General features: G+C 41.9%; 2 protein-coding genes across 2 annotated transcripts; one reads left to right on the top strand and one right to left on the bottom strand.

Annotated features, from left to right (window-relative positions):
• Positions 1 to 43,199: 43,199 nt before the first annotated feature.
• Positions 43,200 to 49,314, top strand: LOC311153015 (uncharacterized protein). The gene is made up of 5 exons (XM_084204536.1): positions 43,200 to 43,316; positions 45,609 to 45,749; positions 46,541 to 46,567; positions 47,182 to 47,261; positions 47,839 to 49,314. Exons 1-5 carry the CDS (start codon positions 43,271 to 43,273, stop codon positions 47,950 to 47,952), a joined length of 408 nt encoding a protein of 135 aa, XP_084060662.1. The 5' UTR covers positions 43,200 to 43,270; the 3' UTR covers positions 47,953 to 49,314.
• Positions 49,315 to 74,228: 24,914 nt separating this feature from the next.
• Positions 74,229 to 141,493, bottom strand: AFF1 (ALF transcription elongation factor 1). The gene is made up of 21 exons (XM_084204572.1): positions 141,379 to 141,493; positions 118,482 to 118,602; positions 117,025 to 118,005; positions 98,573 to 98,617; positions 97,461 to 97,547; positions 96,839 to 96,875; positions 96,420 to 96,471; positions 92,300 to 92,354; positions 92,134 to 92,171; positions 90,567 to 90,723; positions 88,402 to 89,286; positions 86,699 to 86,796; positions 84,616 to 84,856; positions 83,728 to 83,819; positions 83,075 to 83,138; positions 82,144 to 82,280; positions 81,838 to 81,909; positions 81,122 to 81,215; positions 80,976 to 81,019; positions 79,963 to 80,207; positions 74,229 to 77,331 (listed from the first exon to the last, which is right to left on the bottom strand). The coding sequence occupies exons 1-21, from the start codon at positions 141,393 to 141,395 to the stop codon at positions 77,210 to 77,212; spliced, it is 3,684 nt and encodes a 1,227-aa protein (XP_084060698.1). The 5' UTR covers positions 141,396 to 141,493; the 3' UTR covers positions 74,229 to 77,209.
• Positions 141,494 to 144,179: the final 2,686 nt, after the last annotated feature.

Genomic DNA, 144,179 nt, shown 5'->3' with positions numbered 1-144,179 from the left:
CTTGTTGTGGGATTGGTGAAAGCCTGGTTGTCTTTGGTTTGGACCTTTTAACCATGCTTACCACAAGCTACCTAAAATATAAAGAGCCTCCTTTTTACTCAGGCCTTTTCTGATGTTAAAAAATATGGACTGTTTGGCAGGGTGACATGACGGAAGTGCCCTCCTACTCTCCTATATTGCAGAGTAATGGCAAGATTCATTTAAATCCTTCACAAGCTGTTATTCATAATTACTTGGTCTAAAAGGTTTGAAAGGTTTTCCTTTCCAGAGTCTGGTTGCTTTAGACATTTCCACAGTGGTGAGGCTTTAGTTTTTATAGTGTGTTATCGAATTTGCTTCTCTTCACTGTCATTCTTCCTTACTCGTGTTTCGACCACTAAGAATAAATTCTGCCTCCATATTACATGTATTTATTTTCTCTTTCTCAGTATATCACCAACAATGATTGAAGTGTGGATTGCACACAAAAACATAGAAGCATTCACTGAAGTTCTTCTACTGGCAAGCTACTTTTTTTTTCATCTTTAGCACCTCTTTCTTATCTGCAATTCCGCCGTGCTAAAAAAATGAGACAGCTTAGGAAGTCTGCACCTACATTTTGTAGCACAAATTAAATACATAAGTTATTAGGCAATCTCCAGTCCCACTGGTTGCATTTAATAATGTGATATTTCTTGAGAAGTGCAATGAGGATTAATTACCATTTGGTATATTGAATTTGTAAATTATAAAGGCCCTAATATAGCACTGTTTAAGCGTATGACCAGCTCCAAGCACATCTGCTTTACTTCCATAGGAATCAATGGAATTCAGCCATGTGCCTAAAGTTAAACCTGTACTAAATCACTTTTCTGAGTACAAACAAACTGTAATTTAGGGCTTATAAAAGCTATTTCTTTTCCCCTGAGTTCTACAGAGCAATTCCTAATCAGACTGAAGATAAAAAGCTCTCTCTTTTTCAGAAGTAATGTTCCATTTTCTTTTCAAAGTAGCTTTAGATTATTTTGATCAATATACTAACTTTAATGTCCATGTTTTCTCAGAGGAAATTTCTTCCATCTATTAAAAAAAAATCATAGCTATTTGAAAAGGAATAGAGTGAGTCATAAAGCTTGTCCAAAACCATCACAGATTCTCATTTGTGTGCAAGGAAGTATTTCAGGTCATACTAGAAAAAATATATCAAAGGGAGATTGTCAGAAAAGTTCCTTTTTGTGATTCATACTCAGAGAGATTGGCATTTAAGTAAGATATTCTACAAAATTAGTAATCTGATCAATGATTAAATAAAAATGCAACTCTGTAATTTTTATTAGCTCTTGCTCTTCTGTCCAGAAGACTTTGAGACATGAATCATATCATTAATCCATGGTATCAATGATATTCAGCATGTACTCAATTCTTTAAATATTTGCATTTCATGAATAGCTTTTATGCAGAACTCTGGACCATTATGCAGAAGAGATAACAGCAGTACCTGGCAGACTGATGGCAGTAGTATTCTTGCTCAGTAAAAAATCTTGTAAGATCATTGCTATTGTCAGAAACATGTTTTGGTGAAAGCAAAGGTGGGACATGTTATAAGGGAGACAGTCAAGTCAAACAGAAACTTCTTTGAGTGAGCTACATCCTGTCTTTCTGAATAGCAGCAGTAAATATTTTACCAAGAACAGGCAAAATATTCTGAGCTTAATTCCACTATCTAGGAGGTGTCAGGATTTGGTCAGCATTTGGAATCTCTATCCCAGGACTTTGCAGGCTTCAATAAATGCCTACAAATAGTAGAAATTTCTGTAACAGCAAACACAGCATTTCTTTTCTCCAGATGTTAGTCCATCCCAACAAAATGGGAAATCTGGAAATGATCAATCTTCTTTGTGAGAACTCTAGTAAACATATAGCAGCTTCATTTCCAGATGGTGAAATCCACGTGCACCAGGCTTTCCACCAAGCTCTCCAAATCACCTGAATGAGGCTCTGTGTGTGCTCACTCTTGTGGCTTTCCTGCTCCTGCACACATCCCCCCTTCATTTCTGTGTCTGGTCAAAGATCTTGCTTGCAATCAGCCATACTCAACATGTGAACTCATTGACTGTCATCTTGTCTCATGTTTTACCTGTAATATTATGCACAGGATGAATCATGGCCTAACCAGTTAGCTCTGTTGTGCAGCTCAGATAGTGACAACTAATTCTAGGAGTCATTTCTAACCCCAAAATCACTTTGTCCCTCCTGCTTTTTCCAGTCATTAATTCTTAAACATCTGCAATGGTTACAGGCACAATGACATATAGAATAACTGGGGAGGACAGGAATAGTGGATTATGGATTTGTTCTTCTTTGGCACAGCCCCAAAAATCCATAAGGACAGGGAAATATGACAGAAATGGAGAGAGCAAAGGGGATTTGGAACCACTTCTAAAAAGGATGTTCCACCTTTTACCTATGTTCTGAAAGTTGACTACATTAGAAAATGGTGTTTAATTAAGTAGTATGTTTTAAATATCATCTGAAGTCTATTACCAGTTACAAAATTAATTTAAAATTCTTCATTTGTGTTAACTATTACTTTATTTAATGTCTTTGAAAAATTAAATTGCATTTTAAAGTACTTTTTCATTTCTGCTGTGTGGTATAAACTGCACAGTGAGATTGTTCCTGCCCAAAAGAGTTATCAATCTATATAGACAAGCTACAAAGAGCAGAGAAAGGATCATTATCCCCATTTTGCAGCTGGGCAAACCTGAATTCAAACATGTGAAAGCGCTGTCTAGAGTGAGACATTCATTAGCTGGCACATTTTAGTAAAATCTGGTTTTAGTCATCTTTTGATGACCAGAATGTACAAACAGATTAGTATTTAAAAACAGGCTGTTGTCTGTGATATAGTTACTATTTTGTGAGAAGTAGTGACTTCTATTTTTCTAGAGCTGCAATTTGCATTGCACTATATGGGTGCAGCTAGTACTGACATATTTGTCTGTATTATTAATTATACATAATACTGATTTTTGCAGCTGAGATTTTTGTAAGAGCATATATTCTATGTCTATATTTGACCTACAATCCTTTAGCCAATGGGAATATGCTAAAAAAACTGTGAAAATTATAGCACAGCTGCTCAGTTCAGTACAGTATGTTTAATTTAGTAAAGAGATTATCAATATACATCAAGAAAACCATTAAATGCTTTTGGAAATCCAAATTAAATGGATTTTCCTGATACTTTTATTGCAGTGATTAGAGTAGTTTAACAGATGCACTAATTATTTAGGAATGCTGTCTAGTATACTCAAGAGGTTATTGAGACATGAACAGTTAAAAAATTCTGAAGCACCTGAGTGACTTAAAAAAAAACGAAGGTGTAACCTTGGTTCTTTAGTGCGACAGAAAGACTTGAGAGCCTGGTTTCTGCTGGTTTTTAAGGAGTCCTCTGGCCATAAATGATCATATTTTTTTAAAATAGAGACTCCAAAGAAGGATTTACTAATGCCTTCCAGAAGAAGACACTAAGTTGCAGTTGTGATGTTATTTTCCAGTTTAAAATTCTCTGACACATAGCTGTTCACAACTTGCTCGGAAAGTTTCTTGTCCTCTGGATTAAGTTGTTTTCTTCTTCCAAATGTAGTTTTGATGAAAAGTCTTAACTCGAGTTGAAATAACTCTTCAAATAGCCATACGCAAATCTGTGAAGCATTTTGGATGCGACTCTCAAGACCTTTCATTTGTCTGTGTTCAACAGAAAGCCAGTGAACAGAGAAGCATACTTAGTAAGGTTTCAGATCTTGTTTTATTATCTTCTAGCACAGCAGTTTCAGTGACAATAGCTGAGATCAGTGCCTGAGAATTTTTCCATCTCCCCATGCATTTTCTCTTCAGAACAGTCCTTACCCTGAAGATCCTGTAACAAAAAAAGGGGATCATATAATGTACAGAGGAGGAGTTGGGGATCAAATGATTTTCCAAAGGCCGTAAATAAGTGAGGGAGGTGATTTTCCAACAGCAAAGTTTAAGTGCATCATTGGGCAACCGACAGAAATTTCTAACACTGGACATTTTTCATCTACATCCATTTTTCAGACTAACACATGATGAAATCATTACTCCCTGTGGATCAATGAGTACACTGCCACTGATTTAAGTGGAACCAAGATTTCTATCTAGAACTGTTAGTCTTGTCCCAGCTTTAAAAATAGAATGTCTGCTTTACCAAAAAATTGGGTTCCTTACTCAAACATTCTTCTTTCCTTCCTGCACATTAGGACAACTGATCGATTTTTACAGGAGGGGTAACTGCAGCCAGTCAGTTGCACTGATAGGTAACTCAGTTTTTAATGGCCTGGAGCCTCTTGATAAACCATCCTCAGTCAGAAAGTTGCAGAATCATGAAGGATCAGTGCAACTTTCCAGTAAGGTTATACTTTCACTAGTAGTTTATTTTCTGCTTGGTGGAACACAACAGTAGATCTAGGGCATGGGGGGAGTTTGTTGGGGTTTTTTTTAAAGTAAAAAATATAACAAGTCAATAATATCATGGAATAAGTAATGTTTTACTTCAATACCTCTGTCAAGTGAAATGAGTGATACTTTACCGGCAGTTTAGATGAGTAAGTGCTAGGACAGGATCAGTGTCTTGTGCTTTAAAAATAAACTTCTTTGCTCTGAGTCAACATCTGTTTTGCCTTGGCCTTCATTTAGCAGCAGGAGACCATTATCCTGTGATGACTTTCTATTCCACTGACATCTCATCTGGTGCACCGATATTCTTAGTATTTTACTCCCCTGCTGTGCCCCTTCCCCTCAGCCACACACACACAAACACTCTTTATCTCAAGCCTGTAGTATGTTGTGTTCTGCTGTTTCCATGAATAGGAGATTGCACATAATGTAGTCAATCAGTTGCTTCTACCACTAAGGAAAAGTGTGTCCCTCCAATTAACTTCTTACATCCCAATAACACAAACAACTGTCTTGAATAGGTGCCTAAAATCAAGAACATTTATCTAAACTGCCCTGACATTCAGAATCTAAGGTGGTGGACTAGAGCATCTGAGAAGGCAATCTTGCAAAAGCTCTGGCCTTTCAGATTGGGTCTGGTCATTGCAAGGGTTAAGAAAATGAAAAATAATTATGGAATAAACCAACTAAATTTTTACAAAGACTTCGCTTGTTTTGGTTTTGGGGCAAATATTTGGAATCAAACTAGTTTCCCCAGACTTACATGAGATAAATTACTATTCAGAGTCACTAAATCTTTTAAGTTTATTGTTTTGGGACAGTTAATTCCTAATGCTATGTCCTTTACTGTAAGAGAATACATCAAAGCGGGAATTTCTTCACTTGATGCAGCAGGGTTTTTTCCTCCAGAAAGGGAAAGAGAAGAACATAAAATCAAAATGTAGAAATGCTTGTATTGGAGCACTCCAGAGGTCTGTTTAACCCAAGATGTCAACAAGAAGATGCTAAGGGTTGTGTGATTCTACAGCTTTCCTGCTTTTACGATGGTGCAAGGACTAGATGAACCCTGGGGGCAGGGCAGGGAGGGAAATTGCTGTTATGGTTTGCAGAGCTTCTGGAAGCACTCAGTGCCTAATGGGGTGAGAAGTTTCCTCCTCCTGTGTCTTTTTCCCTGTCTCCTACACAGCCATGCATGTCCACACATGCACTAATGTAATGGAGGAACATTATGTGATGGGAGCAAGGGCATGCTTTTCTTTAAGTTGGTTTTTAGGGTGCACCCAGAAAGCCCTCTGGATGAGTCAATCAAATTCATCCTATTTCCCTGTATGTCCTTTTGAAGTGCCTGCAGGGAGTACCAAAGCCAAAACCTATCCTTCAGTATTATTATTTTAAATCTAAAGTAGGACTAAAAGAGGATGTGTTATATGATGGGTTTACAGGCATGGTTTGAACCTGTCACCAGCAGCAAATTACATCTCTCACATTAGAATAATACCTCCTCAGTACTGTTTATTATACCTGAGTGTAAGCTGATTGTGATGGACCATGATTGTCAACTGATGCAAGGAAGCAAGACAAAGATGGCTTTGTCCAGTTTTCTTTTTTTCTGTGAGAAGTTTAAGCTAATGTGTCTGTACGTGGCCAACTGAAAACCTCCTCCATTTACTTTTCTCAATGTGAAAGTATGATCTGTACGTTTTCTTTCCTATCCTACCATCTTAAAGGAATGACTGTGGGAACTTGGAAAAGAAAGCTGCTATTGCTGCCTACTGCTTCAGATTATGTAGCGCACACTGCAGAACCACTGTGTGTATTTTTCTTGTTCATGGGTTGTTTCACTGCCTCATACCTAAACAACTAGAGTGAACTGGCATTCAGGGTTAGTAACTTATTCCAGGTGAAGTTAACCTACAAGTCTTTACAGTAATTTTGACTAGTTTCCTTTGAAATGGCATTTTCCTAGTTCAGTTTTTTGACTGTATTGTAGATTCCTACTTTTCATCTATTGCCAATTGTAGTTTATGCTTTTGCAAAGGCAATTAAATGGGAAAGGGGAAAAAAGTACAGGCTTTAGTACATTTCTCACAAATGTGTCCTGGATTTGTTTGAAATGTTTTCAGAAATGGTATTTTCATCTCATGCTTGCGTAACTTGTAGTTCAGGATGTTTGCAGTCATGCCATGGTGCATATTCTGCCACATTAAGTGACCACATCAGGAGGGAGATCACCCTATATCATTCCTTTTTGTGTTCTGCCTTGGTGTAGGTGTACATGGTATCATTTGAGATACAGGGAAAACTGTTGAAAAGTGCTGATTTGTGTTTAAAGACAGCCAAAGCAATTGAATCAAAGACTATGTTAGAACTCTATGTGGAATGCCCTAATTTTTTAATAATTTAAAGAACATCCCAATCAAAGTATTATTTCTGTTAGTTCTCACTTTTTTTTTACCATGAGTAGAAAACAGAGTAATGTGACAGTGGGAAAAGGGTACTCAAAATTTGGACTATTTCCATATTGTCTTGGAGTTTATGGCCATGTTGAAGAACACATTTTCTGAGCTTAACCTACATGTTTCAGAGAGGTGGTCTCCTTGAATTTATTTTGGGATGAGGTTCTAATACTTACTGCTCAGTCATCTGATTCATAGGGCTCCCAGCTTTGCACCTCTACTAGAGTTTTCCATGCAAATACCAAGCTTTGGTAAAGTATACATGGCAAGTATTTGATTCAGGACAAAGCAAAGAATTGCACATGAGTAGATCTAATGTGTTTGAGAAGCAACTTTCTACCCTCAAATATTTATGTATTAGCATATTTCATGAAGTACATGAGTTTACACTGTTCCTAAAAAAAGGTGAGATTGAATATAACTTTTGATATATTCGGTATCCACAGACTTGCCTAATCCTTCCCTTTCTTGAATTCCCTGAGAATGTAGTTATTTCTAATTAAGCAATGTTGCTTTTTAAGGAGGAGGACATATTGAAAAACTCCAGCAAGCTCTTTTTCTTTAAACTTGGGATGGGACAATCGATGTAGGAAATGTTAAAAATGCCAAATCTGTGAATCCTTAATTTTAAAATATGTCTGCATAGAAAAGGGATATTTAAGGACCACACAGTTCAAGGTTCAGGGTCCCATAGCCATAGGATGCCTTGTCAGATGTGTTTCAATAGCTCTGTTAATGCCTTTGACTATGTTTTTGGGAATGAGGAAGACCTTGTCAAGCCAATAAAGCACTGGATACCCATTATTGTTCTTTGAATGCTCCAATGAGGCTACAATACTCTCCCAACAGGTAGTAAGCCTGCAAGTGTGGAAGGTGAAAAAGTCATCAATATTCATAAACTTGCAGTCTTTTCTGACATGCTGTATAAACATAGTTATTGCATCTTACCCATTATATAACTGTACCTTCCAGTCAAAAACTTTAAAGGTATTATTGTGTGTTTAATTATATGAATAGTCTCAAAAATATTAATGGAGAAATTTTCTTCTCTCTGCAAATGCAAGTAATTTTCATTATTTAGAGTGTGAATGGTGAGGTAAACCAAATACCACCTAAAGCACTTTGTGGTTTTATTCAAATGGCTGTTTGTAAATACTTCTTGCAAAGGGTTTCTTTACCCTGTATTTGCTCAGCATTAATCCTTGAAAAAAAAAATCTTGTGTGGTCAATGAAGACATTCAGTAGAAAATTGATCTGCTGAAGTACTTCTCTCAGAATTAAATTTGCTTATATGACCTGTTCTTTAAACTCTTCTTACTTAAAATCATGTAAACCTCATATGTAATCTATTCATTCAACTTCTCTGCTATCTTCCATGCTCTTATTTAACTGCCTAGTTCCTTTTCTCTGCCCATTTTTGCTTTCCTGTTTCTTTCCATGCTGCTGGTAGAACACAGGATATCAGCTAATTCATCTGCAGTTGCTGTGCCTTAGCTCAGCTGACTACGTAACATGCATCGAAAAACGTATTTTCCCAGTATTTTCCTGCGCAGATTCTTTTCCAATGTTGACAGTATGCTAAAGGATGTGTGTAAGCAACAGCTCTGCTGGGACATTTAATGGCCTGTCTGGCTACAGCTCTGTCACACACACAGACACACTCACACACGGCCAGCAATCACTCACAGAAGTTTTAGTCTTCTTCAGCAGTCGTCCTTTGATGGGTCTGGAATGCAAAGGATTCATTTCTAGTCCACACAAGATATATTGCAGAGTATATAGATGTACGGAAATCGGAGCTTAGCTGTTTTTTGGGACTGCCAAAGTTTCACTGTAAACACAACTTCAAACAGAGCTGCTTTCTCTAGACTTAGGTTTATCCTGAAATTCACAGCTTGTTTTCATTGTGAGTGTGCTTGTGGGAAAAGTCTGTTATACTGTAGATAATTTGCACGGCTGCCCAGAAATCACTGCTGTACAGCTTGGTACAAGAAGGCTGTTTGGGCAACACAGGCTGTTCTCTCTGGATTTTATTTGAATATGTTGGCACTGGAATGGAGCCTGGAAGGTAAACTTGATGTTTGGTGTTATAAAGGCCTGTTCCTGCTCTTGCTGAGGTTGCAGCTGAGTAACTGTAGTAGTCTATAAACTATTGAAACTTTTAGCAGTTCCAACTCCTGGATCCCTGGGTTTGCTACCCTAAAAGTTCTTCCCAGTGTAGGAAGAGCAGCATTCTTCCAGAGCCTGGGCTGCCATGTTGTTAGTTGAAGCCACCCAGATTTCTGGAAGTCCTACCTCTGTAACTCAGCATCACCAGTCTTTGCTCAGAATGCCCTTCTCTGACCTAAATTTCTCTCTGGTTTGTCATGCTGTGGTTTTCAATGAGACTCAGGTAAAAACAATCCTTTCAACAGCTTGAATTGTTTGACTTTTTGTAGAAAGGGTAAACACAGACAGCAGGCTGAAGATAGTTTTGGATTTATATGCCAAATACACCTGTATTCCAGGGAGCTCAGAATCTTCTGATGGATTAACAGCCATCATTAATCTTGATAGAACCTCTAATGGACCTAGTAATACTTGAATTTTGTCCAATCCTATTACTCAGATAGCTGCCTATAGTCAGACAGTACTGTGTTATCCTAGAATTAACAGATAAATCTTCTCCATGCACTAATGCCTAAGTAGTTAGAGTTTTAACAGAACAGTTAATGTGACAAGTCTTATGATGTTAATTGGGGCAGAAAATGAAATATTTCTACTTGGTAGAAAAGAACAAATATCCCAATTTAAGATGCAGACAGATTTCTGAACTTGTCAGCAACTTAAAAAGAAATGCATATGGTCATCTTTACTGTTGTGTGTGTCTAAGCTTGCACTGTGCAAGTTGTCAAAACTGTTTTTCTCAGCATAGTTTTTAAAGGAGGGGAAATAATAATTACCAAGAAAGATTTTGCCTCACACAGTATTAATTTATCTGAGCAGCTTGCACATGCATTGGATGATCTGTTGTTCTTCTAAAAAGAATCTGTGATTCTAAAAATAATCCTTCTTGCTCAACCATGGATTTGAATTCCTTGCCCAAATATGCATGTGAATGTCAGAACCTAAAGTGCATTCGTGTAGCATGTAATTTTCTGTTGATGAGCAGTGACGACTCCACAGTAAAAAAGCATATATACAATTTTTTAATATACGTGTGCATTTGTAAAGCTTTTTAAACTATGAATTCTTCTAAATGAAACAAGAAAACATTTTGCTTTTAAGCTAAGTAATCTTCAGAACTGGAGGTGCTGATAGAGTAATTATGTTTATTCTTCCAGTTTCACAATTTCTGTCCTATAAACATTGTTTTGCATTATTGGGCTCCACATTTCCCCTTCTCATCTGATGTTTTACAAATATTTTTCTAATTGCTTGAGACAGTGTGGTCCAATAAAATTACATCGACTTTCTGCTGAACTTGTTTGTCTGATCCGCTGCCAAAAGTTGTAGGCAGCTAGGCAGAACACTTGGTCTCACTTTCTTTCACTCCCCCCCCTCTAAGGCAATGTTTTCAGTCAGCCCTCTACCCTTAAAAGAACATGCATGTGAAGAGTTAGCGTTGTGAACTATGCATTTTACACTTCTAAGCCATGCAAATGCTTCAGCAGGGCACTGCATCCTAGCAGATTTTTGGGACTGCAACAGAATCTCTTTCTCTCTCTATAGATTGTTATGTGATGAAGTTAATAGAGATAAATCATAAATGAAATTTTAAAGCAGAAGTACTAATTTTGGCTCTGTGCCTATTTATGCTTCAGCATAGGAACTATCTCAGCCTCTATGCAGTATTTCTTCATCTGATAAAGGAAAAATTACAGCTTGAAGGGTCCAGAAAGTAAGATACTGTACTGCCTTATCATCCTGAGAGCCCACATAAAGAAGGTACAAGGGGATATAACAGCTGACATACATAGCTGTAAAGCATTCTATATTTTTACGGTGACAGGGATACTCAGAGGAGAAGTGCAATCGTGTGCTTCTGAGTGTCTGAAAGAGCTAACAGAACAATGAACTATTATTCTTGGGTCTTGATAACTGAGTGCCTTACAATGAGGGATGAATTGTAACTAGCTGTGAACTGAAAATAGACCCTTCCCTTTCATTGTCACGAGCATGTTGCTGTTTATGATCAGTTTGGCAGACACTTTCTTCATGACATTACATCTCTTCTTTGTTGGTTTTTGTTTTTTTTTGCTCTCATATAATGAGATGAGACTGTAATTTCTTTCTTTCCAGTATATAGATTTGTTAGGTTTTCTTTTCAAAGGACAACATGCATATCACACACCTCATTTCAGGTGCATTTTTGAGTGTTTGCTTACCTTGTGCCAAATTTTGTGTAATAGAACAAGATCAGGTCTGAGATCCCTTAAAATAACTGATTGCTTGATATTTGGAATAACTTTTTTAAGTACCTTGAGGTAGAAAAACAAAGCAAATAGTGCTGGTTTGCCACAGTGGAACAGATACGGTATGTGATCAGTTAGCTGCAGCCCTCAGATAAACACAGACAGACAAGCATCAACAGAAACCACATTATTGTCCCACTTAGACTTCTGGCCTCATGTTTGTTAAGTGATCTCTAGAGTCTGAAAAGCAAACCAAAAATTTTCAAGTACAGAGAGCTGAATTTGACATTATTTGATATTAGGCGTCTATGGTTCTTTTAATCTTTAGCGTCAGTCATTTTTTTAGTTGTCTTTCTCTCCACTTAGTTAATAAATAAATCGGCTGTATAATGGATGGTATTTATCAGTGCAACCTCATTTAATTTTTTAAGAGCTGCATAAAGCATAAACATAATATCTCTGGCTTGGGCAAATTACTTGACATCCTTAGTAACATAAGAATAGCTAATAGTAATTTCAGAGAGAGTTTGTTGAAGCCTCCAGATGTCAGAGGCTATGGAAGTGTAAAGTATTATTACAGATGTTTCTCATAATAATAATACATCTGATAGCAGGGCAGAAAAAGGAATTAAGGGCCAAGTACTTCAGTCATTAACTGAGCTGAACTCCCACTAAGGTCTATGTGAGTTTTGTTCAAATAAGGATTACAGAATTCAAATGTAAGTAATTATTTCCAACATGGAATGATTTATAGTGCTTTTCCAGCCTTGTCTTTCTAGAATCTTGAAAACAGAGTCAGAGTATATTGACTCACTGTACACAGAAGGAAAGTTTGCCAATGTGGGGCTTGGTAGCACGAGGAAAGTTTGACTCAGCTGCAGATACACAAAATCAAGCAGGGTGACTTATGTCTGCAGAGCAACCAGAAGTGTGCCTGCGGCAGAAAGAGTCATACCCAGAGCCCCACGAGGTTACAGAGGAGCCCTCTGCTGCAATCCTGGCTGCTCACAAGGTGCAGGCTCCAGCTCAGCAGTGCCTGAGGCACGGCTGGCACACCTCTGGCTGCAGCATGGGCTCAGCTGTCCTTAGAGACACCCCAAAGAACCCATGGCAAGGGAAGCTGCCATGCTGGTTGATGGAGGGAATTTCACTGAGCGCTTGCTTGTTAGTCTGCGAGCTCTAGGTTGTTTATTTGTGTTTTCTAAAAGCTGTTTATGAAATAAATAGCTTTAAATAGCCTGTGTGCTTGTGGGAAACCACCGCCAGTAAGTCCAGTAAATGCTTTGTTGTAAAGAGCAGGTACTGTAGCAGTGCTAAACACATTCAGATGCAGTTTGGTCCTACAGTATGGACAGCCTTGTTCAAATGATGGCCCTGAAATTCTGATAAAATGCAGATGTTTAGAACTGGTCTGAAACTCTTAAAATATTATTAGGTACATATTCACTGTAGAACTTGTAGGTGTGCCATCTTTCTTGAGCAGTCAAATCCTGCAAAATCCTGTTTTTTCTTCTACTACACAAGTAGAAAGTTGCTGTGTATGTGGTACACAAGTCTTCTGAAACACTGGTGTGTGAGATGATAGGTGGAACATTTTTTTTGGCAGCTTTCAACTTTTTGAAAGCCTCCATACTGCTCCACATCTGTGTCTGGGACACAAAATTGTAGTTGTTTAGTGCTGGTATATCTGTTTATACACATGGAGAACAAAAAGAGGACTGGCATAAACAAAATGTCATATACATTCAAATTTTGATTACAATAAAATAATCATTCTGACATCATCACAAAAACCGAGTGCCAAAAATAGTAATCTGCCAGCTCATGAAGGGCAAGCCTCAGATTTCTGTGGTTTGGTTCATTTAAGCACTAAGAAATTCAAGCATGTTCACAAAACTTCTCAGATTGAGGCTCTGTTCCTACTTCTTTGCCAAGTGCTAGAGGCTTAAATCATTGTAGTCCTTTCTGCTCCCTGAGCTCCAGCTCAGGTATCCTGTGTAGGATTCACCTTGGTTAACTGGACATCAGCAGTATAAGGCCACTATAAGAACTAAAATCAGTTAAAAAAAAAAACAAAACAGGGCATTTTGTAACTCTGATTCATCAAGCCTGTGTAGCCTTGGAATGCGATGTCTCATGCCTTAATAGTACTGATTTTTCTCCCCAGCCTTAGGAGGGATTCTTGAACTGTCTCACATGTGACAGTCTAAGTCCCACTCCTCTGCTGTCTGTCTTTCAATACTCTCAGATTCAGCAGCCCAATAGCTGACTTCCTCTCAGTTTTGCCTTGAAATTATTACTGTTATGGTGGGGAGGATCAGCAACAGTGAAGCAGTTTGAATTTTAACATTTCTGCTGGAATGATTTTTTTTTCCCTAATGTTCTAATAAATATTTAATGACATTTTGAATTTTTATTCTTTTCCACCCTAAGTACTCCATGCCCTATGTCATTCAGCATAAAAAATAAATTGCCTAGCATTGTGATATTGTGGGTTTTGACAGATATAGAATTAAATATTTTGGTTTGTATATTCAGATATTTATTATATGCTTTACTAGTTAAATAGATGAAGATTTTTTGCCTGATCGACTAGAAGGCATTTTTTTGTCCAAATAGTAGGATTTGCACTGTTTGGTTTTTTTTTGGAGGTAATGTGCTCAAAAGCAAGCCAGCAGAGACTCAGAAATTTACTGGAATGGTGATGCAAGTTTGGGGATTCTTAATGATCAAAACTTTGAAGTACTTTGAAGCAAGACTCAATTCCCCAATAACGTTATAAGTCAGATAACAAGACCAAAGAGATGGTTGTTTCATGAGCAGTGCTGAAAGAAGCTGTCATTAGTTCAGGAATGGCAAAATGACCCAAATCACACAATCTGAGCTGAACTTGCTGTGTCTGAATTACTTCATGGGTTTTGCTAAATTAAGTCAACAATGTAAAAGTGAAATGTGAAGTTAGAATATTGACAGCTGTGATGTTTGATAATATTTGTGAAAAGAAAGTGGTGATATTTAGGGAAGATTTGATACGGGGGAGAAGAACTAGCACTCTTCTTTGAACAAACATCTGGAAATTTCAGCTACTTTCATGAGAAATTTTGGCAAACCTAAAGAAAACACCAATCATAGGTATAATAGAAAACTCAGTGGAAACTTTGGTTCCTCAGCTTCTAGCAGCTGAAGGATCATAATTCATCAGAGAGCTATATGGAGTCAAAAATGAAGATTTCTAATTGCAGCTCTTGAGTGATCTAACATATTTGTAGCATATTTTAATTTTACTCAGTTTCACATTATTTTTGTGTTTCAAATGCTCACACTGAAAGGTAGCTTGTGTCATATTTTAAAAAGTATACTTATAAAATGAAAATTTCCAGCAAAATGAAATTTTCTTGAGGAAAGATGTTGGACCATGTATAGAAATTTGGATGACAAAGTCATTTACAATTATTAAAAGAAAGAAATTATCTTTTATCAAAGCATTTTAAAACAGATTTTGTTAAAAACTGCACAATACACTAATTTAATTTAGATTTCCATATGTAGCATCTGCAAGGTAGGTAGTTTAGCTAGGTGCTAATGTTTCTTAAGTGAGAGCAATGGCCTCAGAATTCTTATAATATTTAAGAATAAGTTAATTTTTTGAGAATTACTATTTTCTAAAGTAAAAATTGGGTTTTCAGTGAAATATGAAGAGCCTTACAAAGAGCTTTTTGAAGGCTATGTTTCAGTTTTTAATATTTCACCAATAATTTCAGGAGAACAGCTCACTCAGAAATCTGAAATCACTCACTGAAAACAGCTCACTCAGAAATCACTCATTCAATCTGAAATCTTCTGTGAGACTTTTCCCCTGCCCTAAAACAGTGCTGGGTTTGACCTGGATAGTTATTTTGCCTGTTTGTAAATGTCTGTTGACACATCATCTTCCTTTTTGACTTCCAAATGCAGAACCTTGGGTAACTGTATCACCCCTCAGATTGCCCAGATTTTGTTTCCCACTGTAAATAACTTTTGTTACAAGAACATGCTACTCTTAGAGGTTTTTCTGCCTATCAGAAAATGTCCTCAGAGCAGATTTCACTGAGTCTTTGGGAATGTCTGTAAGCATTTTTTAAACTAATCAAATGAAGTCCTTTTACTTGTTCTGCTCCCTGGCAAAGGAAGGGACCACCCTTCAGTAAGTTGTAACAGTTTTTTATATTTGGTGCAATGAAATTAAGATTAGATTCCAGACAAAACTGTTTTACTCAACAGAAATAAAACTGTGATCATTTTTTGTATTGCACTAAATATTTTATTTAGTTTGTTGTTTGATCCCTCTGCCCTATACCCCTGGTGGTCTGTCCCCTGGTTACCCCTCCCCTCGCCCCTCCTCAATGGTATCCCACTGGCTACAGTCCTCTTCCCCCACCCCATTCCTCAGGTATAAAAGTCCCCTGCAGTAAGAGGACGGCCTCTTTCCTGCCTGGGGGTCACTGGGGTCTGAGGTGTCCCTTCCCAAGCCGATGAACAGGACACTCGTCCCCACCTGGAGAAGAGCGCTTCTCGTCTTTTGCTTTCGCCCGTGTGAGACCGTGTGGGCCAGGGCCATAGCCAGCCGGAGTGGGCTCAGACAACAGCCCCAGAGACACGGGGCTTACAATCATTATGTACAGAGAAGTCTGTATTTGTAACTTGACTGGAAATCAGACTAAAGCTTTGAGTCTTCTTCAACTGGTACTTGAAAGACTGTGTATAGCTGAAATTAAATAAGAAATTGAAAGTATTTTTAATATATTTTTGTGGTTTATTGTACCTCTGTTGCTCACAGCACTCAGAGTTTGGTTGCATTCTCTAATGTTATAGATACTGTAAAACCAGGGCTTTTGATATCTGTTTTAAAATGGTGCTCCAGAGAATCTCCTTCTCCAAAACATGCAAGACCAGGTGGGAACTTGGTGGTCCATGGCAGCCTTTTCTAACTCTTGCAGGCTGCAGTGGCACTCCACAGTGCTGTGCCCTTCCACAGCAGGCACAGAGCCCTGTCAGTCTGAGCAGAAGGCACTGTGGGCAGTGTTTGTGCCCTCCATTGGTGCTCTGGGGGTTTGATGCTGTAATGAAAATAAAGAAAAATGCTTGCTCTTCTTTCGTGGGAAATAAGATGATGAAACTGTAAAAATCCCACTGTAAATATGTAAATATTCTCACTGTGGAGATGAAAATGAGGAAGAAGTAGTAGTTTCATTCATCCCTTATTAACAAGTTTAACTATGCTAAAATCCTGCTTTTTCCCTTACTGGCTTCCTGAGTGTAGTTGCCCTGTATAATTCATGTTCTGAAAAATTATATGGGTGGTTAGGGAGAGCATCTTTGATAGAATTGCTCCTGTTTATGGATTATGGTAACCATAATATATTTCTCTTAAGCTAGACTTGGTAATTTCCTGTTTCTTCTTGTGTTATTATTTCATCTGAGATGTAAAGAAATTGAAAACTTACTTTTCATATATTATGGTGCTCAACTAAAACGTTTCACAACAAATCACAACTTTAGAATGTCACTGTATTTGTAATTTTGTCTCCACAAATAAACTTCCTGTGGCTTTACATATTTTTGCTCTTAAGAAAGTACTTTGTCCCATGGGGAGAATCTGCAGAATGTAAATCTCAGAGTGAGATTCATGTTTTATGGTTTCATTTTACTTTTGGGCAAGAGATTGAAACCTTCCTTGAGGACTAACTTTTTAAACTGTCATTTTCACAGAATCATGGAATCATTTAAGTTGGAAAAGACCTCCAAAGTCATCGAGTCCAACCTTCCACTGAAGACCACCACAGCAACTAAACCACAGCAGTAAGTGCCATGTCTAGTCATTTCTTGAACACATCCAGGTGGTGACTCCACCACCTCCCTTGGCAGCCAGTGCTTAACCATCCTTTCAGGGAAAAAATTCTTTGATGTCCAACCTGAACCCCCCTTGGCTCACCTTCAGGCCATCTCCACTTGTCTTGTTGCTGGTTCCCTGAAAGAAGAGACTGACCTCCACTTTGCCACTACCCACTTCCACGTAATTTTAGGGAATGATAATGGCTCTCCTGAGCCTCCTTTTCTCCAGACTAAACAGCCTCAGCTCCCTCAGCCACTCCTAATGTGACTTTGTCTCTAGACCCCTCACCAGCTCCATTGCCCTTCTGTGGACTCATTCCAGCGCCTCAATGTCTTTCTTGAAGTAAGGGGCCCAGAACTCTTCTATTTCCCTATTCAGGCTTTCAGGAAAGTTTCAGAAAACCTGTGTAAATGGGTAAGACTGAAAAATACAAGTGATTTTTCATTCCTATTCATTGAAGATGGGACTTGAACATAATTCTTGTTACACACAGGCACATAAGAATCAAAGCCAAACCTTGAAATCATGCTCAAGGCAGAGCAGTAAAGTGAACTCTGCATTATTTGTTCTATCTAGGAGCAGAATTTGCTGGTAAAGAACTACTGAGGATTTCCTTCTAGGATGCTGTAACTGACATTTGTGACAAATGTCATTTTACAGATACAGAAATACATGCCCACGCACATAACTTTCCTTGACTGTGGGGAATTTATCAGGATCCCATTTCCATACTTTCACTAGATCTTTTAAAACTAGACAAGGAAACCTACAGAAACATGCCAAGGCATAGCTGGCTTCATACTCTTCAAGAGGGATAATATGTTAGCAATATAATACAGAGAATCTCTGCCACATAAACCAGGAATTCAGAACACAAACCATCAGGCCCACAGGAGAGGTTTGTTTTATCCGAACTTGGAAGAAATGGGCCTATGGAAGCAAACCAATCCAAATGATCAGCTGGAGGGATTCTTCAGGAAAAGACCAGAAACAGATGTTGATGCCTTTTCTCAGCAACTGCAGGCCAGTCAGTTCAGTTTCCAGTTTTCTCCCTTTATGATAAAGCTTCAGGTTCTCATGCCGGTCAGGCAAAGGAAAGCCTTGAAGTAATTTGACACCCCTTTGGCTTTGAGTTTTGTCCTTCCTGAAGATGCTGAAGGAGTTACCAGTCATCTTTATGTGGCATGAATTTACAGTATTTCCAGTAAATTCTCTCATGAGGAAATATTTTCTTCCTCTGCAAAAAGAACCTTTCCCCACAGAGATTTGAGAATTACATTCCGTGGAGGGTAACCGTCTCTGGAACAAATGTGTCTTATGGAGGATCTTAATCTGTATGGCATGTAATTTATTACTTGGGTTTACAATGGAAGACTTTAACTTCTAGACTTCAAACCTCTCAGTCTCTATTACTGTGTTAATGCACCAGCTTTTCACCTTTTAAAATTTTGGTTAAAACTTATTTCACTGAAAAGTGAAAATGACTTTAGCAGGCTGGACTGACTCTGTTTTCTCTATTACACCATGTAGCACAATGAGCACAACTGGCAAGGCCCTAGTGAAGAAAAAATTTGGAGACTAGAGCAACCTCTTCCCTTCAGAAGAAGTGCCAAAAACCACTCCTTGGTATTTAAAAGTGTGCAACAAAGGGAAGAGATACTTGATGCAATTTCATCTGCATGAAGAGCTAAAGTTTTACTACTGTCAGTTCATTGTCTTGATCCTCAGTTCTACAAGTGTATAATCCTTGTTATGGAACACAGGATTCCAAACAACAAAACGTCGCTTCATAAATAGCTCTTCAAAAATTGGTCACAACTCTGGTTCTTGATGTTTTGCATAGGAAAAGACTTTCTGTTTTAAAAACTGGTAGGGTAAAAAGACATTCCTTAAATCTTTTACTGGTTGTAATAACTAAGCTTTAGTTTAATGTGCTTCCAATGAGTATTTTTAAAGCATTGGTGTCCAAAATAAATTTGCAGAAAGAAGCTTTTATCCCTGAGAGATACTAGAAACCCATTAAATTAGTGGGCAATACTGGCATTTTATTCAGTAGTCTTATTCACATGTACTTCTTGTAATTCTAATCATAGAGAGAAAAGCAGTGGAACAACAAAAATGTTTGTATTGTAATTGTCAGGTTTGAATATTGGCAGAGAAAGAAATGCAGATTTTTATTAGTGTACAAAAATCTACCAAATTCTAGAGTTTGTGGTATAAAATGTATGTACCATGAAATACATGGAAAGAGGAATACATTTTCATGTGTAGGTCCCTAAATACTCTGAAAAGGTGGGAAGGTACTTTTGCAAACTCCTCCTATGAGGCACAAATTGGGGTAGTTTTCTAAGATCATAGATGACCATTGGGCGTCCAGCGACAGAATCACCCTAGGTCCAGTCTGGTACTCAGTGAACTCTTCAGGGAATTTTGTTGTAGTGAACAGACTGTATTACATTAGCAGGATGCAACACTGATCTTTATTTCATCAAAGATGTGCAAAAGTTGTTGTAGTCTAGGAAGAAATATTTTTACTTGCTCTACTTTCAAATCTGTGGGTGGGCCACTGAGGATCTACAATTATTTTCAGGTTTTGGGCACATTGCTCCAGGAGACATATCTGGTTTTCTGTCATTATTTTGGTCAAAACCAGTACAGTATCTGTGACAGCTTGTAACCTTTTTAGAATCATCTAAAAAGTGGCAAATGATGAGAAATGTTTTCTGCAAGGTTTTTCAGAGATAAAAAATTTGGCCAAGTGATTTTTTTTTTGTCTTTAGGGCTTCAAACAACTTAGTATCAACGTCCTTCTGTTTTCTGTGTTCTCTTTTTAGTAGAAAGATGCTTACTAGTTTGATAGATTCAGAAGGAAATTAATAGTCTTTCAACACCTTTGGTTTTATCTTCCTCTGTGGTCATTTTTCTAAGTTCAATGACTTTGCTGTCACTCTTTAAGTCTTAATTGCTGCAGATTTTGTCTGAAACAAATGCCTCATCTAGTGTATCATATTTTGAGGAGTCCTTGATGCCATATACACAGCAAATCAAATATATATTAATGTCCAAGTATAATATTATCATATAAATGAAGGAGGAAGGCAACAATAAAAATCTAGAAATATTTGTTTCCTGTGGAAATGAACAGAAGTCCCCTAAGGCTTTAATTCTTGGAGAAATGCTCTGGAGAAGGCAAAGCTACCCAAGCATCTCTCTGTACAGTTGGATTCCTCTGGAGTAGGTTGTAAATGACAGACAGACAGCCTCTAGCTGCATCCCCTGAGCCCGAGAGGAACACAGAGGCACAGACACAGAGAGCTCTGGCGGAGCTGTTTTGTCTGGTGGGCTAAAATCCAGCCTAGGAGGGAATGAAGAAACTCAACACTGAAAGGAAATTAAGGAAAAGCTGTTATTTCCCAGAACTCATCTGCAAATAGGTCTTCACCAAGTCCCAGCTAGGGACTTCCCAGAGGAGTTTTGCCAGATGGCACAGGGAATGCAGTGATTGACATTTTTTCTCTCATTCTCGTGTCCTCCCCCAGATATTCCTGGATTGTTTCTCCTCTGCTGTCCTCTCTGTCCTAATCACTGGGTCATCTGAGAAAGAGCTAAAAGAAGGGCTGGGATATTATTTAGTGGGGAGCCTGTCATGTGAAATGTCCTCAGCAGGGAGCTGGGGTGCTTATTTAGGAAGAGTTAAGAGATGTGAAGGGGTATAGGAGAGCAGCAGCAGAAGACTGGGATAAACACCACTTCTCTGTCTCTACCACCAAGAAAATCTCTGGTTTGTCAAGAATTTTGTGCCCAAAGCCAATTTTATTAGAAATTAAAATAGGTATAATGTGTTTCCAAAGAAATCCATCCTCCCCTGCTTATGACTGCTGTTGTTTACTGGAGATCTAAAATGAACTGGCCAATAGACTTGTCATCAGCTTAGATTTCCTGTACTTATAGAAAAAAAAAAATTAATGAAAAAATTTCTCAGGTGCTGTGTTGCTCTGCTTCTATGCTTTTACTTGGCTCAAGTTTCACAAATATTGGTTGTGCTCAGCAAACAGGGTTTGCCATTTTATACCTCAGAAATATGTTTCTTGATGAAAACTTTCAATTTTGCACGTTGCTGTTGTACAGTAAACTACATATTCCCTGCAGACCTGACACTAGCCATCTTCAGAACTGAGAATGTTATGCTTATTTTCTGTTCCAATATGCCTTATGGATCTGGATGGTTCTTTCAGAGAAGCTGTGGGTGCCCCATCACTGAAAGTGCTCAAAGCCAGGTTGGATGGGGCTCTGAGCATCCTGGTCTAGTGAAAGGTATCCCTTCCCATGGCAAGGAGGCTGTAACTGGAGGATCTTAAAGTTTTCTTTAAACCCAAGCCTTTCTATGATTCTGTGACTGTATGATTTAAATTGCCTATTTAAAGAGTTGAACAATATGAAAAATTACCTTATCAGAATTCACCAGCTGAGGCATATAAATTTATGCATACATTTGGGAAAAATATGGAATTCATGACATCTTTGCTGCCATGACTTCTCTTTTGAAAATCCCAAGGGCTGTCTAGTGCCAGCACAGGAAGGTGGGGTTCTGCCTAGCTTTGAAGTAATGCAGTAATTTATCTAACTGTAAAATAACTGTCATATTCTGAAACTTAGTTTCCAGTGCAAATAGTAAATGGAGATGATAAAAAAATCTGAATTTTTCAGTTTTATGAATAGAAGATTAATTATTTGGGGAAAAATTCTGCTTTCCATAATTCATTCAGGGAAAAAAAAAAGAAGTAATGTTAAAAGTGAATCAATGGAAATCTTCTGGGTAAGTGTATTTCCCATTTCGTTGTTAACAATTAGTGCTCATGATCAGTTCTTACAATTTTTGTGCTCAGCTTGTTTTAATTAGACTCAAAATAGAAAAAATATTTCATATAAAAATTCTGCCTTCCTTTCTGATTAATTAATACCACACAGTTTCAAAAAATATGAATAATAGAGGCTGCAACGATACTGGTTTTATGTTTTCTCACAGACAGTGTAGTAGTGAGCCAGCAAATGAAATATTGCATGTCATGCCACTTGATGGGATATAATTCTGCTTTGGAGCTAAGTTTAAATTCAGCTTGGCAGATCCATTGCTCACACTGTCATAAACCAATCTATTTTTATTTTGTCATTGTGTGAACTAAAATAAAATGTTAAGTTTGAATCTGTGTGTGCTCTACCTCCCCATTAACGCACTGTCTCTAGAACAGTGACCTGCCTTTCAGTCTTTTCTAGCAGGCTATACTCTTTTTTCTATAGGAAATGTGGGATGTTTCAAGCAAAAGAGGAGATTTTAGTTCTTTTCCAGTGTTATTGCTTATTGAGGCCTCAGAAGTTTCCCTACTAAAAGACAACAAAAAGCCCTTGAAAGGTGCCTGCTCTGTGCCAACTGCTTTTGCCTTGGCCCTCTCAAATGAGGAGCTGACATTTTCGTTCTGGTAGGAGGGAATGAGGAGGGGGAGAGAAAACTTAAACACTGATGATAATTCCTAACAAGCTATTTTAATGCTGTCTGTGAGAGGGACGTCCAGGCTGGCCCTGCCGGCTCCTGCTGTGATGCTTCCTGCCACAGCCAGGGAAGTCAATAACCAGCTGCCCAGGATTATCCAGTTGTGGCTGGTCAGTCAACACAGTCTGGCATGGAAGATGTGCTTGAGCTTTTGAACAGATAATTCTACTTTACCTTTTTTGGTTTTGACATTTTCCTCTCTTTTTTTGATTCTGAATTTATTTCTTTGCCATGCATCTCCACATCCTCTCTTCCCACAGTTTTTTTTTTTTTTCCATGAGTGCTCAGCTGCTCCTTCCTGGGTATTCTGAACAGTGCACAGGGCTGATCACATTGCTGCCTGGGTTTTATTTCCTGTGAAATCTCTGGCCTTTTCACTACAAGCAAAATCCTTTGGACAGAGGTTGTCTTTTCTATCCCTGGCCTTCAGTAGTTTCTATTCCCTTGCCCTTCAGTAGTTTCTATTCTGTTGTAAGTTGTGAGACAAAACTCCAGAAAACTGCTTGCACCTATTCAAAATTAGGATGGATGAAGGATCTGGAAAATGACAGATGTGGCAGAACAAAGAGGAGAAAAGATGAGTAACTTGGCCACAGTCACACAGCCAAGTGCTGACAGAGAGAGGAATAGAAACCAGGAATGCTGGTTCTCAAGCCCATGTTCAAAACAGTCAACCATGCAATTTTTCCACAGTGTTATCTAGAAATTTCAAAGGCAGAATGACAAGCTGTTGTAAAACTGATAATAGAAGACTACCATCAGCTAAGCTCTATTTAGAAATGGGAGGGTGGGAAGGAGCTCTTTATGCTGAATGCCATAAACAAAGAGCACCGAGGGACTCAGGCGAGTATTTTTATGTTGGTGTGCTGTGGTTAGCTTTATTTAAACACAAACATTGTTAATAAACATGGATTTATGTATTTTCTTTGATCAATGAAGTCTGATATATTTTAAACATCCTGAATATCTCATTTTTGTGTGTCCAAAAGGAGAGGAAAAAAGACTTGGGAGCACATGCTTAAATCTGGTGCAGTCCCATTTTTGTACACTTTTATGCTGGTAGTAAATAAGCAGATTTTTCAAGGACAATGTGCAACTGCCTTTTCAAACAAAGGGGACCTAAGTTGCTCCAATTAAAATGTGTCTAAGGACACTTTTTCACATTTTACTTTACCAAAAGAGATAAATAAACAGGTACAGAATGAGTGTTTGGTTTGAAAACTTGATTCAAAGCCCACTTGAAAGGTCCCAGCATAGGTGTTATATGAAAAAAATTCCACCTTGAAGCTATATTTGTTATGTGCTAAAATCAAAGTGAATAACTAAAACGAAATTCTTCACCTACAGTATGTCCTTCTCTCAGTTCATCCACAGAAGCAAAACACAGATGTATTTTATTTTAATAAGTCCCTTAACTTTCTTTTGTATATATTCTTAATGACTCCAGACCAGTGGATATTATATCCCAGGGATGTTGCTACTATTTATTCTCTGACTCTCACTCACAGACCTTTTATTCTTTTGCTTAGCATGCTGCAAATTGCCTGCTCATCTGTGCCCTCCACTGCCTGGATTACTTCATGGTGTTTACACAGCAAAGCAAACTCTACAACATCCCAGGGGCCCAATGCTGCTGCCCTGGAATACCGGTGAGTCTAATTGACAACAGGATGTGCCTGTGCTTTATGGCAGGAGAACCAAGCCCTCAGCACAGCCAGCCAAGCTGGAGCAATAAAACCCAGACTTCATATTGGTTCTTGAGAAGCAGAAATCCCTGGTTAGCAATATGTCAGATTACCTTTAGTATGATTCTTATTGTATAATAATGCAAATTAGTATCAGCATTTATACGTGCTCGTTTAAGTCACTGATCCCATTGAAACTATTTTCAACAAGTTTAAGGTTACTTAATAATTTCTAAGGTTTAATGAGAGGGTGTCACCTTATTTTGAAATATTGCATGCTGTGAGTGATTCAGAAGTGCCTTGAATGAAATCCTTGCTTAAGTCTAGTGTTTAAAGCAATTTATAGCTGAATTATTTTCTATTGTTCTTGCCATTTTTCCTCTTCTCTTTGGAAGGTGGGGGAGTCTTGTTTGCCATTCTGTTGTTAATGAGGGAACCAGAAGATAATGCAGCACTAACTAAGCAGGCAAAAGCAGTTGAGCTCTTTCCTTGAAGTCCTATTTGAAAAAAAAAACAATTATCTTCTTGGGAAGAATGATCCTCAGGAGCGGCATCTAAAAAGAATGTCTCGTTTAAGCCTATGTCTATTACCTAACCACAAAAAGGAGCAGTAACAACTGGCTTTCTAGTTTGGGTCACTTCTTCAGAGGAAGCAGCATTTTATTCCCCCGTGAATAGAAAAGGGCAAGAGTGGGTGCACACACATGCAGTAGATATCAGACTGCAAGAGACATCCAGGAAAATCTGTGTTAGTTGTTTGTAGGAAACCCACACCATCCCTCACAGGCCTTTAGAAAGGCAGCATCACAGCCTGACACATAATCCTCCCTGACTGCACCAGCACTGTTTCATTCCCTCCAGTCCTTCCTTTTCTAGCTTTCTGTTCCCTCCCACCCATAAATTTACTTTTCTGCCCAAGAAAGCTGCAAACTTCTGAGATGTGAGATCTGTCTCCCAGAGGGAGGTCAATAATAAATTAGAAAAAGTGACCAAGCAAACCCAGTTCAGCATGCTGTATACCACATATAGGGGGAACAGGGCAGCATGGAAATATCACTGACTCAACTGTGACAGATTGCTGTAACATGAACTCTGACCTTTTGCATGGAAGAAATCTCCTTTCAGCATTCACAGCTTGTTTCTTTGAAATGAAACAGTGAATTCTATGGACATTGACTGTTTACTCCAACAAAATTGCTATTCACATGTAGGTGATGCAACAATTGCTTGGAATAACCTCAAAATAGCAATATTAATATTAATCTTTCCTTTTAGTGTGTTTGATATGAAAAAAAGGCATGAGAAAGTGATAGGGGTGTGCTCTGTATAAAATACTGCTTTTCTGCTCCTTAGTAAGCACCTTCCCTGAAAGTCAAGTATTTAATCTCATCCTCTCTTTGCAGCACTCAAGTCCAAGCATGTGGTGTAATGATAGCAGTTTTGCTGTGCAGACTGCCATGATGGGCAGTCCAAGACAAATACTCCAAACCTTTTTGAGTACAGGAGCAAGTTTACCATGAGAGTAACTTGTGTGTGTTACTGTTTACTGGCTATAATGGCATTGTTTGCTGTAATGATAATCCAGGTGGGTGAACTGCCCATAACTTGGGGCCATTGCATCAGAGTGAGGCTGAGCACTTGCATTTTTCTGTTTTGGCAGCAGCACTGACAGAGCCCCCTGCTTCCTCTTTCTGCCTTCCAGCCAGGCAAATGACACCATAGCAACATATATGAACTGTCCAGGGGGAGACAGAAGTAGGGAGGGCTGCTTCATAGCCTGAAGAACACAGCTACTGAATGTGTAACTAAATCCCATGCCTGAATATCGTAGGTCCAGTTTAGGGGCCGTGACAGTTGTGATGACAATCTTGGTATGAATTGTTTCATTAAAGATGTGTTGGATGTGTGTTTCATCCGCTCCTTGTGGAAACAAAAAAGGCGCAGTGAAATTGTGTAATGCTTCCCATCCTGTTTTTTGGCCTTTGCTGTTTCTTCTGGAGAGGATGAACTTCCAGTGCCTAGGAATGAGCAAGCCCATCTGTTCCACCCTGCTGCTTAATACCCAGTCTAGCTTAGCGAGCCTTGTTTCTAGCAGCTGGTGATTAAACCGTACCAGTCTGAGGTTTTGAGGGGTGTTTTCATGATCTCATGCCACATGCATGTTGACATGTTCCTTTTGTCCTGTGATCATCTGTTGTCCTGTTCAGCTATGTTAGTGATGACAGAGGTGTGGGTCCACAGTGGAAAGGGAGCAATAAGAGCTGGAGGACAGCACTTTAAAAAATTTCAGTCCATTCTGTTCATAGAAACAGAGCTTGTGTATCAAGGTAATGCATCACTCAGTGGCTGGCCAGAGAAATGTTCCATTGGGCTATCACTGAATGGAGAGACTATTGCAATAGTTTTATGTCTTTACTTCACAAAATAAAAAATACAAGTGTACTCTTCGTGCCCTCTTTATTTTGCCTGTTGAGAAAAGCATATTCTGTCAATCAAGAAAAAAGCTTCCAATTGTGTAGCCTGTTAGAATCATTTCATTAATAACATGTGTTTACTACTGGGAGAAGCAGGCTCAGTGTGCTAAGATTTTGTTTGTCAGTCAGTCATTGGAACCCCACTGTTAATCGCATACAATGGTTTGTGGTTATGCCACAATTTAACCCAGGTTTAAAAATACAAACTAGAGCCTTGGTGGTCTGCTGAGAGCAGTGAGTGGAGCAAAGGTATTGGTTGAACCTGCCTTGTGGGCTGCTGGCTTGGAGAACTGTGCGAGCTAATCAAATTTACTAACTCGAGCCATGACCAGAATGCACACACGGGTGAGTGTGGGTGGGTGCACCCAGGTTAGGCTACATTTTGGCTTCATTCTGCAGGGAGGAGGAAAAGCAAGGCTTTGGCTTCCCTTCTACAAAGACAAATTGGAACCAGATATCAACTAGATTTTGGGATCGCTGGCAGTCTAACAGCAAGAAGGTATTTCTTCTTCTTGTTGTGGGTTTTATTTATTGATGTAGGGAATGGCTTAGAAAAAAACTGAGGGAGTTTCAAAACTGAATGCTGGTGGCATTTGATGCGTGTGTGTATCATTGCTAAATTGCCCCCTGCGTGCCGCTTTAATGGCAATATTACAGGCACAATCTCTGACTACACAATAGCGAGGTCTGAGTGCGGTTGCCAGAAAAGGGAGAGGCATTTGGCTACTAAGAGAAAGAATACTGGAGAGGCAGTTGTGTATCTTTATATGAATCTTGACCTTCTGGCAGAGATAGGAAGAGACAAAGTGACTAAACCATCTTTCTTAATTACAGCTAGAATATGGTAAGTGAAAATTCATTCATAAGCTGCAGAACTTGTAATATTCTGAAAAGAATATATTCCTCTCCAGGGATAATTATATTCATTTCTCCACATTACCCTACAGCCCAAGACATTTTGTAGGAACGTCTTCCAGATTTAAGGCAATGTAAGTGATATTTTTAAATAGCAGTGCTAGGATAAAGTCAGTTCCATACATTATTATTCAAATAAAACAGCATTAGCCTCAATTCTTTTATTTTAAATAAAGATTTCATAGTTTCATTCATCCTAATCACTGAAATTATAACTGGCAAAATTACTGTAATTTTGAAATGCCTAAGCAGATTCATTCACGAAGGCAGTGAAAAATGTATACTTGTTTCAGATTTATACAGATTTGGTTTTTCCACGTTTCTAATTAACATGCATTAACCCCTCACTGCTAAGTTTTCCTACTAAGAAATTAAGTTAAATGGATTGAGATTTGCTGAATGTACTTATGCTAGTTAAAGCATTAGCTGGAAAATATGTGTAATATTCAAGGTAACATTGAGTTTAACTCTAACTAGCAGTGAGTTGAACCCACCCTTTGCTCATTAATATTCTACAGAGAATCCTTCCCCTTTGCCCTCCTGCCCCATGTCTACCACTCACAGTGTACTCCACAAGATCCTATTTTTCTGGTTTTATGGGAGCTAGAGGGGAGCTTTGGAACTGCACAGCATCTGGGACTGCTTAAACTGTGGCAAGGAAGCAGAAGACAAGTGCTAATAAGAGGTGAAGAGGTGAAGACTGAAACATCCTTATACCCAACCATAAATCTGCACCTCCTATAACTATTAAAGTCAGTGGGAATATTGTATATGTGGTGGCCTTTAGGATAAGACGACCATAAACATCTCCTCCCTCCCAATTACAGTGAATTATCGTCTTAAAAATCTTGCTCTTGGAGCTTATTTGCATTTGTCTGCATTACATCTATCTGAATGTCCTTTCCATGGGTATTTAACTGATTTTTCTGTGTTGTGATGATGATATTTTCAGTTCAGTAGCAATATGCTGGTTAATTTCAGACTTTTAAGTATTTCTGAAGGAAACTTTTTAGTAATATGGAGAAGAAACTTCTACAGGCTACTTTCTTTCAGAGGTGTAATGCTATTTGTATGTCTCACTCTAACTTCAGTGTTTAAATGATGGCCCAGCCATGGATGATTGAAATGTGGTGGTGGCAACTCCAAGTTAGAAGTCAACCAAACATTTGCATATCCTGAATGCTCAGTGTAGTTTGCAAACAGGCTGCCTTGGGCAGCATCATGAGTGCAGGGTGATAAGAGGTGACATGCAGAGAAATTCTGTCGCCAGAGTTAGCAGTGGTACTTAGATATCAGGAGCCTTTATTCATCAGTTCTCGAATAAAAGCCCCATAGTTGAAAACAGATGTCTTACCAGTGAGCAATGTACAGGATCTCTGGTACCCATTCCACCAGGGTCACTCATTCTTTCCATAACATATGCTGACCATTCCTTTCCTTTTCTTGTAAACAGTATTAAACCAGGAGTGAGGCAGTGGCTTGTAAGCAGCTGCAGCTAATGTCAAATTTAGGAATTCTTGTATTTTAGACCCTGCATGCCTCTGTCCAGTCATGGAATTCCCTTTTTAAGGATCTAACTTGTGGGTTAGAGCATGTTCTAAGTGAAGAGAGGAGAGAGGCTGACAGAAAGAAAGAAAATAAGGGTCACACAGGCTTTGCCAGACTTGGAAAAATGTAGATGCATTAATCACCACTACCTTTGACACTTGAGCTGAATCCATACTGCAGAGAAACAATCTTAACTTGGGCTGACTGTCTGAGCTGAACAAAACTGAGAATAACAGAAAAAACAACCAACAAAGGCCAAACAAAGCAGGGAAATATTTCAACCAAATGAACAGCTGAAGTTCAGCCCTGATCACTCTTAAGTTTTTGGCGGTGTGTCCTATGGTCCAAACTCTGAAGTCTGTGAGTTTGCATTTTTCAGCAGTTTAGGTTTTTCTTTTCTTATAATCACTTTTTTTTAGAAAAATACAAAATAATGCTTTGTGACTGCAAATGTCTTTAGTTTGCGCATTCTTAACACTTTGGAAATCACATGTTATTTACAATGTGTACCTCTGAAAGATGCAAATGAGTGGCTGCTTAGCCTCAGTTCAGTTGTAGCTGCAGACAAGGCTAGAACATGTTCACTTGCCTGGTAGAATGTGTGGTATGTTTGTGCTCTGTGCATATTGTCTTACTCTGCGCATGTAGAGCACAGGCTCAACTGCGCACATGTTTGTCCCCTGTTGATAGGTTTTATTCTAGTCTGCACAGATGTGTCCTTTAGAATCTTTGATAGCAAGGAAACAAGAATGTTAATTAGAAGATATGAAGTGGCTCTGTTCATATCATACTTCTGGGAGCGGGGGTTGTGTTTGAGAAGCTGAACACATCTCCACTGTCTGCCATCACATGAAATTAATGCTCTTAGTAGTGTGTCATAACTTGTCTTTTGATAGTGCTAGATGAAAAAACATCAAGTATGAGTAGGAAGAGACTGTTTCCTTCTTTTCACACTGCCATTGCCCAGAAATCCAAGGAAGGCAGATCTTCACTCAGACATACAAGCATTTTTTAGAAAGGTAACACAGTTCTGACCATCCTTTCTCTCCTGAGAGGTGCAAAGAATTAAAAGTGATACGGGGTTCTGGTTATAACAAGGAGAAGATTCAAGTCATTGCTTTAGCACCCTACTCTATGGGAGAAGTTGCCCAAGAAATTTGGCAAGGAAAAGTTGCCATTTAAGATTTACCACTTGTTCAAGTTGCCTTTTAGCCTTGTTTCTATCAGCTGCTGTAGCAAATGATCCAGAAGAGTTGTAAGCTGACCTTGTATACTTTTTTTTTTTAAAATACACACACACCTACATATGTATATAGAAAGCTAAATGGAGAACTTTTGCATAAATTCCAGGCAGTTAGCAGCTAACACACACTCTCATTCTAATGTGACTGTGAATAGCATAAACATTTGTAATCTTTCTAATATCTTTTGCCAAACACAAAACAAACAACGTATTTCAGGTTGCCATGTAAAAGAGAGTGAAGTCCTTTGGCTGAAAGACATATCAAAGCAAATATATTTAGTTGGTTTTTAAATGAAATTTAGTTTGGGGGATGGCAAGTATAGTTCTCTGTGGTGTTACACTCAGTGCTAGTGTAAACAGGAGTTTGTTTTAGTTTCTCCCCCCATTTGATCTTTAGATTCGTCCATTGTTTTGCACATTGTATTAATTTTGTAATTAGCATTCCTAGGAAAAGAGCAGAACATACAGAATTTGGATTCTATCACAATAAAAAATATGGGTCAAGGAAGTCATTCTCCCAAAGCTGTGAATTTCTGTTTATGTGGATAAGACAAAAAAAAAGAAAAGAAAAAAAAAGTTTATCAGAACCAGTCTGATGCAAAATATAGTTACCAAAACTACAGGGACAGATTTTCACGTGGCACCAGTACAAAAAATACGTGTTCCAGTTGAAACATCATTCAACTGAAAGTGGCCTAATTTCAGGGCATCAAGAGCAGCTAACATGGTCTTTTTCTTTCACATTTGATGGCATTGCCCATTCTGTGTTTCCAGCTTTGAATTTAGGAGGTAGAGAGGAACACTGGCTAAAAATTCCCAATTTTTTAAAAACTTAATCTATATTGGGTTTACATTTTTCATCCATTCTGCATATCCCCAGAAATATTCTTATGTAAGAAAGTGCATTCAGAGAGTGGGCAAAGGGGCTCAGCCAGGTATGGAATGACAAAAAAAAATTGTCAGTATTGAAAATATTTGAGCCCTTTTTGCTGTTTTGAATGTTCTGCAGTTCAAGACTCAGACCCACACGTGTCATAGAATTTAACACTATATATATTTTTATGTCGTTTTACTCATGCTAATTGGATGAACGAGGAATTTGGAATACAAAGGGAGTGAGGGAATCTGCGACGTCTGAGTCGGGTTAGCACAGCCACACATGGATGTACATTAGTGCCTGCCAGCTCTCATTTTCTGATCATTTCAGCCTACTGTCACTAACAGAACTTTCCTGACTCGGGATTTATGGCCACGCACCCGTGAAGGGCTCTCCACCTCTAAAGCTGCTTTCAGCTCACCCCTAGGGTGGGCATCCTGAATACCTAGGAAGGGCAGGCTGCAGCACTACTGTGCTTTAATTAAAGAGAACCAGCATGTTCACCTAATTTTACCTCTTTTACCCTGAATTTGCTAATGTGTCCCTGTTGTATTTAACACGGAGAGAAAACACGAGGCATTTGCCACGGAGATACAACACATTTAAATGGAACTTGCCAAAGCCTTGAGATGTAAGAAGCTCACTTTTATTGGAGATTTGTAAATGTTCTGTGGACAACACAATGACTAAGATATGTTAGAGTGCATGTCAGGGGTAAATTGCTTACATACCCTTCTGGTTTTGCTCTGACTACTTCTCCCTTCTGTCAAAACAACTTGCCATAGTTAGAAAGGTGGTTCCATGCTGGCCCTATAGCCCAGTCTGTAGGAGTTTGCACACACAGAGCAATGTTTGACTAATAATTCTAATTTATAAACCATCAACAATCCTAAAAACAGATTAGCCAGCAAGGATTTTTGTGACAAATACCATGGCACTTTTCCATACCGAACCACATAAAAGGACTCTGGGTCAGAAAAATGCATTCATTTAGGATCAAGTCTAGCAAAAGTCCCACGATTGCCAATGGAACAAGAATAACACCCCTGTTGCCAGACTTTTCCTAGGCAGTGGGTGGCCATGGATAGAGTGCTGTCCCTTCCCCCACCAACATAGTCTGTGTGTTACAAGTTGATTTCTGTTGAAGTCCAGCAGCTCCACAGTCCCAGGGTAGCTGGCTACCAGCCTGTGCTTGCATTCCTGCCTGGACTGCAGGGGCTCTGACAGCAAAGGTAACCGTGATGGTTAACTTCACTCCTGGTATGGCACAGGACTGGTGGAAAACCCTGATAGCTTTGGAATTGCACGCTGAGGTTCAAGAACAAAGCACACAGGGAATTCTAAACTGCCTGTGCCACCTCGCTGACACCGCTGTGTGCTCAGATCTCAAGATTAAGCAGTTTATTTGTGCCAGGATTGAGTTTGAGTTATGCAGCAAGCCAGAGCTCTTGAGAAACACGAGCAGCCAGGTTCCTCTGAGCCAACGGGGCAATGGGTGCAGCCTCTTCTCTTTGGCCGCAGACCCGGGCATGGGTGAGGGAAGCCGCTCGCAGCTGCAGAGAGACCCCCAAATGCCCAAATGAACTACCTTGTCCTGGAAGGTCACCCCAAGGCAGGTAGAGCAAGGCTGTAAGGACTTGAGAAGCACATTGATCCTGTCAAACCAATGAGGGTTTCAGCTGCTTAGGGAAAAGAATCAGAAAACTGATGTGTTAGGCCTATCTGTTGGGTTCACCAACCTGAATGTGTATTCTACTGATGGGAATGCTGTTTTCCAGCTGAGCAGAGCTTTCTCACCAAGAAGAAATTTTTAGAGGGGGAAAAAACAAAGTGCAAAACAACAAAACAACTGAATAATTGAAATAGAAACATAATTTTGGAAGATGATGAAAGAAAATGGGAAGGGACCAGAGGGATAAAACATTATATTTGCCAGTTGCAATATTTTTTCCTCTAGTTACAGAACTCTGTGATGGGTGGATGAAGGTAAATGAGACTTGTTTATAGTAGATTTATGTAAATACAGGAGAGCTTTTCCAGGACCTACATATATTCACCAAATATGAAAACTGTAATAAATTATTACAGTATGAATGTCAGAAGCTTCCCTGAGATCAGCAAGAAAAATTCCTTGATTCTTCAAACCCAGCTGCACAGCCAGTCTCATATGCTACTACCCTTACCCACATCCACAAAGGCATGAGATGAGCTTAGCAGCATACCCTGAATATCAACACCTCTGGATGTTTTACATTAAAGGGGAAATTGAAGGCCCACTCTCATGCCAACTTCTGTCTTTCATGTGCATAGTCATAAAATCCATGCTGCAGTTCAGTGATTGACTTTTCAGTCAAGCTAGTTCAGAGTTTTGCCGAAATGGTTGGTCTCACCTGTCCCTTCCTGTGTTTGCTGTCTCATGCCATTGTCTGCAGCATTTGTGTCTGTAGAACACACACTTCCCCAAATACAGGGTACAGGCAACAGAGAACTGAGCCAGGTGAAAGCTATGTCTCTGCAGAGTTGTATCTCATAATCCAGTATCTAAATTTCTCCACTGGTACCAGCTTTGTCCTGAGTGCACTAAGTAAAAAAAATACCTTTTGTTTAGGTAAGTGCAGTTCAGAGTTACTGAGTAAATCCTGTGGGCAGTAAAGACCATATCTGACATGTATTGATGCTGTGCACAGATGGGGTACCCAGAAGAAGCCAAAAGCAATGCTGAATTCCCCCAATTCTCAGGTATTGCTGGTGCTTTATTCTTCCAGTGTGTGTTGGGCCTGGTGTAAGGGATATCCTGGGCTGGGCACCGGCATGGCAGTACTGTAGGTGTGCCATGTTATGCTCTGCTGACACTCAGCTCGCGTTTGCTGCGGGCTCCTGAGAGAAGGAGGAGGAGGAGAGAAGGGGAAAAAAGCCCATGAGCAGAAGCTGCAGGGGCTCCCAAGAAAAGACCCTCCGCAAAGTTCTGTGTCCCAGATCTGATGCCTGACTCACAAAGCTTCCCAAAACCCCTTGATACTCCTCCCTGCTGAGCTGAGCTGTCTTCCCTGCTTACCTTTGATCATAAGTAGTGCATTAACTTATATATTGCAGTTTTCTGGGTTTGTGTCTTGCTCATACAAGAATCTATAAGATGTGGGCTAGACTCACATGTGCTCTCACATTCCTTCCAGAAGAACATAGAAAAATCAGAATGTAGCCAGAAGTGTCCATCTAGTTTGATTTTTCTTTTCTTTAGCACTATCTAGGAGTTGCTAGATGCAGGGTATTGTAGGCCAAAGTTTATAACTCTGCATTTAACTGCACCTTTCACACAGCTCGTAAACCAGATTTCCAATAGCTGTAATTTTAAATTTCTCTCCTTGGATGCAGTGGAAAATGTGACTTTCATGCTTTTCTGTATGTTTACAGCATCATAAATAACACACAGATCTGAAGTGTTTTAAGTACATCAATATGCTGTTTTAAACAAAGTAGTGAAAATATGTAGCATATAGTGTCTAGTTGTTTTTATTTCTTTCAAGGCTAAGATTCCTCCTGCCTGCATAATTTTTAACTTTGCATGATTCAAGACTTCTTTATGTGCTGCACCTCAAAGTAAATGGAATTCAAAGTCAAATGAAACTTGGGTGAAGAAAGCAAGCATGCAAAAAGCCTATGTGTTTCTGCTGCTTATTTTAGGTTTTAGGATTTATAGAGTTCTGATAGACTTTTCATCAAAATTTCAATCTGTGATAGGTTTAATATCCAAAATCTTACGAAATCTTTTGACAAAACAATCCTTGAGTTGATATTTGACGCGGTAATAACTTTCAATGAACCAAGAAGTCTTTCTGTTGGCAGAATTTTTTGATTATAATCAGTTTCCATAACTGCAGCAGTACGTTTATTACACATTATATGTTTATTGCACTGTACCAATCCAACACTTTTATTAAATGAATCGTTGCTAAAAAAACCTGCTTCTTATTTAGGATTATAGTAGTATTGGGCATTATATAAATAATTGATAAGTATATAAACTTGGTTGTTAAATTTAGCTACTGATCTGATAGAAACATTTTAAGCAAATTTTGTCTTTTAGAGGTTAAAATCTGGATGTATTTTCTCTAAAGGAATGGCTGTGCTCAAGCATGGATTTCTAAGCATTTCCAACCCTCTTCATATGCAAAGAGGACTTTGGGGGTTTTTTGGTCATAAGTGTCACTCATAGAAATGGAAAGCCCTGAATGTATTAAAAGATGGTGTGGTCTCTTCGTCAAAAAATGCAACTGATGTTCTTGAACGTTCTGCTTCAGTGAACCCCTCACACACCACACATGGAACCAGTAAAGGAGCACTGTTTCTTCCTTGAAATGGGCCATGCTGTTTCGTTTGAAACAACATGTGTTTCTGCTGGGTGTTCTGTGGTTCTGTCTCAACAACATTACTCAGAGCTCAAATACAGCAGGTATCAGCCAAGGAACTCTCAAGTATCAGAGGGATGAATAAATCATATTTTCAAGAAACACCCATCCCTTTCAAATACATACACAGCTATACATCTGAGACATAACTTGCTTGAAAGAAATAGTTTTATCTCACTCTTCCAAAATTCGAGTTGCCAAAGGATTTCCAGTAACAACTTTCAAATGAAAGTCTCAGGAGAGGGATTGAGGCCTCAGTACTACTGGGGACTATTAAAACCAATCCCTTTCCTCCTGTCTGTTCCACTGGTGACCTCTAGTGCCCAAGGACAAGAACAGGTATTCAAAGTTTCTCCAGAGCACTGCTTTGGGAGAGTGGGCAATAAACAGTGACCTTTTTTTCAGTGTTAAGAATTCCGACCTGGTCTTTCAGTTCACAGTATTTTAAGTTTAAAATAATAATGTATAAACTTAGCGTATTAGGGGAAGCAAAATATTTATGCTAATTATAAGACCAGAAAGCTTCTTATTTGTAAAAATGGATATTGTGCAAGATTATTCACATTTGGACCATTTGTTTAAGGCATTTGTCTTTTCTTTGATCTGTGAAAAGGAACCAAACCTACACTGGAAATGTTGTGCTTCAGCCAGCACATACTACTGAGCAGAGGACCTTCAAGCGTAAGGCCTAAATAGGTAACATTATTAACTAACTGGAATTTAGCTGAGAAAATGGGATGCCTAGGTACCCACTCAAAGACCACAATGGTTCAGATCTTGATTTTTTAGTTTTTATGGTATTTCTTTTAATGTAGCACACTCTGACATAAGACCAGGCTGTTTTCTATGGGAAGGCATACATTTAGGAAAATGTGTCTTGGGTATTTCCTTCAAAACAATATTGTTGAATGGAGATTGAAGAGAAAAGCAGCTCTGAACTTCACTGCTCTCTTGTCAGCTGTGGAAGTGATGGGCAGTTACAAAGGTCCAGGCCTTCCATGTTTCTTGGGCAGAGTGCTTTGGTAGATTTGACTTCCATGAAGTCCATCTCTGCCTGTGACTCAGACTTTAGGTAATGAGAAACTTTCTTTGGCTAATGTTAACTCAGTGATGTGCAAATAGCAGATAGCTCATGTTTAACAGTGTTAACAGGAGTAGATTAAACTGTGCTCTGGGAGAAGCATGCTAGAGAGAAGTGCTAAAAAATTGTGTATGAAGGAGCTAATAACTGAATGCATGCATTAACACTTTGCAGATATATATTTTAATAGAAACAAGATAAAGCACAGCAATCATGCTTACAGCAAGGCTGGAATCTCAGATCTCTCCTTCCAAGACTGTCCCCTAACCAATAGCAGGAATCACAGAACCGCAGAATATGCTGATTTGGAAGGGGCCATCAAATCCAACTCCTGGCCCTGCACAGAACACCCAAAGAGTCACACCATGTGCCTGAGAGCACTGTCCAAATGCTTCTCGAACTCTGCCAGGCTTGGTGCTGTGACCAGCTCCATGGGAAGCCTGTTCCAGTGCCCAACCACCCTCTGGGGGAAGAACCTTTTCCAATGTTCAACTTCAACTTCCCCTGAGGAGTTTTGCTCTCACATTCTGCCCACCACTCCGAAGTATTTTGCTGCACTGTAATTGAGTTTTAAAAGACTCCCAGTAGTCTCCCAGTTAGTGGTAAAGGACATTGGGAATGTGAACTTGAGCCACTCTGGCAGTCACACTTGCACAGCCTTAGCTTGGACCAAGGCCTCTTCCTAGCTACACTCCCCAGACTCACAGAGACAGGTTTCCTCACCACCCCCCAGATTTCCCATGGCAGAGTCTCAGACATCTGGATCCTTAAAACAATTTAATCATGGTGCAACAACAAAATAACAGCTCAAGCTGGCACTTCTGAGGAGGGATCCCACACAAAGGTATCCCTGGGCTTTTATATTCCTCAATATTCATCCTATTGATAAAGGAATTGTATCTCTGAGTGCTCTGAAATGTAATCTCTTACAGGAGAGATGGAGGAGAGGGGCAGTTGTCCTCTTCTCTAATTATGTTGTAAAATGGAAGGGTGCTGCAATGGTTTCTAAATTGAAAGTCCTGGATGAATGAAGGCATTATCCTGCAGCTCTCTGCCAGAAGTCTGTGTCACAGGGAGCTCAGCATTGTACTGCTGTTGCTGTTGCAGAACAAACCTTTGCTGTGATGTGGTAGCACACAGCTCAGCCTGCAGGCTCTGTAGGTTTCCACTCTGACCTGCCTTCCTCTCACTCGTCACTGCACGGACATCTTCTGCAGAGTTCTGATGTTTCCTCCAGAGATCAAATGCCTAAATCCCTTTGCTGTTTCAGTTGTTTATTGGGTCTGTCTTGAGAGGGCTAATGACCTAGGGTGGAAGAATTCAGCCTTGTAGTTACTGAACATCTCATGAGTAAAAGCATGTGTATGGATGTGTAAGAGACAGAAGAGAGTGTGGGAATGGGAAGGAGACGAGGTGTGTACAGAAATTGGTCTTCCCTGTAATATAAACCATGAAAAATCCTCTTACACATAGAGAGATGTGAGTGCAATCTTAAAATCTGTGTGTAGGGTGGCAAAGCCGATTACATGACTTCATTCCTGATGTCATTTGATGGCTGTGGGCAGTGAGCACAAGCCACCTAGCTACAACCTTTTAAGATTTCTGCAGTTTATGTGAGAACTTAACAGGACAGTAAATTGCAGTAGCTGACTGCATACAAAGTACAGCATCACTTCAGAATGGGGAGACTTTTTGTATTGCTTTTATTTTTTGTATTGCCTTTATTAATAAAGGCATGGGAAACAGCTGACATCTTAATTCAAAGATGAGCAGAATACCCTTAAGGTAAACAATTTTACCCTGTTATCACATTGGCTGTCCAGCAGCAGTTCTCTGGCCAGGATCTGTGAGGTGTTAGTGATCCAAAGTGCTGCACCCATTGCGTGAGGAATGCAAGCAGCATTAGTACTCAGGTAGTAAAAGTGTACTGCAGGTGTTTAAAAGAAAGCCAAAGCCCTGCTCTGCTGGAGGCATCACTGCTCAAGCACCTAGAAGCTCTGAGTACCTTTCTGACAACAGCAGCCTGTTCAGAGGGTTCAGAGGAGGTATTTCTTGCCTTGAAGATTGTTTTCATGCCTGAATCATCCATAGTCTGAGCCAGAAAGAGAGTAAAAATCATAAGATGACTCATTATGAGTGTAAGATCTACTAGTTCTAGAACCTTTATATGTTTTCAGCTGGAATCTAATTTTCTTTCAAGTGCAGTTTGACAAAAGATAAAAAGCAAGTAAAGAAGAACAGCTTCAGGTGGCATAGAAAATGGGTCAGTCAACATTTTCAACTAGCATAAAAACTGTTTCTAAGTATGTTCAAACTATACTTACTTCCATTAAAATGTATAACTATACTCCTACTTGACCAGAAAGTTGGAGGTATACAGTTATATCAATTAGCAAGGTAAGATAAACATTTCAGATAAAATTTCCTGCTTTAAATTTTTAATCATAATTAAAATTTGTAGTTTAAATCAGTGTATAGTTCCTGCTCTCCTCCTCTATGGCTCAGAGCGATACAGACCCATGCTGGCCTCTCAGCATTGGGGTGAGCACACATGAGCAGAATCCTTTCAGGGGGTCTCTGTTCTGTTTTATTCATCTGAATATTAAGGGTACCAAATAATTTGAAACAACAACTTTCAGCCCATCAGGAACCGTGTAGACTTGCTAAACTGGTTTATTATTCTCTTCCACTGATACAAGTGGAGGAAAAAAAAAAGGCACAACCCTCCAATTGTGAACAGGTTAAATTTAAGAATCTTGCACCCATCAGAAAAATGAAATGCTTTACTCTCTAAACATTTCTACTAAACATCTGGGAAATCTTAGCTTAAAAACAGTGCAGCAGGCACAATGGAAAATCCTTGAGAGTGATGACAGCTCTGATTTCACATGTATTTATAATCCTGCACTTTGTTTATTTTCTTGGGATTTCTGAATTTGACAGAGACAGATATCTGAAAATAACTGACATGCTAGCTGTCAGCCTGTCCTTAAAATGTGTGGTCAATAGATCAAGGGAACTAAAACACAGGGGGCACAATGTTATTTTCTGTTAAAAAACGTAGAGAGGATGAAGCATTTTATAGTTCTTGAGTGAAATGCTCATATGGGAAAAAATAAATAGCTGACAGTCTCTCACTTCAGCAACTTGTACGTGGTGCTGAAGGCAAACTACCTGCAGTCTGTGAAGGAAGGACTTTGCCACTGTAGCACAAACATGGAAGCACAAAAATGAGAGCTGTTGCTATAGGGGGCAAATTTTCACCTGGTTTGGGGGTAAGATTCTCACCAGGCCTGTGAAAGGTCCTTCCTCAATACATGGGATCATTTTGTGCAGTAACTTTGAGATAATCCAAGTCAACGTGCAGCTCAATCTCCCTTGTTCCTGTAGGCATTTGGGGTAATCCATAGTTTTGGCAAGTAGGAAAAGCAGGAGAGACCTAAATGAAACTAAAGCTGCTTGAGACAGGAGTTTTGTGTTATACATGTCTGCAGCTCCCAGTACAAAGAGGACAGTTTCTTCAAATTAAACAACATCCCATACAGACTGCTGTGACAATGAGTTAACATAAAAGGCCAACGTGTTACTTTGAATTCAAAAGGCAAAGATAATAGGATTAATTTTGAAATTCTCCAAATATGAGGTGGAAGACAGCAGTGATCACTTGCTGTCCACAATACTGAAACTTCTTGTGTGGTGTCAGTAGTTCTGCCAAGGTAAGCAGGAAGAGGAATGAACTACTTACCTCCACTTCCTATATCTGCTAGGCACTGCTAAAATTTTGGAGAGAGAACCTACCAGTGAGTGGCTGCAGATCAGACTAGACAAAATTTCTTCCACATGTTACAACCACGTTGCTCATTAACCACAGAGATTCATGAAATCTGCCCCGTTCAGTTATCTCAGTTGTGGGTGATGGCTTTGTGTAACAAGAGCCATGCACAAAAAGCAGCTAGGGCTGGGAGAACCTGCCAGAGAGGGATTCTGGCAGCTCATTCCTTGGAGGAATAAGCCCTGCTTTTCCAAGGAAAATTCCGCAGGGATATTCCTGGAGCACCTCCTCGCCTAGAAAAAGAGCTGTAAGTGTGGGTGTGCATTTATATATGTATGAGGACCAAAAAACAAACGGTAGGCTGTAGTGTGTATGACTGAATCTGCGGGAGCAATGATTTTGAGTCCGCTTAGAGTAAATATCTTGTTACAAAGCCCTTTTGGCTTAGGAGATATGTCACTTACTATTTCATAAGTAAATAGAATCTGTCGTGCAAGGAGATAATGAAACATAATAGAGTTTTAATGTAATGATCATTATTAATCATTAATTAATCAGTCATAGTTCTCTGTTCATACCACAGCTCCCAACCACATACAACAGTGTAGACATGAAAATTAGTGCGTGTGACCGTCACGTCCCACTCCTAAAAGGAAGGGAGCACCCAACATTCCCAGATGCCAGTGGTGGAAAAGGGAGAACAAATTTCTGAGGGTCTGAAAAAACTTATCAAGTATTTTTAGTAAATTTGCTGTCATGCAGGAAACCTGAGGTGCCTCTGTTTGGATGTGTGAGGACAAGAATAGGACTGCAAATGAAAATACGGAATTGAGAGAGATTGCCAAGGGTTCCAAATATTTGGGCAATTTCCCTGGGGAGAATCGGGTTGACAAAATCCTTCTGAATTTTGCAGTTTCAGCAAACCTCTTTATAGGTGTATTTCTAAATTTTCTCTTCTACTTCCACTTTTTTTAAAATAAATCACTGTTGTTTGTCGTACTGTGCACCTATTGCTGCTGTGGCACGTTGTAAAATTGGAAGACTGGATTCACTCTGGCATTCTTGCTAGCAATAGCAATGACAGCAGATTTCAGAAATGCAGAATATGGCAACCAGGGCAGGGAATTCCAGAGTATACCATTGAGAATATGGGTTCTTCATACTTGTCTCTTGCATGAATACTTTTTCTGTGTACACAGGAGATTCATGATGATATTAATTTCTTACTCCAGTGAAAATGTTTCTAAGAAGGCAGAGAAAAAGCATAATTGTTACTGGAGATAGTCTTCAAACAAAGTCTGAGATGAAAATGTCTGTTACACAAGCAGTCTTTGGGAGAAAGCCTTTGGGAGAAAGAAAAAGGATGCATAATTAAAGTGGTTTCTTATGCTGGTTAGCAATGGACTTGGAAGGCAGAAAACATTGTACCGGCATTTCTGCAGTGAAAAAAAAGTCTGCTGTAGCCTGATAAATGTTCTGAATAAAAGATAAGGGTGTGCACTGAAAAAAAGCTGTTAATGACACATGGCTGCAAGCATTATGCTGTCCTGTGGAATGGAGATATTTGTTCAAATGCTTGTTATTCCTGCTTGCTTGTTACTCCTGAAGGTCCAGCTGGTATCTTTTTCATGGGTCAGGGGGACACAAGTACTCCCTCCTGTACTGGTGAATATCTCAAAAGAAATCATCTCAGTAGAGAAAGAGGGTGAAATTTTGACAGCAGGATGATAATTTGCTGGGCAAATTCCTTTTTCTTGACAAATTTATTTCTTTTAAATTCAAATTATCAGTAGTTAACTCAGCATACTCTATGGTATACCCTCTGATGAAGTTCATACCTCTGTCAACCCATCTGGAGCACTGACCATCAGTTCTGAGATGGACTTGGGAAGCAGCTATGGAAGGCATATCGTTTCTTTAAATGATCCTAAATATCTAGGTATGTGAATAGTCATTACACTTTACAGCTGATACTGCTTTTGCTTTGAATACTTAATTTTATGGTGCCCTAAATATTTGTGAATATATCATGATCTGTGATCAGGGCCAAAGAAAATGTGTGGCGTTTGTGGTCAATGGGCATTTCACTTCCATGTGTCCAGGCTTTTCCATCTGGATGCATTTTCCATACTTACCAAGAGCTTTGAGATCTACACAGTCTCTTTGCAGGTGTGACATACAAGAATATCCTCATCAAAACTGGAGTGTTTTAGGAAATGAGCAGTTCAGAACTTCTCATACATATGAATAGGGCTTGCCATTCACCTGTTGGTCTCGCTACACACTTGGTGAAGTGTGAAAATTCTTTTCAGTAGATCCAAAACTGCTGGAGTCACAGAGCCCATTTGGCATCCCAGCCCTTGCAACATCTGTTTCAGGAGCCAGTCTGATTCAGCCAATAAGCAGCACAGCAGAATGATAAGCACAGCAGGGGCAGGCTTTTGAGGTCTGTGGCTTTTGGTGGCACTTCTTTGCTGTGGGGACAGTGACCCAGGGATTTTTCCCTGGTGCTTTTACCCTCTTGCAGACACAAAAAGAAAAATGAAGATGTTTAAGACAATATCTGTGTTCATTCTGTTGTTTACAGGTGAGTGAACATTTCTTTATATTTTTTCCTCACCCAATACTTCCTCTTCAATGGCTGCAATTACTTTTTGAAAATATTCCTGAGTACATTCTAAATGTTAATTCATATGTCTAGATCTATAAGTACAATAATTGAAAGTGTTTTGTCTGTGTATTATTATATTGTACCACATGAATGATTACTTCAGTTATATCTCTATCAGTGAATTAAGCTTAATCAGTAAGCTAATGCTTAAAAAGCACAGAATTATTTTGCCATGCAAATATCTGTGACACTCCTTTTAATAAAACCTCAAGAATAATTTAGGTTGTATTTTAAAGAAGCCCTCTGCAGATACAGAAAAAGACATGTGCCAGTATAAAAGGTAAGACTTGTTGCAACATTAGTCATCTTAGACTCAATAATGAATGACAAAAATAAATGTTAATATCAGTTATGATCAATATTCTCACAATCAACAATAAAACTAGAGAAATGACAACACCTACATCTCATGTCTTTTTACTTGTCTGCACTACTGGTTGCAAGTACAGTGGCAGTATCTCAGTGTTGCTGCAAGGAAACAAAAAAATTTAATTGTTTCAGGCCTTTTAACTATAAGCACCAGGCTTTCTCACCCCCCCACAAAGACTTTGTAAATTTACTGAGTAGGAGTAATGGCTGGGATCTCCCTCTGCAAGTTTCATGAACTTCCCAACTGCACCATTTGCACTACTCAGGACCCCTTGTATCAGTTCTGGCTAATGAATATGTTTGATACTCAGAATTTGTAACTGAATGTTGTATTAGAGAGACCTTACATCATTTGAGTATAATACTGGACAGTAATGAAAGGGGTTTATGTTTGTCTGTTAGAATTTGTGACTAATTGTATCAGTTTCATAAATTTCCACCAGAACACTGTTTCCTTGTGAGAAAGAAAAAGAATAGGTTCAGTCTGGTGTGAAGACATAAAGCACTTTCTTCTTTAACCTCTAACAATAGAGGGAGAATTTAAGAAGGTGCAAAGAGGTGGAGGGGGTTGGCTAATGGACCTTCTTATCATGAGGGCACATGTGTTCTGAAACAAGCCTGGCTGAGAATTTCTGCTGTCCCTCTTCTAAAGAGTCCATGGAAATATATATATCACCCCTCTCTGCTGAGCTATGCCCTGCTTGGCAGAGTCCTGGGAAAGCTTCAAAGTGACAAAGAAAGTTTCTCTCCTAACCCTGGAGTAACTTCAATGCATTGCTAACAGGTGCTGCATGTTCTCAGAGAGGCAGCATCTGCCCATTAGTACTGTTGGGTGCACAGGTTTGCTCTCTTCCAGAGAAGCTGTGGATGGATGTTATGCCTGGAGGGAATGCTGTCATTCTAGAAAGGGCTTTGTAGGTAGCAAATCTCAGGGGAGGCCAGAATTAAATAAGACCTTTGATGATGCTGCTTTTTTTAAACTTGTGTTTAAAAAAATCTCACAGGGCAGAGCTTTGCCCTCCTGTGATGTTTGAGTCCATGTGGAATCTCCTGGAATATCTGCTTCAATAGGAGAGGTTTTGTTTTGGTTTGTTTTTTATGTCACAATTGGGGATGTGAAAAGCATCTCCTTAATGCTCCAATAACTTATAAAAGGGTATAGTTTTCCTCTTTCCTGTCACTAACAAAAAGTTCAGGAAAAGTATCTTTCACCCCTCCCCAATTCTTTTTCATTAATTTGCAATTGAAGGGGAGAATAATGTGAAAAAGGGATGTTAATTATATTTGTTAATTAATGCAAACAAATGAGTGTCATCATCTCCATCAGTGTGGTTGCTTCCCATTTGAGAAGCATAAAGGGAAAGAGGAAGAGTGAGAACAAGGATGAGTACATCAATAAACATCCCAGGTGGGCTGAGCTGCTATATCCTATCAACCCCCATCAAAGCAAATGAAAATGGGTTTGGTAATTTTCACAGAGTTCCCAAATCTAGTAAAGGCTCTGCTACTCTTCCCTTATGGATTTCATTGTCTTACTGCAGAGCAAGGAAATAATAGCTGAAAAGAATATCTGTGATTTGTTGTTGTTTTTTTTTAAGCTGAGTAAATGGCAGTGAGGGGAGTTTTTCCAAATTTTTTTTGAGAAATATCTTAACAACTTCAACTGAAATGTTCACACAAAATAAAGGGATGAAGGGAAACATTCCAAATGTAAAACAGCAAGCAAGATTGTCCAAGTTACAAGCATTTGAATCTTATAACTGAAATTATCAAACAACCTTATTAATAAAGGGTATGGCATACTTCAGCAATAATTTATTGAAATGTTTTTAATTTTAGGATATCTTTGTAACGCTCAGGAGGAAGAGACAACAGTACTAACTTCTTCTCCTGTACCAACTTCTAGTCCTTCACTTTTACATCCTCCACCTGATAAGGAATTTGGTGCAGCAGACTCATGGGAGAGTGATTATGATCCAGGTCTGTTTTTTAAGTTGTTGCTTCCTTCAAATCCTGAGTCAGTTCTTCCCTTGGGTGTGCACATGTGAGTCTTGGGAATACATCCAATGACTGTCCTTAGAAGAACTGTAAGCACAAACCAATTTAACAGCAATATAACCCTGTGACTGATTTAAACAAACAGGTTTCCACCTGTTTCTACAGAGGTGGAAGCTGAAGCACAAAGAATATTTCAGACATCTCAAATAACACAGCCTAAATAATTGTCTGTCAAGGGACAGGAAATGTATCATTTAATATAAAATGTCAGGCATTTTCCATGATCAGTGGCTAGCTATTCTGTGCCAAGAAAAGAACACTAATGAAGAAGGTAACAGCAGAAAAGGTCCCCCAGACCTGTGAAGTGTCTCGATTTTTTCTGTGACACCTCTCTGTGCAGCACCCGCCGCTGGGTGTGTCTCAAATGCCACGCTGCTCCCTCTGGGCTTTCTGGGGTGACTGCTGTCTTAAGCCCACCTCTGCTCTTGACACCACAGCACAGGCTGCATGACACTTCCTAGCTGCAGGCTCAGAACACTAATGCTTTCTCAAATCCTACCTTTCTGGGGCTTTGGCTGCTGGTGGTGGTGGTCTCCACAGCAGCTGCTGGGACAGTGTTAGTAGCTGAAATGCCAGGGATTTCACCTGCCCTCCCTATTTCCTCCTCCTGCAGTCTCTCTGCTTCTTAGTGAGGTATGAAATCCAGCTTTAGCTTCATTACACATGGCTGTGCAGTTTTCTCAAATTTCTAATTTTTATTATTTTCCTTTAAGCCGGAAGAAGTCTGCCAACTCTAGTAGGTAAGTTGACAATTTCAACATATTGTACTTTTGTTTAAATAATTTTTTTGTTACCTAAGTTTTGAATTTTTAACTTCTTTTACTGCAGCTAGTTATAGAATACAAAAGCTATGTATGGACTTGTCATTAGCCTGAAGAACTCTGTTTTCATAGAATAGTATTGAAGACACTCCTTAATGGCAAGTCATGGTATTTCTCTGCTGATTTGAGTAATGACAGTATCACTCAACCAGACTGAACCAGAGTAATTTGCTTTCCTGTTACTATCACTTTGGGCCTTTTTCTTTTAATAAAATCCGTAACACAAGTATTAATTTTTGATCAGCAGTAACTGTTCCTCACAAAAAAAAAAAAAAAAAAAGGAGATTAATTATAGCACATATTTGCACTGCCAAAAAAAAAAATACTGTCATGATCTCTGACATGATTGGCTTATTCCAGTACAAACCCAGACTTGGATGAGATTTTTGTTTGTAGGAAGAATCAAGACCTATATTTTAGTGCCACATATAACTATTTTATGCTGCATAATTACTCACTACAAATGTAGGTATTAATTTTTCCCTTGTCTTAATGGCTTGGAGTCAAGGTTACCTTTCTTTTTGCTCTTCTAGTGGCAGGAGTCAGCATTGCCCTTGTGTTGCTTTGTATTCTTATAGTTGCTATTTCTTGGTATGCATGGAAAAAATCACAGGTAAGTCCAAATTTTTTCTTTGGGTATTTGTCACTGTGTGTGTAATATGTATATATTATGAAACATGAAATTTCAGCTTTCCACTTATCATTCAGGTTTCTGATGTTCATTTGCACTGTAGTTGTTTTTCCACTGGAAGGGGTTTTTTGTCACCATTGGATGGCATTCTTAAAATTAGGCAGCTTATAATCAAAATTTAGTTTACCTCAGCTGACCTCCCTTCCTGGGTAGGACCTGCTGACATTTTTATAGGAATGGTTTCTGGTCTGCAGGTTTTTTTCATCTAAGGTCCTGCATCAGCAATGATAATTGAAGTGTTCAAGTTATCTGTCTGAGTTATTCTTATCTGAGTTAGTCTTACCTGTGATGAGTTATTATGGATAAAAATTAAAATACTAGGTAACTTAAAATAAGAATAAATGCAGTTACACTATAGAAACAGATATGCAAAAAAAGTCTGTTACTGAAACAATTTAATAATAAGGAAAAACATGAGGAGGACTAGTATTATATTGACATTACTGGTTTTCCATCTGTGTAGCTCAGTGATGGTGATGCATTTGTGTTTCTTTCCCAGGAAGGTTCGATTGAGCTCAATCCCATCCCCTACGGTGAGGCTGGAGTGTCCCTGCGGAGCCTTTCGGTGCCTGAGAACCAGCAGGAGTGGCCTTTGGAGAGAGCAGTGCAGTGACAGCAGGGGAGCTGCTGCATCACCCTCTGGGAGGAAAGAAATGCCCTCTCCATTGTAGATAGTTGAACAGCACTCTGAAAAGAACTATTTTCTGCAAAAAAGTTACATTCTTGAAGTTATAAATGTCCTTGTTAGGGAAAATGCCACACTTAGACCATTTTTTAATAAATGAAACCTGCACAGGAACACGACCACTGTTGAGATTAGCTGGAATGGCCACTGTTTGTGCTTGTATACCTGTGAATTTCCTATTGGAAATGGCTCCTGGAAGGTTTTAGCTTCCAAAATCTGGCTTGGGCCACAACTAGTTTACCAGCATAAACAGTGCTGTTCCAGTGCCTGGGAGTTTCCTAGGTATTGTTTCTTTTGCTAGTCTAGATATTGTTATCATTTACAGGTCATTTTAAATTACACAGTTGATACACCCACCCACTCCTGGTCAGGGATTATTCAAAAATGACCACTGCAAACCTTTGCTTGCTCATTGTGCTACTCAGTGGAAGAAGTAGTGGAAGTGTGACAGTAACATCCAGTAAAATTCAGGTCTTCAGGCTTAATTTATTCTTAAATTTAAAATCCATTTAATAATAATCAAGAGTCATTCTTCCCCTGACTGAGTGGCACTAATGTATGCCAGGTCCCTTCAGCAGCCAGTGAGTGCTGTGGGGCTCTGGCTGAGCAGGAGCTGGGTAATCTGGGGCCCAAAGGGCTGCCCTGCAGTAACTTGGCACAGGCAAGAGGAGCAGAGAGGCAAGGGGGTTGTCTGAGATGGCTCCATCAGAATATTCCTGGGTGAGCTTTGGCAAGTGCCCGTAATTCCTGAGCCTGAGCTCCTGGTCTGGAGTGCAAGCCCAGTAGTATGTCCTTAGCATAGTGTGTGAACCCCACAGCAGTGAAGGTACCCGAGAGCTGTAAATTGGCAGGAAGGCACAGATTCTGTTTTTATCTAAATCATCTCAAACCAGCATTCATTTACCCAGTAATAATGAAGAACTCTATTTCAGCTTTCAAATTCAGGTGCCAGCTGATGTTTTCTACAAATAAAGGCAATTTTGTCATGAAACTCAAGAGATTTTCAGGTGACTTCTGTGAAATAAAATGCGAAGGAATATTTGAAAGCTCATCCCTTTTTCCATCACCTCCATAGCTAACAATATCCATTTCTGTTCATTTACTCTGAGTTTAAGAATGTGGCAATTGTATTAATTTTATATGTTGCAATATTATTTAGGGTGGGAGAGTTTGGCTAAATCTGCTTGTAGGGTATATTTTTTTAATGTGCATCTTCTGTTTTTATTTCAGCTAATAGAAATTTTGTAAGTGCTTAAATGCTTTTTTAGATATTAGAGCAAGAGTCCCCTGGGCAACAAACAGCATTAGTTGAATATAGAGGAAATAAGAATAACAAATATTTGTGAGGAATAATTCATATAAACAATGTTTACAGTGCTTTTTAATTGATGTTTCCAAGCCTCTTTGTGAATAACTTTGCTTTTGAAAACACTTTCAGAGTGGTTGTATTTTTTTTCTGAGCTTTTACAGAACTTGTGTGCTAGAAATAATATTTAATATTTGTTATTTGGTGTTCATGTTGGTTATTGCACTGTTGAAGAGGTTTGTGATTGCTGAAAAAATTTTCCTCTACCTTGGGTGGCCAGTGCCAGAGGAGTGGATGCTGAGTATTTAGGAGATAAACTACCCGTGGGCTTGAAATGACTTGTGTCAACGAAGCCTGAGCAGCACCTGGGCTGACACAAATTGGAGGTTTTTGGCCCACAGCTCTTCAGTTCCCTGCCTGCCAAGCCGGGGAGCAGCTCCTGGGAATGATGGAGCTGTGGAGGAGAGGGCAGTCCCAGCTTTCTGGGGAAGAGGGGAGATAGTATGGCAAAACTTGAGAGACACATATTCTGTGGCTCGGATTTGGAAATGAGACAGGAAATAAGTGAAAAGGGAGAGCTCTGTGGAAATCAGGAAAGCCCTGATGAGCAGAAGCTGTGGGTGTGAAAGTGAGAGCAGCAGCACATCCTACCTGTGATTTGATTGTCCTTACACTCAATTTAAGCACGTTTGAAAGGTTTATTCACACTTCTTTTCCAATATAGGAAAGATGAGTAGGAATTGCCTCAATTTGAAGGAAATGAGTTTTGTATAATTTAGAGATGAGTCTTTTTGAGTTCAAGAAGAGAAAAGCAAACTACTCAAAGTGGTGTTGGAGCCTTGTCAACTGGGGATTACTTTTAAAACCAGATTACCCAAATTACCCTTATTACCAGCACAGTGTGAAGAAGGTTGCATGGTTGCATTGAATAGTCTCTGCAGGTCCCTTCAAGCTCTGAATTTCCAGTTCCCAACAACTACCACAGCTAGATAGTTGTGTTTGTACAGCAGCTTGCTTCATTTGTGGATGATTTGTAAAAAGCTGCAAAGCCCTGTACACTGCAGCCAGCAGCACTGGGAACAGGTGCCTTAGCAAAAACATAAGCAAAGGGCTGATATGGGTGATCTTCCTCAATTTGCATTCAAACCTTTTCAAATTTACTGCCTTTCTAAGCAGTGCAGACTTGAACCAGTACAATGTGCTGAAAACATTAGTTCCACACGTCAAGATCTCTTCTCCCTCCCTTTAAAAAAAACTTACAGAGTTGTTCATTGTCCTCTTCATCTTTTTGCTATGAGACCAGTGGACAGTTCTCTTTCCTTTTCCCCTGTCATTTGTTTTACAGAACCTCTAGCACAACTGTTTTGTCTTCCAAACTAAGAGTGTAACTTATTCTCCATTGATTTCATGTTTAGCACTTTAAAAATGTGAAAGCACATCTGCTTTTAATAACTGGAGGTTCAAAATGGAAAGCTTACTGTACTTTCTGGGGTAATAATGGCAATTTTTACGGTTTCTACAAAATTTTTAGAAGTTGGTGTCTGCACTTATGGTGTGAGACATGAGTTTGAAGCCAAAAGGATGTGGCTGGCTAAAAAACATGGTCAGTATTTTACACAGTCACTGGTATTAGTTATGTACATCCCTGGATTTATGCACATTAGCCGTCTTGGTCACAGCAAAAGATTTACTCTTGCTTACCATAAGGATGAACATAAATTGAAAGGTTTACCACAAGCTGCATTAACCTGTCTCATAAACAGAAGAAGAAGAAACAGGAGAAAAATTTTCAGTATGATTGAAGCCAGGCTGTAAAAACTTAGACCTTTAAAACCTTTCTTATGCGAAGTCCTCCCTCAGGCCTTTGAAATTTTATTTTTATCCAATTGTTTTCCATTCCTTCTCTGTATATGCTAGAAACAAACCCAGCAGCAGCTAGCATGTTTTCCTGCCTATAGACGTTTAACTTATAAAGGAAACCAGATAGAATATTGTAAAGGGGAAATATGTTACGGAGTGAGAAAGGGTGTGTTTAATAATGTGTGTCTCTATTTAGACAGAGAGTAGGTGCAGCCACTCCTGCCAGGCCATTTCACAGCACCTCAAACAAGAATATGCAAGCACCTTGCAGTGAATTGTCAAAACTCTGTAGACTGCTCTGTTCTTCAGCAATCCTTGCCAAGGAGCAGAGCATCCAGTAGGCACACAGACCAACACATGCAATACCTTTCTGTCTCACAAGCCTTTCTGCTAGTGAGCTGGTAGCTGGCTGAATGGCTGGAAGCAATGGTGCTGGACACAAACTGGATACTTTTTGTTGACAGCGCTTTTGATAGAAGGACATCAGTCCGTTGGCAGGGAGTTTCCAACCAGCTGATTTCAAAGCACCAAGTCTTGCTGTCAGACACCACTTTAGAATCATGCTTTCATAGTATTCAAATAATTGACCATGGCTTTCTGTTCCCTCCCTCCTGCCCAAGCACAGTATGGACATGTGACAGAGTAGGACATCTGTGCTGTCTGATTTGGGGACTCCAGCCCACATCAAGAGCGGGAATGGGGTGTATTCTAATGTGTGCCAGTGATAAGGCTTGTGTGAAATGCCCCTGCAGAGATAGGTTCTCCTGTGCCCCTCCCTGGCAACACCCTCTTTTTCACTTCATGCTGGCCCTAACTTCGTTTCTTTGGGGTTTGTTTGTTTTGCACAAAAAGAATGTTTTGGAGAAGAAGCAGCAGAATTTCTTTTGCCATGTTTGTGCCACCTAAAGTACACCAGACAAGGAGAACTTTTTCCTGCAGTTAGTGAGAGATCATTTTATGTAGCTGTAGTGTAGCCTTAATAAGGGAAATGCCTGGGCTGATTTTAATGGAACAACTTTGTGCCTATTTCAGGTATACCTGCCTCCATTTAAACAAAAATGAAAATGAAATTTCTGGAGGACTATTTACTTAAATTTTTTTTATCAGACTAACTTATACTTTGTAGCAACCTCCAGCAAAAATTCTGAAAATTTTATAGTACTGACTGGACAGGTAAAGAAACATAAAGATGTATAAGCCATGTAGAAAAAATTGTGTTTCACATACTCTGGTTAACATAGTTCTTGAGTATGTAGAATCATAGACTGATTTTAGGTGGAAGGAACCTTGAAGAGCATCTTTTTCAAACCCCTTGAAGGGTAGGGACAACTTTAACTAGGCCAAGCTGTTCACAGTCCAGTCCCACCTTGTGCAAATATTTTGGGTTTTTTTTATTAAAGACAGCAAAGTCAGCTCTGAAACAAAGCAAAGTCCAGCTCCCTCTCTTCTCCACAGAAGGCAGAAGAATCGCTGCTGTTAGTAGAGAGTAAAAATAATCAGAGGAATCAAAACCTGTTTAGCCAGTGAGTGACTGTAACAGGCTTTCAGTAACTACTAAGGAGGCTGTTGTTTTCTAGGGGGAAATAAAACCATTTTTACATTGTTTATTCCATCAGCTTTAATAGTTGGAAAAAAATCTGATCTTTGCACAAGGAGCCCTTCTTCATCTAGCACAGGTTTTATAACATTCTGCAATGCTGATGTCCCTATGGACTGTTGTTAGGCAAATTTGTGACATTTTGAGAAATTGGCCGTGATGCTTTGTTCTTCTTGGGGCTCAAGCCCAGACCATTCAGGAAGTTTCAGAAGTGCTGCTGTTCACCTCTAAACCAAATTAATTTTTGTGGTAATTGTGAGCCAAACTGTGCAAAATTTTCTCCCACCACTAATTGACAGGAGTCATCAAAACCACTCACAGGAGCAATTTACTGAGCTTCATTTCACTTGCTCTGTGCTACAGATACTGTGCTGCTCTTGTCTTCTACCATGCTACTTCTTTAGAACTAAAACTCTAGTTCAGATCCCTTTTGTGTTAACAAAGGAATTCCTTTTACAGTTTCATCCAGTTTGACATATTCTTTTATGGGCTAGAATTCCACCAGTTCATGTTATTCTGAGCTTGCAAAGTGCCTTCCTGAGTTAAAAGTTGCTCTAGGATTCTAACAGAACAAATGAGCACAGAGCTAGTGCCTACAAGTTGTGTCAGAAGAGAAGTGCTGTCTGAATAACAGGACAGAGAAATAATCTGGCATTCTTCAGTCCAGATCTGCAGTTTCAGCAGCAGATGGCTCGGATGCTGCAGGGTCTGGGTATATGAATAGGGACATTGTTATTCCTCCCTCAGCCTCATTACACCTAGGCAGTCTGTCTGAGCCCCATTGTCACCCCAGAACAAGCCTTGATCCAGATGTATAATCCTAGCATTAAATAAATGCATTTTTAAATGGGATTATGGTGAGGATGATTAACAAATCCCAAATTCTGATCTTACTGCAATTAGAAGAATTTGTTTATCATCCCTGCATTTTGAATCTTAGCATCTTGAGACATTCTAGTGACTCAGGAGGCTGGAATTTCTTTCTTAAGTGTATACTGAATTCCAACACCAGTGATAGGCCCTGATGATAGAGAAATACTCTGTAATCATCAGAAAGATTCCCATTAAAATAATGACTTTGCAAAAAAATCTTTAAAAGGAAGTATCAACTTCTTGGAAGTGCATGGATTCAGTATTAGAGGGAGGAAGTTACAGAATCATGGAATGTGCTGAGTTAGAAGGGACTCAACAGGATTATTGAGTCCAAATCCTGGCCCTGCACAGCACCATCCCCAAGAGTCACACCCTGTGCCTGAGAGCATTGTCCAAATGCTTCTTGAGCTCTGTCAGGCTTGGTGCTCCCCTGGGGAGCCTGTTCCTGTGCCCAACCACCCTGTGGGGGGAAAACCTTTTCCTGATATCTATCTGATCTGATATCCCAATGCCCAGCTTTAATTTAGGAAGAGGACTGAAAGGAAACCAGGAAACATTCACAACTAAAATTAGGGCATAGCATGTTTAAGGTTTTTGAAAAAGATTAAAGATATATTCTATTCAGGATTTGCATTTTTTATACCATCAGGAAGGGTCTGGAGCTGGGGGGAGGACCGGGGAAGCTACCTTTCACAAGGTAAGGTAAAATACCTTAGATACTTTTAGATTTTAGATTTTATTAAACCCCTCAAATTTCTATTTCAAACATATTTGTAATAATTTGTTTTAGAAGCTGAGTCCGTTTCTGGGATTTGTAGTGAGTGAAACTTTAAAGGGTTTGCTTTCAGTCATGTGTTTTCAGGAACACTCAGTATGGGTGAAAAGCAACAAATTAGGAAAAAGACAAAGACTAAGAGATGTATTGCCATGACATAAAAGAGAGGGTGGCCACCAGCCGCAGTAAAATAGAACTCTGTAGAGTATTTGTGTCTGCTGTATTTGATATGAGCCATCACAGAAAGCTATTTTCCCCTAGAAATCCTATATGGATTCCTTCTTTGCAGTAAGCTCCTGATCAGCTTGTGCTGGTGGAACTGGATCAGCTTGTGCTGGAGATGAAGAGACTTCATTCTACACATTTTATACTAACCAAGCAAAAGAGAAATGTGACCCCTTTGTCACAGGCTACTTATTTATCAGGAAAATTAAACTGATTCTAGAAATGTTGGCAGGAATCAGATAAAAGTGGATTATCTTTGGAAAAGTGGATCTTATTTCACACATTTTACTAACAAGCGTTTTGGTTAGTGCCAATAAAGGCCACATTTTTTTTTCCCCACTGTGCAGGTATTTGTTAGGAAGCCAACTGAGAAAATGAAGCAGGTGTGCATGTGCTCATTACAAATATGACTGGGACCAAAATTGGGTTGTGTGTTAGTGGGGAAAATAGCTGAAAATTTGACTTCGGGTGTAAGTTATCGAGAACACCGATAGATGGTTTGGCACCTTTTTATGGCCTACTGGTTCTGCTTCTCAATTTGTTTCCATACCAATGCCAACTAAAGCCACCAGTTTCTCTCTGATGATGAATTCATGGCAGACCTGCAGCTTGTGAGCCATGCTGAGCTCTCTGCTCTTCTCTTGTCATCAGGGTTTTGACATGCACAAAAATCCTGTCTTGTGTTGCAGCTCTCATTTCACGGGCAAAGAAAGGGCATTCACTGAGAGTGCAGGAGGTGAGATGGAGGCATGAGTGGAGCCTAGCAGGAAGGTCTTGGAAGGAAGTCATGAGCTCAATGACAATATTATAATCCTGTCTCTGTTCTTCTGCAAAATATTTGCATAGGACTCAGAGATTCTGATAACTGAACAGATAATGTCTGATCCCAACCTCCATGGACTTCATTAATGTTACAATTAATGAGTTCTGTTTATTGCTCCATTCTGGGCAAAACCAGTCAACTAAGTAAAATAAAACTCACATGAGGGAGTTCATCCTTATTCATCAAGGAATACACTTTATATCTTCCTCTACTAAGGCACTTCATTCTCTTCCCACTGGTGCAAATGGGAGGAGAAAATGAGGACGCAGTCAAGGCTTCTCCAAGGCACTGTCTGGTGGCAGGATCTGTCTCTTTGAGAACCTATCTGTTTTTCACAGAATCCTCAGCTTCCTGTCTGTAGGATAAATTAGGTAGATTTTAATGACAACTCCAGACTAGTGGAAGCTGGTGCTCAGCGTTTTGCAGTCATGTAGGTTATGCCAAATTCAAAGAAACCACAAGTCTGGAGCTGAATGGCCGGTTAGAGGTAGATGTGGCTGGCTGATTATTAACCAGAGAAAGTGGATATAGCAGCAGCCCTTTGAACACTAGAGTTAGGTTGGCTTTTACTACCAAAAAAAAATTTCGTTTGGATTCACAGCTAAAAATGTCACTGTTGTGCACACTCACTTCAGCTCAGAACGAGCTGTCAGTGGAAAATACGATCTTCTAAAAAAATTCCCTTGAGCTTTTTCACCACACAGAATCCTGGAACCCTCAGAGGTGGTGCAGAGGCACAGAACAATGCAGTTTTTATGTAGTCACACAACGTGCATGACCAAAATGTCTTCTGCATATAAATAATACAGATACAGATGCCCCCTTTGCGGAGATGTAAGAAATAAAGAAGTGCAGTTCTGAAATGCTGCAGCAAAAAGCTGTATTTTCAATTTGGAATGAGAGCTGGGAGCATGTGAAGAATAAATGAAATGAAGAGATTAAGCAAGAGTATAAGGCTTTAGTGACAATGTCAGATACCCAGGGGACAAGAATGAAGCAAGGACAGAGATCAGGGATAGAAATAGTTTACATAAATTGAAGTAATATGTCGAAGAAGTCCAGAAGATTATGAAAGCTGAAATAGCAAAAAGAGTATTGAAAGACCAATGACTGGAAGAACAGATGGGGAATTGAGATTTGAGGGCTGAAAGTAGCAAAGATAATAAGCAACCAACACTGATGAAGTCTCTGAAGTAAGGGAAGACAATTGGAGGTGGTGGCTTGAAAGACTGAAGGCATTGGATGAAAGGAAGTGAAAAGTAAATGCTGAGATTCAGAGAGTGAAATCAAGAAACTCAGTGTTTAGCCTTGTGAAACCAAAGGCAACTACAAACCAAAGTCACAACTATTGATTGAGGCATCAAAATGTGAGGAAGGACCAGCATGTTTCAGAGTTAGAGCTTATGTGTGAGCTGAGTACTGTAACCAAGGACTGTCTTTATAATGGGAAAAAAAACCCTGCAGTTTGAAGTAACCCTGAACTTGGAGTGTTTTGGCCCAAACATTGGTGATGTAAGCATTCTTCTTTTAAAAAAACCCCAGTATTTTGTACCTTCAGCAGCTTTGCAAACACAGCTGTTGGGCTTTAATTATATTTAAGTCAGTGTATTGGTACCACCTTGATGGTTAGAAGATACCTACCAATTTTTTTTTTTTTTTTTTTTTTTTTTTTTTTTTTTGCGTGAAGACCTTTTAGTTAACAGAGAAGTCCAAAGGAACTGGTAATTCCAGTTCAGACCAAAATCAGCTCAGTAAAACTGTGCCCTTTCAGGTGTTTCTTCACAAGATAGGGTAGAACATCTTGCAGTCTCTGAATGTTACCTAATGGGTAAAAAAGGAAAGAGTTTTGTCTGGAGGACTGGATGGTTCTAAATATGAGTTATTTTTCTCCTAGTGATAAAAGCCCTTCCTATGTTAATTCCTACACAACAGCCCTGCTGTCTGGTTGTGTGAACACTTAGGTGGTTTTCAGTAACCCAGTGCAATGCAAGTTAATGATGCACACCATAGCCCTAAGGAAAAGGTTAATAATAATCTTCTGTTTCTCCTCTTCAGGAGAATTCTTGCTGAAAGTTTGTATTTGGGGGGTTAATGGGGGAGGTTTTGGTTGCTTTTGGTTTTTTGTGGGTTTTATTCACCAGGAGCCACCTTCTGCTTCATCACTCATTTCTATGGTAACATAAAAATCCCTCCCAATGAAAAAAGTTGAACTCTAGAAGGTGCTCAAATTTTGGGAAGCAGTGTCTGAAACAATTCCAATGTGTATGGGGGCTTCAAAGGACTGATACATTCTCTAAAAATTGGAAAATTACCTTTTACTAGAGATTTGCATACCTCAGCATACCTGCTGAGAATTCCTTAACAGGAGCACCCAAAGAAAAATGGGCTTGAATACTATGACAGTGCATTTCCAGCAGCAATTAAAGCACCATGGTCTCTTCAGATGACAGTCAGGAAAATGAGCATCTCCCTTCAGAAAACCACAGTGAAACCAATGGACAGCCAGAAATTTCAGGGAAATCTAATTTTATACTCCAGTGTATAAAATACAGTTATTATAGGCTGTGTGATGGCAGTGATGAGATAGATTTCATTGGAAGATTACAGACTGGTGCAACATCAAGGTGACGTGCTGCTCAGGAAGAATGCAGAAAAACCTGACTAGATGTTTGGGCAAAACACTCTTTCTTTGTTTTTAATAATTCTTCCCATCAACCTGGTGTGAACTTCTGTGAAAATTTTGAGGTTTTTAGAGATTAGGGAGTATATCTTTTTTGTTTGGAATGGGATACATAAACTATCTCTTTATAAAAAAGAAATAAACATCAAAATTATTCCTTCTTTTTTTTCAGGGAAAAAACCAGCCTTCTTCTTGCCCCTACCCTCCTGTAACTCTAGAATAAGAAGCTCTTGTGTCTATTCTACCTCATCTGTGATATCTAATTAATGGGATGAGAACAAAAAATGAGACTCTATTGTAGGGGGGCTTCTTCCTAGGCACGTAGTCAGATGCCAGTTTCTGCTTCAGTAAAATGAAATAAGTTCTCTCAGTGTTCCCACTGTTGTTCCAGTCAGCTACTGGAGTTGTTTCCTCTCTTGGGTTTAGAAGGTGTGGTGAGTACAGCAGTTTATTCATAATTTCCCTCCATTTCCGTGATTGCCCACTGACGCCTGCAGATGAAGTTTCTCTTATTCCCAAAAGAACTGCAGGCCTCCTGCTAAGGACCCTGACTCCCTTTAGGGGTGCTTTGACACACAAGTGAAAAACATTAATAACAACCAGATAATCCTGGGTTTATTTATAAGACTCTTTCCCCCAAAAATAACCCACCTTATGTGCTCTGAGACAGCATCTCCTGTTCTTCAATACAAGTCCATAGCCTTTGACAATGTTAGACAAGGTTTCACTATTAACTGATCATTCCCACTTCTGGTCTGGAAAGTGGATAATGAGAGTAAAATAACTACATAAAAAGAAGTTTTAAAATAATGGAAAATAATATCTGAATAAGTTGTGTTTGCTCCATCTTAACTGATTCTTGATTACATTTTATTAATTCAGATTATTTCACTTTCTGGTGTGAAAAATGTCTTGCTTTCTTCTGCTGCTTCCAGCATTTTAATATCACTGTGAGACTTTTTGGTCATACATTAGGGTAATGGAAGTACTTGCTGACATGCAAAACCATGCTCTATATGTGCTCTGGAGGATGTCTGCTTTAGAAGATGCAGTGAGGATGAGACAATGATACATAATTGCAGCTCATTTTTTTGGTTGTCAAGTTTTAGTGTCTCCTTTTAGGCCTATTGTTAGAATTTTGATAGATTTCATTGGAAGATTACAGACTGGTGCAACAGCTTTTTGATCAAAAATTGTCTTTACTTGGTTGGAATGGAATTCAAGGCTTAGACAGGCTAAAGAAAAACTCAAACTCAAACTCCAAGTTCAGAAAATTATGCAATTCTGCAGCTATCACACTTAAAGAGTTTGAAATGATAAAGACCACACAAATCGTTTCATGAAAGATCTTCAAGCAAAGCTTTTTTTCCCTTTGGAGAACTGGAATTTCTTCATCTTAATGAAATCCTTGTCTATGGCACTGGTCTTTTTCATTTCCTCCCATAAAACAAAAAAATTACCCCCTTTTTTTTCTTTCCCAGCTGTAATCTACTCTGCAAATACAAACAAATGCACATGCTTATTGAACTCCTACCAAAGTTAAAAACCCATCTTTGAGCTGTTGTAGCACTGGAATCTGAAGTGAATGCAAGAAGGGAAGATTTGCATCCAAGGAGGCCGCTTGCAGCTGTGCTGGAGTTATCCAGCAAAACAGAGAAAATGATCTTTTTGTTAATACAAAATATGAAGCCACTCCTTTCAATGTTTGGGTCAATCTGAGCTGCTCTAACAGTTGTACAAAATGAAGTTTTTATACATACACCAAAAATTCAGATGGGAGCTTGGAGCAATTTGGGTTTTTTTCTATCTGACCTCAGTGATTAACAGGTGGACAACATCTGACTTTCGTATATTTAAAAAAATCTAGAAATGTTTAGTCTATTGGTGTAGAGTCTTAAGGAAAAAATCCCCTCATTTTCAAAAAAGGTTTCTGCATGAAATTTTGATGCTTCTGTATATGTGTTGTTTTGGGGTTAGGCAGAGCAATTTAGCTTAGAGCTGCCAATTGAAACATGAAGTGTTTCGCAAAAAATGTGCACCTCTGGTCTGACATGGTTTTCAGAGAAGTGTCTACAGTTTGTTTTGTCGTGGTATTTAGATACATATTTGACTTCTTTCCTCAGTAAGTCCATTTTTTCTTTCACAGTTAAAACTGGCATCTGAGTTAACAATACAAAGACTGGTCTGGACAATAAGCACTAAAGGTTAATTTGGACTGGAAATAGCTGGATCTGAAAAGATGATCATAGAAATGTGTAGGTAAAACCCCTGACCATGGATAGGATACATATTTTCATTTGGTGCAAAAAGCTGAATGTTTCTAAATGTTTTATAAATATTTGGAACTTCTGCTGTATTTTGCAAAACTGTTTGTAAAAACTCTCCACAACAGACACACCCAGATCACCAACCCTGTCTGCTGGACCCAGGGCCAGGAATCCTATGCTTTTCCTGCCTGTGCCCTAGTTTCTGATTAGTTTTAACTTCTTTTTATTTTCCTTGTAAATCTCCCCAAACCTTTGTATCCTGTGTCTTAACTCATCGATAGTTTAGGACATACCTGCCTCACAAAAAAAATCCAGCGAATGGGGTTAATTTTAAGCAGTTTCTTGGTCCTCAGAACTCATGGTTGCAATACTAACACCCAAGTGTGCCCACTTAGCTTTGCTTAGCACAGGGGGAAATGCACCAAGCAGTGTGGCACTGGCTGCAGGGATGTAACTGGGTGCATCACTGCTGCTTCAGCAGGAATCCCTTTTCTCTGCTGTCTCTTTTGGTGTAGAACTGGAGGCTGCTGGTCCTGCTGAGGGTGAGGGGCTGCTGTGTGGGCAGGGAAAGCTCACAGCAGGGCATGGCTGTGGGGAAGGGGTGAGGGCACCACAGAGCCTGGAGGGCTGCCAGGAAAAGGGATAGGGCAGCTCTGGCTGCCCATCAGCTTCGGATGGGGCAGCAGTGTGGTGATGTCCCCTACGGCACAGAGCAGCAAGGCAGGAGTGGTGGAATGGGGAAGGAGAAGCCTGAAAATCTTTCATGGAAAAATACCCTGTTCTTTCCAGCTAGCTCAATGGCTTCCCCTCATTAACTTGGATCATTTGTTTCATCCCATGTGATTTTGAAGATGAAGTGCCATACCTGGACTCGAGCTCAGTAAATCTCAAACTTATCTCAGTTAGACTCGTGGAACAAAATAATTTCTATATAAAGCAGCATTTTATGTGCTAACATGAATATGGAAAGCTGGGGAAGGAAAATATGAGTTCTGATACTTGATCTCCTTGAAATCCTGCAACTATAGCTGTGGTATATTTCAAATAACTGCCTTACTGAGAAAAAAAATGTCTTCTATTATTCAAACTCTTGCTACCTGATTTGAATTTATGACTGTCTAAATACGCTGTGTGGCTGAATTACAAGGCATGTGCATATTAAACCTGGTGACTGTGGGAAGCAAGTTACAGTGATATACAAGGTAAAGAATGATCAAAACCAGGAGCTGATGTGACCAGTGGACTGTAATAGATGTAAGCAGTTTGAGTGCTTGTCATCTGTCCACATGATCCTTAATGCTGGCAGCCTGTGGAAAGTGATGCGTGGGAAACTAGTGCAAAGTGCTGATTTATTTTATGCTAATGGGGAGAAGTCCATATTGTTCAAATTAAATCCTAAAGCAGAAACAAATCATCCAGCCAAAGCCCATCCTATGGAGTTTCATTGAAACAGTTAGTGGTCTTTTTCATGACCTCAAAGTAAAAATTAAACAATGTTAGGGGCTGCTGTTTTCAAGTGCTTCTGGCTGCTGAAAGCAGCTGAGATTCTCCTACAGATGGCTATTTAAGTTAAAAGCCAAATGGGGGGATCACAGCAATTAGTGTGCATTGGCTTCTAACTGCACCAGAGTGAATAATGTGGGAGAAGGGAGCCAGGACTCTGCTTCGGCCCATGCTTTTTCCCACCAGAGGCTGAGTACCAGCAGTTCTTCTCAATTAAAAAAAAAAATAGAGAGCAGGGGGAATTTCTTGCTGCTGCTTCGCTTGAACAAAATAAAAGAGATTTGGAACAAAATAAAAGAGATTATGCAAAGATGGACTAAAGTGGGAGTGGGAGGAAAGAAAAAAAATATTTCAAAGAGAACAGCCCACTTCAGGGCTCTCCAACTGGATCTGTAGTACAATGTTTCTCCTACTTTTGCCATAAACTGCCTCCCCAGAGGCTCACTGCAGGGTTGTTGCTCTCCCAGGCTTTTGTTTAATGTAGCCTGAAAAGTGTAATAGGACTTCAGCATTTTTATTTAAAAAGAACTGAAGGGAAAAGTGATTTATCAGCTTGGAGATTTAGAATTTCCTAAGGAAAAACAGAGGGTCAGAAAGCTTATGAATTAACTATTTTTTTTTTTAGTCATTTGTGCAAGAGATACAAAACTATATAATAGTATAACTTCCATTTCATTAAAATTCTTACAAGGTTGTTCTGTACTTTTACCCTCACTCCTGAACATCCCTGAATGTTCATTTTTCCAGACATTTCTAGCTGTCCACTGGAATGACTTGGAGCAGTGAGATGACGTCGGAAGATACTGATCAGAGAACTGGTCTCAGATTTCAAGTCAGAAAATGTCTCTGGAGAATGGTGAAGAACAAAAGCAGCATTTTTTCCTTCAGGTCTTTTTCTTAGGGTGAATGGAAAACAATGGCAACATGTTTGTGTGTCATGGTTTTTGTTGAAGCAGACACTCAGCTTTTGCCTCTCCCAGATGGAGTGATATAAATGTGATTGCCTTATGCTCTTTCCTGGCTTGTCATTGCCACCTTGGGACTAGTAATCTGTAAATTAGAATTTATTCTGTTGGTGCTCTAGTGAAAAGGTTTATTGGTGAAAAATTAAAAATGGGGATTGCTTTCTACACTGCCATTGTAGCCTCCTTAAAAATGAGGAATGAGGAGCCCACAGCTAATAAATCCAGAAGAGGAAGGCTCCTAATATTGTGTGAAGGGTGGCTAGGGTCCATTGCTCAGTGATCTTTGAGTGGTCATGGTGATTGGGGTAGATTCCTGAGGACTGGCAGCCAGCAACAATTTATGATAAGCCAACCTCCACCAACCCATCAGCCTTTTCCCCTGTAATGTCTGGCTTGGTGGAGGAGAGCAGAGCAGTGGATGTTGTTTACCTCAACCGTAGCAAGGCTCTTGCCTCTGTCTCCCAAACCATCCTCATGGATGAACTGATGAAATACAGACTGAGAAAGGGGGTTGAGAACCAGCTGAGGCACCAGCCTGAAAGCCAGGGGGTACCCCAGGGATCAGTTCTGGGGCTGTGTCGGTGCAGAATTGAAAATGTGACATGTGCCCTGCCTCTTGATGGCATCTGACAACTCTGTGTCCCTACACACGGGTCGTGCAAGGGGACAGAAACTGAATCAATGCCCAGGGCACAGCCAAGCTACCTCAGGTTTTAACAGCACAGATCATTTTGAGTCAAGGTTGCTGGGGTCACCGGGGGAAGCAGCATTTGTGCAGCAGAAAGTCTCAAGCTGATTGTAAACCGAGAGAATAGAATAAGTGGATGCCAGCCAGCTGTGGGAGCTGGTGACAAAGACAAGAGGCTGTGGAGCTGACCCTTGACACTGGCAGTCGCAGTTGCCTGGCACAAAACCTCCCCTATTGCTGCAAGAGAAAGACTGGGAACAACTGCTGGTGCCAGCAGGGGTTTGGGGAGAAGCCAAGCCGAGCCACATTTCCATCGGAATTTATTTACTCCCAGATCAGATGAGATCCAAAGCAGGGAGCGCAGCGTGGCAGTGGGCACTAGCACTGAGGGCTTTGCACCACTTCATGCAGCACAGGAGCCTGAGACCATGGCTGCTTGCAGGGGCAAGTACAGCATCACAAACCAGCCAGCTGTAGTGCTTGGAAGCAAGGGGATCATTCACTGTTCTCAGGACAATCAAAGGTGCAATCTCAGCCTACCTGCCTGTCCTCCAGATTGGAATGTTGGTGAATGAAGGTCCAGCCACCTTCTCTAGTATGTTTTGGTAAAGAATTACAGCACCTTGACCTTGACCTAACAATTTCTTTGAATAATTCTGGAAGTGTCTTAATTTAGGATAATAGATGCTTTTTTATATTAAAAAACGTCCCACGTTCGCAGAACAGTGCAGTGAAGTGTTTGCCCAAATTCTGCAAAAAGCAGATCCTGAGGTGAGCAGTTTTGAGCAGGAATTGTACACACACATTTTGGACCAGAAATTAATCTCTACAGTGCAAAACACAGACAGACACACAGACAACATCCCCCAGCCCCCCACCCTTTTGTTTTCCTATGAAGTACAACCTCCAGTGGCTGTTCAATATGTTAATAAACATAGAGAGAATATGGGGTTAAATAAACCTTTCTGCATTTGGTGTTTGGGAGTATTGAGCATCCTCTGTGTCAGCACTGAAGCTCTCTTTTAATGCAATTTGGGATTGAAATTCAGGTGAATGATACAAAAAAGATAATTCAGGGATAAATTAAAATCAGCCATGCCTGTAACACCAATTGTTTCTAAATGAGATTGAGGTGTTTGTGTAATAAAAGCACTGTGTTGCCGATGAGATGAGTTGTAGAGATTAACAGTTCCTTATGCTTTGAGGGTGTTGGAGGGAATTTTTGATTTGAAATGTAGATCCTGTTTTTATATATATATATATATACACTACATGGACTATCAGAAATCTGTGAGATTTCTGGGAGAATAGTGAAATAATATTGACTTCCATTATGTCTGTTATAACTGCAGAAAGCAAATGTACAACGTGTTACACATCAGCTGTGAAGGTGATCTGGTGGCTCTGTAGAACTTTAGAAAAATACTAAATACAAAAAAAGCAAATATAAATCCAAAAATAATGTATTTACACATTCGTTTTTATTTTTGCAGTAGTACATAGAAAGGGAGCAGCAGCTGATAAACAATAGCTTTTAAAATTATTTTATTAAAATAAAATCAATATTTATCTTAAAATAAAGTTAAATGAAGTCATGGGATGGCACATTCAGTAATGCACAGTGGATCAATTTATTAACCCTGAAGAAGGAAGCCCTTGCAGAAGTGAGTTAACACAACCCACACTGGAGGGCAGTGTTGGCTGCCAGAATTACTGTCAGTTCCTGTTAACCCAGAAGGGTTTGTGCAGCCTGGGTGTTGGAAAGGCTGGGTGTCCCATTAGGGGCTTCTGTGTTTTGGAAAGTTAAAGATACAGGCATCTGCCTCACATGCTTAGACAACATATGTAAAAATATTATTTTCCCTTTCAGGAGGAACTTCGGTGTGAGTATTGTCTTTATCCAGGGCAGTATCTGAAAGATTCTTGTGAAATGTGGCATAAGCCACTATCTTGTAGCTTCAGTCATGGACTTCAACCTCTGTTTCACACAACTGATGTATGGAAAAAAAAGCTGCCAGATGCAAATGATTTGGAGGAGCACTTTGATACAGGTGAAGAACAACAGATTTTAACAACACAAACCCAGGTAAAATAAACCTTTTAACAAAACAAACCCAGGATAACCCGTATTTGTTCTTGCTGAAACAAGTTGTTCTGCTAAACATCAAATGTCTGCAAAACAGCTGAAGGTAAATATCTTGGTATATAACCTCATGGTTAAAGGGCAATGTCAGTGTTTAGAAGAGGAAATAAAAATTCAAGAACATAAATGTCTTTTTTAGAGAAAAATGTGCAGCTAAGAAGCAAATTGGTTTATTAAGCAAACATTATTTTTACAAAAGTAATAACTCTCATACTAAAAAAAAAAACACAGTAACCAAAGAAACCAAAATGGGAGTAAACATCTTGTTCTGTGGCTTTACCAGCTGATGACTGATGGTTGATTTCCTCCTCCCTAGACATGTCACACATGATTTGCACTTCTCAGCCTGCAAGTCAGAGGCAGGTGAAAGTCTCTGCTGAACATGCTGTACTTAGATATTTGTCAGAAGCTGTCTTGCCTACCTCTACCAACAAACAGAAATTGGCATTTCCAGGAAATGGGCCAGCATAGCTTTTGCAGTATTTTTATTACTTGTGTAAAGAGGTTGAGAAGGATATTCTCAGTAGCAATAACACTTTTTTCTTCAAACATTTTGCATCCCAGTGATACAGGAATACACACATTTGCATATTAACCTGGCAGCCAGTGCTACTTACACCTTCCCAAAGCTGTGATGTTAATGGTTCATTTTCACCCTTGGTAGCATTTTGAGAAGGTGTCAGTGCTAATATCAATTTCCCTTAACAGCAGGATGCTCTGTAAATAGAATCAAGCAGAATCTGTCATAAATCAGGGGGGTTTGGGGGTTTTTTTAGAAACAATTTGCGAGATCGTGACTTTTCTACCCTTTTTCCAGTCAGAGTGTTTTGGGACCTATCAAATGAGCCCTGGAAAAATACAGGGAAGGCTTTCTAGGTAGCACTGTATATTCTGTTAATACACAGGATTTTTGGTAGCAGTTATCATGATAAAGAGGCTTTTAAAATAGCTTTTTATATATATAACAGAGCTCAAGAGATTACCTTTCATGTTTCCATGTTCTTGTTGCTTTTGGTGGGCATGGTAGTGTAAGACCTTAAAGATTTGTGTCCATCAGGAATGGACAGAGTGCACTGGTAGGTTATTCACTGGTTTAGATAGAGATTCTCTCTTCCTTAAACTTAGAAGAGGTGGTCTCTGTCCTCCATGTATTAAACTACATTTCAGGTTAGGATTAGGGCTGCTTATGCTCATTTGGAAGTCTTTTCTGTCACCTTCACACAGACCCTGGTCCTAGCCTCTGACTGGATCTCTGATTTCTCTCCTCTCTGATCTTAATTCTTCAAATGCTTTTGCCATTGGAAAGCCCACTTTCAATTGAGAATGAAGATGAATTTCCTCACCAAAAGAAACTTGTGCTCACAACAGGACCCCACATGTGAATCTCCTTACCAAGTTCATCCTTAGCACGAGCTCTGCCTCCTTCCCTGGGGCAGAAGGGACAGGTTCTCTTGGTCTTGGTGTAATCCCAACTCTGCTGACATCTTGCTTATCTCTTTCCCAAGGCCACTGACTCAGGAATAACACACCTCTGATCCTGAGGTCTGATCAGGAAATGCAAACTTCTCTCACTAAATTAGTCCCAAAATAGGTCTGAATTCCTTTAAAACAGGTTAATTATCTATCAAGTGCCTTAACCTTGTCGTTGTTTCAGTGTTGGCTTCACTCATCCATCAGAAACAAGACTCACCATTCCTAGTCTGCCACTCCCTCTTGTGTTCTTCCACGTGGGATCCAAATGCCCTTTTCTCAACAGTGGACATTCTTAGCTGCTTGTATATCCTGCTGCTTTGTGTTGATGTGCCTTTGAAAATAACAAAATATAGTAAGGATTGTTAGAAGACTCTTTAGGGGAATTCTTCTCCATTTCTATACACTAAAACACTCACTTCAGATCCTAAGAACAGGGAAATGTCATTCCAATGGAGTTAATTCAAATGAGAACTAAGCTGAAAACGTTTTTAATCTGTTTTACTCTGTTGTGTCTTAGTGCTCCATTTGGATAATTAGGCCCAGCTTCCTGAGGGAAATCAGGTGCAGCCATTAATGGCAATCTGGGCATCTGCTGATTTCCAAAACAGGTGTAAAATAGTAAGAATAAACTGAAGATTTCAGTAAAGAGAGAACTTTGTTTTTAGATTAAATCAAGCTTTCTGGCTTGTACATACAAAAGTTGTTTCCATATTGAAAAAGCTCCCCACTCCCTGTCCCTCTTGTATGAAACAATCTGTAGTTTGCTTTAATTACTGTGTAATTTATTCCTAAAGATAATTCCTCCTTTATGGTCACTGCCTCTGCTACAAGTCAGAAAGAAGTCTTTACACTAAGCCAGTCCTGCAAAAATCTTTTTGATCCTTCTCAAGTCTAGCTGTAAACAATGAAAGAATCAAATATTCTCAGACTTCAAATGATCCAGGACAACCTTCCTTTCCTTCATTATCTGGAGAAAAGGCTTTCATTTCGTAGCCAAATAAGCATCAAAGCATCGCAAATTTGGAAACAGCAGGTTATGGAGGATTATGTGGAACGATTGCAATGAACCCTTTTATTATTATTATTATGAGAGTCAGTGCAATACTCCTTTGGCAGCTCCCAGTTCAGCATTTGTAATAGACAGAGACACTGGTAAGTGAAACATTATGGGATTCATTAAGTGTAATTTTATAGGTTGTAACTAAAACCATTGACACTCAATAGAAATTTTTAATACAATGCCTTTTGTTGTACATTATATTGAAAAATGTATGTATATCCAAGAGAGTTTGGTCATGGTTATGTTTCTGTTAACAACGATTAAGGGCAAAATAACATTTCTTTTACCACATAGTTCAACAAATTAACTGCACAGAGAGACTGGATTCTAATCCAAGAACTAATTCCACGTAAGCAAGGAACAATTGCTAAATACTGCTGAGCCAGCCAACAGAGAAAGAGTGTGTGCCAGAAAAGCAACAAATGAAAGCCTGCCCTATACACTGCTGCATGAAGCACGGGGAACATCCCAACTCTGGATGTTCCTAATGGGGTGCCAGAAATCTTTTCTCTTGCCCGGTGGTCAGGGGAAGAGGCAGAGCGCTGCCTTGTTGGTCTGTACAACTGAAAGAAAATGCAATTTTTCTCCTTTAGATAAACTGGAGAACACATGTTTTGCAGAGGCAAGAAGAGGAAGAAGAAAATCAGCATGGGAGTAGACAGAATCTTGATTTATGCAACTCCCTTTTGAAGAACAGGAACCCCTTAGGTTCAGTCAGGGCCTTGAATTAATTTCTTATGCAAACCAACCTGAGCTCAAAGCCAATAGAAAGTATTTCTTTTAAAAAGCCCTCTAGCTTTTTTAGTGGGATCATGACATTTGCAGGAACAGGTCAGTTGATGTGAGAAGAAAACAGCTTGGTATCAACTGCTTCAGGGCTTGTCTCTCCAAGTGCAATGTGGCTGAGAACCTGGAAAAAGCATCCTGGCATCTACAGGGGGAACATTTCATTCCTCTCTAGAAATTTGTGATAGTTTAGCAAAGCACACTGCAGACCTAAGGAACCTCTATGCTGTAGCCTGAGACCATTAGTGAGGATGACTTGGATTAAAACCTTCCTCTCCCTGTTAAGCCAAGCAAAATCTAATGAGAAGGGCATCTGAGCCTTTGCCCTACCACACTGCTTCTTATCTGTTAGAGCTGGCATTTGTTGGACCTGAACTGAAATGGTTTGTCTGCTTAACAAAATGGCAGATAACAATTTCTGTAGTTCCTAAGCTTTTAAAACAAGTAATGATCACAGCATCAAGTCCCCTTGAAAGGCTGAAGACTGCATCTCAAAAAAGAAAGAGGAAAGATTGGCACTACACAGCACAGCATATGCAGAAATAAACCCCTGATGGCACCTGGAGGATGAAACAAAGTCAGCCTGCCTGGGAGAGACAGTGCTCCCCTCCTGACCACGAGCTGCTGCTGATGATCCACCTGCACTGTACCCTGGGGAGCCAAGTTCTGTTTGACACACTTGGGCACAGATTAATCCAGAGATTCCCTAAAGCTGAGAAAGGGGACACCTGGCAGTACAAGAAACTGTCCACACCTGCTCCTAACCCTAGGTGAGCAAACAATGCCTCCTAATCCATGGGGCTGGGGATGGTGTTTCTTCAAATTCCAACCCCTAAGGTGCAGACCTCAGGAAAACAGACATGGGAAACTCCAGCAGCTTCTCTTCCAAAGACTCTCCCCTGGTTTTTTTACAGTTCTGTATTTACCCAAACTGATTTCTGTATCCCTTTGTTGGATTTATTTGATTCCTCTTCTTTCTGCCTTTTTTCACCAAGCCCCAGGCAAACAACTGCCCTAATGGAACATGGAAACTGCTTGGAAAAGTTGACCCTTACGTAGCCTCCTTTATGAGCTTCCCTTTCTTTCAATGCTGCTGTCACTAACGCTGAAATTATTATAGGCAGAACTTGATGTCTTTGCATACATTTAATTATTTGAAGAGATACTGCAATGTACAGTCACAGAAAAAATTGGATTATGGAAACTGAAAATAATAATAATAAATCAACAGTTTTGTCTTCACTTCTGAAATTTGAGTTTTTCCATGGAGGCTTTGCCATCTTCCCCTGGAGTCACTGGCTGTGACAGCTCAGCTGTAGGACCAGCTGAGCCTGGAGTCAGCGAGGAGTGAGGAGTTACCTCACTCAGGGTGAGCTCCCTGTCCCAGCAGCTTTCACCTCACACCCCTGTGCAGACTATGCTCTCTCCTCAGCTCAGCCTTTCCCAGCAGCTCCAGCCTTACCTGCAATTTTCCTGGAGAGAGGACTTCTTACTCTCAAGCTTGCAGAGGCAGTAGTAAGAATTGGGATTTCAAACTGTTCCTGTTGACCTACAAGGGATGGAGGGGAGAGAAGACATCAGTGCTGGCCCTTTCCCTGCCTTTCAGACCAGCAGAGAATTACCTTGCAGAGACAGGCTTCCTGACAAGGAATATCACCAAATCCCTGTTCCCTGGGAAGGAGCCATTCAGGGAGCCCTCAGGTACACCAGGGCCAGACTGTGCAGCTGCTTTGTTCAAAGGCTCCAGCTCAGGCATTAAATGAAAAAAGGCGGCAAGAAATTCAGTTCTGTGACTTGCGCACTTTGAGCGGTGATGGAAAATCAGGGAGGCTCTTTACCAGTCCAGACAGGAGAACTCCTGGAGCAGGGCCTCTGCAACAAGAATTTCACATGTAAATTATTAGTTAATGGGATGAGAAAAGCAAGTTGACATTGGAGTCAGCCCAACTCATCTCTATGATTCATCAGATTCTTTACCTTTCCTTCAAAGTACAGCTAATTCCTGAAAGAATTTGTGCAAGAAAAGGTTTCTGCCCATCAGATGGTGAATGAATGTGGTATGAAATCATCTCAAAGAGACACAGTCTTAAAAAAAAAAAATCAAAACAATACATCACTGATAAGGTACAAACCACCAATTCCAAGAATTCCTAATTTGGTGAACAAATCAAGGAGATGATTTGTTCGCCTTGATGATGAAAAATAACCTCCAGATTATTTTTTTCATGAGAGCAGATTCCTGCAGCTCTGTTACTCCGATTATCTGTCAGCTGCACAATCTTCGATTGCTACGCTGCAACAATATGTCCTAAAATTTTCTGTGAAAAGAGGGAATCCCTTATTAGATTCCTATTTAGGTCACAACAGTAACAGCACATTTTGCTACCTGCCCTCATCCAAGATACAAGAGCGAGCTACTGCCCAGCCTCCTTCCACCTAACCCAGTTTCCCAAGCCTGAACTTCTACTATCACTGAAAATAAAACCAGAGGTTTAGTTTCATTTCACATATTTTTAGTTTTATGATAGAATTTTCTACTTCCTCAGCTTTAAATGGACATTTGTGTTTTAAAGAATGTAAGCTCTTGTGTCCCATTTTTCCATTTGTCCATGCTTACTGCTGGATTTATTAGGAGAATTAATTTGCCCTTGGAGCACTTAAAAAAAAAAGGTATTTTTTAAAAATTGCCACATTTATTTCTTTACCAATATTCTTGCAAACAAGTTTGTCATTTTCCAGTTGCCATCAGTCATTGCACTCTTGTGGTGCATGGTCTGTCCCACTCACACAGTGCCAAGGAATCACTGGAGAGGAACAGGGATGCACCAGGACTATGTCTGAATGGTGCTGTGTCAGCTACCAAATTGCAGTGTGGGATTTTCTGTTTTCCAGGGCAACTCTTGCCCTTACACAAAGTAACAGCAGGGGGAAGTAATGCCTCTGCCTAGAGTGATTCTACTCCTCCACTGGCTACAGAAATGCAATGAACCCTTTGCCTCTTGTTTAACAATCATCACAGAAAACCCACTGGCTGTCAAGAGAGGTTTAGGGTGCTAAAATAAATGCTGTGCCTGTGATCTGCAGATTCCTCTTCCCCTTCTACCTCAGCCAGACTGTTTATTTTAATCTACTACCTTCACTCAGTTTACTATTCCACTTAGCACTGAATCAAATCAAAGTAAAAGGCTCATTTCTCCCAGCTGTGTGGGACAAAAATCTTAGACAAGAGTTTGTGCACTGACTGCAAAATTTACAGTTCTGACCTGCCTGCCATGTCCTGAGCTGGAGACCAGCTACCTTTAGCCCACAACCTCCTTGGTCCAAAAGATTCCAGCTTCTCTCAAGACACTACATTGTTTAAGTAATTACTCCTTTACAGTTGTTAAGCTGACAGGATTTTCTGATTCTTTCAAATGAAAATTTAAACAAAGAGTTGAATTTACCACAGCTATAGTTTCCAAGTGAAAAGGTACAGCAGGCATCTGGGAAAGCCCCACATGGAGCAAGTGAAAAACAGATGCATTTTGTTACTTGGAAAACTGAAAAAAAAAAAACCAACAATCTGATCTATTTTTTCCATTTACAAGTATTTCTTCATATGGAACTGGCCAGCAGTAAAATCAAGATTTCACTAAATAATCTACAAGTTTTGCAGATACCTCTAACAGCGTAAAAGAGTCTTAATGCTGCAACATGAAGGGCTAGACCCAAACAAACCCTCAGCAATACTGAGCAGAAGAGGAGGAAAACCCAGTGGGAACTCTGAGAACCCCACACCTTAACAAAAGGCATCACAAAGCAGCAGTGAGTGCACACTGCTTCTGCAGCATGCACAAGTTTCAGGAACACAAAGGTTATGGAAGCAACATTCAGAAAGGTTGATGATAGCCCAGGAACAGAGTTGGTTTTTTGTGACAGGAGTTGCTGAAACTGCAATTAATGTAAGGAAAGCACAGGCTGTCAAGGGGCTATTTTAGTGTTTGGAGAGCAGCACAGGGCTGAGAAAGTGCAATCGACTTTAACTCATCTATTTTGCCAAAAATGACATATGTTTTGAAAAAGATAAGCCAAGCCAAAGGCAGAACGCAGGCTCATCTATAACCAATAAAAAAAAAATCTCAAAATAAATTAAACAGGATTGCAAAATTAGGTTTGGGCAATAAAGACTTGATCATTAAAGAAACGACAACAAAGTATTATTGGAAAAATATTTTTGGCTGTGTTAGCCCAGGGGGGCCACTGCCCTGGGCAGAAAGCCAAGCCGGGCAGCCAACACTTGCTACAGCCCCACATCCTGCCTGGCTTCTGGATGCCCTCCCTGCTGGCATGTTCAACCCCATTTCCACCCCACCTCCAAAATTAACCCTCCCTGCTTCGCACCAGCCCTGCACCAAGCACAATCCAAGAGTGCATTTCTGTGCCCAGCACCTGGAACAGCAGCATTCCCAGTGGGCATTCCCAGGTGTCAGCATCCCCTACAACTCACACAGTGCACGAGAAAACCACATCCATTATTAGCAAACATCCTGGGGGCAATGCCTGCATCACAAATTGCACCCTAATTGTGCACAGAGATGCCAAACCCATTCTTCCAAGGAACAACTTGGAAAACAAAAAGTGGGAAAAGCCTCCAATGAGAAATACAAGGCTGTGGCAGAGATCCCCTTGCACAACCCAAGGGCATGAAATCCTGTGGGATTCCCTGAGGGAAATCCTCCTGACAGCCCTCAAGAAACCAATCCACAAACTGAGCCCTGCAGCACCTTTGTGGCAAACACAGAGCAGGACCCTTCAGCCACCACTTCTGTGCCTAGTCTCCTGGTTTCCTAATGTACCTCATTGGGCTGCCTGAAACAACCTGTGGGATTGTTCCTGTCAGGGAACCTGGCCCAGCACAACCTTCCCTGCAGCAGATTTGGGAGGGCAGGAGGAACATGTCCCAAGTCATGATGCTCCTGCCACTCTGAGCATCCACATTTGCACCGCTTTTAGGTCATTAAGGAAAGGGCAAGGGGTGACAAATGGGGCAGCAAAGGGAACAAGAGACTCCTTGTACAGAAATTCATACCTCAACCTCATTCAGAAGGGAAACACTGAGTCCATTCAGAGAAAAGCTACACTAGAATTTCTCTGCAAGAAGCTGAGAACACAAGGACTCTTGAAACACCTCATAACAAACATTCATTTATTGTTTATTTCCCCCATATGAATCAACCATCTCAGAAATTCCATCACACACAGGGCAGAAAAAGGTTATATACAAGAGGGACATACGTCCCCAAAATAAGATGCACAGATTTATCGTGGAAACCAAGAGGGAGGGGAGAGGACAAAACCAAAAACAAGGACATTGCAGTCAGACTTTGACTTTCAGTTACACAAGAGATCTCTATCTCCATGTAAGTGGGATTTTCAACTATTAAATAAATGGCATCTTAAAAATAGAATATTTGACAATTTCAATGCATGTATTATTATTTCTTTTAAATAAATATTGCGTGGAAATGATGCTGCTTTGCCACCATAGCTGCCTCCATTCTTTCTGGGATTAAACAATCACCCCTGGTTTTCCTTGGATAAATGGTTTGCTATTTCCTCCACTGCTACGTTTTCTGGTTTTATTTAATTTTTGTTTGGTTTTTTTTAAGGCCTGAATAGGCCCAGGTGAAAATTATGAGCTTCCTTCTGAACCCTCTGCAGGCCTCTGACCTGGCTCAAGGTTGAAATATGATGGCTTTTCTTAAAATTTCCTATTATGTGAACAGTCTCTCTCTGTGTCCTGAAACAAAACCTAGCTTCCTGCTGTGGAGTGATGCTCCTACAGATTGCTTTTGAACTGAGAGCCCCCAAAGAGCCCCCACATGCCTGTGACAAACTGTCTGTGATGTTCTTTCCCTCAAAGCCCAGGGGAGTTGGTCCTGGGAATGGGAGCAGCCCTCACACAAGCACTTCTGCACAGCAGCAAGCACCTCTCCTGGCAGCAGGGAGGGACATGGATGCACACAGAAGGAAAGTACCAGCACACCCCTGTCCCTGCTGCCCCTTATGCTTTCCCCTCACACTCTGCTATGGTTCCTACAGGCTCCCACAGCGGTTTCCAAGTTCAATAAAGCTTTCATCTTTCCTCCTCCTCCTCCTCAGCTGGTGATCCTAGAAATAGCTTTGTCTGAAGACAAAGTCCAAAGGTGGCATTGATCCACCAGCCTGGGATCAAGTTCCAAAGTGCACATCAGCCTCCAGGCTGCTGCCCATCCCCACACTTCCTGAGAACAAAACAGTTAATGCTGAGCCCTTCTCCGACCCCGCTTACTCTGAGCAGTCTCTGCTCCAGGGGGAAGGAGTGCAAGCAAAGCTTGATAGGTAAAATGGGGAGGGGGGACATGGATCTTCCTTCCACTTGTTAGGACAGCTCATCCCTGAAATGCTCTGAGGCTTTTAACAAAGTGAACATAAAAGGCCAATCCCTTCAAGGTGCAGAAAGGCATAGCCATGATCCCGGTGGTCCTGCCCTGCCAGGGAAGGTGACAGGAGGGCTCCCCTGTGCTCGGGACCAGCACACTCCCATCACCTCCCATCACGCCTCTTCTACAGAACCTACTTTTGGAAATGCAAACCTTTTGCTGATATTTATTCACTGTCCATTTTCATGAGGCTCAAACCCATGAGCAGGCATTTTACAAAGTGGGTACTTCTGCACACCTGCAGACCTGCTCCTCCCTAACCATGAAATTATGTGGAAAAGGGAGCTGATTCTTTCTCATAAAAAATACTTGTTTATTTTGGGGTACCATCCTTCTCTTCTGCAGTCCCACGGGTCTGTGAGAGAGAGGGTGAGGGATGTGAGAGGGGACCAGCGGGCTAAGGCACACTATTGCGTATGAGGACGGCAGGATGCTGCTGTCACACCACAAGGAATCTTTGGGTAGAGAAGGGTGTCATCTCACTGAATACACAAATGCCATGGGTGCTGCCCTCACTGTGACAGTGCTTGGAAACAGCTCATTATTCCCTTTCTTGTCCCCTTGACAGGTTTCTAAGTCACTGGGCCCATCCTATAGCATGGCTGAGAGAACACAGCAGTTGTCTCCCACATGAAGAACCTACTTTGGTACAAATCCTGCTCTTAGATATTCACCAAGAAACTCAGTGGTTTCAGGCAAATATCCAAATGCAAAATTTGTCCTATGTTCCACATTCAGCCACTTAATCCCTCCTTAACCAGAAGCAATTCCTTCCTTCCCATGGAAGCTCTCAGAACAATGTCCAAGCGATCACAGTGCACCAGCGCAGCTTTCCAAGCTTTCCACCCCCACCCACCGAAATGACAAAAAATCAGCCCCACAAAGAATCCTCATGGTGACATCTCTCAGCAAAGAGGCAGAGCTATTCCAAACACATCACATTGTTTTGCCACCCCAACTGTGTTTGGCTCGCAAGGCTCGAGCTGAGCCAGCCCCTCAGTAACACAGCTGGAGTGCCCGAGGCATGGATGTGCACGACAGCACAGCAAGGAGGACCAAAGCAGTGATGACTTGAAAAGAAAACTTGCAGCACTGAAGGCAGTGGCTTCCTCAGTTTCGTCAGCTGGCTGAAAAAAGCAGGAGGGTGAGGTTGGAAAGCAGGCAGAGCAGATCCTTTTGCTGCTTTTCCTGTAACATAACGCTGTTCAGTGCTTGATGAGGCTGCTACTTGCTCTCTGAGGAACAAAGACACCAAAGATTGCAACTGTGCTTGCAAAAGCAATTCCTCTGGCATGTTGTCTGGGCGCACAACTGCTGCAGACCGTGGGATGTTGCATAATCACCTCTGGAGGCAGATTTCCTTCTTGTCAGCATCATGTGCAATTATTGTCCTGCTGGTTATTTGTAAAAGAAATGTTTATAGACCATCAATACATCGGGCCATTGAGACAATTCATTGCACTTCGTCGTTTTAAAGGAAGGTGCCATCCTCCGTCTCTTCTTTTTCAAGGTAGCAAAGTGCTACCCCAGAAAAACACAGTTCAAGGGTTTTCCAGTGTAGCCAGATAACTTCCAACTTTATTTAAATTATTTTCCCTTGCAGGTGCTTTGTATTGAACAATTAAAACAAAAATTAAACTGTTTCTGAGGCTTCAAAAGTGCAAAAAAACTTCAAGGTATTTAACCACCTGGAGAACCAGTTAAGGCATATTTGCTTCCAGTCTCAGCCACTGTAATCCCTGTCTGATGTAGTGTACCAGGTCTGTCAGGCTACTGGTCAGTGCCAGAGCACTCGTCGCTCGGTTGAGTTCAGCAAAAAACTCTGGGAAGAAAGGGAGAGAGAGAGAAAACATTTGGTTGGTTTCATACACCAGGCACACCTGACAGGTGAGGAGTGACAGCAACAGCACAGTCAGCTGCCAGTCCTGTTAAACAGTGCTAGTGCAGACAGCCCAGCAGTGTCACAGGGCTGGGAAGGGTGACGAGCACGGCAGGCAGTGCAGGCAACAGGAGAACATTTACACACACTGAGACACCTCCTCATGTCCTCACTTTAAAGGACACAGAGACTCCGTGGTAGGGCAGCAAAACTTTGGGTGTTTGCGCCACAGTCCCTGCTTCAAGTTTCCCCCAAATTCTAAACAGGACAAATTTGAGTGTCTTCCTGAACAGCACCCAGAAGCACACACACAGCTGTGGTCCCTTTCCTTCATCCATCCTCAGATCTTGGAGATATCAGGATTTCTCTATTTGTGTAGCTTGCCAGGCTATATACAGCTCTGGTCTGGATTGCTTTTAGCTGAGCATGTCAGACAGATCTCACGTCCCTGGCATCCCACTCACCCTCCTGCACAGGAGGTGGCTCTTGCAGCACATCTGACCCTGCTGTGAGGGGCTGGCAGGCTGCAAGCCCTGCTCTGTGCTGGCAATCATCTGTGCAGGTGACCATGAGTGGTGGGAAATTCTCACACCTGTTCTTTTGCAGTCACCTTTCCAAGACATTCCTGCATGACCTGCCTCCCACTAACACAGACCCAATCCCTCACTCTTCAGTTCAACCATGTTGCTAAATACCTTTTCAGAAACTGGCCATTCTCAGCTCTCCTTTTTGACATCCAAAAATTGAAGCTAGAGGTGGAAAAATTCTACTTGGCTGTGCAAGGAGCTCTTCAGAAGCCAAGTGCACAACACTTCCTTTCTAATACTTGCCAATGTAGAAGCAGAGAACACACTCCCTCTGATTTTCCTGCTTTTCTTTACAGAATCCATGCCCTCCATGGGGAATAGAAGGAATTCAAAGCCCCTGTCTGGGCAAACAGAAGATAACCTGATCTGTCAGCACAGCATCATGTGAAAGGAGAGGGACTTCATGTCCATGCCTGCAGCCTCAGCTTGTCCTTGCAGGGGGAGATAGAGCACGAAGACAACCTGTAACAACCTTGTGATCCACAGTGCTGCTCTGAATTACAGTGAGGAGCTGGCACCTGGCAGGGGACTCTCCAGAGAGCACTTCAGCTCTGCACCAGTGACTTGGACAGCAGTTACAGCTCACTGCTTTCCAATAGCTTAGGACTTCCCTGCTTATAAGATCCTGATAGCTAAAGGCTGCTGCTCTTTCTTCCTCTTCTTATGTCCTATGAATTGCATAAAAGAATCCAAGGATGTGGCCTTTTTTGTTTATTTTGTGTTTTCACTCTGTACCTCTTTGTATATTTCACTGATTATCAGTAAGTTCCAGGTCTGAAATGCTTTCAACTGTCCTGAGCAGTGACACCACCAGCAAGCCTACATGAGTATTTACGGGTCTCTGCACAGATCCACTCCCTACAGAGTATTTAGTACCTCAGTCATCATCCCCCTACGTCAGCACCAGCCAACAGAGCACGTTTTGAATTTAGTCTTGACTGATGCAAGGCTGTGCTCAGGCTGCCCTCCCACATGTTTTCCTCCATGACTCACTCCTCTGGCTTATTAGCACCATCCACTGCTTCTATGTGCCAGTCTTTTATCAGCCTTTTGAGGACAGAATCGAAAATGCTACACATGAACTGCTGCTGCAGGCACAGATTTGCTCAGAGGACAGCCAACAACCAGTTTTTTATTCAAAGGTGACTTGGAAAGCCTTTTGATTTTCAGCAACTGCCTCATTAGTGTGAGGATTTTTACAGCTTTCCAACAATCCAGCCAGGCACATTGTGCTTATTTTCTTTTGCAAGTTTGCCAACAGGTCACGGCAATGCATCTTTTCACCCACAGTGGCTCACAAAACTTTGTGTTGTATGGAAAATGACACTGCTGAGGCCATGTGGGATGACAAGGTCACAGGCTGGACTGCACCCACCCTGTGGCTTTTGTGTATTCACCACTGCTTGAACCAAATGACAATACAACATTTTTAACAACAAAACCGTGAAATAAAGTTGCAGCAATTCTAGGAATTGCTGCAACTTTATTCTAGGAATTGCTGCTGGCAAATACTGGGCAAAGACTCAAATTCAAGTGCTGCTCAGCTTCTCTGTTAGGCAGAAAAGCCAGCTTCACCATTTTCAAGACAAAATGACCTGGAAATTTGACAAAAACTAAAACACAAGGCTACAAGGCCAAAATGATACTTTTAAACCCACTCAGAAAAGCTCAGTGCCCCAAAGGGAAAGACAGAAAAAACCCAAATCCTTTACACTTTTTGTGTCACCACAAAGCAAGTTGGCTGGTTTCCTGCACTTGACACCCTCATGCCTTAGCTCTTGGACAGTTGAGGATGCCAAGAAAACCTTGTAATGGGAACACTCATCAATATATCACCATCAAGTATCTCTGCCAATATGCCCTGGCAAAGATATCCAACATATTTGACGCTTTGAACTTTAGGTATGGTGCTTGCTGCGCTGAGTGTCAGGATTGAAGCAAATACACACATGACACATGAGACAGAAAAGACAAGGCAAAAACTTACCTTTATTCTTTCTGGCCAGTGCATCAGCCTTTTCCCAAATTTCATATGCATGAAGGATATAGGAGGTGATGTTGACATAGGAAGAGGTGACACTGGAGATATGACAGGAGACAGTGACAGTAGAGCCAGTGCTGTTGCCAATGCCACTGTGGCCAACGCCGTTGCTATCATTTGATCCTGGCTGAGAACTCACAGATCCAGCAGGAGAGGGTATTGGAGAAAGAGGAGAAGGCAAGCCTGTGCTTCTGCAGCAGAAAAGAAACACCATCATAAACATTCAGCTTCAGAGCTAAACATCTTTCCACAAGGCTGCCTCATGCCAGGAGCTATCCGGTGTCACGGAGGCCTGCAGCATGGAGTGGACTGCTGAAAAGTGAGATGTGTTCAGCTACAGCACAAGCAGTTGTACTTTGAGGGCAAGACCAAGTTTTTGGAAGTGATTTAGAAGGACTCTACTCAACAAGAGAAAATGTGGGACCAGACACTGAAAAGGGCCACCCATCCATCTTCCAAAATCTACACCTGCTTGTGAAAGTCTTCACCAGATTACCCAAGTGATTTCCCTAATGCCTTCCAAATCAGGCACACTGAAGCTCCCCTCCTGAGGAGGCTGGAGCTCCTTAGAGCAGCCAGGTCAGCCTACACACATTTATTTATAGACCCAGGGCAGATAAATGTGGTCAGCCGGCCGCCTTCCAGACAGCCTGGCTCATCACACCCCCACCACTTCAACCAACCTAATTTTAGTCACTGGTATGACAGGGCTTCCACCACTGCTCTCAAGAGAACACTTACTTCTCAATGAACTATCCTGTGCAAGGTGGCCAAAAAAATGTAACTGGAATCGGCACCACTGTCAAAGTCCAAACAACCTTCTCTCAGCCACAGATTTTGAAAGACAAAAAAAATCTTTCATTTCCTGTCTGCCACATGAAATGACCACAGATGACAGAAAAACTCTTACTCATTGTCATTGAAACACAGACACATGACAACAAATTTTTAAATCTTACCTTGCAACACCCGGAGAAGGTGCTTGTATTACTCTGAAATTACTCTGCAGCAAGGAACAAAAGTCTAGTTAGTTTTGGATTGTTCAGCTGACATCAGTAACCACCACAGCCATCCAGCTGGCAGCTTAGTGATACCCGTGCCCTACCTTGAAGTGGTCATTCAGGAGTCTGGAATACCTCATTGCAGTGTCCTTTTTGTAGCCGAACATTGCCATGTGCAGAATGGACTGGCAGCGCATGCTGTGGACAGAAACACACCCGAGTGTCAGTGTTTGCACCCAGCCCTCATCAGCCTTCAGGGATGGAGGCAGGCACACCTCAGCTCTACTGGAAGGTCAGGAAAGCTCAAAATTTCTCCTTTTTCTGATCATGATAAAAAAAGACTTTGTGGGAAAAAAAAATCACAAGGGAAAGAAAGAAACAAGGAAGGGCCTTCTCTGGTCTTTCACACAAACAGGTGCCCAGGCTCTCACAGGTGCCAAAGGCTGAGTAAGTCCCCATCCAGAAGTGCCTCATCCATGTTCAGCTACAGTTTCACTTACACAGCTCAACATGGACAGCCAAATCACATTCTTTCACCTTAGGTGAAAGCCCTTATGTGCTCTCAAGTTACCAGGAGATCAAATTTTAAAGCCTGTGCCTTCCACATGTGGTCCCTTGTGATCTCCCAGCTTACTTTAGAGATGTTTCAATTCATTCTGGTTTTTATACTGTTGGGGTTTTTTTCCATTCCTTTATTTTGGTTTCTTTTCCCTTGCATAACTCTAAGTCCCATTTAACTCATTCCTTCCCCTCCGGAAGCAATGGACCTTTCCCTCAGTTTCAAAGCAGTGCACAAAGGAACAGAAGCACAGTTACTCACCGTAAGACAGCAAAGATTTTGCCGTGTGAAGAGACTGAGGAGTCTGAAAATGGTTTCAAAGTCATAATGAATCTAGGGAAACAGAATAAAGAGGACCTTGTCAGCCACCAGGGCACTCTGAAGCCCCACAGTTTATGAAAAAACAGTGCATGCCATTATCTTAAAAACAGTTGTAAAGTGAGGAAACCTGCCCTGAGTCCTTAGTCCTGGCACAAGGAACTTGGTAAGATCTTCAGCAGAGGACAGTGTGTCAAAATGCCCTCCCCTCCAAACATGCCAAACTGTCACCCTCTGAAAGCCACTTACTTGATGAGAACTATGGTGTCACTGAGTATGCTGTAAGCTGATTTTGGTTCCAGCACATCTGATTCCAAGGCAATCCCGTATTCAATGAACAGAAGAGCAGCCTCCAGGTACTGAAAGGCCTTTCCAGTCTTGTCAGTCTATTGGGAAGAAAATTCTCACTTTTTTACTAAGACCAAACACACTTCTCTCAAGCATACTTGAACTCTCTTTTCTTCCTAGTTAGGCAGGATTTGAAGAAAGAAAAAGATTTCAATCTGGCCTCTGGTGAAAATTAAAGAGTTCTCAGCAGAACCCTTAATGTGATCCCAGTCTTCAGCTTTGCGTGCTCCGTTTGTCTCTCAATGGTTTCCTTGAGTAATTTATTATCTTCACTTTTTTTTAGTTACTCTTGTCTGGTCTTGGAGGCTGCCTTGCAGGGGGATTTCCCACTGCAGCATTCCCTCACTTCATTTTCACAGGTAAACAGAAAGTAGCAAATGGACATTATCTGACTAAGATAATTATCTGCCATAATTAGCAAAGTAATATGCTCACTTGGGCACGGTGTTAAACTGCACAGAGCAGAGAAAATCAGATCTGCCAAGGCCACTTCCAAGTCTCAGTCACCAGCAAATCAATAACTGCCAGGATCCTGACTTTCCTGACTCTTTAAACTGTCTTAAAACTAACAGTTCCATCTGTTTTCTAAGGATGCTCTTAGCAAAACCCTTGACAATGCCAGTTCGGAATCCCATTTTCTAGATGTGTTTGCATCCAAGAGAAACATCTGAACCTCTGGCAAATAAAGACAGCCTCCCAACACATGACTGGACACACTCCATGTATGGAGTATGGAAGTCCTGGTAGCCAGTGAACCTCACTCCCACACACACAGGTACCAGGGCTGAGTGCAGGAGCTGGTCAGCATTCCCAGCACAAGGTCAAGACTTACCATTGCATCAGCTTTGTGCTTCAGCCTTTGGGCCTGTTCAATGTAGTATTCCTTTGAATGTTGCCTAAATTTGGGACAGAGAGGAAAAACAGATAAAAAAAGATAGGATAATTATCAGTTTTACTTTCTTATCTAGAGGATGCTATGGGTTGATTGATTTCTTTAAAAATATATGTTGGAATAATATTGAAAATTTACATTTAGAAATAAAAAAATACCAGAGGTTGGGCTTCCATGGGAACAAGTTAAATTCCTCATTTCCATGGAAAGACAGTAGCTACATCATCTATCATTCCCCAAGTACAGATCCATAAATACATTTTAATTGAAACGAAGTTAATTTGGCAGCAACCACACACTTATCTGAGACCAAAACTTGTATTCAAGTTACTTGCTTGCAAGAGAGAAGGTCCCTAATTTCCAGAGTAGCTTCCCTCAAACCAAAACTGTTGTAAAACTTTGCTTTTTTGTAAACCTTTACTTTGTGGTGGGTGGCATGAGAAGGCAGTACAGGGCAGATCTCACACATCTTTCCCCCTCTCTTTCCTCCCAAAGAAGCGTTCATGAAACAGCAGAAGCCAGGGTGGTCTCACAGCCGGCCTTGCCTCATGCCTTCAGAAAGTAAAAATGAGGGGTGTCAAACAAAAACTTACTTTTCAAACTTGATCAGAGGTCTCCTTGGCTTAGAGGTACCATTTGGCATAGAAGGCACTGGGAAAGGCTTTGTGACATCACCTGCAGATCCCTGGAAAAGGGCAGAGATAAAGCTGGTTACAGAAATATGCCCAAACCAGTTCCAAAGCCTGGCTTTCCTAAATTTCAAGTGAAAATGTTTATCTGTCCCAAGCATAGTCTATTCTCCAGGCTCTCTTCCCCAGCAACCCCTGCTTGCTTCTCACCTGACTGCTTGTCATGCCTAACACCATTCAAACTTCTCCCAAGCTCAGAGAAATTCAGCAGCAGGTTTCCTTGCACAATGACTAAGAGAGCAGTGAGGCTGCAAGCAGCACAGTTTTCATCTCCTCTAGCCAAGGCAGAATGATAAGATCTTTTCACACTTATTTCCACCTTAACCACGCAACAATTGCTGATTCCCCATTGCTAACTACAGGGAAAAGGAAAAAGCAAGCAGTTAGAGCCAGCTAATACAGTGTCCACAGTCTGGCTTAACACACACAGAGCAACATCCCAGACCACACGCCCGAGCCATGTAGTCAAATTTTGTAACCCAGAAATGCAAATAATCAGCTGCAAGGATCATGAACCATTTTGTAAACAAGTTATAAAAGCTTACACCTGGGTTGCAGTCAATGCCACAGGTTGCTTGTTTTCTTATTTTTAAGCAATCCCCTCTTTTTATAAGCACACTTATTTTTACACCAATACCATCAGTATTGTATTAGCAGTTGCCTACAATCTGAAATGGTAATTAGGATAAACATGACTCTCGTGCCTGTGGAGTTTACAGAGTATGTTTCTGAAGAGAATCACGTAGCACCCATGTTGGAGGAAACATCCCACCAGTTATCCCAGATACCTACTTTGATGCCCTTCGACAGTTCCGTATGATTTCCCTCCACTTTCCTGTGCTTGGCAAACAAAGGATCCTTGTGGTTGCTCTTGCTCTTGGCAGGGTTATCAATGGCAGGCAGCTCATCAGTCTCATTTCTGGGTCTCTTTTGGGTCATCTTGGCTGACTTTGGGGCAGGTTGTGCAGCAGACATGGATGGCAGTAATGGGAGCACATCTTTCTTCTGGGTTTCAGATGAAGCTTTTGATGCTCTGGAGATAGGAAGTAAATTCATGAATATGGTGTACATACAATGTAGGGATTTTTTACAAACTTAGTTACATCATGTGCCAATTCTGTTTAAATTCCTCTGGAAGTGTGAGATGACCTGTTAATACAAAGAATTCAACAAAAGTGAAACAAAACTTCAAGGGCTTCATCGTACTTTAGACAGCAAACCTTCACCTACAGCATACAAGCAAGCTGCTTTTCATGTAGGAATAAGTCTCAGAACTTGTCCTTGGAGCAAACACTTGTCACCAGAACATCAGGACATTGCAAAAAAAACATGCCTCCAATACAGTCCCTTTTCACCCAGTGAGGGAGGCGATTACAGTGACTAAAACCCCTGGGACAACTCACCCAACAAGGCAAATAAACTGCAGCACTGCCTGCCTCTCCCTCTTTTGGTAGATGGCATTTTCTGTGGTCAGAGATACTCACCCTGACACTTGATCCTGTATGTGCTTTCACAGAATTAAGCTGAGTGCCTCCTTTAAGACTTGCTAGATCAACTAGACAACACTCACAAAGTTGAGAGAGACTTAAAATGCTATGCTTTGAAATGGTAGAGATTATCCCATTTAGTAACATTAGATTTCTGATCATCTGAAGTTAGGATTAGCAGCCCAAAGTAGCACCAAATAGTAGAACTACTATTTGCTACTTTGTTTCACCACTGCTCATTTACATATTTTTATTCAGTTTCTCAAAGTTTCCAAGAAAACACTGAGTAGGGAATCCTGTGCTGATGGACTGCAACATCAGAAGAGGAGGAAATGAAGTTTAACCAGTGAGGAGACTGTGGTATGACGGAGCACATCCTGCCTCAATCTGTTGTGCGTGGGACAATCCTCTCCCCTCTTCCACCACACACTATTCCCATGGTTTGGTGCCCACTCACATCACACACATGCTCCCAAGTTTCTCCACCTTGGCACAGCTGATGCTCCACAGAGCACCTGAGCCACCCAAGTGCACTCTCTTCCTAAAAATTCATCCTATTCTTCCCGCTCCAAAAGCCAGAACAAGACTAAAACAGGTGCTCATTTCCACTGAGAAAAAGGGAGGAATAAGCCCCAGAATTAAAGCTCGTCCATGACTACCACAGTTCAACTATCCCTTCACCCAGCTAAATGGTAGTCCCAATTCCTCAGTGCTTCCAGAGCGCGTCAGTGTTTTCTCTTCAGAAAAGCAGTATACTCCTATTGTCAGGACACAAACCTCAACACTACATACCAATCCAAGCCAACACCTCAAATTCAAGCCACAAGCAAGCAGGAATTGAATGCAGTAGCCCATGACTGAGGCATGAGTCTCCCCACTCGGGAACGCTGCCCAGTTGGAAACATGCTCTTGGAAGCACTCACTGGAGCAAAGGGCTAGCCAGAATGTTGGCAGTGCTCTGGTATGCAAATTACAGGGGAAGCTCCAGCAGAGCTACCAGAAGCACTGCAAATGCTGCACTGGGAAAAAAGAGGAATTTCTGGTCACAAAGGCCACCTGAAATTCCAGACAGTCAGGACTCAAAAGGCTAAACATTGGTTTTGTGTCCATTGGGCCACTTAGGAAAACAAGACAAAGACAAGAGGATGACTTTAGTGGAGAAGGGAAATGCTCACTGCCTTTACCCACCCACACCTACAGAGCTGCTTTCTGGACCCGTTGCTTCCAGGATGTAAAGGCAAATCTGCTGAGATCAGGTTTCAGAAGGACCACTACATTAGAAGCAAACTCATGAGTATAAGGACAGGAGATACAGTTCCTTGATCTTAGCTGTTCAGGAAAGACTTGGATTTATATATTGTTCTGCCATTCCACCACTGTATACTCACTTCAGTTTACTGGAGTCTTTGTTAGCTGAAGACTGCAATGATTTGAGGTTTTTTTCAGATTTCATTTTCTTCCTATCAGTGTCCTCCTTCTCTCCCCTCTAATAGGAAGGAAAAAAAAAGGAAACATAAAATCACTTAGGTTTTCAAAGTTCACATAAAATACAGACCAACACAGCTAAGTTTGATTGAGTCTGGTTAAAAAAAAAAGAAGAAAAGATACCTTACTGGAACCAACAAATTGCAAACCCACAGCACAGAAGATACAGATTGCAAGCTCATTGACAAGTAACCTAAGATGACATTCTATCTAATTTTGATTGGCTAGATTAATTTCTTTGCAGTGGCAGGGATGGAACTGCTAAACCTGTTGCTACTAACAATAATCAAAAGCAAGGCACTTCGATGTGAGATACTCCACACAGGTACTCCAGATGTACAGGGGGGTTGGTTTTTATCACCAAGATGCTGATATAGGTGAAATTTTAAAGCACCAGTAACCTGGGGACCCCAGAGCTGATGCAGCACTACAGGTGGGGTGTCACCAGAGAGGAGTAGAGGGGCACAATCCCCTTCCTCAGCCTCCTGACCACACACCTTTGGATGCAGCCCAGGACATGTTTGGCTTTCTGGGCTGCAAGCACACACTGCTGGGTCGCGTCCAGCCTCTCATCCAGCGGGACCTCCCGCTCCTTCTCTGCCAGCATGCTCCCTGTGAGTTCTTCTCCCAGCCTGTACTCATGCCTGGGACACAGCCAGCTTTGTGCCACTCACAGGGGTGTGCTGTGACACAGAGTGTATCTCTGGCAGGGTGCTCAGGACAAGGCTCCAGCACTGAGATCACATCCTTACACTGTGTTCCAGGTTACCTGACCCAGCTGGCTGCCCTGAGACCTGAGCCCCCGAGGGTACTGATGCACAGACAGAGCTGACAGTGGGGCCCTGAGGGGCTTTCCCTGCAGTCAGGCACTGAGGTTGCAAGAGAAGACATGTCTAACATCAAATAGCTCCTCTCCGCTGTCTCTTAGACAGACTGCCTGCCTGTTTCCCTTTGTCCCATTGCTCTGCAAGAGCAGGAATTTCTGAGGTGTCTCAAGTTTCTTCACAATTTTCCTGCTCTTCTCAATTCTCCCTCACAACTACAGGAAATTTATAAAATGGCAAAACTAAATGAAACCCAAACCAAGGTTATTCACCCGCTCCTGCTGAGCCACCTGCTCTGTGAGGACCAAAAAGGGACCCAGGGACTGAAATATCCAGAGAGAATACCCATTCCCCACAAGGTCTGCAGCCAACTCTTTGTGTAGCTGACCCAGCTGGCTGGAGGTATATTCATAGTCTCCTTTGGGAGTCAGCTTTTCCAAAAACACTTGTGAGCAACTATCACCTCACTTAAATAAAGGGCTGTCTTGTAATTCAAGGGAAAGCCACTGTTGCAACTGAGAAAACCAGGGTTTCAAGAAAACAGAGCAAAAATATATTCTAAAATACATGTTAGACAGCTTACAGGGCTTCTCATTTGCTCAGGAGGGGATTTGTGACCAACAAGAAACATCTGCAGACAGTGTTGATTCACATTCCCCTTGATCATAGCTTTACAGAAGGATAATGGCTCTACTCCCAACCTATGGAGTGGGAAGTGAACATAGGCTTTTCAAACATCACATCAGTCCTTTTTCAAACCCACCTCCCACTCCATCTCTCACCTTCTTCTTTGCAAGCGACTCCTCAGGAGTGTCCCTGGCTTTCCTCTTCAAGTCCTGCTTCCTCACATCAGGAAGGTTCTTGGTCTCTGCTTTCCTCTGGTGCCCATTTTTCCTGGGGGGCTGAGGGACTTTTTCCAGGTGACAGAGATCTATTTTCACCACGAGGTGCTCACGGGTTGGGGGATCCCTCACTGGTGAGAGCAACTTCCCCCCAAGAGGCAAGGGCAATTTCTCCTTGTGCAAATCCTGAGGTCTGTGGCTGCCGGTCCTGATGGGGGCTGTGCCCTGGCCCTGAGGAATGGGACTGAGAGCATCACATGCCTGGGCACCTCCCATGAGCCTGGGCTCCAAGTAAGGTTTGGCCTTGGCCTGGTGGGAGCCCTTGTCCTTTTTTTTCTCAGAGGGCTCTTGAAGTCCTGGTCTCAGGTCTTTTTTGTCATTGGATTTTGTCTTCACTGTTTTTTTGACTTTTGGCTTGTCCCTGAAAGACTGGTCTGTGACCTCCAAAGGACCAGGCTCACTCTCCACCCTCAGGCCCCTCCTGTGTCCCTCGTGCCCCAGGGGCTTGCTGGGCCGTTTGATCCCCACGCTCCGCCGGGGCGAGGGCTCCCCGGCGCGCGCGGGAGCCTTCTGGCAGCCGCCTTTGGTCGGAAGAGGAGCCTCCTGAGGAGCCCTGGCCACTGGGCTCTTGTGAGGAGGCTCCCTCAGCTCAGCGTGCTGCCGGCAGGAATTGCTGCTGCTGCTGCAGTCCCGCTCCTGCTTGTCGCCCTCCTCTCGCCCATCCCCTCGGGCAGTGTCACTGGGGCTCTCTGTTGGCACTGCTGGTGGGTTCACCTTGGTCAGCCAGTTGTCCAGCTGCCACTTATTAGAAGTTGGTGGCTCGGGCTGCAAACAAAAAGAGAAAGGGAGGATTCAAACCTGATGTCTTTATGGGCTGTTTCCAACCTAGCACACCTTTACCAGAGCCCTGGGACTATTGCCTAGAGGTCTCAAAGTGTTTGCTTTTGCATGTGAAAACTGACTATAAACAAACAGGCCATGTGCCCTAACTTACTCCAGAGCATCATGGACAAACAGTTGGCTGAATAAAAAAGAAAGGACAAAAAGGCCAATGACAAGTAGCTAGGACTTCATTAGTATTTTCAGGATAAACCAGGCAGAATTTAGTAAAAGAGGAGAAGTAGAACATCTTCCCTCAAAGACACCATATTGCAGTGGGCAAAGTCTGTAACTCAGCTGCTGGAGGGCAAAAAGTATTAGAGTGAGATGGAAAGATAGGCTGTCTCAAAGCTTGTTTTTGCCTTCTCCCAGTTCATGCACTTCTAAGGTGAAAAGAAAGAGAGCTAGACCTGAGGGGAGAAAAAATAAATTACAAGGGGCTTTTTTTATCAGTGGATATTTTTGCATCAGCTGGGGTCTGCAGACACAGTCATGTGCTTCCCAGTGGCATGAGAATGTTTTGCAAGCTGGAAGAATTGTTTGAAGGCATGGCACATGAGCACTTCTGCAGCAGCTTTTTTAAAAAAATGCATGGTCTCACAATTATGAAAGTTTAAGGCACCAAGTTCTGTTTGTCTGCTTTCCCCAGTAAAAGCCTCAGAAATGCCAGTGCAGCAGTACCCAAGCCAAATTCAACAGCAGCAAGACTAAGGATATTCCAGCCCTTTCTGCAGGTCTGATCCCTTCAGCTGCAACCTGGGAGAAGCTGAATCTGTCACTCAGACACAGGAGCTGCAGGGAGGCAGCAGCTCCTCTTAAATTATCAGGAAACTGGTCTCACCCTGACACTGCCCATAAAGGCACCCAGCAATCCTGCACAGGCAGAGGTGGGCCCCACACAGCCCAGCTGTGCTCTCTCTCTGTGCCTGCTCTTGTCTCCCCAGTGAAGGCACTGATTCCTCCAGGAGAGCTAGACAACTGTGCCAAAGGACACGGGGGAACACTTCCAGGTTGGGCATCTGAAAGTCTAATTATGTTGGCAGTAAAGGTAACCAAGGTTGACAAACTCTAGAATGGAAGCAAAGGGCAAGAAAAGTTGAGTGATGCGGCAAAGATCTCAAGGGGACACCTGATCAATGAGAGTGTTGCAGGTCTCCTGCCCTGACTCTGAGACAGCAGAGTGAGAGGGGCTGTGTAAGCAGCCTCTGCCTCTCCCTTGCATTCACCTCAGGCGCTGGTGCTCTCGGGGGGTCGCTCGTGTCACTGTCACTCGAGTGGCTCTCTGTCTCCGAGTCTGAGGAGCTGTCTGAGTCACTGGTGCTCCCTGACTCCGAGCTGCTGGAATGTGCTGATGCCACACTCTTGGGCTGGGACTGTAAGGAACTGCAAGGCCACCATGAGATAAAATTAGAAAGCAGCATGGCTGAAGGTTACTTATTATATTGACAATTTTATTCAAAAACAAAAACTGAAGCCCCATTATTTTGGCACTGAGATGAGAGGGGGGAAGGCCAGAGAAATACATTGGCATACTCAAAAAATAAAGCACCAGAATACAAAATTGCTGGAAATAATAAAAACTTCAACTCCAACCCAGTCAAATATGTAGCAGGATGCCAGTGCTACAATGTAGAGCTGCATTTTGCCAACCAAAGTTTAAGAAGCACTGACACTGCCCAGTGCTTTTCTGAAAAACCCAACTCTCAAAATGAAAAACTTCCAATAAAAGTGAACAAGGCAGGAACATATATTTCAGGATGGTTTCTGTTTTTTCTGTCTCCCTCTTAAGTTTTCACTTCATCTCTGTTACTTGGTCATGCTGCTGTAAGCACTTCATTAATAGCCACATCAGGCAGCAGCACTTCTTGCTACACCCTGCTCTAACAAAAAGTGGTTTTCTCCACACTGACAATGGAGTGGATGGAAGCAAGGAAGAGCTGTCCCTTTTATGCACAGTGTTTTTCTTTTTGAAATGTGTTTACAAAATTAAAATGCATATATTTTAATTTATTTTTTCTACTTTGGTTTCCCACATCAGTATCAACACATTTGTATGAGTTGGAGGCAAGCTCCTTGCTGATCCAAGACTGATACCATGAGAACACTCCTATTTTAAGAGTTTGCAGAGACACAGATCATGCCAAGTATTAGTGTGTTCCTCTGCAAGTCTGACTTTGTAGACCACTCTTGTACTTGAAGAATATACATATCAAGCCAAAAAAATCTATGTCAGTGGTCTCACATAGGAAAAATTTTGAGCTTTTCCATCTTTCTTCCTCAAATGTTGGAATATGGCTGCTCAGTCTACCTTGAATATTGCCTCTAACTAACAATACATGGCAGGAACTGCTTACAATCAGCTTCCTTATCAAGAGGAGCTGAAACAGCCTCAGTGAGTCTTCCTAACCCTTTCCTGTTCTTTACCCACTTGGCTGTTCTGGGCTTCCTTCTGAGCTAAAACTGGACTCACATCTCACCCATTGCCACAACAGCTGAAAATCCCATTAGCTGCAGTGCGATCTACAGACACACTGGTGGAGGGGAGGAGGAGAAGAGGAAGGAGAGGCTGAGGAAATACAATTCTGGTTCATAGGCAAGATCCAGCATGCCTGGATAACTCATTTCTAATGGAGCTTTCCGGAAAACCCCACACAAACTAAAGCTGACTTTCAAGAGCAGCCAGAAACCAAAGTCTGCAGCTTTGGAACCCTTACCCTCCTACCCCACATATAAAAAGCAGCTTTGTTTTTCTCCTTATGTGGTCTAGCTAGTAGTTTGGGAACAAACCTGTACCTTGGAGGAGCAAGTGAAGAAGGTGACTTTTCAACAACCTGTTTTGTTCACAAAGACAAAGAGGAGAGGGGGAGGAAAGGTTAGCTCAGAACTCAGAACAATGCAACAAGTGGTGATGTTTAAAGGGAAGTCTGTGTGCCTAGTGTATAAAACAGCTAAAACCGACTTGATCGTCACCACTCTCTTCACTATCACTGAGCTGCAGGTCGTCCTGGAGCATTCTGAAAGACAACCAGAAGATAAATATCAGCCAAGGCAGACACATGTTGAAGCAGCAGGCAGTGATAAAGATTTGGTTTGTACTTGCCAAAGCAACACAACCTCCCCATCTTTTCTGAACATTTGGCACGCTCAACCTACTAAACCCCATCATTACCTGAAATGAATGGTTAAAATGTTTTACTTTTTTTTTTTTTTTAAACTGGTACAGTAAGAGACTTTCATGCTGTCAGCCTGCACTGGCTCCCCAAGGGACAGAAAGCATCAGGAGCACCACTCTGCAAATATTTCTTCTGCTCCAGGGGTTCTCATTTTGCTGCTCAAGTCTCCTATCACACATGTGTAAGTCAATGCCAAGGTCAAGCCTATCTCCCATCTCTTCTCTACTCAAGGAACTCCATTCTCCTGCATGTTTCAGCAGTACTGTCAAGCAGTTCAGGTACTCAGAGAGGTTTACAAGTGGAGAGGCACGAGCTCTGTTTCACTATTGCTAGAGAAGAGAGCAGGCTGCCCACAAACATTTCCAAAAGCATTATTTAGTCCTGTGGCTGCAGGTGGTAACTACTGTTTGCAATTTTTAATTAAAATGCTGGAAGGGAAGGAGAGGGACCCAAAGCTCTCCCATATTGTTATCCCCCTCTCTGGCAGTTGTGCAGGGGTCCCAAAGGAGCTGAAAAATGGGCAGGTAAAACCTGGCAATTCAAAAGTATAGTTATTCAAATCTTGAAACTAGCTGGCAATTGACTCCTCAACCCAGATGACTATTCAAGTGTCCTTCCAAAAATGGGATCAAAAGCTTGGGAGCTGAGACAGAGATTTTAATCAATCAGGACAAAACTCAACTCCGCTTATTTCAACCTCATTTCAAACCAAAGGCTTTCTGCAAGAATTTTTTTTTTTTTTTTTTTGCAGCCAAAAAAGAAAAATAGGACTCTGACCCCTCACAACAACATGTTTTATAGCAAGAAAATAACTATAAATGGTCCCCAGTGAACCACATCACCCTGGAAAAATGGGGAGAAATTAGGAAAAAGTCAGTGCTTTCTTTGTTCATTTTGACTGCCATTCCCCTGTGATCTACCCTCCACTGCCTCATTTCCTCACACACCTTCTCGCTGGAAATCACCTCTTGCCTCTTCATTTAGAGTAAACACTGAAGGGAAGCACTATGAGACACCACCTTGGAAAAGGAGAGCTCCAAATTTCCTACAGAAGGCAAACAGCCCAAAGCAATCCTGCAGGAGCCAGCTCTGCTTGTGGGCCAGAGCCTGAGCTCACTGCCAAACAGATGAGGCACAGAAATGAAAAAAGAACAGTGACAGCACAGGCACTCTCCACACTTCTGGGCAGTTTGGCTACACATCTACTGGTATCTCAATGAATCCTTTTTCTTTTCTTTTACAATTCCTAAGGGGAAGGAGTCCTTCAAAGATGGTAGTGAAGAAACTTTCCGGGATGCTAAAACATGTTGAAAGGTTTTGAATTTGGTTTTGGGGTGTTGTTTGTTTTTTCAGTTTTGTTCTTCTTTAAGAATTGTGGACTAAAGACTTATTTCATTTAGAGGTAAGGGGATAATCACAGAATCATAGAATGGTTTGGGTTGGAAGAGACCTTAGAGATCATTTAGTTTCAAACCCCTGCTGTGGACAGGGACATGCAAAGACACTACCTAGATCTCTTTAAATCTGATTTAACTGTTTGTAATTAAAAGGACTACCTTTTCCACGTGGGCTGCTAGTAAATAAAATACATCAGCACAAAAGAACTACTGACAACTACTTATGCCCTATTGAGATCAAGGAAGAACTCTAAAACTTCAAGTCATACTTCCGCAATGGTAGACAAAGCTAGTTTCTACAAAACATGATTTTGACAAATTGTTAAATAGCCAAGTTAAAGAAAATAAATCTGCCTTAATAATTTTAATGCTCCAGTTAGCTCAGGAATAATAGATGCCAAGGTTTCATTTGCAGGACCTGTTCATTTGCAGCTTATGTACACACCATTAATCCCCCTAAAGCTATTTAAAAAGAGCTCTTTTAGTGAGAGAAGCGGCACTAAAATTATTATCACTTGCCAAACAACCTCACTGAAAGCACAGGCTGGTCCCTCTCTGCTAGCCAGGTTAAAGATGCATCACCAAGAATGAGCTGGCATGTCTCCTTTTCAAAGAAGGGCTGCTTCCATTCCAGCACTGCCAGGTGCAAACTTCAGGGCTGCATTCAAGAATGAAATCCATCTGGGAAATCCCTGGGAAATCTCTGAAAAGCTGAATGCTTAATTTGGGCACACAGATGCCCTGGGATTTCATCTTCTAATTAACCAGCACAATCACTGTTTGTTTTCAGCCAGCTACACTTTGCAACACAAGCTACTCCAGGCAGCTGAATTTTCAGACAGTCACGTGCACTTTGAACAGCACAGAAAGCCAGGCCTGTTGTGCCAGAGAAAACAAACACAAAAAAGAAGGGATGCATCACTTCAAGAGAAAGATGTAGAAGAAATCCTCGGGCAAACTTCACTCAGACACAAACGCAGGCCACCCTGTTCCTCCTGCTTCCACTGCCTTTGCCAACCACGGGCTCACACATCCCTTGTGGATGAGCGCTGGCTCTGAAGTGCCCGGCAAGGACGCTGACCAGAGAGGGGATCACGGCTAAGGACAGAGCTCCATACCGTGCCAAATTTACAATTCTGGCCCTGTGGGCTAAGGAAGGAGTCCCTTCCAATTCTTGTCTGCAGGAAAAGTCTCCTCTCTTTGCTGCCTCGAAAACTGACTAAAGGGCTAAAGGGATTTTTACTAGCAGCTGTGAACTGAAATAATGATGATGGTCATAGGGTAGCTGGGGAGGAAGGCACAGCCTGGAACTACTAGTTTTAGCAGTGCAATGAAAATTTTCAGACATCACTGAGGAGGAACAAACTGGGGTGGATGAAAGTGAAGCAAAATAAGGAAGAGATTAAGGGAGTAGCTGACTGCTCAGCAAGACACTATCCCACGCTCCCAGTGAGTGAGGGCTCCTCTCCATTATGCTAGAACAGTAGGAAAAGGGAAGTTTAACAGACCCTACAGAGCTTAAGTGAAAAATTCTACAATTTCAGCCAAGATGGAGACATGGTTTTGCTCTTACTTGTGACTAGCCCGGTTTTGTTTGGTTTTTAAATAAATGACTTGTGATAAGGAAAAGGCAAACAAGTGGAGTAAGCGTTGTAAGTCTGTAGTTTGCAGCCTTCCGTGGAAGAACATTTCATGGAGTAACAAGATCTTTATGTGTCATATGAACTGACAGACATTTAAATTTAATGGTTCAGCAAGTGCCTTGCTCACGGACCCCTGAGCCATCCAGACATGAAAGATTTCTGTTTGTTACTGAGAGCTCAGGACCTAGCAATGCTGCATTTGGCCAAGTTAATCCTGAAAGATTAATGTCAGCCCACATAAAACTGCTTTCAAGCAACTTCTGTAATTAACCTAATTAACAGATAACCACTTTCACCTACAAGGACAGCACCAAGTTATTTATCTACCTTTTTTTTTTTCTCTAGAATTTTAGCCCTGTTTTTTATAGTTCTTGTATATGTAGCTTTACTAGCCCTCCCAGGCTTCAAAACAATATCCAGGATCTATCGCATTCAGTTTGGCCTTTTGTAATTTATGTCAATTGAATGCGTTATTGTAGGTTGAAGAGCACAAAATTTTGATGCTAACTATCCACGGATAAACAGAACAAAATACCTTTAATCTGGTGCATTAATAGTTGGGATTTTTCTTCAGTTTTGCTTTGGTTTTAACACAGTTATTGTAATCATGACAAGTACACTTGGCATCGTCCAGTTAAGAGACTGGGTGATCTTAGAGGTCTTTTCCAACCTAAATGATTCTATGATTCCATCATGAAACAATAATGTTTCTATTGGTGAAAATTCCCTGTATTGGAAGTTTTCTAAGAAAAATCAGACTGATAAAACCTTAATCTTCAGAAACATTGAGTAACCCATAATTTAGTTCTTTCCGGGTTCTTTAATTAACTGCACAGTAGAGATGTGAACAGGGTCTGGTTACTTACGATGTTCTTGGCTGAGAAACTGGCAACATTTCTGAAGGTGCTCCATACTGCTCTGGAAATCAAAAATGAATAGGTTGGGTTTATTTACCTCCTTTGTAGCCTATTTTACCCTATGTTCTCTGAGCACCAGATTAGACTCATCACTTTCTTCTAGAACATAATTGCCATCAGATTATTCATCGTTACAAACGGGGTTTCCTAATGAAATACCATTTGTCCTCTGATGAACAGCTGCCTTAATGTCTAGGTAACAAAAATGTACACAATCTCTTATGCCATTTCTAAATTCATCACTCTTCAACAAAGCACAGGAAATCACAGCTCTTCATCAATGTCAATCAATTGACATGTCATGTATAACGCACAAAACTATCTGTCAATAAACATATTGTGTGTGTTTCCTTTGGCTATCTACTTACTCTGATCCTTTACTACAGATCCTTCAGGTTGTGATTCCTAGAAAGAAAGGACAAAGTGCAAATTGAGAATAAAATAAATGAGCTCTCTCATAAGAGCCATGTACTGATGATTTGTTTTCCATGTGTTACTTTACTGTAATAAACATTTCAACTAGCTTGTCAAAGTGTCCAATAGTCTAAGCTGGCCTGACATAGCTTAGCACGGACAGAAATGATAACGTGCTACTGTCACCAAAACACAGTTGTTAGCACATTAGGGGTATGTGCATTCTTGAAGAAGTATTTTTAAAATTTCATAAGATCTGCCAAACACATCTGTTTAACACAGTCAGCAAACATTTCTGTTGACAAAAAGATAAAATATATTTTGTGCTTCAGCAGAGATACTTAAAATGTCTCACAAAAGTAGTTGTATTTGAAGACCACAATTACAACAAATGTCTAAGTTGCTGAAGCACTTTTTATTCACCCCCATTGTGCTTTATCTGACTACTTCTGAAGGTAATACCCCCTAACAGCCCTTATTTAGAGAAGGGGGACAAAATCAGATAGAAACAAATGCAAGAGCCAGAAAGCTCTCTTCTAGTTTATCAAAAGTCCTGGAAGAAAGAGGGTGTCTTACCTTTGTTGGGAATGGAAATTTGGAAGGCTCTGCTTTAGTAGGTGTATTAAGAGCTGTCAGGGGAGGAGGCCAAGAGCGGGTCATTTCCTGGAAAGAGATTGAGAGGAGCAGCTATCAGGAGTTTTGCTGATAGGGACAGAGATTTGGATCTACCCCTTTATGCATTTGGGCACCTTTCCCCATGGTTGCTACAAAAATAGTGATATGCATTACTAACAGGCCAGAACACAGGATATCCCTGGTGAAACACAAAAAGATGCCAGACTTCTAGGAGGAGTCCTTGTGCTGCAACCCCGACCAGCACAGAGTAGCCAGTGGGCACCTGTGTGCAGCTCCCCTCCAGCTCAAACACTGCCCCAACAGCAGCTTCTGGAGAGCTATCAAGGCATCAGGGTTTTGCAACCTCAAGCAACAGCAAGGGAAGGGAACTGCAGAAACCAAACTGTTCCACCAGGACTTCAGCATCTCAGAATAGCATTTGACATCAAGGAACCCTCTCCTCAGGATCAGCCTCAGGCTTGGGAATCCCTGGGCATTTTCACACTGTGCATGGGGAAGGGATAAGATGGACTCAGCCACAGCCACCTGGAGCCTGTGCTGCTCACAGAGGCAGCTCTGGCACAAGGTTACAGCATCAGACATGGCTTTGCTCTGCATGAGCAGACTGGAATTACAGTGAGGGAGCAGCAGCCCAGCAGCAGTTCCATGCACATGCAGGTGGGAAGGACACAGGTGTGCTCCTGCTCAGGGCCATGCTGCTGGGGCTGGCAGCACAGACACAAGGCAGCTTGTCCAGAGCCTTTGGAGGAAGGGCACTTGGGAAAGGCAAACCCCTGACTTGATGCAGGAGTAGCTCTGGCTGTCTAGGATGACTTGGCAGTCTTGAACTGCACCAGACTGTATTACACTTATGTACTGACAGAAAGACTGATCTTACAACTCCAGCTGTATTCAAGGCTGACTCTTATCTCTGCTTCTCAGCACACCCAAACTACACACTCAGCTACATCTGCTGAGTGAACAGAAGCAGAGAGATATTTTTTCCCCAACCATTACCTTAAGGCATGCAAAATCTAAGCAAAAACAGAGATCTATTATTTAAGAGTACCTACCCTCAAAATTTCTTCAATTGACTGCACATCAATGGGGTTGGTTTGCTGTAACAAGAAAGAGAGAAGCAGCATGAGTTGGTTTGGGTTTTTTACCAACTGACATAAGAAAGGCATGCACTCAGTGAACATTTGCTTACCAACAGCTCAATAAATTTCATGGAAGCCCATTAGTAATAAAATGCTACTAAGGATTAAAATCCCCATCAGAAGGACAGTTTATAATGCACTTCTAAGATGCCTCATTTTCAAGTCCTGGGTGATCCAGAGGTGACTGGAGATTCCACCAGGACACTCTCCCTGGAATGAGGTAAAATGACTTGAGCAATGCCACCAATGGCAAATGGTATTTGCAAAGCTACTGGTGGTAAATGGAAAAGGGGGCATCACAGGACTTTCAGTGTTGAATAAAGCTGAAACCAGTCTGACTCATCAATCCCAAAGTTAAACATCCTGACAGTGAGATAAAGATGTGGTAGACCTGGCAAAGTACCTGATAAAGGAATAAACATTCTACAATACTACCAAAAACTTATCTAACGCTGCTAAGCCGACACAGCTGGCCTGAAGAGATCTGACAGTCAATCACTTGATACTATAAAAGCCCAGTCCCAAATTTTAATGGCAAGGTCTTCTAATGTATCCCTTCTTGGAGTGTATGTGTGCTTCCACACATTGATGTGCCCCAGCCATGGGGAACACCACTTCCCTTCCACACATCAGCTTCTCTTCTACTAACAAGGCATGTATTTTAAAAGCATCTCTCATTTACATGTGCTTTCCTAATTGATATCATTAAAAGAGGCTGAAAAAGAAAACAACCAAAGAACTGAGTAGTTGTAAGGAGCAAAAGGCATGCCAGGTCAGTTTCTTGTGTATAAACAAGAAATTCTATGGAAGTGTTCAGTCATTAGAGTAACTGCTGAAAGGAAAAGTCCAAGACGAATTTATTCACATTCAAGAAGCAGACAGTGAGCTACAATGCCCAACCAGAAGGATCTTCCCCAGAAAAAAAGTAAAGAGCAATGCAAGCAAACACTTCAATAAAGTACAAAACTGTCATCCTTGGCCCTTTCACAGGAAGTCCACTCATCTGTTTCCCACATGCTGCACTATTTACATTGGAAGGAGAAGAGGAATGCCTTTTCTTTGCAACCTCATTTGTCTGAGTCTACATAAAGTTCTCATTGAAGCAGTGCTCATTTGACAAAGCCTTGAATTTCTGCAGAAAATCACACAGGGAGAGCTGCTTCTGACCTTACACACCCAAACAAATGAAAGCTGAGGCACGGCCAGATTAGTCACACGAATGAAAGCAAGGCCTGCAGATGTGTCCCACAGCAGACAGGAGGAGGGGACAGGGAGGGCAAACTGCAAGGAACTACCACATGGCAAGAGACTGGAATGATTCATAACTCATGGTGCCAAAAAAGGCACCCCTTCTCCTCTTTTTATTCTCAGCAGGCTTGACTTGGTAGCTCAGCCTAGTTTACTTCTTTATTCAGTAAGTGGTGAACAGCAGACACATTCACTTGCATTCCCCTGTGCAAAATGCTTCAGAAACTCCTGAGATATCCCATGATAACACCACAGAAATAAACTTCCTATGAAACTGGTAAGAAATTAAGATCCTGGCTGGACAAAGTATTTCAAAACTCTCTCTATCTCTATAATGGACTGATTGCAATAAACCCAAGTCAGTTTACTTCACTCATTTCAGAAACGTAAGTTTTATGAGGTGACAAGTGATGACAGAGTGGAATACAATTAACCTGAGAATAAGAGAATATCTGTAACAGCCAGTTTGGACCTCTCTTATCCTTGCCAAACAACCCACATCCCCCTTCCTGGAGTTCTTTCTGATGAGCCTAAAAAGACTTTGACATTGATACAGGTTTACATACACAGAGTATTTATAGTTCAATTGTCAGAAGGATTTATCATAACCCCCAAGGGTTCAGTGACTGGTTCTTCACAGGTCCAGGGGCTCAGCAGAAACCACTTTCTTCCTCATGGCCCAAAATTTAAAGGAAAACAAACACACGACACTGAACAAGCACCAGGCAACTCTGCATCGGCAGTATAAGGACCTCTGTTTCTGCTGGGTTTTTTAGGACACCATTATCAAATATATAGTGAAATGATTGCTCTAGAGGTGACATTCACAGATGGTTTGGAACAAGCACAGGGTCAAAACCACACCATAACCGGTCAGTCCCAGCTCCCCAGCACAGGGGTTGTGCTCTCAGGTAGGACTGTGACTGTCCCTGTGCCCCAAACCTTTCCCTCCATCCCAGCTCCAGTGACTGAGGACACTTCATCTTTTACAAAGCTATCCAATGCCTGAAGGAGCTGGGATTTTCTGCATCATGAATATTTTCCCCCCTTTTGTTTGTTGGGCTTTTTTTCCTTCAAGTCACATCTTGGCTGTGTTTCAGCTTGTTAAACCACTAAACCACCATTAAACCACAATTACCACCCAGCAGCAAGGGGTGTCCTTGTCAGCTTTAAGAGAAGGGTTCAGGGGGAAGGAGAAACATGATGCTGCTGCAGGAAGAGTTACAAAGCCATAAAGCCAAAGAAATCCCTGAAAGGAGCTCAGCTCCACTGAGGACTATGGGTGTGGGAGACCAAATATTCCACATTGCTGTCTATCCCTGCTAGCTCTTTTACAGCCTTTCCTGGGAACTCTGTAATGTGCAGACAGACAACTCCAGTTAAGCCTGGTGCATATTTGGTGTCTGACACTGACATCTGTACAATCCCCAGCTTGGATTTCCTTATGCTACATCCACACTCTTTCAGTTTGGGAATGACACAGGCCCCTCCAAACATCGCTTACAAAGTATTTAGATGGTCATGGTCAAGCACAATTGTGCAACACCTAGAATTTTTGGCTTGCTGGGTTTGGTATGGTGTTTTAGAGCCAGTGTTCCCATCCAAATTGCTTCTGTAACAGCTAGTTCCTGCAGCAATAATACTAATTTAATTACTAATAATATTAATAAGAACACTGACTTAAAAGTAAAATGAAAACAGCTCCTGAAGGATTCATTATTACTTTGATCATGAACTGAAAAGGACTTCAGGCCAAAATAATTTCAAGCATCTACACAAACCTAAGAAGCCCTGGAAGTTACTTGAAGAATTAGTCTGTCTTTACTACAACCGGCATGCAGAAATGCACAGGTGCACATACCCACAAAAGAAGAGAGGGAGCTCTTAATTTAGAAAACAATTTAAAATCTGCGCAGGCAGATTCACACTGCATAGCAAGTGTGTGACAAAACTCTCAGAAATACTTCCATGTCCTCTCCTCATGAGCAATTCCAAAATCCACACACTGTCATGAACACATAGCTCTGCTTATGCCCCGAGCCTCGCACTGCTTTCTGAGGGAATGAATAAGGAAATCAGGATAATAAACTAAAAACCAAACCCAAACGAAACTGCCTAAGGCACACAAAAGAGATGCCCCACTGGCAGTGATACTGTGGGGGCCACAGATACTACAAAGAATAAGCAGTGATTGTTTTGAGTGGTTTTTTTTTTTTTTTTTGTAATGAAGATGGGGTTAGAGAGCTTCTAAGGTTATTTCTTTTTTGAAAGATATTCCATTAAAATTACAGTACACATTTTCATCCCAGTCTGTCACATGTGCCAAGAGGAGCTGAAGGACCGTATGGCTCTCTTGTGTGCAAGAAGGGGGCTGAAGCTTTCTCCCTGGTCTTTAAATAGCTTGCCTAGTCAAGAGGCTGTGCCAGAGTAGTTTCAAGCAAGATGTCAAAAAAGTCACCTCTCAGAGAGAGTTGGCCATGCATTATTTCAGAAGCCACCGTGTGACACTGCTGAGATGTGTGGGCTCAGACAAGGCCAGGGGCAGTCAGAGCACACAGAGTGTGCAAGGACAGGGACAGGAGGTCTGGAGCAGGCATTAACTGGAACGGATACAGGCAGCCTCTCAGGCAAGCGTTAAGGTGTCGCAGACCTTTCTGTTCCTTCTCATCTCCGTAATTTCCATCCCACTGCTTATCCCTGCTATTTGCAAGCCTCTGCTGTCACAGCCCATTTGGAGCTGCCCCCTGACATCCTATGCACAAACAAGCTCCTTGTTTCTCCACCTCCATCTTAAGTGAAACTGGTGCTGCAGGTACCCAGGCAGTGTAGGAGAGGAACAGCTACAGCACGAGTGCATTGCCTGGTATCTCCTCCTAATTAAAACTGAAATGTGTGTGTGTGTACAGCTCAAGCATGCCAGCTATTGCTCTTTGCCTGATCTCAGACTGAGTTATTAGCACCAACAAAAGCCAAGCAAGTGGTGCAGCAACAATGAGAAAAGCCAATTATGAGTTCCATGCCCTTCATTCTGCTGTCAGGTTTTCTTTGTTGCCTAATGAGAGCTTTGCCCCTGCAACTATCAGCAGAGAAGGTTGCCAGCTCTCAAAGCCAAACAAACAAACCAATCACATTTTCAGCTGCTTCCCATTTAATACCATGCTTTAATAGATTTGAATAGGAATATCTAGTTTTAAATTTATTTTTTCATGTCAACTGCACAGTCATTGCCACTTGTATGCAATGAAGACCACAAAACTGCAAAGTTCACTGCATGAAGGCTTAATTTGAAAACAACAGGCAGGACAAAAATCAGACTGAAACCTACCATCCTGTCCTGACTTCACCCATCTGTGTTCAGCCAGAGCAGGAGGAGATCTTGCATACTAGATGCATTCTCCTCCTCACACACAAGTCACGCTAGTGATAGCAAGCCAACTTACTCTCCAAAGCATCTTCCCGCGTGTAGTTTTGTGCAGTTAAAAATCCATCCTCTCTGTGCTACAGACAGATGCAAGATGGACACACACAGGGCAGGTTTCCAAAATGACCCAGCCAACAAGAGACAAGGCATATTTTAACCAAGCCTCTACTAATCCTGATGATGGATGCAATAATGTTCTGCCATGTATTGAAAGAGGCTGCCAAAGTTTGAAGCTCAAACCGTATTGTTGATTGACACAAATACATAAACATAAAAATTCATAAAGGCGTTCACACACTATCTTGAGCAACACCAGACACCAAGCAGATTCTCTGCCAAGGATATTTAAGTGTTCCATATCACAGAACATAAGTCCTACAACTATTTTCGTATTTCAAATGAAAATCTGTAACACCTCTTATATTGTACCAAATATTTGCTAGAAAATAACTGCTAAATAACCCATAACTAGAAAATAATAATTTTAAAACTTCATGAAGTAGGTATTTTAAATTATGAGAAAAAGACAAAGAAAACCTGTCATGCAATCAATGTATGCTTTGCTACCAGCAAATTTTCTTTCCCTAGAAAGCACACAAAGTCCATGTACAACGTGGTATTTTCCCATGTGCACTAACCTAGTTCATGGCCTTGTATTCCCTGAGCTATGGATCAGGGATATTTTAATTGCTTGTAGCTAAATGGATTGGAAACAATAGAAAATGACTTGGTTTTGAAGCACATCCTGGTGAAACTTAGTAACCACAACAGCTCCCTGAGGCATAAAACCACACTTTCATTTCCAGCCCAAAGATTCCATCAGCACCCAACTCTTCTAACAAAACACAACTTCCTTAGCTCTGGCATCAACAGCCACTTGGGTGAACCTGGGAAAACAACACTGCTGCGGCTGCTGCAATTTAAAAAAACCCTGCAAACCACTGGAGAAGTGACTACACAGGGGAAACAGGGATGAAAAGCTAACAAAACCACCAAAATTGTGTCAACTAAGAAAGATGCAGGCAGATAGTCAACACAAGATTTTCTTCTGATTTCTTTCATGTTAAGAAATTGTAGGGATTTGGGGTTTTGCTTGTTTCCTTTTTAAAGTTCATGCAAAAAGTATTAGTTCTTTTAAAAGGAAAAAGGTGGAGCTTGAGCTAAAGCTTACAAGTGTAAGTCTTTGCACTGTTGCCTGTGAGCTTTGGATTAACTCAATAACAAATCAGGCTAAAGTGTGTGCAAATACTTCAAAGCAAACTGTATTTTAGGGATGAGACCACCCCTTCCTTGACTTCACACTTCCCTCATATGCAAGGGGGGAATACTTGTATATATTTAGGTTTTCCTTGGTGCTATTTTTCTATTGAGCTCAAAAACATTTCAGAAATATACAACAAAAAGGGACTTACATTCCTGTAAGGAAACCTTTATAGACATAATTTGTTTAAAATCTCAAATCATATGCTCAGTATGAGCTCAGTATGACTTAATGACTGACTTCATAAACTATGGCTACAGATTTTAAAGGCCATTTTATTACAGGGAATATTGTCTGAAGTTTCATTACTACTGTAAAATAGAATAGAGGTACTATTTGGCAGCAGAGTCCCTTTAACAGCGGCTTGAGCTGTTCCAGGAAATTCAGGAAGCTGCTGTCACAGAACAACAAATCTGTGAGAAGGGAAGGCAATTTTCTCAGCAGGTTGCCCAAGACTAGGATTAATTTTCACAGGAGAAATTACTGCAAGACACATCATTTTTGGCACAGAAGAAGAAAGCTCACTCCATTTCAACAGAAACATGACAACAACAACAACAAAAAAAAACAAAACCCAAACATAAGGTAGAATACAAAAGGATGAAAAGAGAAAATTAAACACAAATAAAACTGAAATAGCTGAAGTTTTATAAAAACCTTATATCAGATTCTCTTTGTGGCAAGCAGTAACAAGGTAGCACCCACTGCAGCAGCTGTAAGAAATACATGTTTGGGGAAGCACTTGTTTGAGTTTTGCTTTGTTTGAGTTTGGCTTCAGGTAGCCAGATGGGTGGGTTAAGCTATGGACAATGAGCAGCAACAAGCAACACGTCGTGGGTGTCCCCTCTCACCAGCCTAGTTTTTCAACCTAATGGAGGGAGACTGGAATAATTCCAGCAAATTAAAGCAAAGCTAAAGTAGATCTGCTTGACATTGCTTCCACTGTTAAGTTTCACTTCTGTAGTTCATGGAAACCAAAACCTATTTGTGCTTTTTGCTGTATGCACACTAAAGCAATGCTGAGGCACTACAGAAATGTACAGATAAAGCCTTTGAAATTACACTATAAAAGCATTTGTTTTCTCATTTGTGTTTATACCGCTTGCATGATGTCACAAGACTTCACTGTAGACTACAAATCCAATCTACCAGTCTCAGAGTCTACAAGAGCATTCTAAAATAATTTGTCTGGGTTCTATTTCAGGTCCTCTGTGGGCACCAGGGTTTCACCAGCAGCTCGCCTGTAGCCGAGTTCCCTGTGGACAGTTCCACAAGCACACTTAACTCATTTGAGTCCACTCCTCTCTTTTCCAAGGCAACATCAAAGTTATTCCACTAGAAAAATGCCACACCACCTTCTCTTCTGCTCCTGCCCACACCTTAACTCAGCAGCCCAGCTCCAAGTGAAGAGAACGGCTCCAGCCTGTTACTGCCCTCCTTGCAGGTTTGAAAACAAATCAAACCATTCCCATAAGCTTTCTTCAGCTGACACTGAATGATCCTGGCAATTTAAGCACTTTACATCAAAATACTCAGCAAACAATGGTTGTACTGTCCTGTTCCTGCGTGGGCACCTGCAGGAAATAAAACATTCTTTAAAGATTTTACACGCTTTTCTAACCCCGAGATGGATTATTTTGCTCAATCTAAAAATAAATACACGGGCCTCCTTGTGTTCAAACAGCGTAAGAAAAACAAATTGCTGTTTTGTCTTTCTTCGACTGAAGTAGCCAAGGGGGTTGTGTCCTAGGGGAACAGATTGTTGATGTGTTTTAATGAAGGAGTCGTTACAAATTCTGAGCTGCGACAAAAATTCGTGCATCTCTTGTTAGCCTCCATCTAATAATAATATGACTGAAATCCAAGCAAAGTAAGGACAGAAGTGAAGTGCAGCATCACCTGTACATTGCCATGCAGACCAGGACTCCAGCCAAGGCTGATTATCTCTCTAGTAAATTGCTCTGCATAAAGAATCTCCACACAAGAGCACCTCTCCTCTGCAATGGCCATCTGTACAGTAGCTCTCAATACTCTAGTTCTAACCCCTTGATTCCACAAAACTTTCTTACCTCCTGTCCCCTTAAGGTCTCTCCAGTAAATAATTTTTAATACTGTTTAATGTGAATCTGTAAGTATTGTGTCCATAAAAGGCTGAGGTTGTGTCCCCTTGTTCCCTGCAGAATGAATACACAATTTTCTTTCAATGGAAGTATTTGAGTGAGAGCAGCAAGCCGCTGTTTCAGGTATTTTCTCAGGTCCAGTACCACCTCATTGCAATTTATGCTCATAGATATACTTTTACAGTATTTTGAGTAGTCTGACTCTAGCCTACGCCAGAAAAAAGCTGGTCACTGCAGCTGAAACAACAAAAGAAAAGAAAATAATAATTATGCTTGTTAAGACCATCAAGGAAATTGGGGCTTTTGGAGGTGAGAGGCATCCTGTGACTCAGAGGATCACTTCAGATAATTAACTGCTGCTATCTCTCAGAAATGCTTTCCATTTCCAAAGACCAGCTTCCCCTTGGAAAACAAGCAGAGTTAGATTTATGATGGCAGTGGTGGCACTCGGTGCACCTCCCCTTAAAGACTCAGTAAACAACACTTGGAGATGCAGGCTCTCCCAGCTGTTTGAAAGCACCCTCAGCTCCTCCCTCCATTACTCCTCCCTCCAATAGAAGTTTGGGAAATAAAACAAATAGAAGAGGCAGGCTGGAGCCTGGAGCAACATCAGCAGTCCCACGCCAGCACCCAGCACATCTCTGTGCTGCTGCTTGGGACAGACCACACAGCCTGGGAGCGAGCTAAAAGGCATCAGTCACCAGGACCAGTGCATCAAAGGAGAAGGCAAGTGGGAGGGACATGAATAAAGGGATGCTTGTTAGTACATCTAAGGATGGTATTCCCAAAGGGAAAAAAGAGAAGAAAACACATGTGTTGAAAGGATAGGAATTGTATCTTTCTCCCTAAGAAAATGAAGTTAACTCAGAGAGAGCCTACATGCTATTTTTAAACTTTAATGGAAATGGAAGAAATATCTTTAAATCCTTCCAAACCAAGGAACTTGACTTGCAAGGGAAAAAATAGCAGGATATCCTTTTGCTTGCAAAGGCAACTATCACTATTGTTTTATAACTGACCTAAATGCAAAAAAACCTATTTCTAGATTTTATGTTTTGTGGATGGAACAGCAAGGTGCCTTAGTATTATCACCATTATCATGTCTACACAGATGAAAGTTATCCTCCTCAAGACAAATATTGGACAGTCTCTTGGAAGCTCCCTGTCTTGCTAAAGACAATGGAAAAATCAAAGCAAGTCCTGTCCATCAGTTACCTGGTCACTCTTCAATTTTGTATGCTAAACAGAGTGACCAGGTAATTGACAGTAGCCTAACTTGAAAGCAGCTTAACTTACACTTTCAGCTCTAAAAGCAGCATCCGAGGTTGACACAGTCCTCTCCCAGGAGATGTTTGTTATTACTCAGCTGAGCACGCACAGACACTTTCATCCTCTCCTCAGAAAACAGCTTTGTGCACTCAAGCAAAAAGCTCATGGCACCCTGAGCTTGTTTGTCAGGTGGGAAGAGAGGCCAGGGCTGGACAGAGCCTTCTAGAACCTTCTTTGCTTATGCTGTGCCTAGAACAACCAGTCCACAATATTTGAAATCTGTATATAGAAGACACTTGCCTTTGTCGTGATTCAAAATACAAGGTTCCTTAAAAGACATTTTTATCATTCCCTAGACTCTGCATTAAAGGCTGCAGATGGTGTGCCCCAAGTCCCAGAAATTCCTTCTGGCCAGGCTTACACACTGCAGAGTTGTCACACACAGTTTTTAGCTGCAGCCAAGCAAAGCAGGAGGTGCTGAGCTAACATACCTGGCTGGCATTTGAGAAGTGATCCTTGTCACTCAGGTGTAATAGGAAGGCTACAGGCCATCAGCCTCCCAGGCTCAAAAAGCTATCAGAAAACAAAGCAATGCTGAGAGGATGGGAGAGGAGCAGTCCACTCTTTCTCTCCTTTTTTGTATAATCTGAAGGGAATAAATTATTTTTTTGCTTCTTTAACATACTGTCTGAATGGCCTGGAATTAAAATCCAAACAAGGAGAGATGGTTACAAGAAATACCAAGACACCAACCAACCTCTGCCTAAGGAAGAGCTTTCTCCATCTTTTCCTGATGCATCCTACAGACAGCAAACTGGAGAAGACTACAGACATTTCCAGATTTTCTGTATCATTGTTTCACTGCCCATCATTTCCCTCAAACATAATTGCTCAAATGATGCCAATGTTTGTGAAAAGTTCCCACGAACCAATGGCAAAATACTCAAATAATTTAAAATACCTCACGGATGTGAGCAGGCAGGTTCATAATTTGTCACCATGATGGATAGGGCTCACCACCTTTGTGTACTGTGACATTTTTATGTCCTCTCAGGCAATGTCTCTACATTGTAATAGTTTCACATGCAGTCCTTGGACTCCTGAAAGCTGGACAAGCATTTCCCTACGTGTGCACCACAGAAGGCTCTGAAGAAATGTCTAAGGGAAGGGTAGGACGTACCCAAGGGGTTACTGCTACCATAGCAAACAGAAAAATAAATACCACACTGCTTTTCCTCTTGTTTTCATTATGAAAAAATGTGCAATATTATTGTGGTAACATCAATACTGTGTTGGCAAAGAGGGGCAGGAATGGAGCTGACCTGCACCAAGGAGGCAAAGGATGTCCTTTGCACTGGTAAAGCACAGACAGCATTCCTTCAGCACACCCAGCCAAGGATTAACAAAGCAAAAATGCAAAGAGACAAGCAATGTGACAGCCCAAGAGCACCTTCAGTAAAATGCCTACTTCAAGTGAAAACATTCAGGCTGAATATACCATACCTTTCACCTCTAGAGAACAGATGGTGTCCAGCCAAGTCTGAATTACAACTTGGTCTGAACAGCAGTGAGCTGACAGGCTGATGAAAGAAACCAAAGTATTCCTTGTCTGAGAAGGAATAGGTTGAATCTAACATAACTTTGTCTCCTGTTACACTAACTCACCCTATATCTTCCCACAACCTCTAGCATTTTTCATAAGCCACTGCTATTCAAAACACAACATGCATAAGTCAAGTTAAAAAAAAATAGTGTTCTTAAACCAAGTTAAAAATATATAAGCTTTAGAAGAAATAGATACCACAGAGTTAATAAGGAATCATTCCACACACTGTTTATTTTACAACAAACTTGTAAAACGCTCAGTCGCTCTGCCAGTTTGCTCTTTCTACAGACATAGAAACATACTTGTAAATACATACAGCAGTTAACCTTAAAAAGCATGGGGAAGTGCTCACCCACTTCTCCCCTTGGGGGTGCTTTCAATTCAATACTGTATTAAAACAAATACTTGCATTTAGGCTCTAATTCAAGACAAATGCTCTTAAAATTATGCCAATACAGAAACTGAATTCTCTCATCTCCCTAGAAAAGGAAAAAAATAAACATTGCTATGTTGTTGCTATTCTTTCTAACTTTGAGCAGTGAAAAAGATCTGAAAACTTTAAGTAGGTTTTTTTGACGTTTTTTAATGGTCAATTTTCTCTTTTTACTTAGTGAAGCTTAGTAAGCCAGCCAAGATAACATTTCTGACTGTGGCATAACCTAAGCTACCTGGCGATCTCTTGAATAGCAAAAGTTACTGCTTGTCTTCAAAGGAAAGTGCACATTTGAACAAGTCACCTAAACTGGAGTTTCTGTAAGTAGTGGGAGTTTAGGTCAAGTTTCCTAACTGGTTAAACATTAGTCTACAAGCCAAGTACTACTGAGCTCTATTTCCTTAGCAGCCAAAGCAAACATCACCCTTGTTCCTTCCTCCTTTGATTCCAGAAAAGCTCCATCTGAAGAATAGGCAGAAAGGCCAAAGTGGTTGAATTCAATATCCTGGAAAAGAAGGACTCATAGAAGGTCATAGTGTCTTTTATTAGATGAAGGAGGCTGTAGGGAAGGGAGGGGACAGAGGACACTTTCCAGCATCCAGCCCTTGTTGGGTCTGAAATGGGCACAAAGTGATGTCAGCTGCAGTTTGTCTCCCTGTGGTTTGGTACATGCAAAGGAAGCTGGGCTGATGGCAGAGCCTCTCTGGGAATGCACCAGACCTTTTGCCTGGAGTAGAATGGACTGCCAAGATACCCCTGATTGCATGCAAAAAGAGCATCTCAATATCTAATGACATTTATGAACTATTTGACCCATGGAACAAATTGGCAACAAAATGCAACACTGCTAAAGCAGTTTGGAGGAGAAATTGGTGTATCAAAAAGCAGGAGATACAAAAATTAGGAGTATCACCTTTTCCAACAGGGAATTAAAATATTCTGCTGGCTTGAAACAATACAGCACTATTTTATTGTCTAAGTAATAAATGCTCATCATTATGAAGATAAAAACTGGTATCTAAAGCTTGGGAGGGAGAAGGATGTTAAAGATACTTCAGACAGCAACATTGTTAGACATCAGAGAAAATGAAAAATGAGACCTGAAACTTCAAAGCACAGAATAACAACACAAGGAAACAAGAGAGGCATAACTCATATAAAAACTGACTGCACTGAGTAGTGTGCCAGGGCAGGAACACTGCTACTTGCTGACTTCTTTTCAAAAATTACCATATTGCTGTAGTCAAGCTTTGGTGAGCTCTGGCAATCTCATGCTCTACCCAGGGCCATCAGGAAGCCCTTCTCCATGCAGGACTGTACCAGCTCATACATACAGCAGGGGAGGTCCTCTCCCCTTGATGCTGGTGCTGGCTGAAAACCACAGAGCTGACCAACACCTCAGTGAGGCACCTTCCTGCTGCAGCACCCACATGGGGGAAGAGCACTGTGATCAGTGCCCAAGAAGCAAAAGCAGTACCACCAGACTTGTCATAACCCACATCATTGTGCTGATCCATATGCCTATGGAGCATCCTTAAGCTGCAAAATGCCACTTCCACCGAGGCTCACTGGTAGCCAGCAAAAAAAATCCCATAAAGTAAGAAATAGAACACAAAGCACATGCTAAACATTTTCCTATACTCAAACCAAGCAAAGAATTAGATCAAAGTCCAGGAGGTGCTCAAAGTAGCATTATGAGAGCGCTAATGTGATGACCAATGTAGGAAGATAAATCTTCTGTTTCATTCCTGAAAACACATCTCTTGAACCAGGAGTCTACAGCCAAAATAATTCAGAGGCTTGAAACAAGCAGATTCACTCTCTGAGGAAACATCTCCAGTGGCATTTGTGACCAACAAAGCAAAGACCTCCAGGCTGGCACTTACCTATGAAGTACTGCTTGGCCAGGGAGAAGCACAACCACACACAGGTGTTTTAAGACTTGCCTCGTTTATAAGCTTTTTCATCCTTCAGTAACTAGAGAAGTTAACTCCATTTACATGAGGCAGCCAGCAATTATTACAAGACTCACCGAAAACACTCCCCTCTCCCTGCCAGCCCGTCCTTCAGCAACCTGCCCCCAGTCAGATGTAAAAGGCAGACCCAGACACGGCCTCCACTGGACTTCACGGGGCCGGGTGCCTGCCTGGCTTCCACCTGGTCCCGCTGAAGCCAACTGCTGACCCCACCCTGGCACCGGCTGTGTGCTGCACTTACCTCTCTGAACATGTCTTACTGCCTTCCCACATGGCAGGGCAGATTTCCTGTTTTCATACATTGCCTTGTCAGCCCTAATCAGTGTCAATAGGTTATGGTGTCTTTTGTGCTGGCGGCGTCAGCCCTGACAGGAAAGAACTTTTAATCTCTTCCCTCACACCGAGCCATGAGAAGCTGCAGGCGCTCCCAGACATAACTCCCTTGGCTCCTCTCCGAAAAATTCTCTCAAGCACTCTGTTGCTTAGCAATATTTGCCTTCCCCCTGTACGGTTCAAATTGGCAACATCTGTCCCTTTGGCACTTTCCACTAGTGCAAGAAACAGTGTGGAGAGTTTCAGAAATCTACAGAGAGGTTGGTGGAGGATGATTCGCGTGAGCCATCAGAGCTGCTTTGGCATTTTATTGCAGGTTTATTTCCAGCCTGGATAGAAAATGTGGCTTCTTCCAAAGGAGATGCACACAAGGGAAAAATCCTCTTTTGCATCCAGTGGGACTAACCTATTAAATCAAATACTAGTAGCTTTTTCTGTTTACATAACTACACCCACATGCTCTGGCTTGGTTTAGCTGAAAAACCCAAACAAAACACAGCATGACATACAATTTTTTCCTGTCAACTGGGATTGACTGTGACTTCTCCTAAGATATTGCATGCTCATCAAGTGAGAGAAAAACAAGAGAAGCCAAAATGTGTTTATGCATTTAAAAATGCAAAAGCTGTGTGCTATCCTGACCTCATAACCACTAGGCAAACCCCCAAACTGCCTGTGGTCCATTCAACCATCCCAAGAGGCGGTGATCACAGTCATTGCCTCTGGATGTACCTGCAACCCCAGCAAGTGAGAAATTAAAATAACTTAAGAGCATAAAAAATACCAACTGCTTTCACTTCTGAGAGCCAAAAGGGAACATGGAGAAGACCCAAGTGAAAGTATTTGTCTTTGGGCACTTGGTATGACAATGAGCAGCAGAGAATCTCACAGTAAACCTTCCTCTGGTTGCTATTCATTTCTGCTCACACCACAATGCCCAAGGGTTGTGAGAAAGGCCTTGGCCAGCACAGCTTCAGATATTTACATGCAAGTTGTTAGGGAAGCCTACCAAAAATGACAGTTTCAGCTCTTATGGTGAGGATGAGGTTTACTTTTTTTACCTTTAAAACTTTTCTTACTCAAAACAGTCAGAAAAAGTAACAATTCTCATTCATGTTTGGTCTGCTTCTTTAGCAGTCACACACCAGCAGCAAGACGAATTGACACAATGCCTGTGGGGAAGCATGGAAACCCTTCCCAATCACCTAAGGCACTTCTGATTATAAAAAGGGCAGCAGAGGTGACACAGAAGTAACACCTTGTTACCTGTCTTGGTGCAAAGCAAGGAAAACAAAATAGTAAAAAAAGGAATACAAGGGGTGAGAGGAAAAAAAACCCAAAGAAAGCACAATCTCCCTTATATTCAGTAAATGAGAAATACATAAAAGATTGGTAGAAAGATGACAGTAGCTTAATGCTGACTACTGTGTATTCATTACATAAGGCAAACAGTGATACACATGTCTTTAAAGATTTTCATTTTGAAAGGATGCAGAATTAAAACAATATATTTATTCCTACTTTACAGGGTTCACCTGTCTGACAGCTTCTGCCAGTAGAAAAATTCAGGTGCCATGAAGAGCAGCCCAGTGAAAAATTATCTACCTCAAACAGACTTTTTATATATTTGCCATCCAAACAACTTTGTAGGTATTTAGTAATTCCTATTTACTATATAACAACCACATTTTAATTGGTGAACATTGATAAATGTTTACAGAGGAAAACACACCTCAATGCAGCAACTTGAACACAAGGATAATACAGTGTTACCAAAATGACTTAACACATCTGGGCTGCTTCATTGTTGCTTAGGGGTTCTAAATTGGCTGCTTCCCTATTTGCTTCCCAGTTCACAGGCAGGAGAGTCTGATGAGGCCTCATTACACGAGGTAGAAGGACCCATGCCCTCACACCCCCAAAATTTTTGGGAAAACAAAGCCAAATCTTCAATGAGCATCAAGGGCCGTACATTCCTCCATACACCATGCCCTTAATAATGCTTGAGGATTTATAAACACTCTCCCTCAAAACAGCCTGGCTGCTTGTTCCCCTGCTGTCAAACTGATTCCCTTTCACACATCACAGTCTGTTCAATGGAAGCAATACAAGGGTCTTTGTTGGTTCTGCAGCCCTCCTAGAGGCATGCAGAGGGAGAATATGCCTTTAAAAGCATCTTTGTTTAGGTGCTGGAGAAGAGAAAAAACCTGGCACATGAAGAGAAGGGATACATCCAAGCTTCTTCATGTGTGCTATATTTTTAAGCCTTCTCACAACAAATTTGGAAAGTTGCCTTAAAGGGACAGTGATGACATTTGAAAGTGAAGGCTTTGATTTGGGGAAGAGGGGAAAGAGCCGTTCAGTGTCTCTGTGAATGCAAAGTGAGTCACTGCGCTGCTATCCACTGTGGATTCATTCACTCTGCAGTGAAACTGTGTGTCTATTTGGCCTGGAAGGCTGAACTTTTCAGTGTTCCCATGAGCAGGAGCTGTCAATAATGAATTCACAGCTGCAGGTGAAACATGCCTTAGAAATTCAATTAACCAGAACACATGTTGAGGAAATGGCTTTCCTAAGTCATGTCAAGGGAGACCACAGGAAAAACTGTATTTGGCATGTGGCTGTTCAGTAAAGTGGAGCCAAACAGTTCAGGGAAGAGGAGGGAAGAACAGCAGAGTTTCTGCTAGTCTGGACCTATTCACTGTCAGGGTCGTTGCAGGGCAGGAGCCTCCCCACAGCTCCTGTTTCACCAAGAACTAAAGAAGGGGATGACTTCCCAGCCAACAGACCCCCAAGCAGCCTCTCTTGTACAGGACATCCAGCACACAGGCCATATATCCAGGGGTGCCACCTCACTGTTTCTTCCTCTTCTCCCTCCAGTCTTCTGCCCTGGAGGGCTCTATTATCAAAGAGATGCTCATCACTGAGACCAAGCAGAAGTAAGCAAATGTGACAATGACAAGACTGAAAAAAAAGTAGAAATCAAAGCAATGTATTTTTAACTAGAGGTTACAGACCCATCATCCAAAATGCCTGTATTCCTCCCTGCCTGTGCACAGAAAACAATCAGGGGCTACAGCCCAAAGATCCCTACTGCAAAGCAGGATCATTCAGCATATTCACAAAAAAGGTTCCTCTATCAGCTTCAAAATGGACTAATCATATAATTAAAACCATGGTCCTGGCTTGTGCAAAAACATTTTTTTTTTTGTTATCTTCAATTCCTTTTTTACTGTGTTCTTACTTTGCCACAGACCAAAACAGAAGGAGCATGAGCAATGCTACTCCTGCACTGGCAGCTGTAGGATTTTCATGGGCACTTGGACTCACTCACATGCTCAACAGAAAGTGAGAAAAAGGTCTCATTCAGCACACAGCATCATATCTAATGCTGCCCTATCAAAATTCATATTAAACCACAGTTACATGAGATGACAGAAGAAGCATGGGAATGGGAAAAGAGATAAGACAATAATAAAGATGAGACAATACAATAATGTAGAAGGTGATGCCCTGCACTGCTTTCTTTCTCTCTCAGGAGTAAAATCTGGTTAAGCAAATAAGGTAATGTGACCTCAGTGAACTTCCTGTTTTGAGGTGTGATGTGCAATGCCAAACCTACTTGGTAGCAAATAAAGTCTCTCAGCATAAAAGCATTTTCACAACTTCTCAGCAATGTCATTTTAACAGTTTCCTCTCATTTCCCACAAGATACTGCCTACAGCCATTTGCAGTTGATCCACACCCTTTTCCATGAAAAACAGACTGCACTCACACTCTTTCTTTTCATTACACAGGCAGCAAAATACAATTTGAAACTATCTCCATAGCTCTCCTTGCCCAGCTGCCTTAGGACCATGGGATCCTAAATCCCATGGGGCATGGCAATAACATCAGGGCTGAAGGATGAGCACAGTAAATCTCCAAAATGTACCAGGGGACCAAGTACCTTTGAGCTCACAGGAGGGCAAGTCCCAAGGCAGGCAGAGTCAGTGTGCTGGTCCCTTGGGACAGCTGAAACTGGGCTTCAAAGGGCACAGGAAAAGGAGCTGCATTTGCTGAACAACACACGCACAACGTTGCTCCTCCTCTCCCACTGCTTTACCTGTTTTCTGCCTCCATCCCACATGACAAATCAGAGAGGCGGTCTTGGGTCAGCAAAAACAGATGGAGTACAACAAGGAAACTTGCAATATCAAGTCATACTTTCCTGTGGGTCTACAGTGAGATTTTACAAATGTACAGAGGAGAATCTGTGCTGTTCCCAGTCACAAAACCCAGGTGACCACAGAATCCACTGCACTGCTGGCTGTCCATATTCAGTGAGGATTTGGGGCCTCCCACCACCACTCAGAGTCCTCACACTCTGCATCAACACCTGATCTTCTCACCATACCATTTCCCCCTTCTTTTCAACAAGCCTTAGAGGAAAACAAAAATTATGGGCACAGAAGCAGGGTTGAACAATAAAACCTGCTACAGCCTCACTGAGAAAACAACAGAAAAATCACAGGAAGTGTCACATTTTGACCATTCAAACAGGTATCTCACACCCAGGTCAACCTCAAAATGCACCTTCCAACAGGGTAACCCACACACAGTCATCCCTGCTTCTGGCAGTCACTGCTGTTTGATGACCTGGTCTCCCACAGCCAAACTTACCCTGATCCAACAGGCATGACCAAAAATTGCACTCACCTCTATGGGCTCAGAAGGAGTTTCAAATTTGGATAGTTCTGCTTTGGCTTTTGCCTTCAAATCTGACAGATCTTCATCAGTCTCTTCCTTGGGCTCAGAAAGGGTTTCCAACTTGGATAGTTCAGCTTTAACTTTTGCCTTCAAATCTGAGACATCTTCATTGGGTCCTTCATGGTATTCCTCCAGGAGAGGTTTGAGCTCCAGGGATTCAAATGATGCCTGATCTTGGCCATCCATGGGTCTGACATAGGCAGTTGGTTTCTGCTGCATTGCACTGGCTTTTGATGTCAAAGAAGGGGGAAAAGTCTGAGAGGAAGGCTGAGTGGTGCTGGTCAAGGTAACGGCTGGGCTGTCCCGACTTTCCTTCTCCTGTGATCCCGTCACCAAGTCCTGTAATGATTTGGTTTGACTGTAGGTTGACCCATGACTTTTGCTGCTGTTCTGCGATCTGGAATTGATATGCTGGCTGGAATGTAGAGGTGACAGGGGTGCCACGGGAGAAGACAACAAACATGGCAGGAAGGGGGAAAGCGCCAGAGGGGAGGCCTGCAGGCCGTGAGCTCGACCTTCCCCGCTGCCAGGCTTGCCATTGTGGCCGTGGGGAAAACCTGCCTGAGTGTCCCGGCCACCACGGCCGTGCTCCTGGCCGCGGCTGCGAGCGCTGGGTAAGCTGTGGCTCTTGCTGTGCAAACCCAAAGCTGGTTCTGTTCCTGACTGTGCCTTTTGGTAGTGACTGGAGTGGCTTGGAGGACGAGGGGGTACAACCATGGGTCCTACGGGTGGACGGCGGGTCAGGTGCTGGAATGAAGATGGCAACGTACGGATGGCCTTCTCAGGCTGCCCAGGGGGAAACTGAGGGGCAGCGCTCTTTGGAATCCCTATAAGGTTTTGACAAGATTTGTTGCTCATGAACTCCTTGACCTCCTCATAATTGCCCAGCATGTTCTGAATTCGGCTTGACAACTCATCTCCTTTATTAGTCTGCAACAGAAGAACAAAGAGGTGGACATTTCAAAAGCCCCCCTAGAGATCCAGCTCAGGAAGAGACATTCTTCAGGATCTTAACTTAATCACTACACATCACCATGAGTGAAGTTAGGTAAGCTCATCTTGATCCTGCAAATCTCTCGACAAGCTTGGTGCACCTACAGCCTCCAGGAGTGCTAACATCAGATTCATTTGTTACACCCACAGCTGCAGACAGACAGGCAGCCAAGCTACTCCTGAGCACCCTTCCTCAAACTACAGAAGGCCAGCCTGAAGTCCATACTGTTCTTGCACAATCAACAGAGATTCAAGCACATACTCTGAGGAATTGAAATTAAAACAGGTAGGAAGATGCAGTGTTCGTATTTATCAGGCTCAAGTCTGCTACACCCTATGCAGAGCCACAGCTCTCCTCTTCCACCCCAACCCTCTCTCCTCCTCTCTTCCCTTCCCAGCCCCCGTACCATTACCTTGTAGGGTTCTGCAAAGAGGGGAGTTTTCTCAGAGAACTGTTTTCTGTCTTCCAGAACCTCCTGACTCCGTCTCTCTTTCTCTCGAATCCGCAGCAAGTTTCTGTCCTCATTGCACAAGCTTTACGAAGGAGAGAAAGGAAGGATGATTAACATGGTACAACAGTGATATCAACAAGTATCTACTCTGTACAGAAACCCTGGTTTCAGACAATGACATACATCCAGAATGAAAGCAACTTTGAAATCCATAGGATGGTTACATCTGACAAATCAGTTACATCAAGAATTTGCTGCACAACACAGTAATGTGGCACACAAGGTATATGCATCCTTCACAGTGATTTCTACTCCTGATACCATCCTTCAAGAACAGTGGGAAGGAAAAAAGCTATCCATCCATTTCATTGTGAAACAAATTGAGGAGCAGTCAGTGGGGGTGACAAGCACACCAGCTGGCAAATCCATTTGCAACAATAACTGTGAAAAACTAACATTCTTGTTGTTCAGACTTCCACCCCAACTCTTCACCCAGGAATAAAAGAATCCATTATTTTGAAGGTGTTGCCGCTTTCAAAGAACGAACGTTGCCTACTTGACAAAAAACAAGGCAAGGCTCCTTGGCAACAAACAGGCTTGAAAGCTGCTCACCAGGAAACCCATGCAGTTGCATTTAAAACAATCATGCAAATGTATTTGAAAGGTCTCAGAAACTCAAAAAACACCAGGTCAAATCCCCCTGTTCCTCCTCAACCACATCTGCACGCACTCAACTCCAGGAGCCCTACACCAAAGCACCAATAAACCTGTGTCACATGCACAGCAGAAAGACTTCATGGAAAGCCAGATCCTTTAAACTACACCTTGACTGTGAAATTCTACTGCAAAACAAGGGAATCTCTTGCTCTAATCTTTATAGACACTGGGGAAGGAAAAGCGTGCTGGCATCTCTCTCCTGCCTTATTTCTACTCTACTGCACAGTCTACTGTATACATACAATTCCTATATTCCTCTTCATACTTGCAAATTCCCAAGTGTCCACTTTGCAAGGGAAGAGCCTTGTCCTCCCCACCAGTGACATCTTCCCAAATGTCACACCAATAGCCACCTACTGAAAGTTTAATCATCCCTAGAGGAGAGGCAGAGGACTGGCTTTGCTGTAGCAGCTAACCAAAAGGTCTGACTGCTGCAGAGGGGGTTTCCTGACTCAATGGGAGCTCTGGAAAATGATGCTGACAGATGGCAAATTTCTATATACGGAACTGCAGTAAGGATATACTTGTACCACTAAGGCAGAAAAACATATTCAGGGGTTAGACTGTGCACATTTAGCATAGTTTCCAACTTTGCTAGTGTCAAACTGTTTCCGAATATAGCAAAACAGAAGGGCACAGTAATAACTATGCACCCTACTCCTGCAAACAATTTTAAACATTCATAAAAGAAAAAAGAAGAAAGCAGGAATCACTGACCACTGCTTCAGTAAATACATACAATCCTTCTGTAATTAACTGAATAATAGAACCATTTCCCCTGTACATCTGATGTAATTTTGCATGCCAGCAATTTCCTATCTATATGCAGTTAGTTGGGCAGTTGCACTGCGTGTACCAGAAAAGCTTTGTGTAGTCAGGTGTGGGAAACACCAACTGCAAAACACAAAAACTTGGGAAAAATTACAAGGCAAACTAGAAGCAATATTGGCTAGATTTACTATCTAAAATGGTATGCTTGCAAATGATTTTTTTTTAAGTGAATGCGTTTCACAAAAAGGCAGGCCACATATTACGACCCTGAAAATTGCTTTTTACTAAAACACTTTGCTTACATCCATGTGGATTACGGATGTCCTTCTATTTCTAGGCTGGCAAGCACCCAAACTCAGAGTAATCAAGTTGTTTTGCTCAGAGGTTCTGATTACATTCAAACAAAAGGAAAACCCTAAACCACTTGAGTCTCTCACAACAATAGAGAAGTAGCTATGTTTTCTATATGTACACTGACACTGAATGTAAAGCAACTTATGTGCTGCTTGCTGCAGAGACAGCAGCTGTAATACCTCTAAAGGCTTTTTCTTTCCCTGAACCTTCCTTGACCCCAAGCTCTCTTCCCAGCAATAAATTCTTTCTAAAGAGTGGGGGGGGGGGGTGTAGAGGGGAAGGGCAGGGACACTGCCTATTTGCCATGGTGCCAGTTCCTGAAGGTTTAAGAGGAGACAAAGGTGCCTGCTCGGGAACCTCCCAGCAGACACAGGTGCTCACACTCATACGAGAGTACTGGGCACTGCTCAGTCTTCAATACCCTCACGGGGTACCGTGGCCCGGGCTGCTGGCCCTGCACAGCCAGCTGCCCCTGCAGCCAGGCCAAGGGTCACTCCCCTCCCCTTTGCTACTCGGGACACCATCCACCCTCTGCCTCCCGGTCGGAATCGGGTCAATGTAATTTTCATTCCGAGTTTTTCCCCAGCTTCATTGAACAGAAGGAGCTACAGTTTCAAAAGCAGAAGGATAAGGAGAAAAAACACTAAGTAGCTACTTATTTAATAATGCAGTTGAGAGCAGCAGCCTTCCCTTCTCTAAGCTGCAGACAAGACCTTAAACTGCCTGAAGACAAGAGCTAAAACCCCTTCCAATTCTATTTTGTCATATAGGCGTCATGAAAACCTTTTGAAAACCTGGGCTATGCTGTAACTCACAGGGCAGCTCCCTAAGTTCAAGTGTCAGGAAGGCAGGCAGAAAGCCTCTGAGAACGACGGTCAGCTCAGGCCCTGCGTGGCCCTGTGCCAGGAGGAGAGGAGGTCTCCATGTCCTGCCAGGCGCCAGCAAGGAAACCCATGCAGAGATGCCGTCTGCCAGGCTCCGGCACACGCACAGCCCCAGCCCCGCTGCTGCCAAAGCTGCGGGGAGAGCCCCAACTCCTGCTCTTCAGGAACCTCTTCAGACTCACGGCTCTGATACTCAGATTTTCCTAGAATGAGAACTCAAGAAAAACTTCAAAACGACCCCCAAGCTCTTCCTTGCTGGTTCGCAGAAATGCTTTGGGAAATTGGATCTTGAGGCTTGGCATCAACACACCAAGCACATGGGAGCCTGGGAGTTAGGGGAGACACGCACAAATCACCCCCACCCCCCAAAAACACCAAAACAGAGCTTTGGTACAGACTGAAACAGTAGAATTCTGCTAGGCTCAAAGCAGCCCAAGGTGAAGGCACTGCACTGGCTCTCATAATAAGGGATTTGGTTCAGGAAGTTCAGCAAAGCACACGCCCTGATCTGCAACATCATCCAGACTTGGGTCTGTAACAGAAGCCACAAAATGCCGACGTGCTCTGAAGCTGCTCTCAGTGACATGCCAGCCCTTACTACACAGGTTCAAATGCTGATATGTGACAATCCAGACCATGACAGCATTTTTAAAAAATAGACTGGTGCAGGAAGAAATTCTGCCTCTTCTGTCCTGTGTGTTCTCCAAGTGAAAATGAACTGAAAATAAAAATCTGCTTTAATTGTAATAATATCTAGTACCAGCTCCCAAAAGGACTTATCCAGGAGCAAGGAAGGAAGGTGGAAAAAGGCTCAAATGCAAAAACACAGAAAACACTCGCTTCCCTCTCGACATGCGGAACCTCTTCCTCTGAAACACTGAGACACAACATTTCATTTTAGTACAACTACAGGAAAACACAAATTTATTGAAGCTGTTTTGCCATTGATTCTTTTTTTAACGTGAGAAAATGCTGATCATGATTGAGAGACGCATTTTTGCTTAGGGTAAGACACATCATCCCCAAAAACAATTAAACAGAGATCACAAGGATGCATCACAACAGCCTTGCTGCAGCACCCCAGCTCGGTTCCTATTAAAATATCCACAGAAGATTACCACAATTTATAAAGCCAAGATCACATCTGCAAAGATTAAATATGCAGTTTCATTCATCAGCCCATCAGCCTGAAAAGAAACGTGGATAAAGTCATGGCACAGAAAGCTCCTGAGCATCACAGCGGTGTTCAGCTCTCACACTGGAATCACCTACACAGCCTGACAGTGAGTGCAACACAAGAAAACGAAAGGACGATACTACAGCTAATACCAAACAGCATCAAAAACTCCCTGTCCCAACCTTTGCTTCCTTTTCTTTACGGAGACATCGACAAGTTATGACTTGCTGAATCTTTTAAGTTCTGTTTCTCATCAAACACTATTTCTCAGAAAAAACACAGTTTGAACATACACAAGTGGTAAGAGAAAAGCATAGGGTAGAAGTACAACAGATGGTACAGTTAGTCAATAATTTTCTTCATCATCATCAATCAGCTTGGTACATGTGTCCCAAAAATACATATCTTTACACTGTAGTGATATGAATTGGAATTAGCTTTTCTAGATTTTGCTTCCTCTAAGCTCATAACTCTAAACTCATCACATCTATACAGCCCTGTTTACTGACTATATGACAGGGGCATCAGACCCACTGAGCAAGAAATAAAGGCCTCACAACCCACCTGTTTATCTACAATGTAAGAGACCTCCTGTCAAATATTTTTGGACAAAAAATGTGTTCCAAGAAAATGCAGCACTGCTGCAACCTTTCCTTCAAAGCATATGGAAAAATGATCCTGAATACACCTCTTTTTATGTTTTAAACACAGAGCCCTCTAGGTTACACACACACACACAAAAAAAAACTAAGTAGAGAAGGCTGGGATGTTGTAACATGCAGAAGGGAACTGCCACTTTGCTTAAGTAGAAGCAAAGTTGGCCTTTGCCAGAAAAAAAAACAGCTCTACTTTTGTAACATTAATCATCTTCTCACTCAGCCTCTCCTATGGTAATCTTTGGGTTCAAATTCTTACTTATTTGTTTCCTCCCACTGTTGCCAAGTTTAAAATTATATTCATTACTCAGCCATTAAAAGGCTTTTGCTTCCTTTCAGCATCAATAGGCCTTTGATCATCAAGCAGTTCCCAGGAGTAAGCCTGATCTTTTCCTAAGAACTGAGCCCCTGCAGCGCCCAGCGACTTTTGCAGGAACTGGGAACTCTCAGATGTTCTTCAAACATGACAGATCCTTCATAGACTGAACTCAAACCCCAGTGCAAATGACTATGCACTTAAAAACACATCCCAAGATTTCTCAGCCTGTGGTCCACGAACCACTGAAGTCTCAAAAGAGGAAAAAGCAGATTTACCAAATGATGCAAATAACTGACAGTAACAACCTTTTTTGTGCCTACTCAAGAAAGGCAAACAAGTGAAAAGTTTATGACTCGGACTTTCCCTCACACCCTGAAATGTTTAAAATCTATTATTTAGTCATAAAGTGCCACGTACAACAGCAACTTAGGAAATCTGTAAAAATCTGACAATTACAGAGCACATAACTATGGTGCCATAGCCGAAGACCTGCACAAACTGAAGAGGCAGCATCTGCCCTTGTGTTGCTGCAGAAATGAAGTCTCTAAAGTAACCCAGGCTTTCAGCCTCTCCCCATGTAGGTGACGTTAATAGAACAGTCAGAAAAGGTGTTAATAATAAGTTAGACGGGGAACACGAAAGCTGTCATTCTCCATTTAAATGCAAATATATTAGAAGGGCTTTTAAGAAGGTGTGATTGTGTGAAGTGTAATTACAAGGAAAGCAGACAAGGAGTTGATGAATTTAAGGCTTTGTTTGTTCTGGATGTGGCAGGCAAAGCAGGAAATGTGAAAAATTTAAATCACCGGGTATGTGCAATGAAAAATCCTGACCACTTCGCCTCTGCAAGGCGTTCCGTACGCGGCAGGCTCAGGCACACATCCCAGGATTTCCTCCAGCCACGTGAGTGGTCTGACTGCCATTCAGCCCTGAAGGCATGCGTGTCTTAGTGGGTAGGCTAAAGATCTGCAACTCCGGTGCTATTTCAGCGATCGGGTATGCAAGAAAGAATCCGAGCTGCTGGCGCCTTGGCTGCAGCTGATGGAGCAGCTCTAGAAGAGCAGCCTCGGATGGGACCCGAGTCCAGGACGAGTTCCCCAGATTTCAAGAGCCCTCTCATAGCTGCACAACAGGCAGCCTTGATTGTGGTGACCCAACCGTGACAAGACTGAACTTCCATGTGAGCAGCATTTGCAGGCAAGAGGAGCCCATCTATGTCTCTTCTCACCTCATCAGCAAGGATCAAAAAGTTTCCTTTGTCAGGATACGTAAAACAGCTGCCCCAATGGGTTTATTTTGCAGAGGTGACAGCGAAAAATAAGTTATTCTAAACTTCACTCTCTGTATCAAAATGGGAAGCATCAGTTTGCCTCTAACTCATCTACAGCGCTCTGTTGCACAGCTGAGCAAACATTTTCACACAGCCCCAAGTGCCTCCTCGCACAGAGGACCCAGGGCCAATCTGGTCAGACTCAGCTGGTACACCCAGATCCCTCTGACAGCGTGCTACATCCTGCCTTTGTCTGAGAATCCGCTTCCACGGAGAATCGGCATTCCCTGCTGAGCAGATCCTGCTCCAACCGAGAGGGGACTTTGACTCACCCACCATTTTCTCAGAAGTGACCTTTTCCCATTTTTATGGATTTAAAAGTCAGCTGCAGTCACGGAGTCTCTCATCCACAAAATGCAACCTGGCATTATTCCCGACTTGCCACAGGGCAAGCGCAGGGACGCTGGCACAGCAGGGTCACCAGCCCTGTGCCCCGGCCGCTGTTGCACAACTGTTCCAGCGGCACCTTCCCTGCCTCTGCAGCACCCGGAGCTTGCTGCGAGCTGGATTTTTCCCTTAACGAAAACGGAGGTAAAGCACTTGGCAACTGCCGTGAACTGAGCATGTAGACTTGAACTCACACGTGGCCATGTCAGAGCGGCAAGGTGGCAATTTGGATTAAGTTAGTGTTCAGGTAGTAGGCAGGCAGCAAGAAAAATTAAGGTGAGTAGACCCATTAGAGAATCAGCTTGACACGTTCTGCTCTCCACCGGGATTAACAGCACCTGGAACACCTCTCACTACTTGGGAATGGATTGCCCTGCAGCATTACTCCCTCCCACAGTGCTTCTTCCTCTTGATTATCTACATGTCACTTACAATAAAAAACATCATGCATTTCTCCTGATTGTTTAGGTCAGCCTGAGACAAGTAAACAAATTTAACTCATTGTCTTACAAACCCCAGCTCAGGAAAATTATGTGACTGAAGTAAAATCAGTGGAAGAGTGCCAAATCTCAAGTTTTGTTAAGCCTGGCCAGATCCTCCAGCACTCTGCACTTCAGTGCCCGGCTTCAGCTATTATCTCTAAGCCAAATCTTTCTGGCAGGGCTCTTTAAATCAGCTGCATGAGCACAGGAGCAGGGTAACCACCACATGGTGAGCAGCAATCCTTTCAGAGCATGTACATGTGTGCACAAGTGCCCAGCATGGGGAGAAGGTCTTCCCCAGTGGAAACAGAGGCAGGATGGTGATATTTTATTAACTCACCCACCACTAGCAAAACACCAGTGTCTCTAACGCTGACAAGGCATACTTGAATAGTCAGAAGTGGTTATCAGCTGCTGCCCGAGCAGTCTGAAGGCTTTCTTCAGTGAAGTGGTGCATGAAATCTCCCACTGTACCCATCTGCCTCTGAATTCCTCATCTCAATGGCAGAAATCCAGCACCTGGGATGAACTGTTGAAGGCTTGCCTGGGAAAATGCATAGGGCACAACCTACATTCTACTTTATATAAAACTTATCCTACCTGTTCATTTGCCTTTGCTTTGAAATACCTTTTCTGCTGTTCTTGTTGTTCAATAAAATCAATAGATTTAAAGGCAGCAAGAGAACTGTGCATTTGCAGTAGTAATGCACAAAAAGCAGAATGTAAAAATGAAATCAGGTTTCTATTTCTTTAAAGTATGCTCTAAAACAATCTTCTTTACCGGCAAACTATGAGAGATTAGGTTAAAAGGCTGTTGCAAACTAGTACTATCTGAAAAGGAACCAAATAATTAAGGGATCAAGAAAAAGCATTTTTACCTTTCATATTAATTTCCCAGACCTATTTTAATTCATTTTTTCAAACAATTGCAACATTTTGGTTCACGCACATTTCCACCTTAGCGGTTATAGGAAATTAAGCCATGCTTGCTTAGACCAATTCTTTCTTCCCACCCAATATCCAAGTACTTCATTCCTCGTGTAGCACAGAAGTACTCAGTCAAGCAAAGCCCAGTGTTCCCCTCCAACCCAGTTCCAGTTTCTCCACATCCTCATAAAAATGATAAAGCTTTGAAAGAACTTTCAGCTAAAAAAGCCTTAAGATAAAAGCAAGTTACAGCAATGTAAAAAAAAGAAAAATAACAATCCAGACTATATCAGCTGTTAAATTTCAGGAAACTAATGTTTAATTTCCTATGTCAAATAATTTTTCAAGTTAAATCAAAGATTCAAGTCTTACAATCTATTTTACTACCTTAGTTCTTTCAGAGGATACTGAAATGCTTACTGCATGTGCAGGAAGTCAAATGCAGTAAATTTTCTATTTTAGGACTACATTAAAATTATTCAAGTAAACATGCCTTTTGTTCATTGATTTTATAGAATTTCCTAAATGCCACTAAAAAAACCCCAACATTACTGTTCTCCACCACAGTAAAAAAAAGAATTTCAACAAGATACACAGTTCGTAGAAGAAAACCCAAAATGTTTAGTGAGCAGCTGCTTCATGAGTGTGCATTTTAAATCCCTTCTCACACAACGCTTCTCCTCACACGGCTACCATCCCTGCACATCTGGCCAAGTGAATATATCACTGTTTTTTCCCCAGGAGCCTGCTATCAGCTGACCTTGTCCATGCTCTCACAAGCAGCTCCTATTCCATCAGTCACTCTGCCATGTGGTCCACAGGTGCCACAAACTACACGTATTGCCACATTCTCACTTCACACACAGCTCAGCTTAGCTTGGTTCCCTTCAGCCATCTCCAAACTCCCGTTTCTTAAAGAGCTGACTTCATCCAGCTTGTTGTAAATGCTGTCAGACAGCTTGAAAGGGCTGGCAGTGAGACCTCTGCAGAGCCCAAGAGCCTTTCACCTCAGATTTCCTGCACAGTCCAAAGGGTCCTCCTTTCTTCCCTCTGTGACCATCCCAGCCGAGGGTCAACACAGGCTCCTGGAGCTGACAGCTCAATGCTGCTCAAAGCCCAGCGTGTAAAATGTAACATCAGCCTGAGAACTTGCTCCTTTCCCTACTGCAAACCTGAAGCTGTTGAAAGAATTAACTCCACATCAAATGCTATCAGTGGTATAATTTGCTATGAGGCATATCAAAAGCAAAACCTGCAAATATGAGCATTTGAAACTGTCTCAGAAATATGGATATGTGCAACTCTGCCTCCTGAATCTTTAATTCCCTGCAGCCTATTAAACACAAGAGCAACTTCATAATATTTCTTGTGAAACATTCTTACTGTAAATCCTTCCCAAACAACTGAGTAAATCAAATCTAACACGCTAATAACAGGATAGTACTGTAACTAAATCGAGATGAAGAGAAGTTAAAAAATATGAAAGAGATTAATTCTCTCATACTTTCATAGGAATTAGCAGCAAACGCATCATGCATGAAAGAAAGGTCTCCTATCCTTTTGAGTTTTTCACTTACATAACAGCATGTACCAAGTAACAGGTTGGACAAGTCTTATCTGCATAGCAAGGACTACGTAGAAACATAACGAGATTAGCAATGTTTGTTGAAAAGATCTGTTTATATGCTGAAAAGCCTATTTAAAGGCCTTTCCTGCATTCTCTGCCAGATTCTAATTATTCCAGAAGCATTTTCTAATTTTTTTCATCTATACACAGAAGGGCCTGCTAACTTTTCTATGGTTGGTATCTGCTTTTCCATTTTATTAAGAGGTGCACATGCTCTGTAGCTGACTACCTCTCTGTGCTGGAGTTTCAAACTGCAATCGAATCATCAGGCTGAACAAAGCAGCTCATTGTCATTCTGAAAGAACTTGGCAAGTGCTCAATCTAAGCAAGAGCAATAATCCATGACAGGGTGCATTAGGCAGGTACTGATGCATGCCTAATGCACACTGCAAAGCATATACCCCTCCAAAACACACTCTGAAGTATCTTATCTTTCCTTTTTCCTGCTTTTTAAGAATGTTTACACAAGCTGTTACTTTTAGCAGCTACAAAAAGCAATCCCTTTAAAGAATAATAATAAACTGGATACAAATACTTTGCCACTTCAATTCTGTACCCAATTATTCAACATATTTCTGTTTTTCCAATTCAAAACCAAAATACCAAACCAAAACAACAACAATTGAAAAACCCAAACCAAAACAAACACAAGCCACTTTTTCACCACATCATCTGCACCTCAGTTTAAAAAGCACCTTGGTTCAGGAAGCAGGCTGAGAAACCAGCAAGTGCTCAGCTCCACCACCATTAGCCACACTTGCGTGCAGGCAGTGGGAACGGCACCCTCTGGCTCGCACCAAATCAACAGCCAGCTCCCGTTCCCACGGGACAGCAGCACGGCTTTGGCACTGCCGAGGCCACTGCAAACACTGGAAATCTCTGAGCTGCCTGCTGCAAGCCTGGTGCTGGGTCTGCATCTGTGCGCGCCTGGCAGAGCCCAGCGGGCACCGGGCATGTCCCAGACGTGCCAAGAAAGGCTTGAGCAGCGCAGGGGCTTCTGCAGGCAGGTGAAGTCAGGCATCCTTGCCTAAGGCAGCACCGGGAATCCAGGAAATATGTGTACAAGGAATAACGTCTTGGGAAAGGGGAATGCTGCTGGGAGCCAGCAAGGCCAATTCCAAAGCACTTAGCTCGCCTCCCTGAGCAGCACCTGAGTGCTCCTGGAGAATGTGTTCCCTGCTAACCTATTCTGGAAAGCACACAGCTGTGCACCACATCAACAGCCAGCTCAATACCCAGCTAATAGTTGTTTCACCTGCTGCTGCTTAACCTGGGTGAGATAACTGAAGGATGGACAGAGTTTCTCTAAGAACTAATGTATCTTGAAAGGCATTATCATTGACATGATAATGTCAATGTGCCTCTGAGCACATCTCCTTGGCTGCCTAAAAACATGAGGTATTTTTTGTGAACCACATAACACAGCAACCCCATGATTTTTACAGGGAGGCAGAGGGACAATGTATTTCTAGCTGAAGTAGCAAACTACTACATGCCAGGAGTTATCTGCCAATAATTGGGCAATGTGCTGATTAATACTTTTTCTGGGTTGCCTAAGGACACTGCATGCATGAATATCTCGCCACTATTAATTAATCACTCTTTGTGCTTTTATCCTGGTAGAATTTACATGTTGCACACAGTGAATACCCTGAATGAGGCAATTTCTACCTCCAAAAGCACTTACTATTGTCCTGCTTATTTGCCCTGCTTAGCCCAATGCTCAGATTGGCAATAAATCATCATGCTTAGCAGCTGAAGTGTTTAGTGTCTTTCATTCAATATTCTTTCCTCTTTGCTGTCCCCCCTGGAAGTACAGTAATCATATGCTGAATAGCCATTTACAGCACTGCAATTAAGAGATTATTCCATTAGGCTTTGTATTTCTATCTGGTTTTATGTTTCCATTAAAAGCACTTTGTTAAACAATTGAGCAAACAACTTCATGCAACAGCAGGAGCCTCCTGAGCTGATGCCTGTCAGGCAGAGCCCGGTGAAGCAGCCCAGGATGGGCAGGAGGTGCTCATGGGTCCACAGAGACCCTCCTCTTACGCAGGATCCCAAAACCAGGGACAGGACGGGCAGCACAACTGCAGATGGGCCAGTGTGGCATCAGCAATCGGGGGAGCAACTGCTGCCTAGAGATGGGTCAAGTGGGGAAGAGTCCCTGGCCAGACACCTGTGAGTGGGTGCATTCCTCTGTAAACAGCATCATTTCTTGTACCTCTAAGAGCAGAGCAAAAATTGTCAAGGAAGTTCTACTTCCATAAAAACCGATCACCTCTTCAAGAAGCAAAACCTGACAGCCAAAGGAAGTCACATCTGCCCAGGCAATGACTGTGGTAATTTCACACTAAGCTTGTGACCAAGGCTGGAAAATCCCACCAAAGTGCCTCAGAAATACACACGAGGAGTTTCACCAGGCACATCCAGCATTCTGCCCACTCAGTGGTGACTCAGGGCACCTTCCAGGGAATACACCACCTTCTCTGATAACGCCCTTCCAAGCCTCTGCCCTTACCACTACTTTCACGGTAGCAGCCAATGAGCTCCTGTCCTCAACACCAAGGTGGCAACAGACTTGGAAGGAGAATGAATCAGCACTGCCTCTGCCCGGGGTTCCTCATCCCTGCCCTCCCACAAATGTTCCCGACAACAGTCACTCCCTGCCCTCAGGATGAGGCAGGAGGTCTGTGCTCTGCTCACCGAAGGACAGAGTAGATGCCTATAGGAAGCACTGCACCAAGCTCCTGGAGAAGGTTTTACATTCTTACATGCAGGCTGCTGGACTTGTCCTCACCCCCTGTCTGCCCAGTGCTACACTCAGAGCCAAGCGCACAAAGCCCCTTGAACAACCCGTGTCCAAGCAGGCAGCTTCCCTCATCGTCACAGGGATGCGCTGACTCAGGATTGCTTCATCTCTCTGTACTCTCTCACTGGCCCCGAAATTCATTAATGAAACAACCACAAACAGAATGAGTAACACCCCCAACAGCAGCTGACACCTCACATAACCCAGGTAACATCCAGCCAAGCCATCTGTAGAAAGCTAGGTATTTTCAAGAAAAATGCAAGTTGATCATAGTAATTTGGAACCACGGGATAACATTCTGCACCCACACTTTTTAACACACTCAGTAATTTTTCCATCTTGCCCAATTTCTTGGTTACCACAGTGACTAAACACGGGCTGAAAAAAGAGTAAAATTCTGCAAAGCAAAACCTGCTGTAAGTACTTCTGGAAGCCACTTGAAAAAAGGGAGTAAGGAAAGAGTCTCACTATTTACACATTTTTCTTTTCTTCTTGAAACTTCCATTAATCCTCAGAACAGCTCTTAGAATCCTTCCCAACTAGCAAATTGTGCCCTAACTCCCCATTCACTTAACAGCCCTGCTTAGAAATGTGGAGCTTGTAGTAAGGCATACAACGGAGAAAGAACACAGGAAATTGTAAGGTTAATACCCCTCCCTTTTCTACATCTCTTTTTCTGTCACTCCTCAGTTTCAAGCTGTGAATCGGGAATCCATTTTGAGCACTTGCTTATACACATGCAAAACCCATTCTCTGTGTAAAAGCTCCAGGTCAAGAATTCTTTTTGAGCACAAGCTCAAGCAGAGCTCTTTACCAGGAACACCCTTTTGAAGTGGACTTGAAAACTTAAAAGCCAAAGGAAACTAGAAAATTAGATACTGGCATAAATTCCTCTTTTCACTAAAGTACAACATTGCCTTGTAATACACAGTTTAAGTCTCTCAAAAGATATGGAAGGGGTAGAGCAGCTGGAACCCAGTGCACGAGCTGAAGGCTACAATTTGGCCCCAGATGAGGACAGCATAGAAAACCCCAGAGGAACCAATAAAATTTGGAGCAGCAGCTGTAACAACACCTTATGTGTTCACCCTGCTGAGCCCTGGCACATCAATTCTCAGCTTTCAGCACACCCTTGGCCAGCTGAACTCACACAAACCATTTCAATCCTCCTCTGGTTTCCTACTTTCCATCGAGACTCTGCTGTGTGTAAGCAGGATCCTAGATCTGTATCTAGTCAGTGCCTGCACCTCCCTTGCACTCCCATCTTATTTGCACTCACCCACGTGAAACAGAAGAGGAAGGGGTGAAAGAATAGTTCAAGGGCCTTCTAAGAAAACTGCATGGCTTAATTAAAGACCTTTTAAATGCATCTTATTAACCTCAGCAACTGCTACTGGTTGTTCAGACCTCCCCCTCTCTAGGGGAAAGAAAGAAATATTGAACAAGTAAAACCAAACCATTATTCACTTGGCAGATTACTGTACACAAACAGCCTTTCAAGTTGTTACCTTAAAGTAAACACAGCTTATATCAATATCATCTGTACTTTTCCATCATTAGGCTGCGAGGGAGGAGATGGCCCATTTTCAAGGAAGCAATTTTTACAAAAGGAAACCATTAACTTGATATTAAATCGATGAACAAAGGAACAGGGAAGTGAAGAAGAAATAGCCCAGAAGATGGGGGTGAGACACAGATGAGAGCTTTCTTCACAATACCTTCTTTTAGGTGGCATTTCTATCAGACTTTTTCACGGGGACAGGGGGGATATTTTCAAACAGGCTTTCAATGTTTTCTCCTGCTATAGTTGAAAATAGGACCTTTTCTCCTATTTCTACTGTTTTGACTGGTACAAATGACAGCTGAATCAGAAAGTTACAGGAATAAGCACTGTTAAGGGAGCTGAGTGGAAACAGTACTGAACACAGGACCCTTGGCTGAGACACCTTGAGCTCCATAGGTGTCTCTTTATAACTAAGTACAGCACAGATACCAAAGTCAGTTCTAGCTAAGAACTGAAACCACTGTATTTGGCCAATGTTCAGCCTAAAGGACAGAATGTCAACTAAATGTTCATTAGATTTAAAAATTAACTCAGACTGCATCAGGCTTTATAAGCATTAAAGATTGGGGGTTGTGTGTGTGTATGGTTATCGTCTTCTGTGATTTGGGGTGTTTTGGTAGGGTTTGTTTAATATGCACAGCTCCTCAGTTTTCACAATAAATTCTCTCACAAGTTGATCAAATAGCAAAACCACATCAACACACACCAATACAGTTGCCAAACCAGATCCCAAGAAGGTTTTGGTTGCAATTACCAGATTGTGCAATAATTACAAACTGCCTTTATTTATTCAAGAATTACAGAAAGGAGGTTCTGGCTGTGAAACACAGTGCCACACTACATCAGTTGTCTATATTGCAAGAAGAAGAAACAGCAATAGTTCCCTGCACATAAATTCTGTCTGTCCCTCCAAACATGCAGCAAAAAGGGATGTGTAATGAAAGAAACCTATTTGCTGTTGGTCAGTTCATCCAGTTTACTTAACTGACTTGGGAAAAAAACAACCTTTCCAAATCATTAAGAACCAGACCAATTCACATGTTTAAAAATGAAAGAATCAGCTTGGGAGCCAAGTTTTAATGTTATCAATTTCTGCAGACTGGCAATTTCATCCATCTGTTTTACTCCACTCTGGTCCTACTTGTGCAGAGCTGCACTGTCAGTGCACCATGGCACCAAACAACAGCTATACTCATCAGTGACATACTCAGGTAGGTACAGAAACTCCACTTGGGGACTGGCTCACTTGGAACCAAAACCAAGGCTGAAGTCATCCCACCTGCCCACTAAGAGTTTGGAATTGGTTTGGAAGGAGGAGGGAACAACAGCAAATAATTAAAGGCATTTTCAGAGGAAAATTTTAGACTGAAGCTGCTAATGTTTTTTCTTCTCCCATCCTTGGCTAAACTCTTCATTTTGATTACAAATAAATAGAGAGCTGCAAGGGAAAGCTTTGTGCCACTTAATTCACTAAATGGCCAAGCCTTTTTTCATATGTAAAACACTGAGTTACTGAATTTTTCCAGCCAATTTAGGAAGTTATTTAGGTCTATTGTTGTCAATTCCTCATTGTACAAGTCAACTTCTGCAATGGCAGAAGTACCCCAGGTCTCTGAATAATAGATCTCATTATTACGGTGTTTCTAAAAGCAGATTAGACCTTCTCAAAGAACAGCACATGATTTTACCTATTTTTCTCTCTCCTCAATACGGGTGGTTACAGAGAATTTTCTTATGCTCTAGGACTAGTAGTTTTTTTACCCCTGTAGTGCATTACACAGAACCAGAGGGCCACAAACCCTGCTAAGCAAAGAGAGCCTATTATCAGTTTGCTGAAGCCAGTCCATGTAAAATGGATAAGGGTTTGCAAACAGATAAAGATCACCTACAGTGTTCCAAAACCTCGGCAAAGTGATCACATTCCCTTTAAATATTAAGGCACTTGTTCATCTTGCTTCCAGAATGAAAGTTACAGAATGTCATGCATTAAATCAGAAACCCAAAAATCAAACCAATGGCCAAATAAAAGTTAGATGCTGGATAAAGCTGAGCATTCTGCTGCAAGGGAGCTGCAGGATCTCAGCAAAGAAGGGAGACACAGTGGTCCAAAAGAGCTCTTTGGCCAACACAACTTGCACCCACCATCCCATAGCTATCCTCCCAGAAGCCATGTGCCAGGAAAAGCAGCCTTTTTCACCAGTATCACAGAGCTCACACTTGGGCCAACAGTTATCTCACCTCTGCAGTGCATTTGCTGCCTTTCAGCTGTGCCAGCACTTTTCACAGTAAAGAAGGCCTGCAGTGACAGACAGACAGATAGACACACATGGCAGCTTCCAGGTAGTGGCAATTCTAAGGGAGTCTTCTAAAAATCCAAGCAAAGCTCTCTGCTCTGCAGCACAGAGGGACAGACTAGGCTCTCTTTCTGTTAGCATGTGTTATTTCAGTAAAGCTAAGAAGAAATAGGTCTCTAGACTGACAGCCTGTTCTCAGCAGAGCCACAGGTTTACTGACATCAGGAAAACAACTTTTCCTAGAACAGCTTGTTCTGCCGAGGGCTTTGGGGACAGGGAAAAGACAAGCATGTCACCAAAGCACTTCTAAACTGCCAGAATATTCCCTGCCTTCAGATTAGGATGATTTTTCCAAAATAGCCTACGGGGTGGGAGAAGAGTATTGAGAAATAGCTGCATACCAGTTACGAGGGAGAGTTTTCGAGCTCTGCTTGAAGAGATTAATTATGCCAGTAATATCTTTTTAAGCAAAACCTTACAAATTGCAGAAGAACAAAAAACCCAAGAGCAATTTCTTATCATGTCTCCAGTTCTCCAGAGATGTAAATATCTCTTTACTGCTCCACATTTTAATAATTCCTTTCCATTTCAGATGCAAGCAGACAGCTGTATTTCAAAATGCAGTGCCCACAGCTCAGCTCAGGGAGGAGGCACGTGCACTGGAGCTTCTCACACACCTCACATGCACACACCACCTGAGAAACACCGTGCCATGAAGGAGCTGATCATACAGTGCTGAATACATCACTTGCTGCTTACAGCTTATACACTATTCTGAGAAGCAAAGATATACAGAATAAAAATACAACCATATGCTCAAGAGTTTCCTCTTTTGCTTCTTTTTAAAATACTTCTTACTCAGGTTTTAGTTGAACTGGTGATAGACGTGCTTTTGTTGTTTGTTATTCTTTGACAAGTTTTTGGGGTTGGTTTTTGTTGCCTTTTTTTTTTATTTGTAAGTACAAAAATGAAACCCACAGTTCTTGCAGTTCTGAAAATGAGTTTTGCTGTCGTCTCTGAGGTTAACCATTAACAATTTGCTTGTTGAACTTTCTCTAAAAATTACAGCAGGGACATTATTTTCTCTTAACCTGATGGTAACATTGCAAAAACAACAGTAAAGGAAAACTTTAGGTTGCTAGTACAACAAACACTCAGAAGAACTGAAAATGACATTTCTACAAACAGTATCTAAGCCTAAACTAATCCAGAAGACAAACATCTTCCTGAAGCATTTGTGACTAAGGTTGCCTAATCAAATGTGCCTAGATACCTCAGCTTGACAATTCTGAAGAATTAATGGGAACAGAGCAACTTCTCAAATGCAGTTTTGTGCCCACACACCTGCTCTTTCTCCCCATTTGCCACCTCCCCCTTCCTATACAAGAATAAGGCACCAAAAGAAATGCACTTTTTAAAAAGTTCCATAAGGTGATTAACAGCTTCTGCACCTCAGCAGCAGAAGAGCTGAGCTGGGGGCTGGCTCTGCACACAGTAGCCGCCACAGCTGAGAGGAAAGATGGACTACAAGAATTCTGCCTCTCACCACTTTCCACAGCTGCTTGATTCTGTACTGATAGAGAATTCACCTTCACTTCCCTGAATTGTCTATGAATAGGCAACTGTGGAAAATCTTCTCCTAGCACCCGCAGCAGCTCTTGTCTGTTCCCCACAAAAGCATTCTGCTAGAGAGGCAGCTCTATCTTAATCTACTATGGTAACACCTCATTTAGGAGTGATAATTGCCCCAGCCAGTCCCACAGTCTTCCCTTTATTATCATGGACACAGATGAACTGCAGCAGCCAAAACTGCAAAACATAAAATAGCCAGTACATTTTCCACTATAACATACCACAGGGGGGGAAAAAAGCTCCAGTCTGGGTTCAAGACTAAACAGAAAAAGTACTTTCTCTATTTTTTGAGGCTCATGTATCTCTACAGAAACTCTTCTGTCATGCCAGGTGAGCAAATTCTGCGCCACCAACCACCCAGCACCAAAGCCAGGCCCTAGGACAACACCCTGAAGTCTGTGAAGAACTCTTCCTCACTTCACTGCCCTCCACCTCATGGAAAACAATGTCATTGTAGCATTCCCACATAACTTTAAGGAGACACCTTTTCTGTTATATTTTAAAGGCATTTAAAAGCTTCATGTATCATTCACTGTGACTCCTCTCAGAAGAAAAGTGCTAAGGAGAATTTATGCACCTCATTAAAAGCTTGTTTCCTGCTCTTCGTGCTGCATCTTGCAGTTGTACTAGCAAATGATTTTCTCATAAAAAGCTGTGAGAAGAGGCCTCTCTTTGTAACACAGATTCAGACACAGGAAAATTACATGACCTAAGGAAACATTCCCTGGTATACCAGCTCAAGTATGCCATGACAAATGTACTTCAAAATTTTCAATGGCCTATTGCAAATTGGAATACCCACTGCTAAAAAAAAACCAAACCAACCTGAAAAATCCACTTTCCTGTGAGCATCTCTGTCTTCTGTGTGGGAGTGTTTCAGCTGCAGGTCTGCCTCAGAGCAACTCCATGCTCAGAAAGTCCAGGCAATAAAGAACTGCAAACTGAAAATCCCCAGCAGCCCACAAAACATGGCATAGGTCATCCAGACATCCGGTTCTGGAGAAAACAGGTCTGGATTTCTAGGCAGGGCCAGTAGAAAGCAAAACCAACAGGGTTTCATGGGATGTTTTAGCTTTCAATAGACAAGTAAACTCCAACAAGATATTGTTTCAGCCCTTCTTGACCTCCATCAGCTGACTGGAATTCAGCATCACCAATACTGGCATTTGCCTGTATCAACAGGATCCATGAAACAAACAAGTTATGAAAAGTGTCTTTACATCTGGCCTAGAAAGCTGTGAAATGACATGGAATGAACTAAAGCTGCATCATTCAATATAGCTTATCCTCAGGGAAAAGCCGCAGCTTTCCTCCAGAATTTACTGTCTTTCAAATATAGATAAAGCCACATTTTATTGCTGCAAAGCATCACCTTTTTTCTACCAGAACGGGCAGTACAGTCTCCTCTCAGGACTCTTCTGGGTTTAGTTGGTACAATTTGGCTTTAGGTGGTGGAAACAGAGGGTTTCCCAGGCTGCTGTCCATCATTACCCTTCCCTGCAGGCCTGGCTCAGGAGAAAGAGCAGTATGAGCCCAGCAGGGATGACAGCACAACACTCAGGTTTCATGTTGCTCTGACTGTGTACTGCACTCACCTATGTACAAAGATTTGGAAATTGCATTGGTTCTGCACACCAGAGAGGATGCTAACCAAGACCACACCGAAAAGCAAGCTATATATAAGAAAATCCGAAATTCTTAGCATCCGAAACAACAAAGATTTTGTTTATCCTCCTGCTGTAAATAAGTGTAACTGACAGCATCTACAGACAATTTAAAATGACCTCAAGCAGCCCGAGAAAAGCAGCCTGCATCTTAAAAAAAAGAGGCTGATATTCATCTAAAGATCCTCAGCTTGCAATTGCTGCAGCAGAGCAGGTATTTTAATGAAGAAAGAAGCAGAAATGAGATGGGCTCTGTTAGTCTGTCCCACACTCCTCCCAAGGGTCCTGCCACATTCCCAGAGCAGCTGGAAATGACACATGATGAACATCACACCACAGTCGACAAGAAACTAAATTTGTCCTTATTTATATCAGCTCTGCTTTTGCTCACAAGTTGCTGAATTATACCATAAAAACCTGACACAAGCCCTGTTGCCTGGGGACACCACAGGCATCAGATCATCTGTGCACTCCAGAAGCGAGCACATAGAAAACTACAGCTGCAAACCTACAGCTCAGCGAGCAACTTAAAAAACCCCCACAACCCCACATTATACACAAAAAAAAAAAAGAAAAGCTAACTGGAGGATGGTTTTTCCACCTAATAGTTCCAGATGTAAGCTACTTGCAGTAGCTAATAGGAGAAGCTGATCATTCTCAAACAGCTGAAACCAAACCATGATCAACTCGCCCTGGAAGCATTTCTTAAGATCACGATTTTAAAGAATGCTGTGGCATCCATAAGCACATCAGTTCCTCAGTTATCACCACTACAGTTTATAAAATGCTAAGGAGCAGCCACAGGTAGGTTTCATCACCTTGTTTTCTCTACCCTTCCACCCTTCAAAACTGTGAAGCCCAATGCCAGGTGAGCTGCTGAGGATCACAGCACTGAAGCTGAGGAAAGGATGCTGGATTTTCTTGTTTCCAACCAAGCATCCTCCCCTGCACCACATCACTTTCACTAGCTAAAGCAAACAGCATGTGAGAAAGAGAAAACGTGAGCAGATGGAGGAGAGCCTGAAGGCCTTGTACAGAGTGATACACAAACCACTACTGAGCTCAGTATCACACCATCTCATCAGTAATTTACTGAGCTTGCAAAAATTGCCTGTATTTTTTGCAAAGCACAAATAAACACAGAAAGCTCACCCATTTCTTTTGTCAGTTGCCTTGCAGAGTAAACCTTCTGACATGTTTTGGCAAAATGAATTCTGGAGACATGTGGCTTCTCAGTCCCATGCAGCAGAGTTCTAATTATTTATTGTGAATATTAACTCATCCTTTACTATTGAATAAAAGCTTCTACACACCCACAAAGCATAAATTTTTTTTAAATGGGATGGACACCCCTGCAGATCTATGCCTCTGAAACAGAAATATCACAGGCTTTCTGGCAAATGCAACCTCTCTCCTACAGACTAATTTCTGCTGCTCATACGCACTCCTACTCTCTTTAAATGTCTTAAAACAAGCAATAATCAGAGATCTTAACACTGATCTTCAGGCATACAGAGTAACCTCTGTACTCACTGTGCTGAAATGCTCTGGCACAGTTTTACAGCTTGAGCACCTCACAGCATCCTGACAAAAGCAACAGCCAACACACAGGATGGAGAAGGAAGGAGGGTACAGAATGGCAGGTGCGTGTCTTGTCTCCATGTCTGTCTCAAATGGCAGGTGTGGGGCATGGCCCTTCCACCTGCCCTGCAGAATTCAGCCCCACAGTCGCAGCCCTTGGACCATTTCCTCCCTTCAGTCTGAGCCACTCAGCCTGTAACACTTGATTCTCTGCACAATTCACCTTACAGGTCAGGGATGTGGCTCACTGGCCCCAGCACCACGCTGCCCTTTCTTGGCCAGCTGGCTGAAGCTGGGAGCTACTACTGGGACCTGGCTCCCACGTGGCCTCCTGCCACCCAGCAGAATGGCTGTGCGACCTCTGAGACATCAGGCACGTCCCTGGCCTTGGAGCCAAGCCAAGCTCCAGGGCCAGCCAGCATCCCTAGGATTTATGCTGCATCCAGCATGCGGTCCTATTACAGCAACGCTGATAATGCAGGCCAGTAAATCATGCAAAAGGGATGATACAAAGGAAAAAAAAAAAGATGTTAGAAACTCAATCGTTACCTTTTTGTTAAGTACTCTTTATGCAAAATACTCCCAGTATTGGGAGAGTAGGCCATGGAAGCTGGAGAAGAGCTCAGCTGTTAACCAAGCAATCAATCTTCCCCTGCTTCTTCCCCAAACCGCAGGGCTCTGTCCTTCTCCAGTTTTCGTAATTTAAAGCCAGCTCTTGGCTTCAAACCTGCAGAAAGGCACCACTGTGAAAATGCACCGTGAGTGCCAAACTTACATGTAGGATACAACACCATTGAAATTTTTTTTTCCTGCCTGCAGGAAAGGGGAGCAGGGTGGCTGTTTGGTGTGGGACTAAAGAGCAAAAAGGAATTTATTTCTTTGGCATTTCTGAAATACCCATTAAAGCATCATAAACGGTAAAAGGCATTTAACAGGTACCTTAAATAGCACTGCTCCATCAAGTACTACTGCTTAAGAAAAGCTGCCTCCCCCATGCTGAGTGTGAAATTTACTTTAGGCAGGACACTCCCCAACTCCCCCGAGAGCAGGCAAAATGCTGCTTCTTTAAAACCACCGCTGAAAAGTATTTACCCAAGATCGGTGTTTTCGCTTGAATTTTGCTCACTGACAGCAACTAAGTAACTCATTCCCGTACTCTTCTCTGTTGTAACCATACCTAGAAAATGTAACCTAACATTTCGTGTGCTCGCAGCTGCCCAGCCAGCTGTGCGACCCGGCCGAGCAGAACCACTGCCCGCCTCCGGAGCCAGGGCTGTAGGCAATGACAGAGACCCGCTCATGCCGGGCTGGCTACGGGCGAACAGAAACAAATAAACGCGAGACCAGTCTGGAGGGGAGAAGAGAATCAATTTCAAAGAGCTTTTAAACAGACAAGTCCACGGGGGGAGAAGGAAATCGGTTTCAAGGAGCTTTTAACTTGTTGGACTGGGAGAGATTTGACGGGGAGCAATTAAGACTTTGTTTTTCCTGCTGGAAGAAAGTTTACGCTGGGAAGAGGGAGCGGGCACGGCGGTGAACCTAACGCAAGGACAAAACCCACCCGGGGCTCGGGGTAAAGCCCCACAGCCAGCTAGCTGAGCCTGAGCAGGAGCCAGGGCATCACAAACCCAGCTCCAAGCGAGATGCACCGGGCGCGACCAAAGTTATTAAGTGCCGTACCTCGACTGGGCAGCCATCGCGGGGTTATCCTGCCCAACGTCCTCTATCCATGAGCTCCGTCCGCAGCTGTCTAGGCTCTACCCCGCTGCCGAAGCCCGCCGTCCCATGTGCCGGCCGCCTCCCCGCCGGTGCCCGGTGCCGCCGCGCCGCGGCTCCCCCCGCCCGGGCGGCCGGCGCAGGGCTGGGGCTCGCTCATTTTGATCGACATCCGGGCGCCCGGCCCTCCCCCGGCCGCCGGCAGGGAGGGGGGCCCGCCCGGCCCCCGGGGACGGCCTCGCTCGGGCCCGCAGCCGGCGGGGCCGGGTGCCGCCGTCCGCCCGGGCCGCGGCCCCGCTCGGTGTCGCCGCGGTGCCCGGAGCGGCGGGACCTGCGGCAGAGCGGGCCCCGCGCCCGCCCCGCGGCCGCCTCCCCCTGCCCGGCCGAGCGCTCGTGGTACGGCCCGGCCTGGCCCGGGCGGGCGGCGGGAGGGCCGGGCCCGGCCCGGACCCCTCCTGAGGCGAACGGGCCGAAAGGGCGCGGGCCGAGCGGGACGGGCCGGGGCTGCTCCGGCAGCCGGCCCCTGCCCTCCGCCACGGCCCCGCGGGTGCTCCTGCGGCGTCTGCTTCGGTTATCTGCTGTTTTATTTGGTGTTTATTATTTATTTCATTTTTTATTATTATTATCATCATTATTTGTATGGGGGGCGGGTGGGGGGGGGGGGGTGGTTTTAGAAAGACAGAACAAAACGGCAGGAATTTTTCAAAAATCCGGGGGGTTCCAAATCTTCGAAAGGAACACAGAGCCCAGCTGCAGACACGCGTCCCAGGTGTCCCCGCAGATGCGGCAAAGGAAGCCCCGAGCGCGCTGCTAAAGCCAGAGCTGGAATTGCAGGCTGAGAACCCTTCGGGGAAAGGTTTGTCGAGCGCAGATGAAGCTGGTTATGCAACTTCTGCTGGGCTCTGCTCCTGGCCGCGGTTTGCAGACGCGTTCGGAAAGCAGCAATACCTGTCCTTTGCTCTGGGTGTTTCTTGGCACAATTATAGAAACAAACTACTCCTGCAACTGCTCTTAACTAGGAATTAACCAAGCACTCGGCAGGCAAAAAACATTCATCCAAGATCCCCTCAACTTTTCTCCGCGTCTGTGTATGGCTAAGGTTTCTACCGACACTGCAACATTATGTTCCTCCTACTTTTCTGGTTTAAAGCACAGCTTGTGGCAAAGTACTTGGCAGATACCAGGAGGAGGGTTTGTACTTGATTGTTTTCCTATTCCAGATAACCTTTATGGGAATCTCGAGTCTGAGCTATCTCCTCGGAGAGTAAATAAAATTCATATCAGCTCTTTCAGGCCGAGCAAAATATAACAGAAAAAAAATTCTCTAGATTTTCCACTACAGCTGAGCTTTCTCCAGGAAAAAAAATTGTTTGCTTTCACCCAAAGTTTCTAGCAGTTTTCTACCTGCCCCCCCTTCAAAAGCACTTTTATATCTGACAAATCAGTGTTTCTCCAAAGAAAGCTTTCTGTCAGAATACGTTCATTCACCTGTTGACTCCTCCCTCACGTTTCTTTCCAAAATCAGCTTTTCTCACCTGGTTCTATTCACTGATCAGGGATGCAAGTGTCCTCTTTTTTTACATTGTCTTTGTAAGATGTATTGCAAATGAAGGAATAAGTGTCCCATAAGTAAAATGCAAACAAAAACAAATCAATAAAATAAACTCTTTGTACACTTCAGCTCATCATAGAAACACATCACTGAGCTCTCTGTCTTAAAAACTTATCAGGAAAGGCTTCCTTCAGATGATCATCATCCCAAAGGTATTTAAGCTGTATATAATAGCTGAAGATCCATTCATATTACCTATGCATTGGATGAGAATAGAGTTCCCCAGAGACAAAGCTTTAAACAATTCACAGAAATGCAAATCCAACCGAAAAACAAACAAAGGTGTGCAGGCAGCCTGGATGCCATTTTTACTTAATTCTGAGCTCCTGAAAAAGCCAGACTTCCACCCTCAGGCATCAGTGGTAAAGCACAGGCTGTGGGTACATTATGTTTCTTTTAAGTCCCCTCTCACCTGCTTATAGACTTGCCTGTATCTGGACATGTTGACCAGAAGGATATTTCAACAGGGAAAAAAAAAAAAAAAAAAGAAAAGAAAAAAAAAAAAAGACCCAGAGTTTTCAAGCATGAAGCAACATTATTTCCAGATAAGGTGCAGATACTGATACATTGGCACAAAAATTACCCACTGCATCTACAGCAGGGCCTGTAGAAGGAAGATGGGATCTCTCTGTTCACCACTAACAGTGCTGGCCATACCCAGGTGTTGGTTCAGGAAGGGGAATGCAGCATCCCTTAACTCCAGAAAAAAAATAGAACACACATTATCCTAATAAAGGTATGATAATTCATTAAGTTTGAGGGACAAATGCCAGGAGCTTGTGGCATTGTGAAACGATTAATCCAGCATGGAGTACCAATGAAGAAGGAACGCATGCCAAGCAATAGTAAAATCATTAGAATAAAGACATGGTCAGTAAGCTTTCCTGAAATACATTTGCTGTAAAGTAAAACATGTTATGTGTTTATACACAGAAATAGGTCAAATCCATGCCCTTACCACACTGTTCAAAACACCTCATTGCACTGCAATGCATCGGGTTTTTAAACAGACACACCCCTTTACCTTCACTCCTCAAGAGTCCCTGCTGTCCTTTAATTACCGTGTGTTCTCCCAGCTCTGCTGACAAGAAATCCATCTTACCGCTGCCGTTTATTGCTGCTGATGAGTCCTTCACATTTGGAGGTGAAAAGG

The sequence above is a fragment of the Fringilla coelebs genome (assembly GCF_963513975.1).
Source record: "Fringilla coelebs genome assembly, chromosome: 4".
NCBI lineage: Eukaryota > Metazoa > Chordata > Aves > Passeriformes > Fringillidae > Fringilla > Fringilla coelebs.
This window is presented reverse-complemented; position numbering and strand designations above follow the sequence as displayed.

Bases quoted from the DNA above. Each gene is read 5' to 3' on its own strand.
- LOC311153015 (XM_084204536.1), top strand. From the start codon at position 43,271: ATGAAGATGTTTAAGACAATATCTGTGTTCATTCTGTTGTTTACAG. The intron at 45,750-46,540 runs GTCTGTTTTTTA...TTTTCCTTTAAG, and splicing joins GGAGAGTGATTATGATCCAG to CCGGAAGAAGTCTGCCAACT. The intron at 47,262-47,838 runs GTAAGTCCAAAT...TTTCTTTCCCAG, and splicing joins ATGCATGGAAAAAATCACAG to GAAGGTTCGATTGAGCTCAA.
- AFF1 (XM_084204572.1), bottom strand. The intron at 96,472-96,838 runs GTAAGTAGATAG...TTTGATTTCCAG, and splicing joins ATCTGTAGTAAAGGATCAGA to AGCAGTATGGAGCACCTTCA. The intron at 89,287-90,566 runs GTGAATGCAAGG...TTTTGTTTGCAG, and splicing joins CGAGAGCACCAGCGCCTGAG to CCCGAGCCACCAACTTCTAA.